The sequence below is a fragment of the Salmo salar genome, chromosome ssa12 (assembly GCF_905237065.1).
Source record: "Salmo salar chromosome ssa12, Ssal_v3.1, whole genome shotgun sequence".
Classification (NCBI taxonomy): domain Eukaryota; kingdom Metazoa; phylum Chordata; class Actinopteri; order Salmoniformes; family Salmonidae; genus Salmo; species Salmo salar.
In genome coordinates this window covers 53,423,863-53,538,826 of record NC_059453.1, presented here as the reverse complement: position 1 = coordinate 53,538,826, position 114,964 = coordinate 53,423,863, and the positions used below count along the sequence as shown (strand labels likewise).

Here is a 114,964-nt window from a genome sequence, read left to right as displayed (position 1 = left end):
GTCCAAGTTGGTGAAGTGAAAAAAAAAACTTGTTTAAAAAAATATATAAAAAATAAAAATGGAAAAGTGGTGCGTGCATATGTCTTCACCCCTTTTGCTATTAAGCCTCTAAATAAGATCTGGTGCAACCAATTACTTTCAGAAGTCACATAATTAGTTAAATAACGTCCACCTGTGTGCAATCTAAGTGTCACATGATCTGTCACATGCGCTCAGTATATATACATACACCTGTTCTGAAAGGCCCCAGAGTCTGCAACACCACTAAGCAAGGGGCACCACCAAGCAAGCAGCACTATGAAGACCAAGGAGCTCTCCAAACAGGTCAGGGACAAAGTTGTGGAGAAGTACAGATCAGGGTTGGGTTATAAAAAAATATCAGAAACTTTGAACATCCCACAGAGCACCATTAAATCCATTATTAAAAAATTGAAAGAATATGGCACCACAACAAACCTGCAAAGAGAGGGCCGCCCACCAAAACTCACAGACCAGGCAAGGAGGGCATTAATCATAGGCAACAAAGAGACCAAAGATAACCCTGAAAGAGCTGCAAAGCTCCACAGCAGATATTGGAGTATCTGTCCATAGGACCACTTTAAGCCATACACTCCACAGAGCTGGGCTTTATGGAAGAGTGGCCAGAAAAAAATAAGCAAACACGTTTGGTGTTCGCCAAAAGGCATGTGGGAGACTCCCCAAACATATGGAAGAAGGTACGCTGGTCAGATGAGACTAAAACTGAGCTTTATGGCCATCAAGGAAACGCTATGTCTGGTGCAAACTCAACACCTCTCATCACCCTGAGAACACCATCCCCACAGTGAAGCATGTTTTTCATCGGCAGGGACTGGGAAACTGGTCAGAATTTAAGGAATGATGGATGGCGTAAATACAGGGAAATTCTTGAGGGAACCTGTTTGTCTTCCAGAGATTTGAGACTGGGACGGAGGTTCACCTTCCAGCAGGACAATGGCCCTAATCATATTGCTAAAGCAACACTCAAGTGGTTTAAGGGGAAACATTTAATGGTCTTGGAATGACCTAGTCAAAGCCCAGACCTCAATCCAATTGAGAATCTGTGGTATGACTTAAAGACTGCTGTACACCAGCAGAACCCATCCAACTATAAGGTGAGACCCAGATGCAGACACAGGAGGCAGATGGTTAGAGTCCAAGCTGTTTATTAACAATCCAAAAGGGGTAGGCAAGAGAATTGTCGTGGATAGGCAAAAGGTCAAAACCAGTTCAGAGTTCCAGAATGGCAGGCAGGCTCGAGGTCAGAGCAGGCAGACTGGTCAGGCAGGCAGGAATAGAGTCCAGAAAAACAGGCAAAGGTCAAAACCGGGAGGACTAGTAAAAGAGATTTATCAAAGCAGGCACACGGGAAAACCACGCTGGTTGACTCGAACATATAAGACAAACTAGCACAGAGAGACAGGAAATACAGGGATAAATACACCAGGGAAAATAAGTGACACCTGGAGGGTGAAACAGATCAGGTTGTGACACCAAATTGAAGGAGCTGGAGCAGTTTTATCTTGAAGAATGGGAAAAAATCCCGGTGGCTAGATGTGCCAAGCTTATAGAGACATACCCCAAGAGACTTGCAGCTGTAATTGCTGCAAAAGGTGGCTCTACAAAGTATTGACTTTGGGGGGGTGTCTTATTTCTTGTTTGTTCACAATAAAACATATTTTAATCTTCAAAGTGGTAGGCATGTTATGTAAATCAAATGATACAAACCCCCCAAAAATCTATTTTAATTCCAGGTTGTAAGGCACCAAAATAGTAAAAATGCCAAGGGGTGTGAATACTTTCGCAAGCCATTGTACATGCACAATCCATGTCTCACTTGTCTCAAGGCTTAAAAATCCTTCTTTAACCTGTCTCCTCCCCTTCATCTAGACTGATTGAAATTGATTTAACAAGTGACATCAATAAGGGATCATAGCTTTCACCTGGTCAGTCTATGAAATGGAAAATGCATGAAATGTTCCTAATGTTTAGTACATTCAGTGTATATTACTTGACTTGACTTAAAAAACTTGATCTCAGCTTGATTTTATAGACACTGCAAATTGTTGGACAGGGATGTTGAAGGATGATATGTAAGATGAGGCTTACTCCATGACTAAGCCTTAAGGTCAAAAGTCAAACTGTGCACAAGAAGGCCCATTCTTGATCAAACAAGATTACGTTTGGTCAGATCACCAAGTCCATGTAATATGTGCTTTTTAGTCTGGGTTAGTGACCTGGATAATATTGAGCCTACAGTTTTACTGGTATGTTTGTCTTTACCATGCAATGTGTGAAAATAAAAATGCCTTGACTTATGTGTGTCTAAAGATTCAATGAGAGAAATGAAAAATAACTTGAACTAACTGAAGTATATATGTACAATTGTTGTATTAAGCCTTTTGAATTGCTATTCTAGATCTTTCTACTTTTTAACATTGTTACAGACCACATTGAAGGCACAGGTGAGTAGCCCAGCCTAATTTCTGATCATTCATTTCTTAAAAGCATTACGCTCCAATGTAATCAGTCAGATTCCCTTGATGCAATTTCAAGCAATCATCTCTATATTTAGGTACGGTGATTTTGATAATTGTTAAATAGTTAAGTCTATCTACAACAGTTATTTATTTGCAACCCTTTTTGATCATAGGCCTACTCAGACAGACGGGGGCACACATCGTCAGAATACTATCATACGACCATTGAAACGGCAACATGGAGAGGACACACAAGTGATCAATACGGTGAAAATGAAGGCAACATGACAATTATCGGAAGGGTGTCGTGTTGAGGAGAAAAGGATATTAATTCACCCTACTTGGTCTTCTCACTGCCTATCTAATCAATGACAATATCACTCTACATTTTGGGATAGAAATTTCTAGCACGAGATAATAAACAAATACTTAAGGGGATTGAGGGAGTCCAAAAAAAACAGGAAAAAGTCTCCCACAAACTGGATACTGCAGATCCCGGTATGGCTGGCATTTGACTCCAACCCTGTTGATTGGGTTTTGCAAGGTGAGTCGTTCAGCCTGGTCTCATAGAATAGACGTAACATAGTAAATGTCAATCCGTAACACTGAAATTAGTATGATATGTTACGTTTGGGATGGTTACATAAGACAGAAGGTTACTTTGAAGGCAAAATCAAAACAAGGGTGGTTGGTAGGGCTGACAAGCGAGCGCTTAGATATGGTCATTTTTCACGTTTTCATACGTTTTGGAATGTTTGGGAATTAAGTAGACTAAGGCATTTGTGAAAATTCTATATCAATATAGTGGGAAAGCGGCCATGCGTTTGGAAAATTAATAGACACTGCAGTAAATAAAACCTAATAAAAACATTTGTCTTGTCCAGGAACGGAGTCTACGCAGACCAGCCCACCATAGCCAATCAGAGCCACAGTAGGCCTTTATGCAACAAGTCATTTTCCATACAGGCCTGTAATCATTCACTTTGAACTGGACTGTGTGTTTATAGGAAGTTGCAACAGTGCAACTTTAGATCATTAGAACGCATTCGCCAAAAGCCACCTGAATGGATTTCTGCAAATATGTCAATACCACAGGAGTCCTCTTACATTTGGGAACTTTACAGTCCCATTGATCAAACAACCATGAAAAGATAGGCTCTCTCCCTCAGTTATGCACATCAATAACAACAACAAGATCAACAACTAATTCTAGCTAGAGCAAGATGAGCCAAAATCTGACGAATTAACATTCGAAAAACCCTCTCAAACTGTTTCAGCTAGTTGGCCATCAAAATTGCACTGATAAACAATGGGGAAACTACTCCTTCTGTAGCATCCAGCTACAGTAACTGGCTAAAGTTGGCTAGCTTACTTGCTAGCTACTTCCAGACACAAATGAGAGAACACCTCACTTTGACCATATTACTGGGGAAATCAGAGCTGGTTAGGTTGTATACATGTTATCTAGAGTGTTCGTGACTAACTATGACTTGTTTTGCATACTTTACTGACACCGGCCATATTCAGCTGGTGTTGCACGTTCGTAAGTTCATCCGTTATTCCGTCCTCTGGCACACTCAGATGAGAGTGCTCTGAAATCAGAGTAGATAGCCAGAGTGAATTTGCGAACAGAAGTTCTTGCTAGCTAACCAAATTACACCTGCATGTCTAGCTGTGTATAGCCACCGAAAAAATGATATGAGGTGAAAAAGTCAGCCAGTCACTCACCCACTCTCCAATGACATGACATGACATGACATACTCCTAGCAGCTAGCGTTAGGATCTGTGTTTTTAGCTTGCTACATAAATAGATACACTATCCTATTAGCCACGTTATGACTGACTTGTGATCATTGGCCTTGCTGGTTTGATTGTATTGACATTCCCAGCTTTAGTTACATTTGTCTGTTTTTGTACAAAATATTGAGTCATGGAAACTGAAACAATGGAGGCAGCAAACAATGTACCAGGACAGCTGTGATTCATATCCTGATGGCAATATTTTTTGGTCTATCAAGAAATGTATTGGTGAATTATATTAATAATGCATTGAACTGCATCCATCTATTCTGCCAACAAGGCTTTAGTGTACGTCATGGAATGTTGTTTTTAAAACCTCTTATAAAGTTTGTTTTGTAGCATAAATTGGGAATTTTATATTTTTGACTGAAGTTATGTCTGTTTGTTTCATATCTGCAAAGTAGTTCAAACGCTGTCAGTTCCACTTTAATCTAGTGTCAAAATTTACTACAAAGTGTAAATAGAATAATTTAGGTCATAAAGTCAGGGACCCTGTTTATTCTTCAAATATGTCAGGGAACTCCTGTCTTATACGGACACCATACAGGAAGGTATAATATTTGCACATTGTTATATAAGCAGAACATTGCTTCTACAGTATTAGGTGAAGGATGGTTTATTCTACATGGAACTTTTACACTTGAAAGTTATCAAAACACTTACTTTGGAATATCTACATAAGTTAAGTAATTGCACTCTCCTCATATTACTCTGTAGGCTACTGACCGTGGTATGAAAAAAGTGCCATCTCTCCTGCATCTCACATCTGTCTGTAGAACTCTGCCTGCTGGACTCATGAGAAGACAGAACCTCACCCAGAAAGCTGTGCATGTCAGTTTGTGGTAGACAGCCAAATAGACAAATAGAATGCCATTCTTTACTCTGAAATGCTTACTTATGAGCCCTTTCCCAACAATGCAAAGTTAAAAAGTAAGAACGTTTGCACAAAAAAAGTGGGTCAATGCAAATAGTCCGGGTAGCCATTTGATGAACTGTTCAGCAGTCTAAGGACTCTGGGATTAAACACCTCACTCTGCAACTGGATCCTGGATATCCTGTCGGGCCGCCCCAGGTGTTGAGGGAAGGCAACAACACATCTATTACGCTGACCCTCCACACGGGGGCCCTTCAGGGGTGCATGCTTAGTCCCCTCCTGTACTCCCTGTTCACCCACGATTGCATGGCCACACACGACTCCAACACCATTATTAAGTGTACCGACAACACGACGGTGGTAGGCCTGATTATCAACGACGATGAGACAGCCTATAGGGAGAAGGTCAGAGACCTGGCAGTGTGGTGTCAGGACAACAACCTCCCTCAACGTCAGTAAAACAAAGGAGCTGATCGTGGATTACAAGAAAAGGAGGACAGAGCACGCCCCCATTCACATTGACAGGGCTATCATGGTCCAAGAACCTATCACATTAGCGTTAGCCACCTAGCTAACGTTCGCCACAAAATATATTGCTTTTATTGCTTGATATCAAAGTCATTCAATTATGGTGGTGATGATACCATAATGGTGAGGAACTTTATTGATGATAGTGATGATGATGAAGAGGACAGTAACTTGTGTGCATGTGTGTTCCTCAGGTCTAGTTGCATAGTCACTTTAACCATATCTACATACTACCTCAATCAGTCTGACTAACCAGTGTCTGTATGTAGCCTCACTACTGTATATAGCCTGTCTTTTTACTGTTGTTTTTATTTCTTTACCTACCTATTGTTCACCTAATACCTTTTTTGCACTATTGGTTTGAGCCTGTAAGTAAGCAATTCACTGTAAGGTCTACACCTGTTGTATTCGGGACACGTGACAAATAAACTTTGATTCGATTTGTCAACTCAGGGATTTGATCCAGTTACCTTTCGGTTACTGGCCCAACGCTCTAACCACTAGGCTACCTGCCACCCCATTAAATGACCTCTTCATTTAGAGCAAGTATAGAAATAACCTTTTTTCATTAATTATATTATTGCTTTAGCGTTTATGTGTACATTATTGGTACACACAACTTCAACGTTACTTGAATCTCTCTCCTGTACCAGTGGTTCTGAATAGGATGGAGACAATAAAGAGAAGGAAAGGACAAGGTCTTCACTTGCAGCAGGCCGGTGGGGGGACATGGGTTGAGTGTTACGCTGCAGTTCTAGCTCCTGACTGGTCTGTTTGCCACCGGGTCTTCTCCCCAGTGGTCCTAAGTTCTCCCGTAGGGCTGTCACTGGATATTCCGGGGGGTCAGGGTCATGGGTTCTGGTGTCAACACACCTCTAGGGGGGTCCAGGGGCATTGCCTCCTGGGATATGCGTTCAAAAAAATAGCTGTGAAGTTGTTGTTTCTGGTGAATTTTTAAGGGAAAATGCATCCGAAAATGTACTAATCATTTGGTGAATATGAATCTGTGTAGGAGGGCGGGAGAGAATGGGTGTGCGGAGGCATAAGGTATATGTTGTGTGTGTGTGTGAATGGATAAGTAAGTAGATGTATAGAGGGGTGTAAATGTGTCTGAGAAGGCAGTGAGGGAGGTTGGCCTGGGTGGTTAAGAGAGGGCAGTGATGGGAGGTGGGGATAAGCTTGGCTTGGGTGGGGTAAAGGGGGGAGAACTTGGAGGGGGTGGTGGAGAGGGATGGATTTGGTTTGGGAGAAGAAGAAGTAAGCACTTAATTATACTACAATGTCATTTTTATTGGATTTTTTTGTGACTTGCAAACCCAGTGTAAAATGAATGGGTTCCTGGACAGATTAGGAAAGGATGTTGAATCATTATTATTCCTTGTTTATCATAACAACTAAGATTCAATGGTGGTTATTGGTAAGAAAGGAGAGGAGCTTTAGCCGGGGGATTGGGATGGGGTGACTGGGAGGGCATCAGACATGGGGCCCCCACTCATCCCATCTTGGTGGACTCTCCCCAAGTAGACCCCCACCAGCCACAATACTTGAATTAAATGTTTTAAGTAAAACAAACCGACCGCAGTTCTTAAGTGGCAGCCTTTCTTCAATATATGAATGATGAAATAATCCACTGTTTTTGTTTTGGTACATTAGGAGAGGAGTTCCTTTATGTTTTTTGGTGCTTTTTGTGTGGCTTTTTTGTTAAATGTCTGCTCGTTCCACATGCCCACACACTCTAAATATGCAATGTATACAATAACAAAAATATAAACGCAACATGCAACAATTTAAAAGATTTTACTGAGTTACAGTTCATATAAGGAAATCAGTCAATTGAATTGGATTTCACATGACTGGGAATACAGATATGCATCTGTTGACACATCTCCTTCGCATAGAGTTGATCAGGCTGTTGATTGTGACCTGTGGAATGTTGTCCCACTCCCCTTCAATGGCTGTGCGAAGTTGCTGGATATTGGTGGAAATTGGGACACGCTGTCGTACAGGCGTCCCAAACATGCTCAATGGGTGACATGTCTGCTGAGTATGCAGGCCACGGAAGAACTGGGACATTTTCGGCTTCCAGGAATTGTGTACAGATCCTTGCGACATGAGGCCGTGCATTCATCACCTCAAGTTTCAGCATGATAATGCACGGCCCCATGTCGCAAGGATCTGTACACAATTCCTGGAAGCCGAAAATGTCCCAGTTCTTCCGTGGCCTGCATACTCACCAAACATGAGGTGATGAATGCACATTATCTCTGTGCATTCAAATTGCCATTAATTAAACACAATTGTGTTCGTTGTCTGTAGCTTATGCCTGCCCATAACATAACCCCACCGCCACCATGGGGCACTGTTCACAACGTTAACATCAGAAAACCGATCGCCGTTCCTTTTTTTGGGGGGGGGGACAACTTGTTGGTATACTGTTTTACAGCGGAGAAATGGTGTCATTTTTCCACACTGAATTTTCATACATTGCCATCCAAAAGAGCAATTGTCCAAGAAATGTACTTCAATGAGGATTTCTTACATTGTGACAGTGATGCATCATGAGTAAGCCGCACATGTTCAGATAAGCACGAGATTCCCTTTCATCCTATTTATTGAATATTGGTGGAATTATCGTCCAATATATATATTTTTTTGGTTCCTAGTGTTATTTTAGTGTTGTGTTGGGTGTCCTTCATTCTTCCATTTATTCCTTAATCCATTCGTTACTGTATCCCTCTGTCTCCAGGATGTCCTCCCAGGCAGCACCCGGCTGATGCCGGTCCGGTGTTGGTTCTCCCTGGGCTGTGCTCTGAGCTGCAGTCTCCACTTTCTCCAAGAGGGGGCTCTACACTGCTGTCTCAGCTTCCTGGCATCCGTTGGCTGCTGACGGGTCACTGCCAACTTCTCTGGAGCCATGTCTCTAGGCTCTACACCCGTCACAGCTTTGAATGCTACTTTTCGTTCTGCATCACCCTCCTGACCTCTGGCCATTCTCCTTGCTGTGGAGAGCCGTGGTCCTGGCCTTCGGCCCCGTCTCGCCACAGTGCACCACCACGTCCAGTCAGAGGGGAGTCTCTGAAGTTCTGAACGCTGCTGAACATGTGCTACATCCTGTTGGTGGTCTATGTCCAAGGGGATGGGTCAATCAGAACTTGATTTCCATTCAATCTTAGCAGGCAAAGAATGAGTTGAATCAGTCAACTGAGAGCAGTAGCAGCACAAATAGAATCGCCTTTTAGAAACGTAAAGTTCAGGGTCCTGTTCAGTAGGGAGAAAACGTTTAAAAACTGAGTGAAATGACGGGAAGTATGACCTCAATTTGGCCAATAAGAACGCAGATTTTCATTTTCATTTTCAGTCAATGTTTTGCTCCAGTGTACACTACTGAACATGACACTAGTAGTGTCACATTTGTTAATTTAACTTCTCTATTGTCCTCCACAGAGGAGCAGCATTGCTGCCCAGGTAGTGAGGCCCTACTGCACACAGTGGCCCTGTGTATGGGGACCCTGCTGGTGTTCATGCTGACGGTAGGCCGCTAGACTGACATGCTCCTCATCCTTGTCACCTTCCTGGGGGGAGGCTGTCTGCCTGCTGCCCTCCCAGGTACTCCCCAAGTTCTGCCCCAGGTCAGTGTGGCCCCACAGTTTGAACACATCTCGCTCTCTCTGTTGCTCTGTTGGTTTTTCAGGTTTTCTTTCACCCTCTCTCTGCAGGGACGGTAAAACATTTCTTCATAGGGCTGTGTGAAAATGATAGTTTTAAGCTTAGATATTTTTATGCTTATAATTTCTGACATTGGGTCGGCTATTTGTTAGTCAACTTGTCTAATTATACTGAACAAAAATATAAACACAACATGCAACTATTTCATTGATTTTACTTAGCTACAGTTCATGAGGAAATCAGTTAATTGAAATAAATAAATTAGGCCCTAATCTATGGATTTCACATGACTGGGAATACAGATATGGATCTGTTGGTCACACATACCTTAGGATCTTGTCACAGTATTTTTGTGCATTCAAATTGCCATCGAAAAAATGCAATTGTGTTCGTTGTCCGTAGCTTATGCCTGCCAATACCATAACCCCACCGCCACCATGGAGCACGCTGTTCACAACATTGACATCAGCAAACCGCTCGCCCACACAACGCCATACACATGGTCTGCGATTGAGGCCGGTTGGACGTACTGCCAAATTCTCTAAAACAACTTATGGTAGAGAAATTAACATACATGTTTTGGCAACAGTTCTGGTGGACATTCCTGCAGTCAGCATGCCAATGTAACAGTGCAGGTTCCGTCCCTCTCTTCGCCCCAACCTGGGCTCAAACCAGGGACCCTTGCACACATCAACAACTGACACCCCACAAAGCATCGTTACCCATCGCGCCACAAAAGCCGCGGCCCTTGCAACGCAAGGGGAACAACTACTTAAGGTCGCAGAGCGAGTGACGTCACCGATTGAACCGCTATTAATCAAATTTATTTTTATATAGCCCTTCGTACATCAGCTGATATTCTCAAAGTGCTGTACAGAAACCCAGCCTAAAACCCCAAACAGCAAGCAAAGCATGTGAAAGAAGCACGGTGGCTAGGAAAAAGTCCCTAGGAAAAACTCCCTAGAAAGGCCAAAAACCTAGGAAGAAACCTAGAGAGGAACCAGGCTATGATGGGTGGCCAGTCCTCTTCTGGCTGTGCAGGGTGGATATTATAACAGAACATAGTCAAGATGTTAAAATGTTAAAATGTTCATAAATGACCAGCATGGTCAAATAATAATAATCATAGTAGTTGTCGAGGGTGCAACAAGCACGTCCGGTGAACAGGTCAGGGTTCCATAGCCGCAGGCAGAACAGTTGAAGCGCGCACCACCGCTAACTAACTAGCCATTTCACATCGGTTACGCCAACTGCACGCTCCCTCAACTTGAGACATCTGTGGCATTGTTGACAACATTTTTGAGTGGACTTTTATTGACCCCAGCACAAGGTGTACCTGTGTAAAGATCATGGTGTTTAATCAGCTTCTTGATATATCACACCTGTCAAGTGGATGGATTATCTTGGCAAAGGAGAAATGCTCACTAACAGGGATGCAAACAAATTTGTGCACAACATTTTTGAGAAATACGTTTTTTTGTGCATATGGAAAATGTCTGTGGTCGTTTATTTCAGAGCATGAAACATGGGACCAACACTTTACATGTTGCGTTTTATATTTTTGTTCAGTGTTTGTCTATACATGCAGCTTCTCGTCTCTCAACTTTGTCCCAGAAGACTAAATACAGCGGTGCTCACAAGAAACATGTCATAAATGAAAAGAATTAATGCATCAATAATCTAGTGTAGTTGGCATCAGTTAAGTTCTCTTTCATCTCTGCTTCTCTCACAGAGCGAGGATGTTTAGGGACTAAGGAGAAAATGCGATACTTCTAAAACAGGGAAAAGGTTCTTCCTGTACAACATCAAATGATGTCAGTTTAACATATTTTATGGCACTGACTGTTGTGATTGCACGATAATAGTGTTCACTTCCCTCATGACAGCTTCTATTGTTCTTTAGGAGGGAGCAGAAGACATTCACAAGCAGATCTGTCCGGCATTCCAGAAGCCTGTCATCAGACAGCGACACACAGAAAGACTATCAGGCTGCAGAAAACCACAACACAGACCAGTTACTGTTTCACTCTACCTCAGACAAAAAACTTTTACCTCAAATACAGCCGTCTACTGGCCTGTCTCACTCAGTGATACTGTTGAAATCCAATACTGTCCCCATTTACAGAGACATGTTAAGCTTTGATGTGGCGCAGCGGTCTAAGGCCCTGCATTGCAGTGCCAGATGTGTCACTACAGACCCTGGTTCGATTCCAGGCTGTATCACAACCGGCTGTGATTGGGAGTCCCTTAGGGCGGCGCACAATTGGCCCAGCGTGGTTTGGCTGGGGTAGGCCATCATTGTAAATAATAATTGTTTCTTAACTGACTTACCTAGTTAAAGGTTAAAAAATAAATGATGTTGTCATATACACACCGTTTCCATCATATCAATGTTTTATAACCTTGTTTGGACCTGTGAAGGGAGACTTAACCCTGCTTACACAAGGGGACTGATGTTTATTTACTCTTATCTTCTCTTGAATTATTAACCAGTCTATTACCATAGTGACAAGGGTGTGGTTGCTAGAGCCACACGTATACAGTTTGTTCCCTGGCTACGTGACTTATGTTATTATATAACTTTGCTGTACATTTGTGGCGTAGCTAGGTATTGTATGCTATTTAGCTTTACCAGATGTCCTGACCATTCAAAATATAACAGGTGTGTGTGTGTGTATTGTCTGTGTGCAGGCCCACCTATTGTGATCATTTCTATTATTTAGGAAGCATGGCAATACAGTGAGAGAAGGCGGGTGAATACAGAGTTAGCAGTTCAGTGGACGGTAAAATGGGGGGATGATTAAAAGGAGACGTAGAAGATAGAAGTTGAGAGTCGAAGAGCGGAGGGAGAGGCGTGTGTGTGTGGTAACTGTTGTCTGCGCTGGTTGTACCTTGTTCTTTTAAAAACCTGTCATCAACACGCCCAGTTGCACAACTCTAGGATATTTACATTTTAGTCATTTAGCAGATACTCTTGTCTAGGGCCACTTGCAGTCAAACAGGAAGTACAGACATGCTTCTTGCTTTATGGACTAACCCGAAAGAGAGAAATGAGACCGTGCTTGGTTTATGATGCCAGGGCTATGGCTAGGGTTTTAAATAGTTGCAGATGGAACCAGATTAGAGTTGAAACCGGGTTTTAGATATAGGCCACAGGAAGGGCCTGTTTATTCAGCAGAAGGGGTTCTACTGAATCAACTGAAAAGCCATTTATTTCATAGAGATGTAACAATTTGGGCTGTTTTCCTACAATGGCCATCTCCCCTTACCCAGTCATATGAGTTGCGTTGTCAGTTTCCCCCTTTTCTGCATCTGGGTTTCTGGGTTCTTGAAGAAGAAGGGGGGAGGGGGGGGGGGCTGTGGGGGAGGGGCCTAGATTTTAGAGGTTGATGTCATCACTGAGCATGCTCCCTCTTGCTGCTGTGACATCACCGCAGCGCAGCATTCCATTCTTCAGACACTGGAACAACACAGACCCCCTGACCCAGCTCCCCCTCTAGCAGCTCCCCTTCTCTCTCAAGCCACTTCTCTCCGTTGATCCTCTCTCACTCCGTTCTCTCATTTCTCTCTCACATCATCTCTTACACAGTTCTGCACTGGGCCTGTGCCTTTCTCCTTTTCACCCTTCCGTTATCAAGCTCCCTATCTTTTCTGAATCTTTCAACGTTCAGCCTCCTCCCCCCCTCCCCCCCTCTCTTGCACAAGCTTCTCTCAGGCTGGAATGAGGGTGCAGGCTCCACAAGGTTACGCTCCACTCAACGGCAAAACATTTGCTGATAGAGCTGATAAAGTCCGACTCAGGAGAGGAGAGCTAATACCAGAACAGAGCTGATTTCTAACTCTCAGACATCCTGCAATCTCTCTCTTTATCTCTGTCTATACCATTTCATTTCTGCTATGATTCGTTGCACTGTAATGTGTTTGTTCATTTACTGCTGCTATTAGTCCCGACACTGACTGAGAAGGGGGTTTGAATCTAACTTTAGTGAGAAGTAGACTTGCACTTTCTTTAGCCTTCAGCATTCAGTATTGGGGAAAAGGTATTATGTTCTTGTTGATTTACAGCACTGCATTAGAGACCAATAGTTAGCCAAGGCTAAATGAGAGAGCAGGAGTGAGTGATAGAACTGAGCGGGGGATGGGAAGAGAAAAATGAGGGGAAAGAAAAAAAAGAGAAGGCAGACTCAATGAGGGAGGTAGGGAAAATAAAACTGACAGAACAATGAGGGAGGTAGGGAAAATAAAACTGACAGAACAATGAGGGAGGTAGGGAAAATAAAACTGACAGAACAATGAGGGAGGTAGGGAAAATAAAACTGACAGAACAATGAGGGAGGTAGGGAAAATAAAACTGACAGAACAATGAGGGAGGTAGGGAAAATAAAACTGACAGAACAATGAGGGAGGTAGGGAAAATAAAACTGACAGAACAATGAGGGAGGTAGGGAAAATAAAACTGACAGAACAATGAGGGAGGTAGGGAAAATAAAACTGACAGAACAATGAGGGAGGTAGGGAAAATAAAACTGACAGAACAATGAGGGAGGTAGGGAAAGATAAAACTGACAGAACAATGAGGGAGGTAGGGAAAATAACTGACAGAACAAGAGGGAGGTAGGGAAAATAAAACTACAGAAAGAGAGAGGTGGGAAAATAATAGCTGACAGAACAATGAGGAGAGTAGGGGAAAGGATAAACTGACAGAACATGAGGGAGGTAGGGAAAATAAAACTACAGAAAGAGGGAGGTAGGGAAAATAAAAGCTACAGAACAATGAGGGAGGTAGGGGAAAATAAAGCTACAGAAAATGAGAGAGGTAGGGAAAGATAAAACTGACAGAACAATGAGAGAGGTAGGGAAAGTATAACTGACAGAAAATGAGGGAGGTAGGGAAAATAACTGACAGAACAATGAGGAGGTGGGAAAGGATAAACTGACAGAACAATGAGGGAGGTAGGGAAAATAAAACTGACAGAACAATGAGGGAAAGCGGAGAAAGAGAGAGTGGGGAGAGGATAGCTACAGAAAGAGAGAGTGGGGAGAGGATAGCTACAGAAAGAGAGAGTGGGGAGAGGATAGCTACAGAAAGAGAGAGTGGGGAGAGGATAGCTACAGAAAGAGAGAGTGGGGAGAGGATAGCTACAGAAAGAGAGAGTGAGGAGAGGATAGCTACAGAAAGAGAGAGTGGGGAGAGGATAGCTACAGAAAGAGAGAGTGGGGAGAGGATAGCTACAGAAAGAGAGAGTGGGGAGAGGATAGCTACAGAAAGAGAGAGTGGGGAGAGGATAGCTACAGAAAGAGAGAGTGGGGAGAGGATAGCTACAGAAAGAGAGAGTGGGGAGAGGATAGCTACAGAAAGAGAGAGTGGGGAGAGGATAGCTACAGAAAGAGAGAGTGGGGAGAGGATAGCTACAGAAAGAGAGAGTGGGGAGAGGATAGCTACAGAAAGAGAGAGTGGGGAGAGGATAGCTACAGAAAGAGAGAGTGGGGAGAGGATAGCTACAGAAAGAGAGAGTGGGGAGAGGATAGCTACAGAAAGAGAGAGTGGGGAGAGGATAGCTACAGAAAGAGAGAGTGGGGAGAGGATAGCTACAGAAAGAGGGCAGCTGGAAAAGGCAGGTACAGTCACATCCTGTTGGATTTCAAAAGATAAAGAGGGAGGAAAAAAGAGGGGGGAAAGCATTCACTCTGTGATACTGTACGTGCTGTGCGCATTACCAACGTGTGTGTGTGTGTGTGTGTGTGTGTGTGTGTGTGTGTGTGTGTGTGTGTGTGTGTGTGTGTGTGTGTGTGTGTGTGTGTGTGTGTGTGTGGTTGTGTGTGTGTGTGTGCGTGCGTGCGTGCGTGTGAGTATGCATGAGCGTTTGTGCAGGACTATGCGTAGCCTGTGCGCCAGACTGCTTGTCTGAATGTGTCATGCTTTTTACTGCACTTTGTTGGTGATTAACTGTTCACCTTTTACGGTTGGGAAAGTGTTGTTGTCATTCAGCGGGAAAGGAAGGAGGAGGGGGAGAGGGAGGGAGAGAGAGGGAGGGAGGTGCAGGAGGAAAAGGAGTGGCTTTCTGTAGATAGCTGTCCTTTCTGCCAGAGCTCGCCCTCTCAGTGGCGGCTTAGAAGTGACAATAGAGGAGCTGACCGGGAGTGCCGAGACAGAGAGGGAAAGACAGAATACAGAGCTGACGCCCACATTTTTCACTCAGGTACGTAACGGCACAGTAGAAGATCAGATTTGATACGGAGAGGAATGAGGTTGTAGTTTTTCACTGTTACACTTAGGCCATTGTTAGGAGTCTCATTTCAAAGTAGTTAGGCCGCAGAGAGGATGTGAGGCTTTGTGCTAGTGTGTGTGTGTGTGTGTGTAGTGTGTGTGTGTGTGTGTGTGTGTGTGTGTGTGTGTGTGTGTGTGTGTGTGTGTGTGTGTGTGTGTGTGTGTGTGTGTGTGTGTGTGTGTGTACTCATGTGAGTGTGTATTTTTGACTAGGTAGGTATGTTTTTCATGCATGGTATGTTTTTCATGCATGAGTTCAGCACAGTATGTATGAATATTTTAGAAATGTTTGTGTACATGTACTATACCGCATGAGGGAGTGGAGCAGGTATGTGGTGTTTAAATGTACAGGTTATGTCAGCTGGTGTAAAAAGTTATTTTGGCACAGTTGACAGAGCGTGTATACCACCACACCTTTATGAAACGGAAGTTCAAGAGGGGACAATGCCAAGCTATTTCGTTCTGGTGGGCTAAACATTCTGTGCCGTGACACAGATCAGGCATACGTACTGTATGTTCATGTATGAGTGTATGGGTGAGTGTTGAAACGGTAGGGATGACTAGGCATTCAAAAGACACCTCCCACAGGAATTTAGCACCATCGGGCCTCAGTGTGTTCAATAGTCTCGACTGTATGCCTAGCTTGTCCTTCACACGTGCTAGTTACAGCGGGACGTTATATCAGCTTATCTTGATATAGCAATCAAATAAGTCCTGTGTTGTTTAGTGTGTTTCATGTCGTACCTGACGGACTATTGTGCATTGCATTCTGTGTGTTCCAGCATCATGGCGTCAGCTGCTCCGCAGAAGAGGATGGTATCCTCCGTCTTCATCACGCTAACGTCCCCTTACAGAGCCACCGTCACTCAGCACCAACACGCGCGCACACACAGCGCCACCGCCAATGACATGCCACATGCAGCCACGCGGGTTAGCCCAGAGGACAGCAGCACCCGTAAGCCCAGTGTCGGTGACACACAGCATGGTTCCATACGTAGGCAAGAGAGGACTCCGTCTGAGTCCCAGGGCAGTGCGCAGAACGGGGACCAGAGCTCCACACCTTCCCTGGCCAGACCCTCAAAACCCAGACCTCCACCCAGCCCGGTGACCCCTAACCTCACCCTGGGTCCGGAAGACACGCAGCAGCAGACAGATACCGCAGCATACAAGGGTCCTGAGGGTAATGAGGAGCAGCCAATACATTCATTTCCAAAAGCTGTCATTTTGCCGTGAATAAATCTAAATATTACAATTTACATGTGACAGGATTGTTATGAACGATAACAAAGTACATGTTTAAATAACACGTTGACAGGCAGGGTTGTGATGTTGAATGCGGTGTCATTATTGCCACACTGGAACCTCTTTTCCTCACAGCGCTCCCTCCTCCACCTCCCCTTCCTCCTGTGTCTGTGGACGCTGAACTGACGGAGGATCTTGCACCTCTCCTGCCTCCTCCACCCGTACAGGAGACCCCAACTGCTCCCATCTTCCGACCTGTGCATACAGACAGACCAACAGTGTCTGAACAACCGGTAAGATTGGCCCTAGTATTCTACATCCCATGCCATGTTATTGCTAGCCCTGGCACGAGATGACCGTGAAGTTGGTAAGGCTGTGCCAACCGATGTGGGACCAGGCTATATTATTGCCGTTCAACGCCCTCCATGTTTCGATTTCTTCTGACAATACTATGGAACAGGTCCACATATATTTCTCATGAGACCTCATCTCTTGACCATTCTGTTGAAATGTTCAGTAATGACTTAGCGGGCCATGATACCGAGGGGTGCCATTCGCTGTGTGCAAGAGACTCTGTAGTGTGGATGAAATCCGTTGAGGAGACAACAAGGATACATCTGTACTACAGATTAGTGGGGGGGGGGGGGACACAGCTGTCTTTTGAATACAGTGGATGACACGGATCAAAAACCCATTAGCACCCGCTTCTAAAGCACTTCTACATTTTCTTTCACCCCCCAAAAAATGAAGAAACAGGACTGTTGATCACTCTCAGGGAAGCTTTACCCTCCCTGTCACCCCATTATTCTGTTCTCTGTTCTCCAACTCTCGGTTGAAACAATAACAGCACAAACCGATCAAGATGCCTGAATGGAGAGAGCAGGACTATTGGGTACATGGAGTGTTGTTCCCCTTTCTCTGGGGCACTGGGGAGTTGATGTTTTTTTGCTGAGAACACTCTGTGTGTGAGACCTTTCTCCGTTACCATGAACTGTAGCCCTCTCGATCCAGAAAGTGTGGACGAAAAAACAACAACAAAATGCTCAAATTTTGAGACAGAGAGAAAACAGAGAGAAAATAGTGTACTGACTTTACTTTAAAATGGCACTGTTGAGGAAGGCTGAAGAATAGCGTGTCTGTGTGCCAAACAAAATGATTAGTCACGCAAGTGAAGAATCTTTGACTTAATCCCCTTCTTTTTTTTTTACCCACAGAACTTTGCAGCGAATAGACAGCCAGAGCAAAGAACACCATCTAGTGGGGGGGAACAGAAGGAACCGTCCCAGTTGCAGCTAGAGATGGTGGAAAGCAAGGGTAAGGTGAAACTGTGTCTGTGACTTTATAGAAATGTCACCCGGGCATGTCACTTTTCACAATTCACAGTTAAGATATCAGGGCTCCAGTTACCCCCATAACAAATCAAGGACACCACATAACAATTGAAATATCAAATAATCCTCCCCCCCCCACACACACACACACACACACACACACACACACAATTGTCAGAGATTTCGGCATTAGGCACCCTCAAGACTCAATGTGTAATTTGATCCTGCTTGATATGTGAATGTGTGCTTTGTAGAGGTGTGTGGATTCTGTGGGTAGCCTGTGAAATTGTACATGCGTTTTTCGGGGCACTTTTCACATTTGACACTTGACTTAATATGTGTGCTTGCTTCGTAGAGGTGTGTGGCTTCTGTCGTAAGCCTGTGGCTCTGAGTGAAACTGCCATAGAGGCTCTGAACAGGACATACCACGCCAGTTGCTTCCAGTGCAGACAGTGCCATATCCCTCTGGCCGGTAAACTGTACTACAATAAGGCAGGAATACCGCTCTGTGAGGACTGTTACCAGGTATAAACAACCTCCCGGGGAGGAACAGTACATGTAGTTGAGATTGACTTAAGATGATGATGATGATAAACTACTACTCTTTCCTACAGGCCAGTTTGGAACTTTGCTGGGCATGTGGGGAAGTTATCAAAGACCATGTTATCCGTGCACTGGAAAGAGCTTACCACCCACCTTGCTTTATCTGTGCAACATGCAGCCAACCAATTGGAGAGCAGAGATTCGCCCAGGGAGAGGTTGGGGAAGTGTATTGCCTCCAGGATTACTACAGGTAAACAAACGCATTACTACACATATCTCCATCTTCTGTTCCCGACACACTCACGTATCATGGTTACCTGATGATGAGAGCTACTAAATGGGCTTGATGTTGTAATTGAAAATAATTCATCATGAATACATAATAATGAAATACTGTCCTGTGTCTGATTTGTTTGTTGAAGGAAATACGCTCCCCAGTGTAGTGCCTGCCAGCAGCTGATCATTCCAAGAGAGGATGGCACGGACAGCTACACAGTGGAATGCCTGGGACGCTCCTTCCACGAGGACTGCTATCGCTGTGAGGTACCGTACACCAACAAGAGAAAGGCTCTTTATATGTTAGTGTGATATTGGTTTGCTATATTTGCATGCCGATCTCAATCAGCTGAATAATTACTGGGGATTGGGTTCTTCACAATCAGTTCAAACAGCAAGAATAGAATAACGTTAGAATAGAATCACTTTATTTTTCCCAGAGGAAACTTGGCTGTGGCATCTGTGTGGCATCTGCATCTCACAACCTTTTCCCTTTGTGTTCAGGTCTGCAGTACCCAGCTCTCCCCAGAGCCAAACGACCATGGCTGCCATCCACTGGATGAGAGGGTGCTGTGTAAGTCTTGTCACCTGACCATGGTTCAGTCTGCCCAGCTCTAATACTGAACTCAGAACCAGGGCCCATATTCAGGGTTGGGGAGTAACTGATTACATGTAGTCAGATACATGTATCTGATTACAAAAAAAACGTAACCTTTAACCAGTTACGTTACCAGCAATGTAATCACATTACATGTAATGTAATCACATTACAGATACTTTTGAAAACGTACTTCTTGGATTACTTTTAAATTTAGGAAGAATGTTTGCGAAATGATGACACCTTTTTGTTTTCTCAATGACATTTAATTCAGCATTGGAAAAAGATGTACATTTAAGTGTGCTCCGCCTGAGCGAGTCTGAACACAAGTCAGAGACCACTATGATGACCCACCAAATGTTTGACGGATCCTTTTTGGCTTCTTTAATGCCTCGTAAGGGGAAAGTAATCCAAAAGTAATATGATTACATTACTGAGTTTGGGTAATCCAAAAGTGATGTTACTGATTGCAGTTTTGGACAGGTAACTAACTAGTAACTGTAACCAAACAAATTACATTTAGAAAGTACCAAGCCCTGCTCGTATTCATAAAGCGTCTCAGAAAAGCAGCGACGATCTAGGATCAGTTTTGCCTTTTAGATCGTAATGAATAAGATTGTATGGAAAGGGCAGACCTGATCCTAGATCAAAATTCCTACTCTGAGACCCCTTATGAATACGGGCCCAGGAACCAGGATGGGACGCTCCAACTGTGCAATGGAGCATATGGAGAGGCAGGCTGAAAGGCAACAGAGTAGGTCCTGATTGAGGAGAGGAGAAATACCGATGAAACTGGGAGAGAAGACGAGCCTTCCTAGTTCTGCATCATGGGAATAAGTCGTTGGACTTCGAATGTAACAAACTTTCTTCATCACACAGCATTTAGAAATGATTTGCAATTATTGTTTACGTAGCAAGACATGTTTATCAATTGCCTCCTATACTTCTTTCATAATTGATACTTTTGCACTCTTTTTTTAACCCACACTAGTAAATGCACCAAAGATATTTATTCAACATACATTTTCAAGTATTTTGTCGTATGCATTCTTTGAATATTATGTAGTGCTCAGTGCTGTATGTTCATTCTCAATATATCCTTTCATATGAGAAAATAAACTAATATATTATATAGTATTGTGCTTCGTTTTTTTGTGTTTTTTTTGCTTCCCTTGCCATCTCCACATTGTCAATCTTTTTTGAGGCAAGCATGTTCTATGTATGGCTTGCATGCATAATTTACTCAAGGAACACAGAGAACATTAACTAAGTAAAGAAACATATTAGTTATAGGATATATACAAGGAGAATTACCTATGCAAGAGGAATTAAACCAGAGGCTGTACAGTTCTAAGAAAATAAACCATGATGGGGGTGGACATGGTGTTATGCAATTTCAGAGCACAGTCGACGTGCCATTAAAACCTTCACAAATTAGTTTAGCCTACAAAGATGCTGTGGTCAATGACTTGCGTAATCAACACCCTTTAGAACGGAATATTCAACAAAGCCATGATACAAATAGGCTCTTTGATTTAGGAAGAATTACGTGTATCCTGTCAATGCACGTACATAATACATGCAGGCAAAGTGTGCCATGCCTTGTCAGCACAGGGTTGCCTTGGAATAAGCCATTTTGGGAGAATCACAGATCACCTCAGGCAGCATATTAACCGAATGGCTTCTCGATTCATTAAAACCTCAGAAGCTGCATAGATGTGTTTGATAATGTGAAGTGTATAAGAGGTCATACAATACGTTTTGTAGTGATTCCTACGTTGATTGTGTAAAGAATATTTGTTGGTCTGTGGTGTGTAACGAGGAACAACCGGACTGCAATTGACACATTTATGAAATTGTTTATTCCAGTTACTAATAAGCATGCACCCATTAAGAAAATAACTAAAAATGGTTAAATCACTGTGGATTGATGAGGAATTGAAAAATGTTATGGTTAAGAGAGATGAGGCAAAAGGAATGGCAAATAAGTCTGGCTGCACAACCAATTGGCAAACATACTGCAAATTGAGAAATCATGTGACTAAACTGAATAAAAAGATGAATAAATTATACTATGAAATAAAGAAAAATGATATAAAGAATGATAACAAGCTTTGGAGCTCTTTAAATAAAATTTTGGGCAAAAATGCAAACTCAGCTACATCATTCATTGAATCAGATGGCTCATTCATCACAAAACCCACTGATATTGCCAATTACTTTAATTATGTTTTCATTGGCTAGATTAACACATTTAGGCATGACATGCCAGCAATGAACTCTGACACCACACATCCAAATAAAATTGATAAAATTATAAAAGACAAGCGTTGTAATTTTGAATTCCGTAAAGTGAGTGTGGAAGAGGTGAAAAAATGATTGTTGTCTGTCAACAATAACAACCCACAGGGTCTGACAACTTGGATGGAAAATTACTGATAATAATAGCGAACAATATTGCCACTCCTACTTTCCATATATTCAATCTAAGCCTACTAGAAAGTGTATGCCCTCAGGCCTGGAGGAAAGCAAAAGTCATTCCGCTACCCAAGTATAGTAAAGCCCCCTTTACTGTCTCAAATAGCCGTCCAATTAGCCTGTTACCAACCCTTAATAAACTTTGGGAAAAAATTGTGTTCAACCAGATACAATGCTATTTTACTGTAAACAAATTGACAACAGACTTTCAGCACGCCTATAGGGAACGACATTCAACAAGCACGGCACTTACACAAATGACTGATGATTGGCTGAAAAAATATTCTGGGAGCTGTTTTGTTAGACTTCAGTGTGGCTTTTGACATTATCGGTCATAGTTTGCTGCGTGTGTTCCACTGGCTAAAGCCAGTGTGTCTATGAATGCGGATGACTCAACACTACACGTCAGCTATCACAGCGAGTGAAATCACCGAAACACTTAACAAAGAGCTGCAGTTAGTTTCAGAATGGGTGGCAAGGAATAAGTTAGTCCTAAATATTTCAGAAACTAAAAGCATTGTATTTGGGACAAATCATTCACTAAACCCTAAACCTCAACTAAACCTTGTAATTAATAATGTGGAAATTGAGCAAGATGATGCGACTAAACTGCACGGAGTAACCCTAGGTTGTAAAACCGTCATGGTCAAAACATATTGATTCAACAGTAGCTAAGTCTGTCTATAATAAAGCGCTGCTCTGCCTTCTTAACAACACTATCAACAAGGCAGGTCCTACAGGCCCTAGTTTTGTCGTACCTGGACTACTGTTCAGTCGTGTGGTCAGGTGCTTCCAGACAAACTAAACACCTTCTTTGCCTGCTTTGAGGATAATACAGTGCCACCGTCGCAGCCGGCTAACAAGGGCTGTGCAATTGGGTCCTGTACTTTCTGACGGGCCACCCCTGGTGGTGAAGGTAGGAAACAACATCTCCACTTCACTGACCCTCAACACTGGGGCCCCACAGAGTGCATGCTCAGCCCCCTCCTGTACTCCCTGTTCACCCATGACTGCGTGGCCATGCACGCCTCCAACTCAATCATCAAGTTTGCAGATGACACAACAGTAGTGGGCTTGATTACCAACAAAGACGAGACAACCTACAGGGAGGAGGTGAGGGCACTCGGAGTGTGGTGTCAGGAAAACAATCTCTCACTCAACATCAACAAAACCAAGGAGATGATCATGGATTTCAAGAAACAGCAGAGGGAGCACCCCCCTATTCACATCGAAGGGACAGTAGTGGAGAAGGTGGAAAGCTTTAAGTTCCTCGGCATACACATCACAGACAAACTGAAATGGTCCACCCACACAGACAGTGTGGTGAAGAAGGCGCCTCTTCAACCTCAGGAGGCTGAAGAAATTTGGCGTGTCACCTAAAACTCTGACAAACTTTAACAGATGCAAAATCGAGAGCATCCTGTTGGGCTGTATCACCGCCTGGTACGGCAACTGTACAGCTTTCAACCGCAAGGCTCTCCAGAGGGTGGTCCAGTCTGCACAACGCATCACTGGGGCAAACTACCTGCCCTCCAAGACACCTACAGCACCCGATGTCACAGGAAGGCCAAAAAGATCATGAAGGACAACAACCACCCGAGCCACTGCCTGTTCACCCCCGCTACCATCCAGAAGGCGAGGTCAGTACAGGTGCATCAAAGCTGGGACCGAGAGACTGAAAAACAGCTTCTATCTCAAGGCCATCAGACTGCTAAACAGCAATCACTAACTCAGAGAGGCTGCTGCCTACATAGAGACTCATATCACTGACCACTTTAATAAAGGGATCACTAGTCACTTTAAACAATGCCACTTTAATAATGTTAGCATATCTTACATTACTCATCTCATTACCATCTATTGCATCTTGCCTATGTCGCTCGGCCATCGCTCATCCATATATTTATATGTACATATTATTTTCCATCCCTTTAGATTTGTATGTATTAGGTCATTGTTGGGGAATTGTTAGATTACTTGTTAGATATTACTGCACTGTTGGAACTAGAAGCACAAGCATTTCGCTACATTCGTATTAACATCTGCTAACCATGTATATGTGGCCAATAAAATTTGCTTTGATTTGATTTGAGGGACCTTGGAAAATTACAATTGGCTCAGAACAGGGCAGCATGGCTGGCCCTGAACTGTACAAGGAGAGCTAACATTAATAATATGCATGTAAATCTCTCCTGGCTCAAAGTGGGGGAGAGACTGACTTCATCACTCCTTGTTTTTGTAAGAAGTGTTGACATGCTGTATGCACCGAGGTGTCTGTCTAAACTACTAGCACACAGCTCAGACACCCATGCATGCCCCACAAAACATGCCACCAGAGGTTTCTTCACAATCCCCAAGTCAAGAACAGAATCTGGGCGGTGCACAGTACTACATAGAACAGACACACCCTACATTGTAATATTGTTGTATGGTGGTTTTATACATTTTGTATTGTAGATATGTAGTGGTGTAGTAATGTTATATGAAGTACTGTTTTACAGTTTGTTTTATGCGTGATGTAAGTTCCTTAATGTGTTTGGACCCCAGGAAGAGTTGCTGCTGCCTTTTAAGTACCCCTAAAAAAATACAAAATACAAAGCCATAGGACTGCTACGACTTTTGACTAGACGGTATACAGTTTATGTCAAAATTGACCAGAATTTACTTTTCATGGGAGGTTAGGATAATTTACGCAGCAGATTATGAGAATAAAAGTACCAAGTTATGGTAATTAGGTTAAGGTTAGGAAACGGGTTAGGGTTATTTAAAATGCAACAAAAAAAACAATTTAAGAAATCAAGTTGACATAAACCGTATACCCTCTAGCCTTGAGTAGCTGTCGCATGATCTCGGGAGCGCGCAAGTCATGAGAAACGAAGCCGTCGTCACAGGGAAGCGCGCAGCTCGCACCCTATCTCTGGAGAATACACACACACATTCGGATGGATTGGGACGGAGCTAGGCCAAGATCATTTTTACACGGAATCTCTCGTCGTTCATTTTGTAAAGCGGATTTCCCGACCAGCGGGGATTAAAACGTGCTAGAGCATATGTATGAAGGGGGAAAGTAACGTACAGTATGGTTCGGGAAACCAGACACCTTTGGGTGGGAAATTTACCCGAACATGTTCGAGAGGAGAAAATTGTCGAACATTTTAAACGGTAAGTTAATGTTACGCAAGACGGTTATGGAGAGGTAGCGCGCGTTATGTCCAATAGCTAGCCAGCTGAGCTAGCTAACGTTAGCCACCATCTACATTCAACACCAAACGGCCTCTGTTGTTTGGAAAATGTTGCTTTGCCCTTGATATTTTTAACCAACACACAACAGCGTGGCGTTTGCATAAAAAAAGTCACAATTTGATGGATTCCAGCAAGCTGAAATGCTTAGCTACCATTTTGTCGTCGCTCACTTGATGGGTAACTACAGTCTACATCATGCCTGACTAGTTAAGCATGAAAGATAGCTAACATGTTAGCTGGGTATTTAGCTAACTAATGTTATTATTAAAATGTGTTAAGACACTTCGTCTACTAGTTATGCATTTACATCTTTAGTTGGATTACTTAATACTGAATAGGTCATCAAACCTTCGCGTGAAATGCATCGTTTCTCCACGTTCTTCTGAAGCTAGCTTCGTTTTAGATAGCTAGCATAATTCGCTAGCGAAATATGTGGTGTTTGATTGCCTGGCGGCGAGTTGATCAACTTGCCAGTAAGGTGAAATATGAAAGCCCTCGCTTAACATATGGGCTTCTTGTTTCTATTGCTCGTTTAATGCATAATTCAACACGTCTTCCCTGCAATGTTCCGCTGTTCATATCGTCCGAAAATTGGCTACCATCAATCACACTGGATCCCCCAATGTCCGAAAACTAAAAGTTGCAGGGAGATAAGTTATTGCGATTATGATAAAGGTAATTTGAAAATTATACATCGTGATCCGCGACTTTCAGCCCAGGTTCTTGGAACTAGCTTTCAGTCAGTGCTTGACTCGGGGGCTGTCTTTTTCCAAGTTGGTCCATTAGTCTTTTCAACGATATTCACAAATTACAATATGCTATAGAGTCTTCTGATTATTCAGTTAAGGGTTTATACACATTTCCCATGACATTTAACATGTTCATGACTGTTAGCCTACATGAAAAAGTACGCGTTATTGACACTGGAATGCTGCTATGTCTGAACCCATGTATGCCAACTATCTCCTGCCGTTGTGCCATTGATCAAGGCACTTAGCCCCTCCCCACACAGACAAAGTAGAACTGCACTGTTAGTCACATGCTATCAAAATGTGGTCAGCCCTCCATCTGGAGAACTCCTAGGTGTGCAGGCTTGGCTTTTGATCCAGCACAGAAACACCCAAGTCTCCTTAATCAAGGTCCTGTTGAGCAGCTGATGTTTAGGCTACACAATGTGGTTAGATCAGGGCATGAACAATAGCCTGGATACCTAGTTGCCACCCTTGATATAAAATAAAAAAAATTACAACCAAATACTTTTGTCTTTATAGAATGATTTGTGCATAGAATGATTCAGGGATCATTAAAAATAAATGTTTTTACCTTTATTTAACTAGGCAAGTCGGTTAACAAATTCTTATTTTCAATGACAGCCTAGGAACAGTGGGTAAACTGCCTTGTTCAGGGGCAGAACCACATTTTTACCATGTCAGCTCGGGGATTCGATTTGCAACCTTTCGGTTACTAGTCCAACTCTCTAACCACTAGGCTACTTGCCGCCCCAAATGGCCACTTCAAAGCAAGGTATCTAACTGGGCATGTTTATATAGAAGACTCAAATATTCCTGTTTCACGGGCGATCTATGCACAGCAAGTTTTGTATGTGGCTTTTGAATTTTTTTTTTATATAATATTTTTTACTTTGTCCAATTACATGGCTACTGTTTAATAGAGGGGGAATCCCAGCTTTCCAACAGTGCAGATGTATTTAGGCTATCTACAGTGCAGGTGGAAAGGCAACTAGGACAGTAATGCTTAGTTAGCTATAGTTAACTAGCCAGATAATTCAAAACATAATTTGTAACAGTTGACTATCCTGTTAGTCTGTTTATTTTATACCTGCTGCTGAAATGTTGCGCTCGCTCTCTCGGGCAACAGTCCACTCGCACTGGTACACACAGACACGCGCTGAAGGGTCATTAAGATAATGGCTGACATGCAGATTTTTTTTAAATTATTGATAATATTTAAGTATGCTTTCATTAATTACATTAACAAAAGTTATTAACAAATTTCGATGACCTTTCAAACCCTCATTTTTCAACTTGGAACAGCGCTTTCAGGCTGGTGTATTTTCAGTCTGCACAATTTCTAGCAGCCTACTGTCACACAGATTCACAGACTAGCGGCAAATAAACTTGATCAAAGCGGAATCAAGAAATGAATGCCCGCTCCATTGCTATTCAATGCGGATTCCGCTTTGATCAAGCATTTTTGTCTCTGTTAATCTGGGCCGGCGATAAGCTACTTTTTTTATAGAAGAGCCAGTACGCAATTCCCCAGAAATTTGAAGTGCCAGTATGTTGCTCTGGCCCAAGTCAAGCACTGCTTTCAGCTAAGCGCCAGATTCAGTGAACATGAGCACTGTGTGCACCTGCACAAGGATCTAGTGTTTCAGTGTACAACTACTGAAGAGCACCCTCTTTTAGACATGCTCACTAATGTGTTCATATTAAAGCAAGCCTGTAGTGTAGCTCTCAAACTCTTCTCCGTACCTAGGGTTTTCAAATGTTTAGCGTTTAGAAATGTTAATCATAGTTTTCGAAACATATGCTGATATGCCCCTTTCGCATTTCACATCAGCAAGGAAAAAATCTTTCAACAAAAAAGTTACACCTACTGTAGCAGTTTTGCAAAGATCCACAAGCTCTGTGTCTCAGTTGACGGACGACACTTCCTACCCTGCTACGGTATTCGGAGCACGCTAGATAATTAGCACAAGTGGCTGCCTATGTCTAAAGTCTGTCTTTTGTAAACTTAAGATATGACTGTGTGGGAACCCTTAACCCTATAAAGTAAAACAAACTATAAAAGTCTAAGCCGTGAGGGGGGAGGTGGCTTCTACTTCTAAGTTAACATATGGATTTGTTTTAATATGGTCATACCATGGATCATTTAGCTATTTGATTTTGAATTTTAGGACCCCTTTATTTATATATGAGAGAGAGAAATTATTTGATAAAATTTGGACTTTACTACTAAACTCAGCAAAAAAAACGTCCTCACTGTCAACTGTTTATTTTCAGCAAACTTATCATGTGTAAATATTTATATGAACATAAGATTCAACAACTGAGACATAAACGGAACAAGTTCCACAGACGTGACTAACAGAAATGGAATAATGAACAAAGGGGCTGCATTAAGTACTGCAGTGCATCTCCTCCTCATGGACTGCACAAGATTTGCCAGTTCTTGCTGTGAGATGTTACCCCACTCTTCCACCAAGGCACCTGCAAGTTCCCGGACATTTCTGGAGGGAATGCTCCTAGTCCTCACCCTCCGCTCCAACAGGTCCCAGGCGTGCTCAATGGGATTGAGATCTAGGGTTTTTCGCTGGCCATGGCAGAACACTGACATTCCTGTCTTGCAGGAAATCACGCACAGAACGAGCAGTATGGTTGGTGGCGTTATCATGCTGGAGGGTCATGTCAGGATGAGCCTGCAGGAAGGGTACCACATGAGGGAGGAGGATGTCTTCCCTGTAATGCACATCATTGAGATTGCCTGCAATGACCACAAGCTCAGTCCGATGATGCTGTGACACACCGCCCCAGACCATGACGGACCCTCCACCTCCAAATCGATCCCGCTCCAGAGTACAGGCCTCGGTGTAACGCTCATTCCTTCGACGATAAATGCAAATCCGACCATCACCCCTGGTGAGACAACCGCGACTCGTCAGTGAAGAGCACTTTTTGCCAGTCCTGTCTGGTCCAGCGACAGTGGGTTTGTACCCATAGGCGACATTGTTGCCAGTGATGTCTGGTGAGGACCTGCCTTACAACAGGCCTACAAGCCCTCAGTCCAGCCTCTTTCAGCCTATTGTGGACAGTCTGAGCACTGATGGAGGGATTGTGCGTTCCTGGTGTAACTCTGGCAGTTGTTGCCATCCTGTACCTGACCCGCAGGTGTGATGTTCGGATGTACCGATCCTGTGCAGGTGTTGCGCGTGGTCTGCCACTGCGAGGACAATCAGCTGTCCATCCTGTCTCCCTGTAGCGCTGTCTTAGGCATCTCACAGTACGGACATTGCAATTTATTGCCCTGGCCACATCTGCAGTCCTCATGTCTCCTTGCTGCATGCCTAAGGCACGTTCACACAGATGAACAGGGACCCTGGGCATGTTTCTATTGGTGTTTTTCAGAGTCAGTAGAAAGGCCTCTTTACTGTCTTAAGTTTTCACAACTGTGGCCTTAATTGCTCTTAGTGTCTTAACGACTGTTCCACAGGTGCGTGTTCATTAATTGTTTGTTTCATTGAACAAGCATGGGAAACAGTGTTTAAACCTTTTACGATGAAGATCTGTGAAGTTATTAGGATTTTTTTATGAATTATCTTTGAAAGACAGGGTCCTGAAAAAGGGACGTTTCTTTTTTTGCTGAGTTTATAACCCATAGAAACACATTGAATAACACATTCATAAATGGCAGACAGTCAAAAAAAATCATAGGGAATAAGGTTTTGAATTGTCTGTCCTATATCTAGGAAATATTAGAAAGCTCAGGATTGCTTTATATATATTTTTCGACACATTTAACCCCTTTTTGTTGGCAAAAGACTACCTCCATTCTTCCATTCATTTGTATGGGTTACCTTCAGACGAGTCCCGTGACACGTGGTGGCCGTAGAGTAAAACTGAGAACGCCATCGTGAGTCTTGCCGTTCCACAGTCGGATAATATTAGTTTGTAGTCCAAATGGTTTGGGCGCTACAGACATTAGTTGGCACATCTGCGTTACCGACTAGTGACAAGTCCCTTGGTGCTTGAGGGGGTCGTAGCGCAAAATGGAGAACACCGTCGTGTTTGTTGGTGAAACCGTTGGAATGCTAGCAGTTTTCGTGAGAAGACCAATTTTCGGCATGTCTTATGGTCTGACAAACACGTCTGTTGCTCGGCCACCTTCCACCGCAGATGCAGAAGGGTGACTTTATAGGCGGATGTGGTGGATTGAGACGCAGCCCATGCAAAACAGGTATCTCTAGCTTAAACTGACAGATTTTAATGGGGATCTTTGTATTATGTTACTTACTCTTAAGGATGAACCTTTTTTGTTTTTTGAGATTTGTTTCTCACTGATATGAACAGATACTATCTTTAAGTAGGCGCTAAAGCAGTTTGTCTATGAAGGGGGTAGAATGAGACCAACTGACAATATCTACAACTCCTGACCTGTAGAATAGCTTAGAAGGGCCACTGCCGCTGTTTTATAGCAATATAAAATTATATCTGGGTAACAATAAATAGATTTCTATTCAAATGGGCAAAAATTTCATTTTAGCAAACCTATTTCTCAAGCACGAATTTTGCATGGACAGCCAGAGTGGGGAGGGGAAAACTGAAAACTAGCTGTTTTTGGCAGAGAGGATCTGAACTCTCTTTTGTTATTAGTCTATTACATAATTTACCACCTGGTGATGTGACCATGGAAGGCCAAAACTCCATCCCACCAAAACAAGCTGAAATTTCAAGTGGTGTTTTCAGAATACTCTTTCACAGTATTATTCCAACCTCAGTGTGGAAAATGATATGTAAATTAAACAATAATCTAGTTTTTGACTTTACTGGGCCTTTAACCAATTGACCACATGTTGATGTCACCATGGAAAAGCTGAAACTCCCGCCCATGCAAACCTACTGATTTAAAGGTTTTGTGTAGATTGTATTTTTAACCAGCAACTTTCAGGAATAACACTGATCCAGCAATTTTCACACTGACGGTGTTAGTTTCTTCAGCTGTTGTACAATATGATACAAAACAGAGGAAAAACAGAATTGCCCTGTGGTGGGCCTTTAAGATGAGCAAAGACATTTCTTTATTTAGTTTTTTTACCACACCAAGGTCACAAAAGGCTTGGCCCTCCACTAATGTTAATTTGACTAATTGGCTGGCAAAAGCAGCCTCCTGTGTTTTCTTTGTTGTTTAATTATGTTTTTCCAACAGATTATTATGCTCATGAGTGAAGGGACGCGTACATAGTCCTCTCAATAAAGTGTGACGTCTCTTCCCTTTTTGTTCTTGCTCCTCAGCTATGGACGCGTCGAGAGCGTCAAGGTCCTGCGGAAGCGTGGTTCGGAGGGCGGCGTGGCAGCCTTTGTGGATTTTGTGGATATCAAAAGTGCACAGAAGGCTCACAATGCTGTCAACAAGATGGGGGACAGGGACCTGCGCACTGACTACAATGAACCTGGGTCTGTCCCTAGTGCTGTTCGGGGCCTTGATGACAACCCCCCCTCGAGCAGTCACGGGCGGGATGTTTCAGGATTCTCTAGGGGGGCAGTGGGTCCAGTGTTTGGCCCCCCAGTGTCCCTTCACACCAGAGAGGGGCGTTATGAACGGATAAGAGATGGGTAAGTGGACATGGTCACCTCTGAGGGATCAGGGTGTCAGTTAAAAAAAAGTATTCTCCCGCAATCACATGATTTCCTTGTTGGGTTATTAATAGAACAAGGAGAATATATTCTTTACAGTTTCATATAAAGGTAACCTAGGAAACGATCCCTTCTCCGTCTGCACAGACCTGTCCTTTCTCGCGGGATCTAAGTGAAATATTTATGCAAATCTATTGGTCATTTAAAGGTATGGATATGAGGTATTATCATTCAAAATTTTGGATTTATTGTGTGAGACGTATCCTGCTTTCAAGTTGGATATTACACCTGTGGGGAATATCCTGGTGAGTTTGGATATATGACATTTGTTGGAATTTATCCTGGTGAATTTTTTTGGGTAATTAGATTTTCCGAACCATGGATTCTAACCACGATTTACCTGGGATCGTCGTTGCTTGGAAGTAAATCGTTGCCTGTGATGGATTTAATACCCCTATATTTTCTTGAGAATTATTTTCGGACAGGTTAATTTACGTATGGACTATACATCAGAAAAGACAGGGAGTATTTTTTCCATTCACCACCTTTTTCCACTGCTGGACATAAACAATTTTTCTGGATGTCTCCAAACCAAGGATGTCTGCTACTTGTCTGGATTTAAATAACATCATGGACCAAAGGATGTAAGTTTCCATTGTAAGGACGTAAATTGGCTAGGCATCAGTCATCACAGTGCCCCATCAGTACATAATTCACCGCTAATTGATCATTTTCAGACAAGGAAACAATATTTTACAGGGTATAATTGTAATTTAGTAAGGTGCTTATATCAAAAGGAACTAAAGAGAAACTGAGGAGTAACAGAACACGCACCAAGAAATTCCATGGAATAATTTTTGGGGAGAGCGATGGCCACGAAGACAACTGAAGACATGCATTTTGGATGTACCTGCCTCATGGAAGAATGGATGTAACCCCCGTATTGGATGTAAGGATGTTGGGTATAGGATGTACACGTGTAACCGCATTTCCATTGCTGGATTATTCCGCTCCAGTGTGGATTTAGCTGTATATCCTCTCAGCATCAATATTTGGTTTGGGTTACGAACAAAGAATAGAAACATCTGCATTTTCAGCGAAAATCGAATGAAGCCTGAAGAGGATGTCATCTACACAAAGTGATGGGAGTAGACGGTCTATTTTGCCGTTGGGATATGTAATAGGCCTATTTTAAGGAATTAATTATGTTGCGGTGGACTAGGATTATTCCATGCATTTTGGTGAGAGAAGATACTGTTTTTTTACAGGAGTGTATGCAAACTGGCTTCCTAGTTTTGAAGAGGAATAATACCGGTCTCTATTTTGGACACTAGTATGCAGACAACTCATGCTTTTTTTGCTTCTTTATATTAGGTTACCATAAGCAAATTGGACATATATTTTCAGTCTGGCCCATCTCTAGTGTCACTTTTGGAATGCACTGCTATGTGTGACTCATCGTTTTTTTTCCAAATCATACCTTTACTACTGCATCAATATTTGTCATAAGAAATCCATTGCTTTGGTTATTTTGTTTTCTTCCTTTTTCCATCAAACAAAGAGATTAAGAAATTATGGATTATACCTCAGATACCTACCTGACCTGCTGTTCTTCTCGAACGTCGAAGACTATACGCACGATGACAAAATAAACATTTTTGCTCAATTTTCTTTTTTCTTTTTTTTTAAATCCTGCTCACACCATTCTGTCCTAGATTGTATTTGGGATTATAGATTCGGTTACCGCTTTTGGAAAAGGTTGGTATTGTCCTGCCCTCTGCATCTCTTTTCCTAACCCAGATTTGCACCCTTGTCTCTTTCCTCGTCTCCTGCACTAATTGTTAGAGCTTTTAGTGAAAAAGACACAGCTGCTTGGGCCAGGGGGCTTCTGCAGACACCATCTGTGCCAATGGCTTGTCTTCCTTCCTCTCTCGCTCTCTTATTTTTGTCCCTCCCTCTCTCCTGTCTTTCTCTCTCCCTTCTATGCTTTTGCTCCTCCTTGTTACTAGGTGGCTTAATATAGGCTAGTTAAGCTCCAGCAGGTCCGCCAGCATTTCTCTCACCTACGAGACCCCCCTGTTCTTACTTGATTCAGAAGTGGTATTTGATCTGAGGGAGTAGGATTTGCCAAATGTGACATGACACAGATTCCAGATGATTATAGTCAACGGTAGAGTTCAACAGCTTTCCAGCCCATCATTACGGTTGTGGTAGTGTTACGTTTAGCCAAAAGAAAATAAATTCTCACAATGTGTGTAGATGGATTCTTTAGTCTTAGCATGGCCCTTTATATTTGGTTTCATGTCCTTGGGTTACCTGACCTTGCTCTATGCCACTATCAAAATAGATCTGCCCCCATTTTATTAACGTATACAAGCTATTGTCTGTCAGCATAAATACTAGAGAAGGACCTAATAAAATGTACTACCTACCTACCGTCGTTTGAATTGACCAAATGCCCTAATGTATTCTATTGTTCCTAATGGAATCACAAACCACTGTCTTCTATAGAACCAGCGCTCCGCAGCATTCCGGTTTTGTTTGTGTTTTAAGTTGACGTTTTAACAGTGCACTTGCCTATTTGAAACGTCATTAGTTATCTGCAAGTTTTTCTATAAGTATTTTTGGAGTCACAATAACAGACTCTCTCCCCCTCTTTCTCTTTCTCTCTCTCCTCTCTTCCCTTTCTATCCATCCTTTGCATGTGTCTTCCAACAGCTCAGAGAGCCGGGAGCGTGCGTATGATCACAGCCCCTATGGACACCATGAGCGCGGTGGCACTTTTGATAGACAGCGTCACTACAACGCAGACTATTACCGCGATCGCACCATGTTTGCAGCTGGAGTTAGCCCTGGGCCTGGAAGTGCCAGCGCTATGGGTGGGAGCTTTGAAACCCCGGAGCCTCATTTTGAGTCCAGGATTCGAGGAGATCCCTTCACCTTGTCTAGTGCTGCGCGGCGCGACCCCTATCGAGATGACCGAGGGCGTCGTGTTGACAGAACTTATCATCGCCGCAGTCGGTCATCTCATTCTTCACAATCTCGACACCCCTCCCCGCAAAGGACCACGGGGCAAACGCCCAAAGCCCCCCATTCCCCCAAAAGAGCCCCCCTCTCCCCAGGTAGAGGTCCACGCTCTAGGTCCCGCAGTAGGTCCTCTAGCTCTGATTCTGTCAGCAGCACCAGCAGTACCGGCAGTGGCAGGTAGGATGTGCTTTTGTGATGGTGCGGATGTTTATTTGTTATGGATGGAGCACAATTCAGTCAATTAGTCTGTTCTAGACGTGTGCAAGAGATGGGAACATTCAATTTACCCAGTTGTAAAAGAGTTTAAAATACATTGTTTGACTGTAGGATTATGGAGAGAATTTCACTGACCTGAGATGCATACAGACGTAATGTTAGCTGAAGACCCTCTGAACATTTCCCTCTTATCTCACATTTGTCCGTTTGGCAGCAGCGATTCAAACAGCAGCTCAAGTGATGGGTCTCATGCACGCTCTGTTCAGTCCTCTGCTACACATGCACCCCCCTCTCAGCCGTGCTCTATGGTGATGGAAGGTGACGAACCACGCAGAAGCTTTGGCATCAGGGTGCAGAACCTACCAGTGCGCTCCACAGGTGAGTACCACTAGCTACCAGTATACACACAAACAGGCATTCTGGCTGCACTTTGCTGTGCACCATGACATTATGAAGGGGGTCACTAATAAATAGCGTACCTCCTCTGCTACGGTGAGCTGTAGAGCTAGCTTATCAAAGAAGTTCTCCCTCGGATTTTCAACCTTTACATAACATTTCATTTTGTCCTTAATGCGGCTGTGTGACCCGTCAATTAACTGTCCTTTTCCCTCTCCAGACACAAGTTTAAAAGATGGACTGTTCCATGAGTTCAAGAAACATGGGAAAGTGACATCCGTGCAGATCCACGGGGCCTTGGAGGACCGATATGGTCTGGTGTTCTTCAGACAGCAGGAAGACCAAGAGAAAGCCCTCAACGTCTCCAAAGGAAAGCTTTTCTTCGGCATGATGATCGAGGTTTCTGCCTGGAACGGCCCTGGTATGAAACGTTTTAGATTGTTGAAATGTAATACAATCATTATTTGAGCTTGGGCCTTAAATACTAATGATGTGTATTGTAATGAGGGCTCATTCACATACTGTTGAGTGTACTTGTCTTGTTTGGTGATTGTAATAGAAGTCTTTCCCTCAGAAACAGAGAGCGAGAATGAATTCAGGCCTTTGGATGGACGGATTGATGAATTTCACCCCAAGGCGACTAGGACCCTGTTTATCGGCAACTTGGAGAAGACCACCAGTTACCAACAACTCCTTGATATCTTTCAGCGCTTTGGAGAGATTGTGGTATGTGTGTTACTGGCCACTGAAAGGTTATGCAAGTGAAATGTCACCTCTAAAAATAAAAATAAATTACTAAATAATTATTTAAAAAATTTCATTTTGTCATCCCTCCCACAGGATATTGACATTAAAAAGGTTAATGGTGTTCCTCAATACGCATTTGTGCAGTATTCTGATATTGTCAGTGTCTGCAAAGCTATAAAGAAGATGGATGGAGAGTATTTGGGGAGCAACCGGCTCAAGGTATTATTCCTAAATATATATTGCCCTAACCTCTTATGTACAGTGCATTCGGAAAGTATTCAGACCCCTTCCCTTTTTCCAAATTTTGTTACATTACAGCATTATCCTAAAATGTATTAAATAGAAACAAAAATCCTCATCAATCTACATACACTACCTCAAAATGACAAATGCTCACCTATTAAAAAATAAACAGAAATACCTTATTTCCATAAGTACTCAAACCCTTTGCTATGAGACTTGAAAATTGAGCTCAGGTGCATCCGGTTTCCATTGATCATCCTTGATGTTTCTACAACTTGAGTGGAGTCCACCTGTGGTAAATTCAGTTGATTGGACATGATTTTGAAAGGCACACACCTGTATATAAAGTCCCACAGTTGACAGTGCATGTCAGATCAAAAACCAAGCCATGAGGTTGAAGGAATTGTCCGTAGAGCTCTGAGATAGGATTGTGTCGAGGCACAGATCTGGGGAAGGGTACCAAAACGTGTGCAGCATTGAAGGTCCCCAAGAACACAGTGGCCTCCATCATTCTTAAATGGAAGAAGTTTGGAACCACAAAGACTCTTCCTAGAGCTGGCCACCCAGCCAAACTGAGCAATCGGGGGAGAAGGGCCTTTGTCAGGGAGGTGACCAAGAACCCAATGGTTACTTTGACAGAGCTCCTGAGTTCCTCTGTGGAGATGGGAGAACCCTCAGAAGGACAACCATCTCTGCAGCACTCTACCAATCAGGCCTTTATGCTAGTGTGGCCAGATGGAAGCCACTCTTCAGTAAAAGGCACATGACAGCCTGCTTGGAGTTTGCCAAAGGGCACATAAAGGACATGAGAAACAAGATTCTCTGGTCTGATGAAACCAAGATTGAACTCTTTGGCCTGAATGCTAAGCATCACGTCTGGAGGAAACCTGGCACCATCCCTACGGTGAAGCATGGTGGTGGCAGCATCATGCTGTGGGGATGTTTTCAGAGCAGGGATTGGGAGACTAGTCATGATCGAGGGAAAGATGAACGGAGCAACGCACAGAGAGATCCTTGATGAAAACCTGCTCAGGAGCTCTGACTGGGGCAAAGGTTCACCTTCCAACAGGACAGCGACTCTCAGCACACAGCCAAGACAACGCAGGAGTGACTTCGGGACAAGTTTCTGAATGTCCTTGAGTGGCCCAGCCAGAGCCCGGATTTGAACCCGATCTAACATTTCTGAAGAGACTTGAAAATAGCTGTGCAGTGGTGCTCCCCATCCAACCTGACAGAGCTTGAGAGGATCTGGAAGACGAATGGGAGAAACTCCCCAAATACAGGTGTGCCAAGCTTGTAGCGTCATACCCAAGAAGACTCAAGGCTGTAATCGCTGCCAAAGGTGCTTCAACAAAGTACTGATTTAAAGGGTCTGAATACCTATTTAAATGTGATATTTCGGTTTTTAATTTTGAACACATTAGCAAACATTTCTAAAAACCTTTTTTGCTTTGTCATTGTGTGGGGTATTGTGTGTGTGTGTGTGTGTGTGTGTGTGTGTGTGTGTATATATTAATGAGGGGGGGACTATTTAATACGTTTTAGAATAAGGCTGTAACATAAAATGTGGAAAAAGTCAAGGGGACTGAGTACTTTCCAAATGCACTCTGTTAGTACAAAAGAAATTGCGTTCAGTGATAGTGAAGTAACTTTAGCAATATGTTTTCACCTGTTTCTACATCCTTGTCTGGTTCTGTCTCCTTTGCAGCTGGGTTTTGGGAAGAGTATGCCCACAACATGTGTTTGGCTGGACGGTTTGGCTTCCAACATCACAGAGCAATATCTCACACGTCACTTCTGCCGCTATGGACATGTAGTCAAGGTCCATACTCTTTTCTCCCCCTCCAATGTTTTTTGAGTCCCTGACATTCTATTAGACTATATTAGACATGTTATTCTAAACATGATTTTCCCTTTTCTTTCTATAGGTGGTGTTTGACAGGTTGAAGGGGATGGCTCTCATCTTGTATAACAACACAGATTTTTCACAGGCAGCTGTCAGGGAGACCAAAGGCTGGAAGATTGGCGGCAACAAAATAAAGGTATGACTAAACGAGTGTGACTTATTAGTGACTGACAGTTTCACAGTAAACCAGATGAAAGGAGACAAATTGTTGATTTGTTTTCTGTCTGCAGGTGGATTTTGCCAGCCAAGAGAGTCAGATGGCTTTTTATCGCTCTATGCAGGCCTCTGGGCAAGACATTAGAGACTTCTATGAAATTCCAACTGAAAGACGGTAAAGTTCTCATTTTGTTATGTGAGGTGAATGTATTTGAGGGATTACTTTGAATTATGTTTTCGGGTGTACTTTGATCTCACTTCAATGTACTTATTTTTTTCCTATTCCACAACCCCCTTCTTTACAGAGAGGAACGACCAAGACCTCCATACCATGAGTTCTCAGCAGAAAGAGCCTACTTTGAGAATGCACGCACCCCTGGCACCATTTACCCCGAAGATCCTCGCCGAGACTATCCTGCCCGCAGCCGTGAGCGGTATTCTGAATTGGAGCACTACCAGGGAGAACACTTTGACCCACGCTACCATGAAGACCCCCGGGAGTTCAGGGATTATCGAGATCCTTTTGAGCAGGACATTCGGAAGTACACATACATCCAGAGGGAGCGAGAAAGAGAGCGGGAGCGCTTTGAGGCAGACCATGGCATGTGGAGCCCCTCTCATCCACGGCGCCCGATCACCCCTTCTGCCTCCCCTTCACCATCTGAGCGTGCTCCCAGAGACCCAGAGCGACGGGTCTACAGTCAATCCTCTGAGCGAAGTGGTAGTTGCAGCTCACTCTCACCACCACGCTTTGACAAGACTGACAAGGCTCCTCCTTTGGAACATGGAGCCAGCTCTAAGAGTGAGAGGTTGGAAAAAGACATCCAACTGGTTGAACCTGAGCGTGTTGCTGGGACTGAGAAGAGCAAGCGGGGGAGACGAAAGGAGAAAGGTGACAAAGAAAAAGGGGAGAAGAGTAAGTCAAGGAAAGCGAAGGTGCAATCTCCCAGCATCCCACCATCTGAGACAGAGCTAGAACCCAGCCTGGATGGAGGCTCTGGAAGGGGAAAGGTGTCAGACCAGGACGTCCTTGACAGACAGAGGTATAAAGGTGACAACGACCCTCCTCCTTCAGATCCGACCACGTCAACCTCTCGCCATGAGCCTGTAAAAAGTGAGAGGCTTGAGTCGGGGAAAGGTGAGAACGCAGACAAGGATGGTAAAACACGATCCAAGAAACACCAAAAATATGACACTGGAAATGATGGGAAAGATCCATCAGTGGATTCTGATCGGTTGGCTGCGAGAAAGAGGCGCTTTGGAGATGCCAGTGGGAGAACCATTCGACAGAAGAGGAGAAGGCTGGAAGATGAGGATGGGAGTCAACCCCAAGACTTTGGAGCTAGCACTGCCTTTACAAAAGAGACTGATGGTGACAGTAAGGCTCAGCAAAAAGACTCACAGCGGAGGGATTCAAGATCCAAATCAGAGAGGCTGGTGTTTCTTGGCAGTCATAAAGAGGGTCAGGATCCTGCAATGAGAGGACAAGAAGAGCTGCCCGAGGGGAGCATGGACCCTATGGACTCAAAACGCCACCCTAGCCACAGTATGTCCAGAAGGTTCTCCCATGATGGGAACATGGACCAAGACAATGCAAGAGATCAAGATCCACAGAGCCCTTTCAAATATGGTGCACAAGACAATGACAAGGGTGTCAAGGAAGAGCCTCTTGATATTGATCTCTCCCAGAGTTACCGCAAACAGATGGAGCAAAGGAGGCTCCACCAACAGCTTCAGGAGCCAGACAAACAAGAAAAAGCTGGGAGTCCACAAGGCTTAGAAACGGAGGACCTAGAACACCGCAGTCTGGTACATGAAGTGGGCAAGCCACCTCAAGATGTCACAGATAATTTCCCATCTCATAAACTCAAGAAACTAGAGCAATTTGATGCAGATATCAGTGCCAAGAGGGGGGACCGTGTCTACAGGAGCTTCCGGCAAAAGAGTGAAGATCCTGAGTGGCACAACACTGCATCTCCAGGCTTGCAACACTTCTCTCATCATGCTGAGCAGGACTTTGCGGAATCTTCACATCTCAGGGAGGTTAAAACGGAGGATAAAAGCCACCCAGACCTGGAGCTGGCAGTCAAAAGGACACATACAACTCAAATGTCCAAGCCAAGCACTCCTTTACAACTTAGTGAAGAAGAGCGGGAAAAACGTTGGGAGAGCAGAGTCAAGCAAGATTTTTTACCCGACTTAAACTTCTCCAGAGGCATTGGAAAAAATACACACAATCGCAAGCGTTTGGAGTATGGAATTTTGCACGATTTGGAGCCTGGGGAAGTACGATCCGATTCTGAAGAGGATAGAGAACACAAACCACATTCTCCTATGCCCTCTACTTCTATGCCTTTCTCTGACAGGCAACGAGTGGACAGATTTTCAGACCCCAAGCTTGCCACTTTGGAGAGGATGAAGTTCTACTCCTTTGCACTTGACCAGACCATCACACCAGATACCAAGGCCCTGCTAGAGCGAGCAAAGTCTCTGTCCTCCTCTAGGGAGGACAACTGGTCTTTCTTGGATTATGATTCACACTTTGCTGGTTTGCACAGCAGGAAAGATACTGAAAAGGTTGAATCAGCACCACTTCCTACACCCTCTTGGTACATGAAGAAGAAGAAAATTCGCAGTGGTGGGTCTGAAGACAAACTAGATGACAGGAAGGAAGACCCCAAGCCCAAGCCAGAGGAACATGAACGCAGGGAACTGTTTGCCTCCCGTTTCCTACACAGCTCAATCTTTGAGCAGGACTCAAGACGTCTTCAGCACCTTGAGCGAAAGCATGAGGACCCTGAGCAAAGTCAGGCTCAACAAACTGGTCAGCAAGGCCTGGCAGATGGGCAGCCTGACACAGAACCAGTTGTCCTCTTCCATAGCCGCTTTTTGGAGTTCACGCGGCTGCAACAGCAGAAAGACCAACAGTTACATGAAGTAAAAAGAGCAGATTCCATTGATAGTAATAGGGTGGAGAAGTCACCGGAGGCAGAACAGCAACCTCTGCCGTTTCCTAAAACCTCAGAACCGGTCATGGATCCAGAGACTAAACCAACTAGCCCTGCTGAGAACCACATGATTTCCCAGCCCCCACTTATGCCCAAGGAGATGTCTCCACTTAAGCAAATGTCTCCACCCCTTCCACCCAAGGGAATGTCTCCACCCAAGCGGATGTCTCCACCCCTTCCACCCAAGGAAGTGTCTCCACCCCTTCCACCCAAGGAAGTGTCTCCACCCCTTCCACCCAAGGAAATGTCTCCACCCAAGGAAATGTCTCCACCCCTTCCACCCAAGGAAATGTCTCCACCCCTTCCACCCAAGGAAATGTCTCCACCCAAGCACATGTCTCCACCCCTTCCACCCAAGGAAATGTCTCCACCCAAGCACAAGTCTCCACCCCTTCCCCCCAAGGAAATGTCTCCACCCCTTCCCCCCAAGGAAATGTCTCCACCCCTTCCACCCAAGGAAATGTCTCCACCCAAGGAAATGTCTCCACCCCTTCCACCCAAGGAAATGTCTCCACCTCTTCCACCCAAAGAGATGTCTCCACCCAAAGAGATGTCTCCAACAGTGGAAATACATGACATGTTTACTCCAGAGCCAAAGGGTCCAGAGCCAGCTGCCCCAGAACCTTTGACAAAAGAAAACAGAGAAAATGAACAGCCCCTTCCCCTCCTACAAATATCTCCCTGTGAGATGTTGCCCCCTGCTTCTGTTAATTTAGTAGCCCCTGAGCACATCCGTTCTGTGAGAAAAGTTAAAAGATCCCCTAGTGAAGAGAAATCTGAAGATATAGCTCAGGATATTAAAATGTTGAACCCTGAGCGGTCTTCCAGCAGTGATTGCCTTCATGAAACATCAGTGAGTAGTTTTGTACCAGAGCCTGAGCTGGCACCTCCTGAATTACCACCTGCATTTTTAAGTTCCACCCCACCTAACCCTGTTGAGGAGATGGAGGTTTCAAAAGATGATACCAACACTGACAATACAGACACTCATACAGAGGTGGTAAAGAAACTTGAACTCAATCAGACCCAGGTGCTTGTTGATAATGAAACCAGTGATGAGTCAATTTCACCACCTCAGAAGTCCAAGAACAAAAAGAGTAAGTCTCCTCAAGTCCCACTAACTCCTTTGGTTTCAACAACTAGTTCAGAGAAACCACTTACCCGCAAGAGTGAACGCACAAAACGTGCATCATCCCCTAGAGCAGAGTCTTCAAAGGCAAGCTCAGATTCCAAATCCACAGGCAAGTCTCCCATACATGGAGCAGACCCTGAACATGGCACAGAGCAGAGTATATCTGTTGGAAGAGCAAGGCGTAGAAATGTGAAATCTGTGTATGCCACCCCAGTTGAGGAAGATGCCACTAAGGGGGCTGGAAAGGATGTAACTGAGTCACCTCGCACTGCACGGAAGCGAGGTGGAGACAAAGACAAGGAAGCAGCCCCTCAGCAACCGTTAGAGCAGGATTCCCTTGCACCTATTACTTCAAGGCGGGGACGTCCCCCTAAGAATCGGCGACAAGGAGAGGACATGTTAACAGCTAAAGGGGATAGATCAAAAATGGAGACCAAGGATACAGACTCCAATGAATCAGAGAGTAGTGAAAGAATTTCAAAAGTGTCAAAAGGCAGACATTCTCCTCATGGTCATAAAGCTTTGGCAAGTCAATTACCCATGCCCATAGCGACTGGATCAAGTAGGAAGGGGGACAAAACTGAGCCACCTGAAGATGTTTCTCAGCAGATGGATTTTACAGAAGACAGTTTGGCCATGCAGGATTCCACTGTCTCGTGTAAGGAAGACACTGTAGCACCAGCTGTGACAAAGAAAGAGGAGAATGTTAAGCAACAACTAGGAACAGAGAAACCACGAGATAAAGACAGGCAGAAAAAGGACCCTGTTGACGAGAAAGCCAGTGGAACTACATTTGGTGAGAAAGCGTCTGAACCACCAGTCGTGGAAGAACTGCCTCTATTGGAGAAAATGGAGAAGAGTGGGAGAGGAAAAGCTCCACGCTTGACACGGACTCCAAAATCGCCTGTCCTCAAGAACCTGAAGATCAGACTAAATGTCACTGAGGTGAAAGATTTGCTTCAAATGGGGGATGAGGAACCGGAAAATGGGGATGATTCTTCAAAAAAGTCCAAACCAGGCGAATCTACTAATGATCCATTATTAGAGTCTAGTCCAGGAAAAGATGTGAGTTCTAGCAACGAGGATAAAGATGAGAGCACACCAGAAACTAAGCCTCCAATAGATCCTAAAACTTTGCTACAACAGGAACAGGAGCTTGAGCAAGCTGTGGAGAACATTGCTAAACTGACAGACCCAACCCTCCCAGCAGAGTCACCAACTCCACTTGCCACACCATCTGCAGAATTAAAAATTGAGACTGAGGAAGAGAAATCTGCCAATCCTGCTAGTGAGTATGAACTTGCTGCTGCCATTGATTCGATTATGGGTGAGGATATACCCGTCCCTCTGCCTCAAGAGCCGGTAATTAGTGCTGTTGTGGATTCAGACCTAGAGATTCCAACCTTCGTCCAGCCGACCAAGGAAGCTGAACCTGCGAGTAACATATCCCCTATTCAGGTGGAGTCCTTTTTCCCAACTACACCCAAGAAGGGTGCTAAGGGCAGAGCTAAAACACCAAAACGGTCTAAGAGCCAAAAATCAAACAAAAAGGACCCTGTAAAAGAAATTTCATCAGAACCGGAGAGCACCACTGTTATCACATCAGACAGCATACCCTCCAATTCACAGCCTGTTCCAGAAACTATTCCCTCAACCTCAGCTGCAGGTGTCATTACAACCACCTCTTGGAAGCCTAAAACTGAGCATTTGGCTCCTAAGGCTACGGACATGCCTAAAGAATCGAAGTTACCTCCAGTCCTTGCAGAGCAACCTCCACCTCAACATCTGAAACCTGTCTGCCCCCCAACCAAAAGTCCCACTCTCCCCAAGCCTCAACAACAACCACCACCACCTGAGTGCATCTCACCTTCACTTTCTCCACCCCCAACCCGGCCAAACATCAGGCCCACACAGCCAAGCAGGATCGCAGTTTCCCCACCAGATTGGCTCAACCAGTCCAAGGACGCAGGTGTCCCTTCCTCTCCTAGAACATCAGCAGCTTCCTTTGAGAACCCAGCAATTCCCTCTGACACTGAGCCCATGGAGACTGAGCGTAACAACAGTGACTTGCGTAGGATTCTCATGAAGCACAAGAATGTTTCACTCCCAGTCCCATGCAGTAGTTCTGTTCCTAGCAATTTGGGCACCTTATCCCTTAGGGATCCTCCACACCTACCTGAAAGTAATACCCCAATGGTTGCTGTGACTAGTAAGACCTCTCTTAATGACAACAGGCTTCATCCAGCTCAGCCTGTAGTCCGGCCCCCAGCCTCACTACCATCCCCTGAGTCAAAGTCGGTTATTTCTGTTATCGCCTCCACTGCCACCTCTGTTATCAGTCGTGTTTGCAATCCACCTGACATGGAGAAGGTTAATATGTCAGTTGACAGAAATCCCGTAGTGGACATGCCACTTTCCAAGCAGACATACAGGCCGCCCAGCATGGAGGACAGGGACAGTGGTTCGTACCATGGACCATCAGTTGGCGAAGAGGGTGGAAGTGCTGGGAGGTACTTGGTTGAGAGCTCCGGTCTGGGTACAGGCTCCAGCCCAGGTCTAAGGGTGAATACCTCAGAGGGAGTGGTGGTGTTGAGTCACTCAGGACAGATCAAGGAGGGACCACAGAGGATAAGTGCCAAAATCAGCCAGATACCACCAGCTACTGTAGTTGACATGGAATCTCAGCAGCTAGTGTCCATGCCCCAGATAAAACCAGATATGTATACCCACTCCCAGTCAAACACTCCAAAGTGTCCTCCAATACAGACAGACCATGGGCACCTTAAGACGCAACAAACGGTTTCCTCCATTAAACAAGAAAACACTGGTATGGAAAAGTTAGAATCTCCCTACCCATCAGGGCCTCAAGGAGGAGTCGTGAAGAGGCTCCAGCAGACAGTTGGTAATCCACAAGTGATGGGTTACCATCATTCAGAGTTCACAATGTTATTGAAGCATCCAAAGAAAGTGGATGGGGCTGACGCTATGAACGCTGACGGGTGTAAACCATCTTGGACCTCTGCCATAAGTCCTGCAATGAGCCCCCACCTGCCCTCTCCGGCTGGCAACCACGTAGGCTTTGTTCCCGGTTCGGCCACTGACAGAACTCCCTCACATCTCAGTGGGGTCAAACAGGAGCCCCGTTCTCCTCGCAAGTCAGGCCATCCACATTCTCCGTTCACTAAAGTGTCCTCTCCCATCGGCTCCTCCTCTCCCAAAGGCCTCCCTGGGATGCTGCCCTCTGGCCTGCCCGCCATGCAGCAGTATGTCACCAGTGTCCACCACCCTGAGCAGTCTGTCATCATGCAACCTCACAGTGCTCACGGTGGCATTGGAAGGATGTCACCCCATCGTGCCTCCCAAGCAATCCCCATGGGGCACCTTGTCCAAGGAGAGGTCAGGGTGAACACGCCACCCCTATCTGTCATGAGTTTCGCGATGCATGGAGACCCTCTTGCCTCTCCCTGGTCTGGTCCTCTCCAGCAACGCCCCACCTCGCCCCAGGCCGTAGGCAGAGACATAGTCCTCAAGGTTAACCCTGGGAATGTGAGGGGCCATGAGGGAGAGCAAGACGATGCCAGGCGCTTCCATCAGGCCACAGGGAGACAATCTGCCGCACAGCTGAAAGCAGAGACTATGCAGCCGGATCCCCGTGGGGCTCTACTTAGCGGGCTGCAGCTGGACCCGTACATGTCGCCCAGGGACTTGCGTGTGCTCATGCACCACCCTCAGGGAGAGCGCTCGGCCCCAGAGCCACACCAGGGACACATCCAAGAGACTGTCCCACCCTCCTCAACATCTACCAACATCACCTCGTCGATGTCTCCCAGGGCACATCTGCTGACTAAAGGTGTGTCCGAGAAGGATGTCACAAAGCCACAAGAGGTCAAGAGGCCACACTCTCCTCTGAAGGATGGGATGATGGGGTTTCGGCCAAGTATGGCCGCCATGGCGTCCCCCCAAAGGGTGCAGCTGCTGCCATCAGGGACGGGAGCTTCTTTCTCGGAGTATCCAGGAATTTACACCAACACCCGGGCCATCCATTCACAGATCACTGAGACCTCCCCTTTTGGGATCAACCAGGTACCTCTCAACATAACTTCTGCCTTAGTGAGTTAAACCCTATTCAATGTAATTTTATATCTCCACAATTTAAAAATGATCATGTGGTAGTGTCTTAAATGATGTTTGAAAACCAACTTCTTTATACTAAAATCGCTTTGTTCTGGTCCTCAGGGTGCAGATCCCAGCCAGTCACAAGCTGATGTCAAGGTGAAACAAGTTGGACAGCAACCTGTCAACATGGTGCAGCTGCTCACGGTGAGTCACTTCGATATATGGAAATGGGGAGTAAAGGGTAAAACCGGATAGAGACAACTGAACAGGGCCAGAGAAGTAAGGCCAAGAGCTTTGGGCAAAGTGGACAGGATAAAGTGAAGTAAAGGAAAACTATTTGCAATTATATTCCGTTTTTATATCACTTAAAAAAAATATTTTCTCTGTTTGAGCAGAAGTACCCGATAGTGTGGCAAGGGCTGCTGGCACTGAAAAATGACCAGGCTGCTGTCCAGTTGCATTTTGTCTGTGGCAACAAAGGATTGGCTCTACGGTCACTGCCCCTACCAGAGGGAGGATCGCTGCTTCGGATCGTCCAGAGAATGAGACTCGAGGCGTCACAATTGGATGGTGTGGCTAGAAGAATGACAGTAAGTTTCTTGTCCCTGTTCATGAATTGTTTACGTTGGGATGAGAGTCCATTTTAAGGTTGGGCGATTTTGTTACGATTGCATCGTCTGTCGACGGTGTTTGACGGTCATCGTCGTCGGGGACGACATCGAGATGTCACAAACGATGGTTCAGCTTAAGTGGACTTGGCTGCCCTGCCGGAATCTGGCAGCACACAACAGCGCAGTGAGCACACAGCAGGGCGACGTGCCAAATGGCCTTTTCCCTAATTGCCATAGCCTAAGTAGTTGGACAATTAACATAATGCAAGAGAACAATGTAGATTGTGGAAAGAGCGTAGAGCACCAAAGCAGCACAAGATGTCAGATAGGGTCTGTTTTTTTCCCCCTCTCTTCTCCTATTTCAGATGATCATGGGCCTTTTGCAGAGGACACTCAGTTGTCTGGCTTATTGTTTTAAAATCTTAATTTCCCCTTTTTCTCCTTAATCCCCGTTCAATTTCAATGTGACTAGTTGGCCTAGGCATGGCCTACTGTTTCGCGATCAACCATCGAATGAATCTATAGGCCAGCTCAGAAAGTTGTTTACGAATAGCCTAAATAAGAACATAGGATAGTAAAAACGAGAGAGCGAACAAACTAGACTAATCGAATAGGAAGTTTAAACAAACCTGGTACGTTTCTGCTTTACTTAACGTGTAGGCTAAATAAATAGTGCTGTCGGAAAACCCCTCGCAAACCAAACAGCTAATAATATAGGCCTACATGTCGACTACTGTCAATAAAAGTTGCAGTAAATGTTACTTTGACAAATTCAACTTCTAAACTAATATTTATATTGTCAGTCTTTATTAATGTCCTTGAATTGTGCAACGGGCAATCTTAACCCTTTACACTCATGGGAATTGGCCTATATAGATGGGGCCAATTTGAAATGTTTATAGAAGAAATATGAAAAGCATATGCATAACCATGAAAGGAAAGTTTTTGGAGATTATGGGAAAATTATTCGACCAAAAGGTGAGGACACAACAGCTCACCTGACACGACTGAATCCAAACATTACACTGATTTTTATGTGTATTTTACATTTACTGTATTTTTTCCCCCCACATTTGTTGAAAAGAAATCTTCAAATACTCTGGATACATTCAGGAACATAATATTCCTGGAAATTGTGGGGTAGGTGCAACATAAGACAAAAAATGACAAGGGTTTAAGTGAGAGGACTAACAGGCGTCTCCAAAGTGGTCATACACTTCTCCAAAGTGGTCATACACTTCTCCAAAGTGGTCATACACTTCTCCAAAGTGGTCATACACTTCTCCAAAGTGTGCACAGCACCTATTTAAGGTGCTTGTTTGAGTTCTAGCTGTGCCGTTGAGAAACTAAAAAAAGCATACTTAGTTTTATTTGGAACACAACTCTGCATCCCCGCCCTCACACAACACCGGTCAAATATAAAGCGCAATATGGGTCAGGTGGTCGTCATTTGAAAGCCGGTTCTATTGCCAACATGACTAGCTAAGTTCTAAAATCCGATATTACAATGCAATTCAGTGAAACAGATCATCATTTTTGGTTTGCGTAGAAAGAAGTCATGAGTGCGTTCAGGTGTGTGTGCCGCGGCAAATTTTCTTGACAATAGACAAACAAGCTCATATTCTTCAGAACAACCAAGGATATGCCATGTCATCTTGCAACTACATCAAACCGGGTGATCATACATGATAACAAGTTTTGATGACAAGTTTTATGTGAAGTGCACATTTGGACTCACGAGGGTTTGGCTTGCTTTTATGACAGAGCAGTATTTATTATAATCCTCAACGTCTCATCTTTGAAGCTGCGTGGAGTCCTCTTAATTTACAGCAGTCAACCCACACAACCCGCATACGGGTACGAGTGTAAAGGGCTGTGGCCGTCACAAGATTTTGTCAGACGGTAATTGTCAAGCAAATAACTGTCGTTCTCACGGTAATTGACGTCTAATTAACAGATTTGGCATCTCCTGACTTCCACACACACAGCCTACACGCCACTGATGCAGATCTTTGGAACATCTACATTTAAAAAAAGTCTATATCCATTTAATACAGCCTGCACCTTATAGCCAAATCCATTATTTATTTTAGACGGGTCTACAGAAGCATGATATGAAGAAAAGGTAGTCTATTTTAGAAGAACAGAATAGCATACTGAGTTTTTCATCTGTTAGGTCCTGATCTGGCTATGCCAAATGGCTGTGTGCTACACCAGTTAATTTAGCAGACAAGATGTGCTTAGAATTCCGTGGCATTATTGTTTTTATTATTTTATAGAATGAAAAATACAATTGAACAAAGCTGAATAAAATAGAAAGCACCTGCGGCTTTTGTGTTGAGCGGTTAACAAAAAATAAATAAATAGGTACTCCTATATGCTTAATTTAGAGTTAGTAATGTAAGTTTAGTTCTACAAACGTTGGGCTATACTTTTTGATACATTGTAAGGCTGCGTGATGCAACTAATGATTTGAACAAAAGTAGCTTGAAAGGTGTGAGCTCTGCTTTGATATGTCAGCCAACAAGATGAGTAGGCATAACGAACAGCAAAAGCACTAGCCTGCGTCAATCTACTATCCACCATAGTACAAAGGTTGACCTGTTCTGTGCAAGAAATAAATATTCCAAACATAGTCTGGGACAATTGTGGGATGCCACATTGAAAGTCACTGAGCTCTTCAGCAAGGCCATTCTGCTGCCAATGTTTTCCTATGGATATTGCATGGCTGTGGGCTCGATTTTATACAACTGTCAGCAACGGTGTGGCTGAAATAGCCAAATCCACATACTTTTGTATATATAGTATGTGTGTAGATTGTCAAAGCGAAGAAAGGTTTTTAGATATTTTTGCAAATGTATATATAAAAAAAATCCCTTATTTACGTAAGTATTCAGACCTTTTTGCTATGAGACTCAAAATTGAGCTCAGGTGCATCCTGTTTCCACTGATCATCCTTGATGTTTCTGCAACTTGAGTGGAGTCCACCTGTGGTAAATTCAATATATTGGACATGATTTGGAAAGGCCCCACAGTTGACAGTGCAAAGACTCTCAGACCATGAGAAACAAGATTCTCTGGTCTGATGAAACCAAGATTGAACTCTTTGGCCTGAATTCCAAGCGTCACGTCTGGAGGAAACCTGGCACCATCCCTACGGTGAAGCGTGGTGGTGGCAGCATCATGCTGTGGGGAAGATTGCCAGCGGCGGAGACTAGTCAGGATTGAGGGTAGGATGAACGGAGTGAAGTACTGAGATCCTTAATGAAAACCTGCTCCAGAGTGCTCAGGACCTCAGACTGGGGCAAAGGTTCACCTTCCAACAGGACAACGACCCTAAGCACACAGCCAAGACAACGCAGGAGTGGCTTCGTGACAAGTCTCTGAATGTCCATGAGTGGTCCAGCCAGAGCCCAGACTTGAACCCGATCTAACATTTCTGGAGAGACCCAACAATAGCTGTGCAGCAACGCTCCCCATCCAACTGGACAGAACTTGAGGATCTGTAGCGAAGATTGGGAGAAACTCCCCAAATACAGGTGTGCCAAGCTTGTAGCATCATACCCAAGAAGACTCGAGGCTGTAATCGCTGCCAAAGGTGCTTCAACAAAATACTGATTGAAGGGTCTGAATACTTATGTAAATGTGATATTTACATTACATTTTTTATAAATTAGCAAAAAAATCAAAACGTTATGGGATATTGTGTGTAGATTGTAAGAATTTTTAAATCAATTTGAGAATAAAGCTGTAGCGTAACGAAATGTGGAAAAATTCAAGGGGTCTGAATACTTTCTATAGGCGCACTGTGTGTGTGTGTGTGTGTGTGTGTGTGTGTGTATAAAATATACACATGGTATGCCTATTAAGATATAGATTTTATTTGTCATGTCAGAAAACACTGTATTCTAAGTGCCCACTATTACATTCTACCTATAGAATTAGAACTGGTCGATCTTCAAGGCATTCCTAGTTGATCACCAAACAGGTTTGTAGAAAAGCCAACGATAAAGCCTTTTGCTCATATAAAAAAGATTTCTCATGCGCTGTTGGCGGTAGGTGCACTTGATTCAGAAGCAATGTGCGCCGTAGGCAAATTGTTCCCGTTTTTAACCATTTATTTTGTCTGAACGGACAAACTCCAGCTACCCGGCAGACCAGGAGAGCTGTGGCTAAATTGCGCTGGCCAATCTGATTAGCTCAAATTACCATGCCTACAGCTTCCACGACTCTACAGCAAAGTTTACTAGCCTACGTGAGATTTCATAACTTTTAAAACCATGACCAGAGTGTGGCTGTCAAAGAATAAAGCAAAGAGCTGCTGTTTTTGAGTGAGTTCATGTTAAAAATGTGATTCAAACACTTTTACAAAACATAAAACTCACTTCTCCCTACTTCCACTCACGCTGCAGCTGCAATGAATGAGTTGCCAAGTGTATTGGTAGCCCTGCGTTTTTATTATTAGCAGCTCGTGGTGTCTTAATATTGAGGAATATTTCACTTTCTCTGGTCATAGGAGCAACGAATTTGTGCATGAGGCACAAATAATGTAGTGCGTCTCGAGTTTCGCCATCGTGTGGACGACTGTGTCCCCTCGGGTCAGTCTAACCCAGGAAGGGAGAGAACAGGGACTGTGAGGCGGACCCTCTTCTGCTCTCTCCCTCCGCTGAGACTGACCATCAGATGCAGGTACCATCAGTCCAGTAAAATAAAAAAGCAAATGATTTCAATTGATGCTCAGCTTTGCCTTGCAAGTGATCAATTTTGTTATCAAAGCTCGAATTTTGAAATATAATATGGTCTGAGAAGAACAATATTGACAGGCCAAGCATAGCCAATATGCTGGGATAATGTGTTAGTGCAGTAGGCCTAACCTCATTCCTACAGAACAGTTTTTATTACATTAATGTTGTATAGGCCTACATTTTTGAAGTTGAAACATATCTGAGCGGTAGATCTCAGCTTGCTTTTTGACTGCGAAAGTGAGACCGCTCAATTGAATAATCAGTCTATTTCCATAATGCCAACATTTCACCCAAGTGTTTTGATCTCAAGTCAAATCGCAATTGTAATATTTGGATAAAACTAAGGCCAAGATTTGATGCCCATATTGTGCAGCCCTACGTAACAGTATAAAACAATCAGAATGGAAAAATCTTTGTGCTGCTACCCTAGGGTTATGCACAACTCATTAAGCAAATTTTGGACTTTTTTATTATTCATAAACGTAAAATGCCATACCGTTTAACAATGTGAAAAATATTGTGATATGATTTTTTGGCCATATGTTGTCACAATCTTATCTGATTATAATAGACCAATAACTGTTCATCTGAGTAAGGGGGGTGGGATCTAGACCATCCTATCAGTCAATCAGGGCTGTGTATTTAAATGTCTTCAAATTAGTTTCCTAACACCCACACAATTACTGAGCATTTCAATGGTCAAAAGAACCTCAGGGAAATGAATGATAAATATATTCTGGAGTTATTTTCATTAAATAAACGGTGATTCAAAAATTATAATAATTTAAAAGACTGCATGGGGACTTTTTGGCCCAGATCAAGTGGAGGCAAACAGCAAGTGAGTGGATCCTACATGAGGAAAATGTTTAACTTAGTCTCTCAGCAACTAAAGTAATGGTCAAGAATTTCTAGCATTCATCTACATCACATGTCCTTGGTCTAATTTGATTTATGTTCTGTCTACTGCAGGGGGAGAGTGAGTTCTGTCTCCTGCTAGCTCTGCCATGTGGACGGGACCAGGAGGATGTCCTGAACCAGACCCAGGCCCTAAGAACCGCTTTCATCAACTACCTACAGGCCAAGCTGGCTGCAGGCATCATCAATGTCCCCAACCCAGGCTCCAATCAGGTGGGTCTCAGTCTGCCTATTTAGGTGTTTGCTACAGTCGATGTCTGTTTTTGCAAACCATCAGCCACTCCTTGTTTTTGATCAAATGTAATTTGTTAGTAAATGTGAAGTTATACACTCCCCTATGTATTTATTTGGACAGTGAAGCTAAAACTGTTCATTTGGCTCTGTACTCCAGCATTTTGGATTTGAAATCAAATGTTTTGTGAGGTGACAGTACCGAATGGCACAATCTTTATTTTAGGGTATGTCAGTTGTACAGTTTAGAAATGAATGCACTTTATGTATCCCCCATTTTGAAGGTGTCATAAGTATTTGGACAAATTCACTTATAGTGCAGTCAAACTATATTTTCCTGTGTGTTATATTTATTTCCACACTGAGGTTGGAAGAATACTGTGAAAATGATAATGCCATTTTAGTGTAAGAGCTGTTATAAAAGACAGTCTGAAATTACAGCATGTTTTGGTGGGATGGAGTTTTGGCCTGCCTGGTGGCATCACCAGGCGGTAAATTAGTTAATAGACCAATAAGAAAGAGTTCCAAAACCCTCTGCCAAACAGCTAGTTTTCAGTTTTCCCCTCCCCACTCAGACCACTCCCAGACAGTCCTAGCTAAATTCTTGCTTGAGAAATTGCTCTTTGCTAAGAAGCTATTTTTGTTTCTTTTTGACAATTTTAATTGAAAACAATCACAGTAAGGAAGTTAATTGTTATCCCGAAATGAGTTGATATTGAGATTTTAAAGGCAGCATTGCAGTCAAGTTAAATATTTGGTCCCATATTCCTAGCATGCAATGACTACATCAAGCTTGTGACTCTACAAACTTGTTGGATGCATTTTAAGTTCGTTTTGGATGTTTCAGATTATGTTGTGCCTAATAGAAATGAATGGTAAATAATATTGTCATTTTGGCGTCACTATTGTAAATAAGAATGTTTCTTAACACTTCATCAATGTGGCTGCTACCATGATTATGGATAATCATGAATGAATGAGGAGTGAGAAAGTTAAATGGACAAGGCCCCCAAAACATTACCTATAATGGGAGGTATGATATTTATAGCTCTAACTTTCTTTCACGATTCATTCATGATTATCCATAATCATGGTAGCATCCACATTAATGTAGAAGTGTTCAGAAATGTATTCTATTGTTATTTACAAAAAGTGACTCCAATGACACAATACATTATTTACCATTCATTTCTATTGAGCACAACATAATCCGAAAAACAACCAAAACAAACTGCAAATGCATCCAGCAAGTTTGTAGTAGTCATTGTGCTTGGAATATGGGATCAAATACTAAACTTTAGACATTTTATACACTAAGTGAATTTGCCCAAATTACTTATGACGCCTTCAAACTGGTGGATAACATAAGGCTCTTTCATTTCTGAATGCTAAAACGGATATGTATGAAATTACCCTAAAATAAAAGGTGACATGCTGTCCTGTTGCTTAATATACATTTATTATTATTGTTTTTCATTTTAACCCCCAATTTCATTATTACGATTTTGTCTCATCGGGCTCAGGAGAGGCGAAGGTCGAGTCATGCGTCCTCCGAAGCATGACCCGCCAAACTGCGCTTCTTAACACCTGCTCACTTAACCCAGAAACCAGCCGCACCAATGTGTCGGAGGAAACACCATTCAACTGATGACCGTAGTCAGCCTGTAGGTACCCGGCCTGCCACAATGAGTCGCTAGAGCACGATGAGCTTAGTAAAGCCCCCCCCCCTGGCCAAACCTACCCTGACGACGCTCGGCCAATTGTGCGCTGACCTATGGGACTCCCGGGATCGAACCCCAGGCTGTAGTGATGCCGCAACACTGCGATGCAAGGCCAATATAAAACATTTGATCTCAAATCCAAAATATAGAGACAAATTAAGTTTACTTGTATGTGTGAGTTGTTTTACATTTTATAAGTGTCTTTAGATTGATCCATTTCTATCTCTCTTCTCTAGCCTGCCTACGTGTTGCAGATATTCCCACCATGTGAGTTTTCAGAGAGCCACTTATCCCGGCTAGCCCCTGATCTCCTCAACCGGATCTCCAATATCTCCCCTCACCTCATGATCGTCATCACCTCCGTTTAACAACCCCTCCCCCAGCGGGAAAAGGGAACCACCTCTTCTCTTCAGTGGACGTACTTAACGTTGAGCCTCAGGAACCAAGAGGAATGGCAGGATCGTTGCTCCTGGAGACACTGGGAACATGTAGGAATAACGTCCTATTGGAACTTTTACCTTTTCCATATCAATTTCTTTTTTCCTTTTTTTTTGTCAATCCTGGTATTTTTGTCCTTCTCAAAAGAGCGAGCTCAGGGATGGACCAGACCAGAGCCCTATATGTGTCCATTCTTATTGGACAATTTTTTTTTTTTTTCCTGCTGTATTTGTATTTATTGGGGGAGTTTTATTTTTACGTAGGGAGATACTTTGAAGAAAAATCTGGATGTTTGATGAAAAGAATGAGTGACTAACTGTGTGGCCTTTTTCTTCATCTTTTTAATGATTATGGTTCATTTTTCATAAAGGATCATAGGTCATTGTACAACAATGGCAAAAACAGACATTTCAATGTCATTTTTCAGCCTATCCCATAGAGGAGAAAGAATTAACTTCAAAATACTATTAGGGCATGTCTCAAATGGCTCCCTACTCCTCATATAGTGCACTTCTTAGGGCCCTGGTCAAAAGTAGTACACGAAGGAAATAGGGTGCCATTTGGGACTCCTAGATCTTGTAGAGAGGACAGTGTCAGCCTAACAAACCCCTTTGATTCCACCAGCTCTGCTGTTCCATTTTCTCTCTACTCAAACCAGACAAGGCTCTTCCCTTCCACCTGTTTCCGCATTATACGAGCAACAGTGGGATTAAAGAGTTTTTGGAATACTGGACTCTGTAAATATTTTAAATATTTAAAACGGACAAAATGGAACTTGAGACGACTTGACACCAAGAGACTTCCAACCAACCGTGGAAATACAAGATGGTAAGGTGGGATTGTTGGGGTTGTAAGGAAGGACGCAGATGAAACCCCTTGATTTTGTGGAGTAAATGCTTCTAATACAGCAGGTTGGCAAACTCTCGTGTGGAGTTTGCTGAGGGCACATCACATTTTGTTACTCCAATAAAAAAACAATCCAGAAAACTTGAACATTAAATGAGCTCTTTTATTTCATCTGGATGTTTGTCATTGTTGTTTCTCTTTGAGATGATGTCTGTTTGAAATAAATGTTTGAACATTGTGTAAATATAATCTGTATTCTGTTACGGTTCAGTAAAGGCCTACTTCATTCCTAAGGGTTATGTAACATATTGATTGATACAGGATGTGGTGTTGGGTTAGGGGACTTCCCTTCACATTGTCAAGTATTTAGAACGTTCCATTAATAATGGAATTCATTTCCATAGTTCAATAGCATTTAATCACTGATACTGTCTATCAGAGGGGTTAATGTGCATTGGAATTGTTGCATAAGTGACACAGGCCAAGTCCTTACACACACCCAGCCACCCTTGGCTTTCACACCACTTAAAGTCCAATGAACTACAGTGTGCCACAGCACATTTCAAACTTTGTTTTAATGAAAAATGTCATTGCAAAAAAAAACAAATTGCAAATTAGCAGCTTCCATTCATGCGATGACAACATATTGACCCCTTGGGTTTTCAACAGGGATTACATTTATGAAGTCCCACTATCTGCAGGTGAAACAAGTCTTGACATAAAAAAGCAAAGTACATGTTAATATTTGATTGATTGGTCATGGACCTTTAGTCAAAGTCAGTTTAAAACGGCATTTGAGGAAGCTTTATTGGGCTAGAATTATACATTAACAATTTACCAACATGGTGAAGAATACGGAAACTATCACAATGATTTAAAAAAATAAAGAAAATACTAGTAGCTAAATGTAAATAAAATGGTCAGTCATTTCACGCCATTCACGTAGTAACATGGATGTCAATTGTAGATTCTACAATTAAATGTCAAGCAGTATGTTTTGGTGTAAGTATGCACACTGTGTATAATTTAGTACTACTAAAGACAGTCTGTGTATCCACCTGTTTGTGTTCAGGAAGTACTCTTGTGTGTGACATTTCTTACAAAGACAATTATACATTAATGTTTCAAATCTACACTAGAACCAAACAGAGCTACCAGCTGGTTCTCATATTGGGAAATGTTCCTCTTCATAATCTCCTTACAGGAACCCAGCAAACGCTCAAATGCCTGAATGTCTATTACTGCAAGAGAGATGAGAAAGAGGGGGGTGTCAAGTAAAATTCTTTAAAAGGCTATTGATCTACATCCATACTGATCTACTGGGCCTGTGTTTATAAAGTGTCCTTGTGTCAGAGTGCTGATCTGGTCCCCCTTTTATTCATCATTTAAAAGACTAAACTGACCCTAGATCAGCACTCCTGAGACTAATCGGGCGCTATCGGCCCGATTCAGACTTAAGAAATGTATTCCTTTCCTATGCACGTCTCAGTAGTTGGTATTCAGATGCATAGCTGCCTAATGCTTTGCAGGCATGGTTCCCTTCACGTGCGCTGAATACATTTAATTAAACTGCTGAAAACCCTCCCACTTGCTGGGTTTTCAGTACGTTTAATTCAGATTTTCTCAACAGACTCATTAGAATATAATGGCGAGAACGGTTCAGAATGTAAATACATGCATATGTCTACTTTTCAGCACCAATTGATACATTTAAAAATACTCTGATCTTGTATATTATTTAAGGTTAGGAAAGTATTTATGAATTATAAAAAAATATTTTAGAGAACATTTTCACAAAATATATTGGTTTATCAAAAATACAGTGGTTTGATTGAACCTGGAAGTTGCCATATTCAAATTGTTCAATCCATGAAACATCGGAAGGTAAGAAAAATGTACAATAGGGGTTGACCTGAACTTGTCCAGTTGCCCTATAAATCTACCCTAATAATCCTCACTAATTATGGAACTGTGATGACAACGGTCCAGTGGTTGTGAACTGTGCGCCGTCCGCCAAGGCTCCAGGTTCAAACTGCTAACTATGGTCTGCATTCCATAATGATTCAAATAGGTTACATGTTCCAAATTAATGCAAAGCTTGTAATACGTTAGCCTAATATGATCCACTACTGGTAGCAATCCTCAGGAACAACCACACAAATGTGACAGAGGAAAGAAAGGTAAACTAATGATGTAATGGAATGATGCAAAATGTAAACGAATACACCAATGGTAACATGATATTCTCCGCCTTGTAACCAACATCAGAGAAGGCATGTTTGCGGAGGGGCGGGCATGGTTTATATAGCGAGATAGCTACTCTACTGTGGCCAAAATTTTACTGTGGGTATCAGCAAATATAATTACAAGTTTTCACAATTCATCTATGGCAAAGAAACACTATACAGTTGAAGTCCTACGTTTACATACACCTTAGCCAAATACATTTAAACTCAGATTTTCACAAATCCTGACATTTAATCCTAGTAAAAATTCAGTTTTAGGTCAGTTAGGATTAGTATTAGTACTCAATTAGTATTTGGTAGGATTGCCTTTAAATTGTTTAACTTGGGTCAAACGTTTCGGTAGCCTTCCACAAGCTTCCCACAATAAATTGGGTGTATTTTGGCCCATTCCTCCTGACAGAGCTGGTGTAACTGAGTCAGGTTTGTAGGCCTCCTTGCTCACACGTATTTCAGTTCTGCCCACAAATTTTCTATAGGTGTGAGGTCAGGGCTTTGTGATGGCCACCCCAATACCTTGACTTTGTTGTCCTTAAGCCATTTTGCCACAACTTTGGAAGTATGCTTGGGGTCATTGTCCATTTGGAAGACCCATTTGCGACCAAGCTTAACTTCCTGACTGATGTCTTGAGATGTTGCTTCAATATATCCACATAAGTTTCCATCCTCATGAAGCCATCTATTTTGTGAAGTGCACCAGTCCCTCCTGCAGCAAAGCACCACCACAAGATGATGCTGCCACCCCCGTGCTTCACGGTTGGGATGGTGTTCTTCGGCTTGCAAGCCTCCCCTTTTTCCTCCAAACATAACGATGGTCATTATGGCCAAATTATGGCCTATTTTTGTTTCATCAGACCAGAGGACATTTCTCCAAAACGTACGATCTTTGTCCCCATGTGCAGTAACAAACCGTAGTCTGGCTTTTTTATAGCGGTTTTGGAGCAGTGGCTTCTTCCTTGCTGAGCGGCCTTTCAGGTTATGTCGATATAGGACTCGTTTTACTGTGGATATAGATACTTTTGTACCCGTTTCCTCAAGCATCTTCACAAGGTACTTTGCTGTTGTTCTGGGATTGATTTGCACTTTTTGCACCAAAAGTACATTCATCTCTAGGAGACAGAACGCGTCTCCTTCCTGAGCGGTATGACGGCTGCGTAGTTCCATGGTGTTTATACTTGCGTACTATTGTTTGTACAGATGAACGTGGTACCTTCAGGCGTTTGGAAATTGCTCCCAAGGATGAACCAGACTTGTGGAGGTCTACAATTTTTTTTCTGAGGTCTTGGCTGATTTCTTTTGATTTTCCCATGATGTCAAGCAAAGAGGCACTGAGTTTGAAGGTAGGCCTTGAAATACATCCACAGGTACACATCCAAATGATGTCAATTAGCCTATCAGAAGCTTCTAAAGCCATGACAACGTTTTCTGGAATTTTCCAAGCTGTTTAAAAGGCACAGCCAATTTAGTGTATGTAAACTTCTGACCCACTGGAATTGTGATACAGTGAATTATAAGTGAAATAATCTGTCTGTAAACAATTGTTGGAAAAATTACTTGTGTCATGCACAAAGTAGAAGTCCTAACTGACTTGCCAAAACTATAGTTGTTAACCAGAAATTTGTCTAGTGGTTGAAAAATGAGTTTAAATGACTCCAACCTAAGTGTATGTAAACTTCGGACTTCAACTGTATATACAACATTTTGTGGACACCTTTTTTAAATGAGTGGATTAGTCAATTTCAGCCACACCTGTTGCTGATAGGTGTATAAAATCGAGCCCACATCCATGCACTCTCCATAGACAAACATTGGCTGTAGAATGGCCTTACTGAAGAGCTCAGTGACTTTCAACATGGAGCCGTCCTAGGGTACCACCTTTCCAACAAGTCAGTTCGTCAAATTTCTGCCCTACCAGAGCTGACCCGGTCAACTGTAAGTGCTATTATTGTGAAGTGGAAACGTCTAGGAGCAACAACGGTTCAGCCGCGAAGTGGTAGGCAACACAAGCTCACAGAACGGGACCAACGAGTGCTGAAGCGCGTAAAAATCGTCTGTCCTCGGTTGCAACACTCACTCCTGAGTTCCAAACTGCCTCTGGAAGCAACGTCAGCACAAGAACTGTTAGTCGGGAGCTTCATGAAATGGGTTTCCATGGCTGAGCAGCCGCACACAAGCCTAAGATCACCATGCGCAATGCCAAGCGTCGGCTGGAGTGGTATAAAGCTTGCCGCCATTGGACTCCACAGTGGAAACGCGTTCTCTGGAGTGACGAATCACGCTTCACCATCTGGCAATGCGACGGACGAATATGGGTTTTGTGGATACCAGGAGAACGCTACTTGCCCAAATGCATAGTGCTAACTGTAGTGTTTGGTGGAGCAGTAATAATGGTCTGGGGCTGTTTTTCTTGATTCGGCCTAGGCCCTTTAGTTCCAGTGAAGGGAAATCTTAACGTTACAGCATACAATGACATTCTAGACGATTCTGTGCTTTCAACTTCGTCACAACAGTTTGGGGAAGGCCCTGTCCTGTTTCAGCATGACAATGCCCCCTGTGCACAAAGTGAGGTCCATACAGGAATGGTTTGTCGAGATTGGTGTGGAAAAACTTGACTGGCCTGACCTCAACCCCATCGAACACCTTTGGGATGAATTGGAATGCCGACTGTGAGCCAGGCCTAATCGCCCAACATCAGTGCCTGACCTCACTAATGCTCTTGTGGCTGAATGGAAGCAAGTTCTGCAGCAATGTTCCAACATCTAGTGGAAAGTCTTCCCAGAAGAGTGGAGGCTGTTATAGCAACAAAGGGAGGGACCAACTCCATATTAATGCCCGTGATTTTGGAATGAGATGTTCGAGGAGCAGGTGTCCACATATTTGTCTCCCCTTTAACTTGTGTCTGGTGTTAGCTAGTTACTGGCTAGCTAGGTCTTCAGAATATTCTAAAATCCGCATAAAAACAAAGGCGCATTTTCCCACCAGAGATGTTTCCATAAAATGGACTTGTTGCAGATTAAAGGCTGTGCGAGCGCGATGATGTAGAGCAGATAAAAATAAATGTTTCGGTTAAATTCCCATGTATGGAATAAAAAATACAAGTTAAATAGGTTTCCGTCACAAGTTATATAGTGAATGTGCCCACTCTTATATTGGCAAGTGCGCTATCTGGGCGCTGTTGGCTAGAGCGCACCTGTAGTTCACATGATGAGATTATATTGACAAAAGCAAGATTATTTTTACATGTCAAACTGCAGCCAAGCATCGATTATAATGTCACCAGAATAAGACCCTGGATATTTACTGGAAAGGAGCCTCAAGCTCATCACCTTGCACTTTCAGCACCCTGTGAAGTTCTTTATAATGTATTTCTTCTGTAGCCTAATAAACTGCACGCTTTCCAGAGTCGTAGTGCGAGGACCACACAACATGTCATCGCGTGACTTCAAGTTTACTTCGATTTGATGGTTATTATATTGTTGACATTTAGAACGTTTACCAAATATATAGATTTTCTCCATCAGGCAGGTAATGACATTTTTTTTATCCGTTATTTACTTTACTCACATGAAAAGGTTGGATGGAAACCAGGTTATTGATGCAATTTCAATGTTGTTTGAGTTGCTTTGTGTATCACCAAATTAGCTTGAGATGATTTTACTGCAACACCGCACACTGTATCCAAGTTTCTTGACATAGGCGTTTCAAACAGCTGTCAGTCAATGCGAGCTCATGACAATAAACTCCCTGCCCACTCAGCCTGTCTTTTCAAACTTCCTGGTAGTTTCCCCATTTCTATTACCCCAAAATATTATGGATGCTATTTTAGTCACTCAAAATGCTATTTTACATGGGAATGACTTTTCGTGATCTTTAACACGATATAAATCGTAAAAATACAGTTAAAATTGAAATACAATCATAAATCAACTCGGTAGGTTTGGCGCTATACTATAATTTGCATATGGCTACAGAAGCCTATAGCTTGGGTCTCCACATTTCATATCTGCAAGTTATAAGGCCAACATTGCATAAACTCCACTGTGGAAAAGGTGATATGTTGATATGCTTCAGTTTGCTGTCGAAACGTTGGAAATAACATTGTTGCATCTGAGCTCCTAGAGTGTGCGGCTCTCCCTTATTTTCAAACGCTTCAGTTTGCTGTCATGTGACTGGTTTCGCATTTGTCTCCAGCGATCATAAGGTGACATAGATTTTTTAAAAAACATTTGTCATTTATATTTACAATCCCCTTATCCAAACGGCTTACTAATTTACCTAGTTATTATCAATAGCTCTTATCAATTCGTAAATTAGAGTGCATGGAGAATGGCAGCGGTTGAAAAAGTACTCAATTGTCATACTTGTGTAAAAGTCAAGATAACTTAATAGAAAATGACTCAATTAAAAGTCACCCAGTAAAATACTACTTGAGTAAACGTCTAAAAGTAGTTGGTTTTAAATATACTTAAGTATCAAAAGTAAATGGAATTGCTCAAAAGTAATTAAGTATCAAAAATAGAAGTGAAAGTTTAAACCATTTCCGATTGCTTATATTATAAAACACTTAAAGACACACCCTATCCCCTCAGCCCTCAAATTAAGTGAACACTTCTGATGACGTTTCATGACGTTTGACCGAGTATACACTTGCAGGGCAAGGGAGGCAGGAATTATTTTTAATGGACCATCCTTATTGTCTTTTCAGCCACCGGTAACTTGTGGGTGCTTTATATGCGCTACAGTCAATTATGATTGCATGTCTACTTATATTAAATATATAATTATTAATATACGCCTACTGTATGATAGCTAGCAAATGAATTAGCTAACTAACGTTAGCCTGCCTAGCTGGAATTTATGAAGAAGGATTTTTTTTTTCTACAATTTCCAAAAGATACCCAAACAAAAATATATTTACTTTTTACGAGACCTGTTTGTGCTGTCATTTGCATTAGTAGCACTATTTCTAACTTATTTGCATTCGTTTTTACTTACACTTGTATGTTGACTTCTCCATTGATGTTGTTTTGAAGTTTTCGTTGACTTTTCTTAGCGGATGTACAATCGTCACGAATTGAATTATGGGGAGTTATACAGTCGCAAAGCCGACTTAAAACGACGGCTGAGGGCCTTACATTGCAAACTTCCCTTGCTTGGCTAATCATTTGCGCCAAGATGGCGACGGGGATTCCCCCAAGGGCATAAAATAAGTAGATTGCTCAACCTTATTCATCGTTTCATTGCACATAAAGGTGGTGGAATTATGAGGGAATTAAGTCAAGGTCAGAATACTGTAGACACACCTCCGTCACACCTTCATTTCTTAGATCTCCACCCAAAACGGAATAGCGGGTGAGTAGCATGCTATTCTCATGCTTAAATTCTAGGTCCGAATACGCGTAGTGAGAAAGGTGCATGGAACGGGAATTCCGTTTCATTTACGCATGAATACAGTCCATGATCTATTCATTTTTGACTGCTTTAGACAGACAGAGAGAATGACCATGAATATCAATTTTCACGACTGAAGAGTAATGGTTTGTATGTGTGTACATACAACGTACCCAAGCACTTGGTAACTCCCACGGCGTAGACGGATGCTGCACGTGGTTTGTTGGTGACCAGAGCCAGCTCTCCAAAGTATTGGCCCCTAGAACAGCGTGCAATCTCCACCTCTGCATTACCCTGCTGTCCTGCCTTTGTCTAGGTAGGGAGATGTAGACATGATGATGATACTGCTGTAACCGATTCCATATCTAACAATTACAGTTATCCTTTCCTTATCTACCACCCAAACTGATACATTCATTTTACTAGCTGCGAAAGCAGGAAAGCCAGTCATACCACATTCCAAAGAAGCTACACATACAATACATACAGTGCCTTGCAGCAGGTACCCACAGCAAACTCGTTATTTATACAGTAGATCTAACACACCACCTAGGGAAGGGAAAAAACATGTACACCTACTTTGCTTATTATCATGATCTTCACCTCCCCAGACTCCACAATGTAGAAGCAATCTGCCTTATCCCCCTAAGAGTGCAGAAATGCAGTGGAATCGGCAGTGATACAGTACGAAGTAAAGAAGAATTGTAATCAAATATAAATAATGTACAGTAAAAGTCGACAATACCTGTGTTAAGATGCACTCCCCATCTCTGAACACTCTCATTCCCACGACATCAACAATCTTCATCCTCTCAGAGAGCTGAGGAAGAGCAAGATGACAGACGACGGTGTGATAAAAGTATACATTGATCTTTACATGCATTCTGAGAGGAAAGATTGTTTACAATGGATTCTGTGTGTGCAATGTGATTCATTCTCTTATGGTGTCCTTTGAAACAAACTGCACAGTACACTTTTATTGTGAAGCACTTTAAGATGCTGTGGTCAAATGAAACAGACCTCGAGAGACTTTAGAAGGGGTACACACTCAATGAAGGCTTCGTACATCTTCCTCTTCTTGGCATTGTTTTTCACTATGAGTCTATGAAATGTGGCCCGATCCTAAAACGTACACATACCAGTTACTCATCTCTCACTGAAAAAAACCCCACACGTATAAAGTAGGATTGTTCGGTCTCCTACTGTGACTCACCAGTCCCCACAGTGCCCCCTCCTGGTTGGCCATGATGGTGGCAGCACGTGGGGTGTTGTACATGAGCGCCAGCTCCCCAAAACTGCCCTTGTTGTCATACTTCCCCACACATTTCCCAACTCCGTCAATCAGCACAATAATATCATACACGCCCCTACAACACACAGAGGTACACAAGACATCAGAGCAATCATAGGACATCACATTCACATTAGTGGTGGTCAGTGCTGTTTAAGATGAGGGAGGACGTATTTATTTTATAAGCATGGCCTTATTTCTATTACAGCATATTGGATGACTGTCATTCATATTCCATTCACACAGCTCAATGTAAAATCGATGGGTTTCGGCTACTACGCGATACTCGCATTTGTCATATACTCATCACGAGGTTGCTAAAACCTAGCCTGCAAATTAAAGTTTATAATATAGTTGTACAGGTCAAGAGACAAATTGTAGTAATCAAGGTGACAGACAGTGACACATTCAATACCGCCTTGCATACTCTTGCCTGTATTTAGCTGATCTGGGGTGTAAGCATTAGTCCAAAATGAGAGTTTCTATTGTACAAATTCAGGTAGGTCCCTCCCCGCTTCTTTCTCTTTGCTTCTGTTTAAGAAACATTTTGCAACAAAATCGGCACAATAAATACACCCCTGATCAGCCGCACACTCAGTTAACTTTCATAGCAGCCACATACAAACAGCATGATCTCTTTGCTCGTTATTCCTTCTTGCATCTATGGGCTCTCCTATCACCTTTTCCCTATGCTTTTGGATTTCAGTGCACAACACAACAGCTGTCTATAACCAGCCGCAAAAACCTCTCGAAGCCAAACTTTCATACCATAACCACTAACCGCTACACAGCCTGCATTGTTGTCACCATATTAATGTTATAGTCAACAAACTAGAGCTACTGCGTTTGTAAACCCACAAGCCAATTAATGCATACAATCACGCAGTACAGTGTACAGCAAGCAGTTTAGCAGTTACACAGGCAGTGGCAATACATTTCTAAAACCGAAAGTTTATCTTGTCTTGAAAGAGTTGCAATGTTGGATAGCCTTAGTCAGCTAGCTAACATAAATAGCGTTCATCTCTGTTTGAGTCAGGTTGTGAGTAGGCTAAATTAGCTGCATTAGCTAAGTAAGTAAAAGGTAAACTAAGAAGAAAAACATTACAACGAAATATAGCTAGCTCTCTCTCTCTCTGCTGCTTCTTCTTCTTCTTAATTGTTGAAGAAATTAATTTGTCAAAACTGTTCAACTATTGTTTTTCTCTCTCTTTGAGTCAACTACTCACCACACTTCATGCACTGCAGTGCCAGCTAGCTGGAGCTTATGCTTTCAGTACTAGATTCATTCTCTGATCCTCGTGATTGGATGGAGTCAATGTACCCAGAGGAGGACAGAAAATAGCTTACCTCCGGCTACACCATGGAGGGTGCTTTTGAGGCTACTGTAGACCTTCATTGCCAAACAGTGTTTTAATCAGTTATTTGGTGACGTGAATAAAAAAAGATAGCTTTTTTTTTCACAATTTTTTTCTTTCTGAAATTCACTGAGGATGGTCCTCCCCTTCCTCCTCTGAGGAGCCTCCACTGATTCAAATAATTAGGCCTAATGCCTCTCACAGAAAAAAGATAGATTCAATACACACACACACACACACACCTCTCTATGACATAGAAGTTGTCTCCGTCGTCCCCCTGGTCTATGATGTGCTCCTGTGGTTTGACCAATACCTCAAACATGCCATCCAGCACCTCTGAGAACTGCTCCTGAAAGAGAGAAACAACACTCATACATTATGTTTGTGTGTGTGTGAGCATTCTAAACTGGGACACCCAGCAACAAGCTTCACACAAATATACTGACCAAAAACAATTTATACGATTCTACTGAGTTACAGTTCATATAAGGAAATCAGTTGATTGAGATGAATTCATTAGACCTTAATCTATTGATTTCACATGATTGGGCAGGAGCGCAGCCATGAGTGTGCCTGGGAGGGCATAGGCCCACCCACTTGGGAGCCAGGTCCACCCACTGGGGAGCAAGGCCCAACAAATCAGAATGAGTTTTTCCCCACAAAAAGGCTTTATTACAGACAAAAATACTCCTCAGTTTCATCAGCTGTCTTGGTGGCTGGTCTCAGACGATCCCGCAGGTGATGAAGCCAGATGTGGAGGTCCTGGGCTGGTTAAATGTGGTCAGCGGTTGTGAGGCCTGTTGGACGTACTGCCAAATTCTCTAAAACGACGACGGAGGTGGCTTATGGTAGAGAAATGGTGATTGCCTACGGAGCTGTGAAGGGAACGGCACCTCCATACCTTCAGGCTCTGATCAGGCCCTACACCCAAACAAGGGCACTGCGTTCATCCACCACTGGCCTGCTGGCCCCCCTACCTCTGAGGAAGCACAGTTCCCGCTCAGCCCAGTCAAAACTGTTCGCTGCTCTGGCACCCCAATGGTGGAACAAGCTCCCTCACGACGCCAGGACAGCGGAGTCAATCACCACCTTCCGGAGACACCTGAAACCCCACCTCTTTAAGGAATACCTAGGATAGGATAAAGTAATCCTTCTAACCCCCCCCTTAAAATATTTAGATGCACTATTGTAAAGTGGTTGTTCCACTGGATATCATAAGGTGAATGCACCATTTTGTAAGTCGCTCTGGATAAGAGCGTCTGCTAAATGACTTAAATGTAAATGTAATGTAAATGTAAATGAACATTAAATTCTCTGGCAACATCTCTGGTGGACATTCCTGCTGTCAGCATGCCAATTGCATGCTCCCTCAAATCTTGAGACATCTGTGGAATTGTGTTGTGTGACAGAACTGCACATTTTAGAGTGGCTTTTTATTGTCCCCAGCACCCGGAGCACCAAGTCTAGGTCGAAGAGGCTTCTAAACTGCTTCTACCCCCAAGCCATAAGACTCCTGAACATCTAATCAAATGGCTACCCAGACTATTTTCATTGCCTCCCGCCCCCTCTTCTACGCTGCTGCTACTCTCTGTTATTATCTATGCATAGTCGTTTTAATAACTCGACCTACATGTACATATTACCTCAATTACCTCGACACCGGTGCCCCTGCACATTGACTCTGTACTGATACCCCCTGTATATAACCCCGCTATTGTTATTTACTGCTGCTGTTCTTATCTCTTATAACTGCATTGTTTGTTATGGGCTTGTAAGTAAGCATTTCACTGTAAGGTCTACACCTGTTGTATTCGGCGCATGTGACAAATACAATTTGATTTGAAGGTGCACCTGTGTAATGATCATGCTGTTTAATCAGTTTCTTGATATGCCACACCTGTCAGGTGGATGGATTATCTTGACAAAGGAGAATTGCTCACTAACAGGGATGTAAACAAATATGTGCATAGAATTTGAGAGAAATAAGCTTTTTTGTGCGTATGGAAAATGTTTGGGATCTTTTATTTCAGCTCATGAAACATGGGACCAACACTTTACATGTTGCGTTTATATCTTAGTTCAGTATAAATCAATACAAACTCCAATGTGTTAGGATGACTATTGAGAGGGTGTTTGTTTCGTTCATAACCGAACATAAGATAAAATAACTCTAACAGGAAGACTAACTGTATTTCCTCTTAACTTAGAAGTAATTCTCAATACCTGAAGACAGAGGCTTGAATACAATACTTTACCTGGTCGAGGGTTTTAAACAGTAATATATCTCGACAGGCGTCCTGGAGTCTGCGACGCTGCTCATCTGATTTGGGGTGTACCACCCTTGGCTCAAAGTCATCATCCTCATCATCGTCTGGGTTGTAGGCCTCCGCACACACTGGGGGGGGGGGAGAAAACACTGTGACACACACTGAGGACAAACAAATACTCCCAAAGGGAATGTTGTGACTGTAACACACAAGTGAGAGACAGAAATAAGATTCTTCATACACTGCATATAATGGATGCAAAACCCAATGATGAGGCTCACCAGATACTCTGCGACTGTATTTATTTGGGGTGGGAGGTGGCACTAGAGAAAGAGAGAGATGTTTCAGTGCTGGAAATGAAGTTGGTTTCACTGAACATCAATATTAGTTGTTCTTATGAATCATTTGACACACTTTAGCTTACACCCAATTATTTTTGACCCCTTTTTCATGATATCCAAATTGGTAGTTACAGTCTTGTCCCATTGCTGCAACTATCTTACGGACTCGGTAGAGGCGAAGGTCAAGAGCCATCCGTTCTCCGAAACACGACCCTGCCAAGCCGCACTGCTTCTTAACACACTGCTCGCTTAACCCGGAAGCCAGCCACACCAATGTGTCGGAGGAAACACCATCCAGCTGGCGACCGAAGTCAGCTTGCAGGCGCCCAGCCCGCCACAAGGAGTCACTAGAGCGCGATGAGACAAGGAAATGCCGGCCAAACCCTCCCCTAACCCGGACGACACAGCCAATTGTGCGGCGCCTCTTAGGTCTCCCAGTCGGCTGCGACACAGCTTGGGATCAAACCCAGGTCTGTAGTGATGCCTCAAGCACTGCGATGCAGTGCCTTAGACAGCTGCGCCACTCGGGAGGCTGAGCTTACACCCAATTCTGTCTAAATATAGTTACATAGATACATCCAACAGTAAATGAGTAGGGGATGGTACTACTACCATGCCAGATACATTCTCTTATTTTCTCCCTTAACCATTTTTGTCAGAGTACAGCAGCTGATTTATCAAAAGTGGTTGAGACACCCTCAAACAAACGTTCATTATCTCATGTTGCTTTAAATAGGCTACTGAATAATGAAATAAATCAGGACAAATAGCTATTCAGTAGGCTAAAACCCCAGTAGCATCCTATCATCTGATAACCTCTGGAAATGGAAGAGAAAATCACATGACTACAGGGGCCCTCACGTTACAATGAGAACTCATTCAACTGGCATGCAGATGACTTAAAAAGGACTTCATAGTATTATCGAATAGAGACTAATATCATAATGATTCATTATGCATTCTGTGCGCTTATTTATGTAGCCTATTATGTGTGCAAGTGGGAGCGAGTAAAAAGTTATAATAATTAAGTAAAAAGGTTATAACAGAAATAAAGAACATGGGAAATGATTAAAATATATTTAATAATCAAATCATGAAGATTATTGTAAAATAGAGATGCCAAATGTCACTCACTATAGTCATCAGAGTCCTCATCTTCATCGGATTCAAACGAATTACCATCAAAAGCCACCTCCTTTCGGGCAGAATTGACAGGGCTGTCTTTAGCATGTTTGTCGTGTTTTCGGCTCTCTTGAAGACGCGTGAAATATTGGATTGCGAATTCAACCAAATCTGTCGGTCTGCGCCGTAGTACCTCCACAGTGTATCCTTGCAGCATGTCCTTCAAACCAACAGGTATCTCGATGCTCATCATAGAACTATGGTAGCCTATAATGATCTTGGACAAGTTAAAAATACAAATTTGAGTAAAACAATCTGCCTAATCCATAACAATAGGCCTAAAAAATATCACATAACTATAATAATCAAGAATTTCCAAGACCAGGGATTTGTCAAACTTAGCCCAGGCCAAGTCATAAAGTATGCTAAATAGCATAAGTAGTACAAATACAATAGCATTTGAATATAACCTTCAGTGTCTGTCCAATATAAAATGCATTCCCTGATATCCAGTGTTGCCAAGGCTATGTGAGAATAAAGAGCCAGATCAATGATCAGCGGCCATGGCAAATATCGAAGTATAGGCAAACATAAATACATTTACTAAAAACTACCATTGACAGCTATCAAACAAATTGTAACCAATTTACCGACCTCCTTGCAATGTAGCCTTTCGAATATTAGTTATGGTCTGATATTATGCATACTTTGCTAAATGCTCACAGCGCGGTTCTGCCCCCCCCCCATTTTAATCCACTCCCAGTCCGCGTCTACTGGTTGATTGACGGGTCTACGGGTTTCCGCATTTAGACTAGAAGCAGCGTATCGGAAAGTATTGACCGGGCGTAACTAGGCTGTCACAACTTTTCAGATCAAATGTAATTCATGCCTGTCTAGGCCTATTGTGTATCAGACCTTGACGGCGAGGTGCTCAGTAAATATATAGTTATACACGTGTAATAAGATGCTCTAATTGGAAATTAGAAATAGATCATGATTTCATTGTATTTATTTACATACATAATGACACATACAAACATGAGACAATGGCCCAATGAGGGTTCTCCATGTTGTGGCATAAGTTACATCTGCAACAACCTTGGAGAAAAGTATTATTCATTCATTCATTAATAAATCAACTATCAATTTCCAATGCAATGATTTGGTTTTATTGGATCACAGTTTGGAATGAGACTATTCAGGGATGTTTTAATGTACTGGTATGTTTTAAAAGCCATATGTTTTGTGTTTAAACACACACGCAGAGACACACACAGAGAGAGATACACGCACACACAGGGCATACCAACACACATTATACGCAACCTGTGAAAATGTACCAATTCCCTGATATGCAGACTCACTCTGAGTGAGTAAAGGCACATGTTCAATTCACAAATGTTCTAATTAAAAACACAAAAAAAACCTAAACAAATGCAAGTAAAACACCAGGGAGTGAGAACAATGTGTGTGTCCCCCCTCTGCCCACCTCTACAATGTGTGCGTCTTTCTCAGTCTGTATGCCAGTCAGACGTTCAATGTGTACCTCTGCGTAAGTGTATGTATGTGAGTACTGTCGGCCTCCACTGTGTTAGTGAGTTCTGTCTCTGACGTCTAAGCCTGGGCCGTGGACAGGCATCACAGACCGGGTGCTGCCCAGTTCAGGAACTTCATGGCCATTTCAAACCCAAGGAAACAAGCCTAAGGGGAGAAAAGATCAATGTGGTCACCATTAACTGACTTCATGAAAAGTGTAACATTTCTACAGGCAAGGGGTATTATGACTGTAGAATGCAGGTGATTTAAAAAGGTTTGTGCACTAAACCATACTGTTTATTCTGCGTATGATATGCTGTAATTGAGTGGTAATAGGAGATCAGTGAGTATGGTGGACGTAGCATGTGTGAGTACCATCTCTGACTGACCAGTGAGTGTGATGAGAGTTAAACAGACCGTATGTGCTGTATGTGAGTAGAGCGTGTGTACTCACTGCATTGGCGGGGAAAGCTCGGAGCATGACAGCGGTGAAACCTTTGTACAGAGAGGCCACGCCCTCCTCCCTTAGCAGCTCTCGTAGAACGTCCCGGAAACCATTAGGGTACTTCCCTTCAGGGGCTGGGAGGAGAGAGAGAGGGCTCCAGTCATACTACTGTTTTACACAGTACACTTAAGGCATGCTTCCCAACCGAAACAGTTCTGAAGAGTTTATGACGACATTTTGTGACGTTTTTGTTCATTTTGGACTTCGGCTAGGTTTTTTTTAGGGCTGTCCGGGCACACAATTTTTTTTCTGGAGGCAAGCTGAAGTTCGGAGCCCACACCAGATTTGTTGACTTACCTTAGATTCATTCTGACTATTTTGAGGAAGTGTATACTGTCTACGGCGTTTCAAAATGGACAAATAGTACTATTGCCGCTTTCTTCCCTCGTTTTTCAAGCAAAGGTCTTTTAAGGGAGTATGCGAGCACACTCGTTCGGTCAGGCTAGCTGAGTTTGGGCTAGGCGCCAGCCGAACTGAAAAACGCTAACGCCTTTAGTCACTCTACTACTCTAAACCAAACAGACAGTACGGTTGGTAAGCGATATACTGTATACTACAGTTAGAATTTAAATTCAGGAAGTAAACTGAATTTCTAATTCTACTTCCATTTTTCCACAATGATTTCTATGAGGAAAATGTAAAAATGGAATTGTAATTTCAGTTTACTTCCGGAATTGACTGAATTGCCCCAACCTGGTAAGAAATACATATTACACAGTATTTACACCAAGAATGGGGCTTAGTCAGAAATGCCAAAGACACACCTGTCTGGAAGCGAGACTTGAGTACGTCGGGGGGAATGGCCACGGCCCAGTTAAAGATTCCTGCCATCCCTCCAGCAAATAGAACACTAGGAACACTCAGCTCATTGGGGCTGTGGAACAACCAATCACCAATTCATTACAAACAACACATATGCCATGACATAAAGAAATTACACGGCACACAAACAATAACACAGATAAACAGCTAATCATACATAGATTCACAAAACAGCTGTAAAATATATTTTGTGGGGACAAAGACACATGTGCTTAGGGTTTCATTTGCATACACACACAGTAAACACACATTCACCTCTTGCCCTCTGGTGTGAGGAGGCGCTTCAACCATTCATAGGTCATGAAATACATCCCACTGGCTGGCACGTCTGAGAAACAAGGTAAGAAACTGTCAGAATTACTGGCAAAGACTCAGTGGGGTCTTAATTACACAATCACTACTGAACACAAGTATCTAGATAAAGAGTTAGATATCAGAGACACGGGTATAAGACTTACACTGAGTGTACAAAACATTAGGAACATGACAGACTGACCAGGTGAATCCAGGTGAAAGCTTACTGATGTCACTTGTTAAATCCACTACAATCAGTGTAGATGAAGGGGAGGAGACAGCTTAAAGAAGGATTTTTAAGCCTTGAGTTCAATTGAGATATGGATTGTGTATGTGTGCCATTCAGAGGGTTAACGGGCAAGACAAAATATTTAAGTGCCTTTGAACGGGGTATGGTAGTAGGTGCCAGGAGCACTGGTTTGAGTGTGTCAAGAACTGCAACGTTGCTGGGTTCACGCTCAACAGTTTCCCGTGTGTGTCAAGAATGGTCCACCACCCAAAGAACATCAAGCAAACTTGACACATCTGTGGGAAGCATTGGAGTCCACATGGGCCAGCATCCCTGTGGAACGCTTTCGGCATCTTGTCGAGTCCATGCCCCAACTAATTGAGGCTGTTCTGAGGGCAAAAAGGGGGGTGCAACTCAATATTAGGAAAGTGTTCCTCATGTTTGTACACTCAGTGAATATTCAGTCAGGAAGTACCTCTCATGAGGGTGAGAGCAGTGCCTCTGTAGATTCCCCTGATCCCACTCTCTTTGTACAGCTGCTTCACACAGTCCATGGGCCCAGCATACTTCACCTCCCCTTTGGCCGCCTGGATCTGTACACACATCCACACATAACATGTAATGTAACCAACTAGGTTGGAACCCTTGGCCTTCTTCATGCCACGAGACTGTGTTAGCCCAGGGAACGTAAGTCTTCCGGTCTATGGCAAGGCTCCTTATCACGTGAGTGCGGTTCACTGAAACGCATCTCCTTTGACCTCAGCCTGTTATCCAAAACCCAGTTAACCTAATCCTTGTTAACCTACGTTCAGTTCTGTAAGTGCGTTCCTCACCTGTAGGAGACACTTGATACGTTCTCCAGGGGCCATGATGGCTGTGGTGAACACGCCTGACAGCATGCCGGCAGCAAACAGCTGTGGATACCTGAGAGGGACAGCAGATGGTAATGCACAACACACACACACACACAAGCATACATCCGCCCGCACACAATTTCACCATATAAAAAAAATGGGGAAGACACTCTACTATGGAACAATCACCTACGTAAGGACATCGTCAGGGGTTTTCTGTTGTAGTTTCTTGCCCAGGCCAAAGCCGAAGAAGCAGACAGCGAACATGGGCGTGACTCCAATGATAGGGGCTGCCATGCCTTTGTACAGGCCTTTGAACCCCTGTTGTAGAGAACATGAGAGAGAGAAGGAATGAATAAGAGAGAGCAAAGAGTGGTGAACAAACAAATACATTGAATGGAAAACCAAAAAGCCATACACCTACTATTACCCACCTCTTTGGCAAGGGTCTGTTTGAAACAATCAAAGGTGCCTCTATACAGGGGGCTCTCGCCAGGGCCGGGCACAGGCATGGTCTGAATGCGCACCTAAGAGAGAGGAGGATATGAACAGACTCACCCTAAAGGCCTACACACATGACATTACTTATGTATAGATTAAGAGATATATAAGTACCAGTCAAAAGTTTGGACACCCCTACTCATTCAAGGGTTTTTCTTTATTTTTACTATTTTCTACATTGTAGAATAATAGTGAAGACATCAAAACGATGATATGACACAAATAATCATATAGTAACCACAAACGTGTTAAACAAATCAAAATATATTTTAAATTCTTCAAAGTAGCCACCCATTGCACACTCTTGGCATTCTCTCAACCAGCTTCATGAGTGATGCTTTTCCAACAGTCTTCAAGGAGTTCCCACATATGCTGAGCACGTGTTGGCTGCTTTTCCTTCACTCTGCGGTCCAACTCATCCCAAACCCTCTCAATTTGGTTGAAGTCGGGTGATTGTGGAGACCAGGTCATCTGATGCAGCACTCCATCACTCTCCTTCTTGGTCAAAAAGCCCTTACAAAGCCTGGAAGTGTGTTGGGTCATTGTCCTGTTGAAAAACAAATGATAGTCCCAATAAGCCCAAACTCGATGGGATGGCGTATTGCTGCAGAATGCTGTGGTAGCCATGCTGGTTAAGTGTGCCTTGAATTCTAAATAAATCACAGACAGTGTCACCAGCAAAGCACCCCCACACCATCACACCCCCTCTTCCATGCTTCACGGTGGGAACCACACATGCGGACATCATCCGTTCACCTACTCTGCATCTCACAAAGACACGGTGGTTGGAACCAAAAATCTTAAATTTGGACTCATCAGACCAAAGGACAGATTTCCACAGGTATAATGTTCATTGCTCGTGTTTCTTGGCCCAAGCAAGTCTCTTTTTCTTTTTGGTGTCCTTTAGTAGTGGTTTCTTTGCAGCAATTCGACCATGAAGGCCTGATTCATGTAGTCTCCTCTGAACAGTTGATGTTGAGATGCGTCTGTTAATTGAACTCTGTGAAGCATTTATTGTGTTGCTACAATCTGAGGTGCATTTAACTCTAATGAACGTATCCTCTGCAGCAGAGGTAACTCTGAGTCTTCCTTTCGTGTGGCGGTCCTCATGAGAGCCAGTTTTATCATAGCGCTTGAAATGTTCCGGATTGACTGACCTTCATGTCTTAAAGTAATGATGGAATGTTGTTTCTCTTTGATTATTTGAGCTGTTCGTGCCATAATATGGACTTGATCTTCTACCTCTATATACCACCTCCATCTTGTCACAACACAACTGATTGGCTCAAATGCATTATGTAAAGAAATTCCACAAATGTACTTTTAACAAGGCACACCTGTTAATTGAAATGCATTCCAGGTGACTACCTCATGAAGCTGGTTGAAAGAATGCCAAGTGTGTGCAAAGCTGTCATCTGTGATCTTCGCATGTGTGGTTCCCACCGTGAAGCACGGAGGAGGTGGTGTGATGGTGCTTTGCTGGTGACACTGTCTGTGATTTATTTAGAATTCAAGGCACAATTAACCAGCATGGCTACCAAAGCATTCTGCAGTGATACGCCATCCCATCTGGTTTGCGCTTAGTGGGACAATCATTTGTTTTTCAACAGGACAATGACCCAAAACACACCTCCAGGCTGTGTAAGGGCTATTTGACCAAGGAAAGTGATGGAGTGCTGCATCAGATCACCCGACCTCAACCCTCATGAAGCTGGTTGAGAAAATGCCAAGAGTGTGCAAAGCTGTCATCAAGGCAAAGGGTGGCTACTTTGAAGAATCTAAAATATATTTTAAATTTGTTTAGCACTTTTTTGATTACTACACGATTCCATGTGTGTTATTTCATAGTTTTGATGCCTTCACTATAATTCTAAAATGTAGAAAATAGTAAAAATAAAACCCCTGGAATGTTTTGTTTAATTAACCTTTTGAAATTGTACAAACATATATAGGAGTTGGTTTATACATTTAAAATGCATATTAAGCACATGCCAAGCACACAGGATAAAAATAATTACCGAAAATAAGTAAACCTTTTACAGTGTGTATTTCTTACTTCCTATAAGTGGCTCATGTGATAATTCACCTGTAATGACAGGCCAGTCACTGTCATAGGGTTAATGTTGTGCAATATGACAGAAATTGACATAGGTCAAAGGTCTAATGTTACACTCGACCTCGCTCATTGGGTTAACTGACAGTCCCTTGAAAATGTCAGGAGCTCTATCAAATGTAAACAGCCACGACACTCACACCCAGTAACCAATTATACATCTGAATTCTGCGTGCAGCAAATAACAATTCAAGTTAGGCTCGTGAGGCAAGATATTATTAACAGCTAGCTAGATGAGGAATGAGTTACTTTGAGAAATAAATAATTACTTTTATGGTATCAAGTGGATGTCCTGCGAAGACCAAGCAGACACCCCCAAAACCCCCAGCAAAGAAGTTCTTCCCTGGACTTATCGCCTGCTGTTTAGACATGGTTTCTGTTCAAGAAAAGACAGCTAACGAGAAAAGAAAAACACAAAATGTTGCGTCGTTACGATCCGTAACTAGTTGGGAAAATAACTATCTAGCTAACAGGTTAACCCTGTGTAACCACTGTCGGTTCAAATGAAAGGTATATTTCTTGACAGCTACAGTAGTGTCATCCAATGTGGACCTTTCACCCAGATAAATGCCCGGACCGAATTGTCTGTTACACAAATGCTTTGGTTCTTCTTCATTTAGCGTCCGACCTTCTACTTTGATGAGGTTTAACGGCAGTTGGCATCCAATAAATGTTGCATTACCGCCACCTACTAGACTGGGGTATAACTCCCTTATACTTTGCTTGAAATAAATAAATAAAACAAATACCTTACCATCTAACACTAAACTCACCAAAAATAAATAAATACCATACTCCACTATTTAAATCTATTTAGTCCTACTTCAGACCAACAGCCTGAATGGATGGGACACCACCACTTAACAAACCCTGTAACTCTTCTGACGTCAAATGTTGCACACCCAAATACCTCTCTGCAGCTGCCACCAAAACTTCTATTTTCCACGACTTATGTTCCATCCCTGCAGTACAGTTGATAACCATTGCTATAAATGCCAAAAATCCAATCTTACTGAAACATATATAACTTGTTGGCCTATCCCTCTGTACTGTTACAGATCTACTACTCACACCACTCCTCTCAGGTCCCTCCCCCTTGACCCACCATCCTCTACTTTCTTCACTGCCTCAGCGTATGACAAGTTCTGCACTACTCTAACCCTGGAAACCTCAACCTGCCTCTCTCACACGGGACATTACTGATCCCCAGCCCCATGGGCACCACTACAATTAACCCATACCACTACTTTCCCCAATGTTACACATTCCTTTGTCTCATGCCCTTGCACACTTCTCACACCTAGGTATTTGGTATTTTATTAGGATCCCCATTAGCTGTTGCAAAAGCAGCCGCTACTTTTCCTGGGGTCCACACAAAACACGAAACATAATACAGAACGACGTAATACAGATCAATAGAGAAGAACAGCTCAAGGACAGAACTACATACATTTTTTTAAAAGGCACACGTAGCCTACATATCAATACATACACAAACTATCTAGGTCAAATAGGCGAGAGGCGTTGTGCCGTGAAGTGTTGCTTTATCTGTTTTTTGAAACCAGGTTTGCTGTTTATTTGAGCGATATGAGACGAAAGTGAGTTCCATGCAATTAGGGCTCTATAGAATACTGTACGCTTTCTTGAATTTGTTCTGGATTTGGGGACTGTGAAAATACCCCTGGTGGCATGTCTGGTGGGATAATTGTGTGTGTCAGAGCTGTGTGTAAGTTGACTATGCAAACAATTTGGGATTTCCAACACATTGTTTCTTATAAAAAGTGATGCTGTCAGTCTCTCCTCAAATCTTAGCCAAGAGAGATTGGCATGCATAGTATTTATATCAGCCCTCTGATTACAATTAAGAACAAAATGTGCTGCTCTGTTCTGGGCCAGCTGCAGCTTAACTAGGTCTTTCCTTGCAGCACTGTATCACACGACTTGACAATAATCAAGATTAGACAAAACTAGAGACTGCAGAACTTGCTTTTTGGAGTGTGGTGTCAAAAAAGCAGAGCATCTCTTTATTACTGCCAGACCTCTCCAGTGTGTAGGAGGATCCTCCCTCCTACACACTGCTGCCACATGCCCATAAGCTTGACACCTTTAACAAGGAAATGTATTCGGCACAAAAGCTCGTACAGGATAATATCCTACCATCACTTTGTCGGCCAAAGACTCAACATCAAAACAGCAGACAACGACTCTTCTGTTTCACCACTCACGCCACCCTGTCTGCGTCGCACCAAATGGTGAGCGTCACAAATACTGGGAATCTTCCCCTTCAGTTGGTCAACTTTCACATTTACCGTGACCCCAGTAATCACTCCACTCAATGGCGCCCTTTTCTTGAGAGCAAAACAATTCACATCTCTTGCCCTCATTTGTTTAAAGTGGAGAGCCTGCTCTCTCTGACCAGCAGAGAACTTCACCACACCTGTCACCTCCGATACTTCACCCTCATTCACTTCCATTTCCCCTCCTGTCTTCAACTCACTCTGCTTACACTTTCTACCATCCTTCTTTAACAAACCATCTCCCTTTTTCCCACCATTTTCAACCGACTCAAGCTCACCCTCTTCCTCCCATTCTCTCTCTTAGACCTCCTCTGCCTCTCTTTTTCCCTCCATTCCTCCTCCGTATTCCAAGTATAGCGCTCCTTATGATAATACTGCAGTTCTGACGTACATGTTGTTCTTGCCTTGTCAAGGGACGCCTTTTAACCAGCTGCCACAATCTCCGTACAATCAGCACGAACCCCTCGCGATGTAGCGTTCAACAGTGCATCCCACTTATAAAGCCTTAGTGTCCCACCATAAACGCTTCATATTTTTATAGGCCTAGACTACAGTAAGAATTAAGCATTTCCTCTCACAAAATGTTCGACCCTACTTTTTCAAAATACTATTTCAAATAAATGGCAAACATTTGGTATTGCTAAATATGCGTAAAAACCCTCTTGTTTTATTAAAATGTTGATATTTACCCCAAATTTGTACAGTACACTCAAAAAAAAACAAAAAAATGGAACACTCACTGTTCATTGAGATGTTTATTAGTTGATGGTAAACATTAAGAAAATACACTTTGTTGCGTCACCCCTCTCTGAACAACCATTTCAGATATATTTAATTGGGAAAATATAGTTCAGTTGGTTTTATTACTATTACACAGTCGTACCTTAAGGGACAATGGAGGCTCAAACCTACAGGGACAATGATAAAACCATACATAGTTACGAAAATAAACACAAACCGTACATAGACACACACATGCATAGCTTTATGCATGAACACTGGATAATAAAAACACATACGTCAGAGAAAATACACTCTGGTATATATGTTTATGTGTGTAAACACTTCCTTTTAAGTGTGTGTTAAAAGGTATACGTGCATCAGGATGGCCACGACTATTTTGCCACAAACACTTCCCCTATTAGCTGTAACAGAGCCAAGTAAAAATAAACTATGACACAAAGAGAGAAAGAGCTCTGACGGAGAGGGAGACAGAGACTCAGAGAAGTCAGTAAAGAGTGAGATTTGCAAAATAAAAATTGTGTGTCGAGCAAAACTGGTGGAAACTAAGAAGATATGCTTTGTGTCTTGTAGACTGATTCTCAGGGGTACTATAGTAAAGGGTTAAATTACAGTAGGGGGCATAGTAGAGTGCCATCCTAAGGATGGGAGACACCATACTGTGGTAACTGATAGATTTCAGACCAAAATGATCAGGGAAAAGCAATCAATCAATCTAGGTGACAAGTGCCTTAGTTAACCCCAGACTACATTTAAAAAATAAAAAATACTGACCAATCGAATCTTATCAATCCCTTATTATTTCCTATGAATAAATATCTATATTCCCTTTCAGAGAGCTATAGCTATATAGGAAGTTAGTCAAGGCTTAGTATGTAGAAGCAGCGTGTTACAGCTTGTTATTACAGTACCGTTACGTTCCATCTACAGCACAAGCAGCAGAGCAGAGTAGGAGTGGTCTGGTTGAGAAGAATTTAGAGCATGTCATAGTTTAGCCATGCCTAGAGTGGAGGTTACTGTAGATAAAGTGTAGGGAAGAAAGCAAGGTAACAAGAAATGGCAAAAGCATGGTAACAGGTAATGGCGAAAGCAAGGTAACAAGTAATGGCGAAAGCATGGTAACAGGTAATGGCGAAAGCAAGGTAACAGGTAATGGCGAAAGCAAGGTAACAGGTAATGGCGAAAGCATGGTAACAAGTTGTGCTCAGTCAGAGAATCACAGCCATAGATATTAAGGTAAATGAGGCTCATGTAGCAGCATTGCCATTGCAATAAATAGTGAGTATTAAACTAACCTCAATGCCTAGAATGTATTATTGTCAGAGGTCTGGTTTCCAGGACACAGATTAAGCCTGGTTAATGTAGATTCTCCATTGAGCACGCTTTTCAGTCCAGAACTTGGCTTCATCTGTGTCTAGGAAACTGGACCAGAATGTTTTGTTTAATCAGTATAAATCACCTAGTTTGTCTTTTCTTTGAACTGTCTTAGTAACATACTGTCAGGCCATGCCAGGTGGTGAGGAATAAGAGTGATCAAGACACATGAATAGACTGAAAGTAAGAAGACAGTATACAGCACACCAGTCCCAGGGTTTACAAGGCCCTCCGTTCACACCGCAGTTTGGTCCCTCAGTACAAGGGAGTACATTTAAAGCACAATGCAGTATGCTGTTGGGTAACACTTCACTTGAATCCTCCGTCATAAGAGCTACATAGCATTATCATAACACAATGGATGCAATAAACTGCCGTGACAGCTGGTGCTCACGCCATCTCTTATGTCATAACTGTAAAAAGTGTGAAGGAGGGTTGTAACACTCAGAAACTAATGTGGCTGACTACAGTCCTTTGTCAACCCTAGGAAGCGCCACAGTACCATCCCTCGGTATAAAGGAGACAGACTACCGACTCATGAGTGCACACCACCCCTGTCGTATTCAGTCGTCCTAGGTGTCTCTGATCTGAGGGAATTCCTTGTAGATCTCCTGCACTATTAGCTTATCCATCTGTTTGGCCGTGGCCCCGCCCTCGTCCGCTCCCGAGTCGTCCTCTCTTAGAATCCTTTGCAGCGCGCCCTGCAGGTCGGAGAGGCGGTGCCGGTGCTCCAGGTAGTCTGTGGAGCGCATGACGGAGTGCATGAGCGCGAGGTACTCCATTCTCAACTGGGAGGAGGAGGAAAAAAATAAAAAGATGGGAAGGTGAGAGAGAGAGAGAGAGAGAGAGAGAGAGAGAGAGAGAGAGAGAGAGAGAGAGAGAGAGAGAGGCCATTAACACAGTCATTATACAGAGGACATTCGCTTTCCTGTTTCGGGATGATGTCATGGCGAGGGTGCCTGCTGGCTGGTCAATGGAAAGAGGCGTGGTGTGCGTATCAGTCTCACCTTTTCCCCAGGTGAGAGGTCAGAGATGCATCGAACAGCAATATCTATCATCACCATCATGTCCGTGCGGTAGAAGATGTTAGCAGAGTCTTGGCTGGCGAAGACATCCTGCAGGAACTTAAGAACTGAGTGTGGGGCAGGGGGAGCATGTTTAAAGACACACACAGGGTCATCTGGAGAGGAGAGAAAGACCAAGTAAGAGAGAGATAAAAAGGAAGCATAGAATGTAAAAACAGTAAACAAATGGCAAAGGAATGAGAGTGGGTTGGGGGGGAAAAAAATGAATGAATTGAAATGTATTGAATTGAAATGTATTGAATTGAAATATATTGAATAAAATCCATGTTAACAAGTGTGTGCCTCACCTCCTCGGTTTAGTAGCAGCACTATTTTCTCAGAAAAGAGCTTCACGTTTTTCTTGATCAAAGTCTGCATTATCACGTTGCTGCTGGGCACTGAGAGAGAGACAGAACAGACAGTGCACACCTTCAAATAACACACTTTACATTACCACAAATACCACACTTCCAAGGTCAAACACACACAGTTAAAGTAACTCAAAATCTTTCAAAAAGAGGACTCGGGTCTCCATTATCCCAAAACCTAAAGCAGTCGATAGGGAACATTCCCGATTCACTATTCTGATAGCACATTAAAGGGGCCCTTCACCATTTCTTCACCTCACATAGATTAAATACATTATTAAATTGGTATGGTGCTGCAGATCACGATGAATATGAGGTTGAAAAGTGGCAATCCGCAGTTGAAACACTAACAAAGCGTTTACCAGCCAATGTTTCGGGAACAAAGCTGAGGGATGGGGCTGGAGAATTGTAGCCACTCTCACATTTATAGACAGATCTATGAATGCAAGGAATGACCATCCATGATATAACGATTATAGTTTTAACCTTATTTTGAGACTACACAGTGTATGTTTACTACTACTTTTGTTTACAAACATTGGAGTAAAACAAGCTTATATTCTGGGTTCTGACGGGGTACGATAGTTGAACTAAGCTCGTCATGAGGCGTTTATAAGTTATGTTCGTCAGGAATCAATGGGTACATATTAATCATTTAGAAGTGAAGTCCAAAATGGATGCAGCAACTGCAGATGGCTAAAAACAAAAAGGTGCTTGCTCTGTCTAAAGCCTCTGTCGACTCACCTGTGAGATGCAGGTTGAAGGCCAGGATGAGGTTGACGCAAAGGTCAGGGAGTTGTTCCGTGGGGTCAGAGGGAAGACCCTCCTCTACCACATCTAGCAGGAACTGAACAAAGCTAGCGTTTAAGTGCTCTGCGCAGGGAGGGATGGAGAGAGACAGAGAGAGAGGAGAAAATGTCAATTCTATCAATCAATCAATATATACATTTTGGACTTTTGTTTCTATAGCTGATACATTTGGCTTTTAAAGCAATATTGTGGTGATATTTAAGGGGGTTAGGGGATATTGCACGTACCATAGTGGTGATATGGCACCTGCTCCCCCATAGAGAAGATCATAGTCAGGACCAAGGCTGTGTAGCACATCTTCTGATGCTCTAATGAAGGAGATACAGGCGCACACACATTAATGAAGGAGATACAGGCACACACACATTAATGAAGGAGATACAGGCACACACACATTAATGAAGGAGATACAGGCACACACACATTAATGAAGGAGATACAGGCACACACACATTAATGAAGGAGATACAGGCACACACACATTAATGAAGGAGATACAGGCACACACACATTAATGAAGGAGATACAGGCACACACACATTAATGAAGGAGATACAGGCACACACACATTAATGAAGGAGATACAGGCACACACATTAATGAAGGAGATACAGGCACACACACATTAATGAAGGAGATACAGGCACACACACATTAATGAAGGAGATACAGGCACACACACATTAATGAAGGAGATACAGGCACACACACATTAATGAAGGAGATACAGGCACACACACATTAATGAAGGAGATACAGGCACACACACATTAATGAAGGAGATACAGGCATACACACATTAATGAAGGAGATACAGGCACACACACATTAATGAAGGAGATACAGGCACACACACATTAATGAAGGAGATACAGGCACACACACATTAATGAAGGAGATACAGGCACACACACATTAATGAAGGAGATACAGGCACACACACATTAATGAAGGAGATACAGGCACACACACACATTAATGAAGGAGATACAGGCACACACACATTAATGAAAGAGATACAGGCACACACACATTAATGAAAGAGATATAGAGGGGCACAGATATGCTGAATAATAGAGGCTGAATCAGAATGACATAAGGAAGGACACAGAGGTCCCAAAGAGAGAGAGAGAGAGAGAGAGAGAAAGAGAGAGAAAGAGAGAGAAAGAAAGAAAGAAAGAAAGAAAGAAAGAAAGAAAGAAAGAAAGAAAGAAAGAAAGAGAGAAAGGAGGGGAGGCCTCCTCACCCTGTGTGTCAGTCTGCAGGTCTCTGGCCAGCTCCATGGGCAGGATGGAGTTGAGGAGGGTGGAGATGAGGGCAGAGTCCAGGCTACACATCGCCCCAAACACCTTGAGCAACAGCAGGCGTAGAGACACTCGGTGCTCCTGCACAGTGGCACAGGAAGTAACACACAGTTACACATCGCTTACAACGTGCCAGTGAGACGTCACTCAATCTATGATAATGAAGTACATTCCTAGCACCAACAACACATTTAACAATAGTGCGGTACTCTTGGGTGGGCAACAGGAGAACAGTAGCGGCGGTGTGGGAGTAGAATCTCTTACCATCTGATAGTAGGACACGAGTGACAGCACTGGCTCAGAGTGGTTGACCCTGCACATCCTCTTACACACCACTGGATCTGCATCCGTCTGGACGGACACACACACAGACACACACACACTTCCTTAGATTCAACAATTACCAAAGGTCTCAGTGGTCCTCTCACATCAAATCCCAACAGGTAATCAAGGAAAGTGTTTGGCTCCGTCCCAAGCAGAACCCTATTCTCCATATAGTGCGCTAAACAGGAAATAGGGTGCCATTTTGGACACATCCGTTATCCAGGTACCAGCCCTGAGTCAACTGTCCCCGAGTTCATGTGCCTCACCAGTATCTTCAGCAGCTCCTCAAGGTAACATGCGATGAGGGAGTGGTCTTCGTAAAGGGCCCAGCTGCGCTGCTGAGAGTCGTCGACGTGACGGGCGAGGTCGCCTAATATGACCTCCAGGCGCTGTTCATCGTGACACACTTGTCCCTGTGGCAACGCAGATCTCTGATCCTACGGGGAGAGGTATGTTACGTGCACGTGGAATCTGTTTGACCTGCCAAAGAGCCACTTCGGATGGAAACATTGTCACAATTATAGTCAGTATAAAGAGCATTGTAGTTTGCAGGCTTTCCGGGTTTCTTTGTGTACAGTTTCTCATCAGGCGCGGATGTATAACGTGCGCATTTGACCACGTCACTTCTTAGAGCAGGGGTCGTCAACTAGATTTCAGCCGCGGGCCGATGCTTTCTTGAGTGGATGGTCAGGGGGCCGGTATATAATTTACAATTCATTTGTTGACCGCAAATTGACGGCAAGAAGCCCAAACATAAATAATATTTGACCAAAATGTAATAATTTGATACAACAGTAGCTAAGATGGGGAGAAGTCTGTCCACAATAAAGCGCTACTCTGCCTTCTTAACAACACTATCAACAAGGCAGGTCCTACAGGCCCTAGTTTTGTCACACTGGGACTACTGTTCAGTAGTATGGTCAGCTGCCACAAAGAGGGACCTCTGAAAATTACAATTGGCTCAGAACAGGGCAGCATGGCTGGCCCTGAAATGTACAAGGAGAGCTAACATTAATAATATGCATGTAAATCTCTCCTGGCTCAAAGTGGGGGAGAGACTGACTTCATCACTCCTTGTTTTTGTAAGAAGTGTTGACATGCTGTATGCACCGAGGTGTCTGTCTAAACTACTAGCACACAGCTCAGACACCCATGCATGCCCCACAAAACATGCCACCAGAGGTTTCTTCACAATCCCCAAGTCAAGAACAGAATCTGGGGGGCGCACCGTACTACATAGAGCAGTTGAATCAGATTTCAAAAACAGATAAAAATACACCTTATAGAACAGCGAGGACTGTGAAGAGACACACATACACATGATACGACACACGCTCTACAGTACACACACGTACACATGGATTTTGTAATGTAGAGACGTGATAGTAGAGTAGTGGCCTGAGGGAACACACTTAATGTGTTGTGAAAAGTGTTATGAAATGTAATGTCATGTAATATATTTTTTTCTTGTATATAACTGCTTTAATGTTGCTGGACCACAGGAAGAGGGAGCCTTAAATGGGGAGCCTTAATACAAATACACATTTCAAATCTTGATTACATTTGTATAGGATCACATATAATCTCTATAATGTGGGAATACTTTGGAACAGATTTCCAAAATTATAATTACTTTGAGCTGATTTGCTGGTGTTTTTACAGTCATTTATGTCCAACAATAAAAATGAAAAAAAAAACAAGCTCTGAAAACTTAAAATCACTGCAGCCCAAATTCGGTCAGCGGGCTGCCAGTTGGAGAACCCTGTTCTGGAAGGTGTGGTTAAAACACAGTCCTAACATGAAATTCCATATATTGGAGCAAGTTAGTTGACATCCTACAACTACACGGTTACGTGACTGACCTTGCTCTCTACCAATGAGAGGAGGACCTTCTCTAAGGCAGAGGAGGCTTGAGGAAGGGTGGTCTGCAGGTGACCCACGACCACCCCCACCGCCACCCGAGACAGCTCGTAACTCAGGCCTGTGTTGCTCCGAACCAGCTCGATAAGCTCCGCCCCTGTTGTCCCGGGGACAGGCTCTGAGTGAGAGGGGCTGCCGGGGGTGCTTTCAGCGACAGAGGGCGGAGCAAGAGGCCAGTCGGTTTCTGTTTGGTCCTCGGTGCTGGGCTGTGGTGGTGGAGTGGGCTGTGGTGGTGGAGGTTGGGGGGCATGGCCCTTCTTTGAGGGAACTGGCTGGGGAGAGGGGGTAGAGGGTGGCACGTCGTCTGGAGGATGGGGTGGGGGCTTCACACGGCTTGGCACTGGGGGCGGGGTGCTGGCAACGCTTGTCAGGCTGACATCAGAGGACACCACCGAGTGGGAGGAGACAGAGTCCAGGGAGGCGGAGCTGACCGAGGGGGACAGGCCAGTCCCGGCAGGAGGGGCTGGGCCAGGAGGAGGAGGAATGGAAAACTCTGCTGAGAAAGAGAGAACAAGGAAAACTAAGGAAGTGCGGGAGAGGATAGAGTCAGTGTAGAAGTAATGTTGCAGTAGATTGCATGAGTAGTGTGTATGTGTGTGCGCTTGTGTGTGTCCGGATAGAAGATGAGTAGCTCTGCGTCTCCATGGTGATGGTGAGACAGTCACCTGGGCGTCGGCTGGCTCTTTGTTTCTCAGGAGGGGGAGGGGTTATGGGTGCTGCACGGCGGGGCTGAGGTGGCACCTGCAAGAGAGAAGAGTAAATCAGAGTAAATATCAGGATATTTATGTGCATGCACTTGTCTCAGGTTCCGCAAAATATGGACTATGAAGGATTCTTGCTCAGGTGTGTACGAATACTAGTCTGCAATACCTGGTAAAGCCCTTGAACATTGTCGGTACTCTCTGACAGGGTGCGGCTGACCCCATTGGGTGGTTGAGGGGTGTGGCTGAGGGACAGTTCACTGGTAGATGAGGGCAGGCCCTGCTTGTGACTGGATGGAGTTGGACTTCGCCTTGACAGGGTCTCCTTCCTGTGATGGATCAACTTCCTGTTCCAGACAGACACACACAGAGAGAGATCGAGAGAGAGCGAGAGACAGTGGCTATGTCTGAAACGGCATTTAATACTACTAAAATAGTGGACCAGGCTATATAATGAATAGGGGGCTATTTCAGATGCAGCTTATGAAGATAACTGATCACAATGCAGAAGATGCACCAATCAGGAACCTGCAGCGTGACGGTTCTACATAGCGACCATTCAATACCAGACAACATGAGACTAGTTTGCATGCGTGGTTGTGTATGGTATAACAATAGGAGCAGGGCCGTGCACAGACCTTTCAGGGGACAGGTGCTCTAAATGCCTCAGTAGCCAAAACATTATTTATTTTTACATAGGCCAATTTATTTCTGCAACATACTCACTCATCATCACAAATTGTATTCAAACTGCCTACCAATGTGAGAGACGCAGACTCAGTCTCAACCTTTAAGTCTTTACTGAAGACTTATCTCTTCAGTAGGTCCTATGATTAAGTATAGTCTGGCCTAGGAGTGTGAAGGTGAACGGAAAGGCTGGAGCAACGAACCGCCCTTGCTGTCTCTGCCTTGCCGGTTCCCCTCTTTCCACTGGGATTCTCTGCCTCTAACCCTTTTACAGGGGCTGAGTCACTGGCTTACTGGTGTTCTTCCATGCCGTCCGTGGGAGGGGTGCGTCACTTGAGTGGGTTGAGTCACTGACGTGGTCTTCCTGTCTGGGTTGGCGCTCCCCCTTGGGTTGTGCCATGGCGGAGATCGTTGTGGGCTATACTCGGCCTTGTCTTAGGACGGTAAGTTGGTGGTTGGAGACATCCCTCTAGTGGTGTAGGGGCTGTGCTTTGGCAAAGTGGGTGGGGTTATATCCTGCCTGTTTGGCCCTGTCCGGGGTATCATCGGATGGGGCCACAGTGTCTTCTGATCCCTCCTGTCTCAGCCTCCAGTATTTATGCTGCAGTAGTTTATGTGTCGGGGGCTAGGGTCAGTCTGTTACATCTGGAGTATTTCTCTTGTCTTATCCGGTGTCCTGTGTGAATTTAAATATGCTCTCTCTAATTCTCTCTTTCTGTCTTTCTCTCGGAGGACCTGAGCCCTAGGACCATGCCTCAGGACTACCTGGTATGATGACTCCTTGCTGTCCCCAGTCCACCTGGCCGTGCTGCTGCTCCAGTTTCAACTGTTCTGCCTGCGGCTATGGAACCCTGACCTGTTCACCGGACGTGCTTGTTGCACCCTCGACAACTACTATGATTATTATTATTTGACCATGCTGGTCATTTATGAACATTTTAACATCTTGACCATGCTCTGTTATAATATCCACCCTGCACAGCCAGAAGAGGACTGGCCAGCCCTCATGGCCTGGTTCCTCTCTAGGTTTCTTCCTAGGTTTTTGGCCTTTCTAGGGAGTTTTTCCTAGGGAGTTTTTCCTAGCCACCGTGCTTCTTTCACATGCATTGCTTGCTGTTTGGGGTTTTAGGCTGGGTTTCTGTACAGCACTTTGAGATATCAGCTGATGTACGAAGGGCTATATAAATACATTTGATTTGATTTGATTTATTCAAGCTAGTTTACAGCTTTATTGACATTGTGAAAAAAAGGGTGGGCTCACTTACGGAAAAAACACCTGTATTTGACGTGTACACATGTTTTCATGTGATCTTGTGTGAAGTTAATGTGATAACATGTCAAGCAACGTGATAACATGAAACTACATGTGAAAGCGGGCCTGATTTCATGTGATTTTCCACACGTAAAATCATGTGGTTTTTCTGTAAAGTCCATCAGCTGATCATGACGTTGATGACTGATGTAAATCTGCTAGTTAGCTAGCTTGATTTCTTTTACTGATTGCGATTTACCTCTGCGTTATTCCACTTCAAAAAGCACAAGAAATAGGATTTCGACTCCCACCATCTCAGATTTATCTGTTTCTAACTACCGAAATTATTTCAGAACAGACTAGAATTCCTTCAACATTATTATCTCTGAGAAATTAAGCTAAATGATTTCACACAAATTGGCCCTTTTCATTTATAGAATTGATATAATATTTAATAAATATAGTAACTAACATCCGATTTGGACAAAAATTCTTCCTAACAATGAGTGAGACATGAGTGAGACCAAAAGAAATGGCAAAAGCCACCCACGGACCCACCACACCAAGCCCACCCCAACAGCAAGTATACAATATAAGTTCTCTATGTTTGACAAGTAGAGTCGTGGCCAAATGTTTTCAGAATGACACAAATATTAATTTTCACAAAGTCTGCTGCCTCAGTTTGTATGATGGCAATTTGCATATACTCCATCCAGAATGTTATGAAGAGCAATTAGATGAATTGCAATTAATTGCAAAGTCCCTCTTTGCCCTGCAAATGAACTGAATCCACCAAAAACATTTGCACTGCATTTCAGCCCTGCCACAAAAGGACCAGCTGACATCATGTCAGTGATTCTCTCGTTAACACAGGTGTGAGTGTTGACGAGGACAAGGCTGGAGATCACAATGTCATGCTGATTGAGTTCGAATAACAGACTGGAAGCTTCAAAAGGAGGGTGGTGCTTGGAATCATTGTTCTTCCTCTGTCGCCCATGGTTACCTGCAAGGAAACACGTGCCATCATCATTGCTTTGAACAAAAAGGGCTTCACAGGCAAGGATATTGCTGCCAGTAAGATTGCACCTAAATCAACCATTTATCGGATCATCAAGAACTTCAAGGAGAGCGGTTCAATTGTTGTGAAGAAGGCTTCAGGGCACCGAAGAAAGTCCAGCAAGCACCAGGACCATCTCCTAAAGTTGATTCAGCTGCGAGATCGGGGCACCACCAGTGTAGAGCTTGCTCAGGAATGGCAGCAGGCAGGTGTGAGTGCATCTGCACGCACAGTGAGGTGAAGACTTTTGGAGGATGGCCTGGTGTCAAAAAGGGCAGCAAGGAAGCCGCTTCTCTCCAGGAAAAACATCAGGGACAGACTGATATTCTGCAAAAGGTACAGGGATTGGACTGCTGAGGACTGGGGTAAAGTCATTTTCTCTGATAAATCCCCTTTCCTATTGGTTGGGGCATCCGGAAAAAAGCTTGTACGGAGAAGACAAGGTGAGCGCTACCATCAGTCCTGTGTCATGCCAACAGTAAAGGCATCCTGAGACCATTCATGTGTGGCGGTTGCTTCTCAGCCAAGGGAGTGGGCTCACTCACAATTTTGCCTAAGAACACAGCCATGAATAAAGAATGGTACCAACACATCCTCTGAGAGCAACTTCTCCCAACCATCCAGGAACAGTTTGGTGACGAACAATGCCTTTTCCAGCATGATGGAGCACCTTGCCATGAGGCAAAAGTGATAACTAAGTGGCTCGGGGAACAAAACATCGATATTTTGGGTCCATGGCCAGGAAACTCCCCAGACCTTAATCCCATTGAGAACTTGTGGTCAATCCTCAAGAGGCGGGTGGACAAACAAAAACCCACAAATTCTGACAACTCCAAGCATTGATTATGCAAGAATGGGCTGCCATCAGTCAGGATGTGGCCCAGAAGTTAATTGACAGCATGCCAGGGTGGATTGCAGAGGTCTTGAAAAAGGAGGGTCAACATTGCAAATATTGACTCTTGCATCAACTTCATGTAATTGTCAATAAAAGCCTTTGACACTTATGAAATGCATGTAATTATACTTCAGTATTCCATAGTAACATCTGACAAAAATATCTAAAGACACTGAATCAGCAAACTTTGTGGAAATTAATATTTGTGTTATTCTCAAAACTTTTGGCCACAACTCTAGTATAAAGCTGTGGCTTGGTGTATTGTTTATTGATACTACACTGAACAAAAATATCAATTAAACATGTAAAGTGTTGGTCCCATCTTTCATGAGCTGAAATAAAATATCCCAGAAATGTTCCATACGCACAAAAAAGTGTATTTTTCTCACATTTTACATCTCTGTTAGTGAGCATTTCTTCTTTGCCAAAATAATCAATCAACCAGACAGGTGTGGCATATCAAGAAGCTGATTAAACAGCATGATCATTACACAAGTGCACATTGTGCTGGGAACAATAAAATGCCTCTCTAAAATGTGCAGTTTTGTCACACAACGCCGAAGATGTCTCAAGTTTTGAGGGAGCGTGAAATTGGCATGCTGACTGCAGGAATGTCCACCAGAGCTGTGCTAGAGAATTTAATGTTCATTTCTCTACCATTTGCCGTCTAACACGTTGTTTTACAGAATTTGGCATTACATCCAACCGGCCGTCGTGTGGGCGAGCGGTTTGGACAAAGCATTCATGGAGGACTGGCTTGACTTGCGAGGATGACCACACAATTTATTTTCTACATGATCAAAAGCTATTGGTTTTCTACCCAATGTTGCAACAAAAAAAATAGTGATCCACTTAATAAATACAAGAGACCAGTAAAATTGATAAAAAGGTGTGGCAGTAGCAGGAACAGCAGCATCTAGTGGGCAAAACGGTGTACCTTCACTAATTTATGAGGGGAAATGCAAGCGACTTCAATGGCTAATTTCTCTGAACGGGGGAACATCCTTAAATTCACTGAGATTACATAGTATGAATAAACAAAACTCCAAGCAATACACTACTTGTCAAACATAGAGAACTGATACTGTATACTGGCCGTTGGGGTCCGTGGATGACTTCATTGTTATGAAGAGGTTTGTTCCAAATCGGATGTTGGGTACTATATTTCTTGAATATTATATGAATCCTATCAATTGAAATGTCCAATTTGGGTTCAATCAATTAGCTTATTTCAAATTGTCTTTCAACAAATTTAGCAGGAATGCGTATCTTATCTGTTTCTAACTACAGAAACCATTTCAGAACAATCTGAAATGGTGTCATGACTTGCTGAAATGACATGAAACGACTTGACGATGTCTTGCGGGCAGTGGGTTTTTTTTTTTTAAATAAAACTTTTGGGGGGGAATTTTACTACCACTGAAAAGGGCACTTTGGAGACTGTAAGGGCAAAGGGGCATGTGTTCTGCACAAGTAGAGCCCTATCTGTGCACGTGCCTGAATGTGAAAATGTGTGTGCGTGAGTGTGTGTGTGTGCATCTGTGTGTGTTTGTGTGCATGCTAATGTTGCACTCACTGTAGCACGTCTCGCTGCTCCAGGTTGTATTTGCCCCCGTTCTTCATGGCCACGTTATGGATCCCTTCGATGGCCCTGTCGATAGACTGTAACACTTCATCCTGCTCCGGAGCCTGAAGAACAGAGGAAAGGAGGGCAGAGAGAGAGAGAGAGAAAAAGAGAGTGAAATATTCATCATCAGCATTCATGATTATGAAACTGGAAACAAAAACAAACAAAACATTTGGCCGAAAGGCAAAATGGGACTCCGGGCGGAAAATCTAGTTATCTAACCAAAATCAAACCCTCTTGAACTGGAACATACCTACTACACGACCCAGACAGGGACAGACACAGCAAATCCTGCTGCACAGTCAGAGAATCCACACGGAATATCGATCTGTTTCAGCATGGTTTCATTTGACTGATTCGTCAGATGAAATTTCAGCAACACACACTCAGAAACAAGCAGTTCACACTGACTCAATAAAAGTGCATGGAAGCATCCGTCTGTGTGCCTATGACATCATATGGGATGCTAGCCCTTGATCGTGACTCTCAGTTCCATTACATTACACATAAGAGTCATAGGAGGAAGGTGTCTTCTGTATTTATTGTATTTTTTTAAGAGCCCTGGCGCTAGGTTTGAACATTAACATACGTCGCTTGCTGTACGCTTTTGGAAGCATAAGGACCTTCTCTTTCATATCGGCGAGAAATAACTTTCAAAAAACAAAAGGTTACATTGATACACACCTTTATAGAGTTACGGTTAGTGTTCCCACATGGCCATATATCCATGTTACGGCGCGTGTTTGCGGAAGACAGACGGGAGACAGAGGGACCACCTGTGCTAATTAGCTATCTAGCATGCTCCCAACACCTGTGTGTAACGGAAGAAGGCCAACAGAAATGTGTTGTCACTGAAAAATACGTTTGGCTACAACTGTGTTCAATCCGGTTAAAACAGTGTACAGTAAGTGTATATTTAGCATTTGTGAAATTATTTTGATGAGATATGAAAGTAAAGGGCTTTATGTTTCTAGAATCGTATCGCAATAGAGAATTCATTCACGTTTAGATGGAGGATATGGCTAAGGAACAAAAAAATACCCATCAAAATCCGTGAGTTTAAGCTAGAGATATATGCGTCTCAATCTACTGCATCTGCCAATGTCGGCCTTCCGCATCTGCGGTCGAAGTTCGCCGAGCTACAGCGGTGTTTGCCAGACCATGAAACCAGTGGCGATTTTAGCATGTAAATCTTGGTGGGGCAAACAAACAAAAACATTTTGGCGATGCGTGCCAGCAAAGCCACTACACTACACAACACTAAACAATAGATGAATTGCACTATAACAGTGACAAACGGTGCCCACAAACTGTTAGGATCTACATAAAGCTGTCCCAACACCTTACCACTGCTACACCTGGCTATCAGCGGAGCCTTGTCTGGCAGCGAAACAGTTCATTCAGACTAATTTACTTTAAAAAAAAAAACAGCTGATATGGCTGACTTGCTTAAACAAATGTGGTTTCTACTGACAAATGAGATGTACAAACTATGGCATAAGGGAACGATGAGCGCATAAGAGGCAACACGTAACTTTGATTAAGACATTAATTATCAAGCTAGGAGGAACGTAGTCAATATAACTATTTGTTCAGCACTTTTGAAATGTACAGCAACAAAATTCAGAACATTGGGCGTTCTTACAGTGTTCTCCCTGTACACCAAGTTCCCGATTTACAATTCTGAGATGGATGACCATTCAAAACGGACTTTCCCAGTTGGAGCTAGTTTTTTCCCCGAGTTCCCAGTTGTCTTGAACTCACTGAAGTCAGATTTCTCAGTTCAGAGTCAACAGTTGTTTTGAGCGTGGCTGAAATCATGCTGGATTGACAGCATGGCCAATGTTGAATGTTTAGAATTTTAAACTTGGAAAAGAGAATTGGGACCACACATCTACTCCACCGAATAGCAGGCTAGTGATTGCTTTGCAATGCTTGCAATTAGCCTCTGATTCCTTACAAACCACTCATTGTTGAATTTGCGATTTTCACCTTATTGTGTAATGTTTATGTCCAATGGACGATGAGCACTGATGCATTTTATCTATAATTGTTCTTCATATGACAAGGATTAAAAAGAATTTGTCAATAGATTGTTGACTTGACTCATAATGATGACTGCTAGCTAAGATTTTGAAAGTATGATGTTAACATCAGTCCAATCAAAGCTACAGTAGATATAACATGATTTTACATTTTATCTGTGGCCAATGACCTTGAGCCTTCTTGGATGGTCACTTCTAATGTAACTCTATGGCAGCACCCAAGGGGCTTGAATTTTCGAGGTCAACCCTTAGATTTGGCAGTGAGGTAGTGTCCCCATGAGTGACAGAACACTGAGCCAGTCACGGTGCATCTAGAGAACATTACCAACCCCTACGCTCTGTATTTTCCCCTGGCTGCTCCACAACCATAGAAAGCACTGAGCTAGGCTGAAACACCTACCTTACTCAAGAAAGCAAAAAAGAGACCATGTTTGTATGGAGGGTTTATAAACTCAATGATTCAAAAAAATTGTTACGAATTCAACTTAAATTATTTGACTCTTTACATGGGATGATTTCACTGAACAACGAAAGAAAGGGAATATTGAATGATCCCAATGATCCATCGCATCTCCCAAAAACAATTTCAACATAGATCTGTAAAATGATAGTCTAGAAACTAAAGTTTTGGTTGTCTTCCTCTCAGGCTTCCATGTATTCTCCCTGGACCTCCTCAATGTCCACCTCTTGAACATCAGACTCTGAGGCCTCATCTTCACTGTCACTTTCCAACCTTGTTGAGGATGGCTCGTTGTCAGGCTCAAAAAGCCTAAAATTGCCCGGATGCCCACCAATTTGCGTGCTTTGGTGTGTGTGTTCCCAAACAATGACCAGTTGCGCTCTGAGGAGGCTGATGTTGGTGGGATTTAGAGGATGATGGAGGCAACAGGGGAAAGATCCACAAAGTCCCTTCCACCAGGTGGCTGATGAGATATGTCGGCATGACTGCCATATTGCATCTCCATCCCAAAGCCCTTGCTTGGAAGTGAACTTCACCCTTATCCAGACCAAGGAGGCAAGACACGGTAGTGATGACACCATAGGCCTTGTTGATCTCTGCACCAGACAGGATGCTCTTGCCAGCATACTTGGTGTCCAACATGTACGCTGCGGCGTGTATGGGCTTCAGGCAGAAGTCTTCATGCTTTTTGGAGTATTTCAGAACTGCAGTTTCCTCTGCTTGGAGCAACAGTGAAGTGGGCAGGGCAGTACAGATTTCTTCTCTTACATCTGCAAGCAGAGTCTAAACATCAGACAGGATGGCATTGTCTCCCTCAATCCATGCAATGGCTACTGCTATAGGTTTCAGGAGTTTCAGGTTGCTTCCCACTCTCTCCCAAAATACATCATCCAGAAGGATCCTCTTGATGGGACTGTCTATATCGGCAGACTGTGATATGGCCATTTCTTGGAGAGACTCCTTCCCTCCAGGAGACTGTTAAACATGATAACACCACCCCACCGGGTGTTGCTGGGCAGCTTCAATGTGGTGCTCTTATTCTTCTCACTTTGCTTGGTGAGGTAGATTGCTGCTATAACGTGATGACCCTTCACATACCTAACAATTTCCTTGGCTCTCTTGTAGAGTGTATCCATTGTTTTCAGTGCCATGATGTCCTTGAGGAGCAGATTCAATGCATGAGCAGCACAGCCAATGGCTGTGATGTGATGGTAGGACTCCTCAACTTTAGACCAAGCAGCCTTCATGTTGGCAGCATTGTCTATCACCAGTACAAATACCTTCTGTGGTCCAAGGTAATTGATAACTGCCTTCAGCTCATCTGCAATGTAGAGACCAGTGTGTCTGTTGTCCCTTGTGTCTGTTGTCCCTTGTGTCTGTGCTCTTGTAGAATACTGGTTGAGGGGTGGAGATGATGTAGTTAATTATTCCTTGCTCACGAACATTTGAACACCCATCAGAGATGATTGCAATACAGTCTGCTTTCTCTATGATTTGCTTGACCTTCACTTGAACTCTGTTTAGCTCTGCATCCAGCAAATAAGTAGATAAAGCATGTATGGTTGGAGGGGTGTATGCTGGGCAAAGAACATTCAGAAATCTCTTCCAATACACATTGCCTGTGAACATCAGAGGTGAACCAATTGCATCCACAGCTTGAGCAAGACATTCATCAGCATTTCACTGACTACGTTCCTCCATTGAGTCAAAAAAACTTTTGATTCCAGGAGGACCATGAACTGTTGCTATCGATAAGGTGTCTGATTCATCATTTTCACCTCGAATAGAAGTAGAGGGACTTTTGTCTGAGGTTACTTGTTGTGAGCGCTGATGGAACTTTATGCACTTGGCCAGATGTGTTGCATTCTTCGCATATGATTTGGCGCAGTATTTGCAAATGTACACAGCTTTTCCTTCTACATTAGCTGCAGTGAAATGTCTCCACACATCAGATAGTGCCCGTGGCATTTTCCTGTAAAGATTAGGAAAACATTTGTAAAACAATAAATAAAAGCAAATACAATTCCATGTACAGATAAATAGTTAGCAGTTAGATTAAACAACTCCTTTGTAAGATAAATGTTTTAAAATGAAACATGTATGGAAACAGGTGAATTAACACTCCTCAGTTAGCAGACTCAAGCAAGCTAAAACCCACATGGTAGCAAAAACCAACTAGCAGAAATTGTTAACAAGCTAGAAATTATTTAAACACACTTTGCTGTAGGCTACTATTTACTAGTTAACAAAAAATGATGTATGTCATAAATATATTTACCCCACCCAGTCTTGTAATCAAAACTTACCAGAAAGCATGTAGTCCTTGGCTCAGACAGTGTAGTAGTGTGGGCTCAATAGCATCTCTTTAGTGTGCAAGATCTTGAGAATCAGCTGTACATGTGATGGAAGAATGCACTGCGCATGCAGAGGGTTGCAATTCCATTGAATTGGAGATAGTTTAACCAAAATATGCCCCAAGACCTAGAATTGCCTTATGTGTATCCCACAAAAAAAGGTTCACTAGTATAAGCTAACTTTTTTTGAATGAATTTAAGCAAAATTCCTGGGCTTAATTTTCCGGAAATTTACCGGATCGTTTCCAGCCCTTTGCAACCCTAAATATGACTCCACTGTGGAAAGGGGACAGTCTCACGAACAGGATGGTGTTCTCCGTTTTCAGTGTCACAAGATTTGTCTGAAGGTAACCCATACAAATGAATGGAAGTATGGAGATAGGTTTGTGTCCACAAAAATAAGAGGTTAAATATGTATCCGAAAAAAACGTAAATATTTCCTGAGCCATTTATGAATGTGTTATTCAATGCGTTTCTACTGGCTATAGTAGTTGTTTTTTTATACCTAAGGGGTCCTAGAATTCTGTTTTTTTAAGGAGCAATGGTAGGCTCCTTAAGAGTACATCTCGGGGCTAATGGATGCATGCATGAAACTGTGAGAGTAGCTGTATTCTGTCACAATCTAAGCATAGCTCTAACTCAGGGGTTCGCAAACTTTTTCACTAGGGACCCCCCTTCCAGCATTGGGGAACATCTCACGCCCCACCTGCCACGTCTATTTTTATGGGCACAAGCACTGTTCATGCCACAAACTGTTCACACCTCTCTTGTTAGTGGAGAACATTTAGCAGGTTTAAAGCTTATTTGCTGCAATTCTACCCATTTTGTCATGGGGTACATAGAAAATGTTTCAGTTTCAAAGCTACATTTCTTGCAATTCTAAGTATTTTGCCATGTCTCATGTGATATGAGTGACCAAAAAATTACAACAATATCTATGGGCAAAAAAACTAAATAAAAAACAGCTGACATGGGCTTGTTGATCTGCACATTTCTGACAAGTTATAAACAGCTCTCTAAGGAATGCAACTAATAACATGAGAAGAGGAACTGATGATGCAAAACCCAAATTCGAAATTGCGGCTTGTGCATTCTTCTATTACAACTTTCTAACTGACCTAGATTTGGCACAGTTAATTCCCTTACAGTTGTATTTGTGTTATGTGATTAAAAGCAATTTATCATATGTACTGTACTTGCTCTAATCTCATATCAGTCACGAGAGCTGAGATGCGCGTGACACACACAAATGGCAGATGCTGCGCCACATTTTCATGCATTTTTGGCTTATATCGCAACGACCCCTGCGGTGCACACCCAGATGGCATTGCGAACTTGCCAAGCCTCTCTCATTAACCCATTTGAAACATTTTTATTTATTCTAAACATATTTTTGTTAACATGTAAACGTTAGCATAGCGTATTGAATGTGGAAAATACTGTATAATAATGAAGCAAAACATTCTAGTATGATAATGTTTACATTCTGCTTTACTCATTTCATATGTATGTTCTGTATTCTATTGTACTGTATTTTAGTCAATGCCACTCTGGCATTACTCGTCTTAATATTTATATATTTCTTAATTCCATTATTTTACTTTTAGATTTGTGTGTATTTTATGAGTTGTTATATATTACTGCACTGTTGGAGGTAGGAACACAAGCACTTCGCTACACCCGCAATACAATCTGCTAAATATGTGTATGTGACCAATACATCTGCTTTGATTCATGAGAAACAACTGAGGCACAGGCAATGCAGTAGAGCAAAATGCTCTGTCTCACGTCTCCCATTCAGGGAGAACCGTCACATGAAAGTCACAAAAGTAACTGAAGTGAGGTCTATTGGAATGCACGTACCAATTGGACCTCGCCTCCTCGTTCAAATTCTCTGTGGTCCACTCTTTTATCATGCTAACAAGCTAGCATGGAGGACCTGCTTGTCAAAATCCACGTCCCACTTTCACTAATCGAGAAAGTGATAATCCGTTAAACATACCTGAATCCTTTCGATGTAAGAAGTGGGAACGTAGCCGGTTTCGCCCGAACTGCAGCGCGAGCCGAGCCACCAGTGTTTGTTGCTGCGTTCCAGGATCAGAAAGCCCTCCCCGGCCCCGAAGTGGAGCGAGTTGGGCTCCGCGGATCGGAAAGAATACAGAGACCGATACATATTTATTCTGTTTTAAATCCCTTGTAATTCCTAAAAACACCGATATGACTGTTTCAGCAAATGCACAATTAGCTAGTTCAGTAAATAACTGATGTACCCAGTCTAAGGTAATTTTAAATAGATATTTACGACTTCGGGATTGATTCTCCTGCTTTCTATTTACATTGTAAAATCCAATTTGCGACTTGACCGTTTCAAGCTTGTCCCGTAAACACAGTAAGGGGCGCGCACGCACCCACGCAGAATAACACACAAGCGGGCACGCCTCTTTGGTATTCAGGCGAATTCATCAATGGCAGAGCTGTCGGAGGAGGCTTCTCGTCCTATCGCTCTTTGTTGTTGTTGTTGTTGTTGTTTTGCAATATAATTCCAACGTATGCAAGCTTGCTTCACATGTGTATCAGATATAGGGCCATAATTATGACTGTCCATCCTATCATGTTCCATTGGAGGACATTATTGGAAACTATTTCCAGATTAGAAATATATACTTTTTTATGTGCTTTATAATGTTTTGTTTTTTTCACCACATGCAAGTAATCTTCCTCCTCTGCCATTGATACAATGAATCACTGATTTCTAGAATGCATCTACACAAGACCCGTTACGTTATAAAATAACCGGATGTACCCAAACGGAAGTACCAAACGTTGTGCTACACATAATTAGTTCCCACCCTGGTTTTAATGTCTGGTTCCAACGGGCATTAGGTACTTAATTGTAAACAACATGGCTGTCACTATGTGTGCACGACTGTTTCTCCACAGATGTGCACAGGGTCTTCGGCTCAGCCCTCTGACACCACCCGCGTTCACAAGGTACAGTACTGCTGAGAAACGAGACATCTAGAGAATAGAAACGACAATGTTTTAGTGCTAACTGCTACTAGCTACACAATTTGACATATCTACCCCCTGACTGGCTACTTAGCTTTTGGTAGATGCTGATGTCAAGGCTTGCTACTTGAAATACATCCCAGGCAGAATAAACCTATTCTATGGTTATTACATCTTGCTAGGTACAGAGAGCCCCATTTAATATAATCTGATAAAAAATGGCTATGGCATCCCAATACATTTGCTAGGTAAAGTCCCCCCTTATCTCCGCTCACTGGTCACCATAGCAGCACCCACCTGTAGCACGCGCTCCAGCAGGTATATCTCCTTTGGTCGTCTCTCCTTCCAGTTCTCTGCTGCCAATGACTGGAACGAACTACAAAAATCTCTGAAACTGGAAACACTTATCTCCCTCACTAGCTTTAAGCACCAGCTGTCAGAGCAGCTCACAGATCACTGCACCTGTACATAGCCCATCTATAATTTAGCCCAAACTACTACCTCTTCCCCTACTGTATTGATTTATTTGATTTATTTTGCTCCTTTGCACCATATTATTTATATTTTATCTTTGAACTTTCTTCAAACTACAAATCTACCATTCCAGTGTTTTTCTTGCTATACTTTATTTACTTTGCCACCATGGCATTTTTTTGCCTTTACCTCCCTTATCTCACATCATTTGCTCACATTGTATATAGTCTTATTTTTTTTTCTTCTACTGCATCATTGATTGTATGTTGTTTTACTCCATGTGTAACTCTGTTTTTGTATGTTGTCGAACTGCTTTGCTTTATCTTGGCCAGGTCGCAATTGTAAATGAGAACTTGTTCTCAACTTGCCTACCTGGTTAAAAAAAGGTGAAATAAATAAATAAATAAAAAACATGTTTGAAGGGAAAGTCAACCCCAATATCAAAGTTTGTCAAACGTTTTTAGACATCAACGAGGTCTGATGTCCCTATCTCACGTCATCCAGTTGTAGCCACTAGCCAGGTAATGGTACAGTATGTGATGGAAAGGCAACTTAATGTCTCTCCTTCTCCTCCAGCCCCTTTCTATCTCGCTCCCACAGGCTTGGTCCCAGTGATGATGAGATGTACCAGCGTACCACAGTGTCTGTCATGCAAAAAGAACCAGGAGCTGGAGCACTGATCCACAGCTACAGCCCCAGAGGGTTCAACATCGATGGGAACCGTGTTTTCGGGCCATGTGCCCTGCTACCTCCAGCAATCCTCCAATGGAATGTAGGAAAACATTTTTTTTTAATCTTTCCTCTAATCCCTACCAGAAGTCAACCTTTTATGATGGTTTTATTTTTTTCATCTCTCTTCAGTTTACCTGCTCCCTGTAATACTGTTGAGAGTGAGATATTTAACTGGCTAAATGAGGAGTGATGATGAGTAGAATATGAGATGTAACAGTGTAATATGTCGATTGTCCTTTTGGCTGCTCATCTGTCGCCCCCTGCAGGTAGGCAGCTATAAAGACATCACTGTAGAGAGCATGGCCCTTTTCCACATGCTGGAACCTCGAATTGGTGAGATAATTAAATTATACTTTAGTCACACCGATACGAATTATGAGGATAGACAGAAAGTCACATACTCTAATTTATGAATGTACAAACTCATGCAAGATGCTGTTAGGTTCTGGTACAAATCCGGTTGGACACCAGCGGAAGCTCAGACTAGATTTATTCCACCCAAACTGGAGGCTACAGCTGCATAGCGCCCATGCAATTCATGCAAGCATATATTTATATCTTCCGATTTGGCGGAGTCACCTCCTTGTATTTCTATCAGTCTCTGTTGGAGGGCAACAACTGAGTGATCCCCTATTGGTTGTATCATGGCCCAGCCTGAGTCCAGAACCTTCGTGGGCAGGGGTGTGTGTGTGAGAGAGAGATAAGACTACAGTTGGAGTGTTGTTGGGATGGGCCCCCTCTTAAATAGTTGCCAGTTCATGTTTGATCGTCAGAGCTTGACTATGATGATAATTGTACGGTGTAATCACCTGAACAACTTAATGATTGTGTATGACCATGATGTGTCTCATGAATGCTTTGTATCCACAGAGGTTCTGGTCCTGGGCACAGGGGGTCGGTCAGAGCGGATTGACCCCAAAGTCCTGGCCCTCCTCAAGAGCAAAGGCATCGCTGTGGAGGTGCAGGACACGGTAGGGACACCTGACCTCACATGGCATCTGTCTACAGTAGAAGGATTGGGCTTGTGCAATAGATTTCAGTGCGTGAGCATTCATAGGCCGGTTTGCCCAAGACTGGTTCAGAATGTCCTCTTGAGATTTCTCTCACATCAAGTTACTGTGTGCCACCACCTGGAAAGTAGCTATCCATCCATACACAGACATGGGCAGCCCCTGCCTATAGAATAAGGCAAAGGGCAGTTATAATTTAGCATTTTTCATCTCTCTCTCTCTCTCTTCTCTCTCCTCTCTCCTCTCTCTGACACTCATCCCTTTACCTTCCTCAGCCAAACGCTTGTGCAACCTTTAACTTCCTGAGCAGTGAACGGCGAGTGGTGGCGGCAGGTCTGATTCCTCCTCCAATCAGCACGGACCTGGAGTAGCAACAACAAAAATGACAGGAGGAGGTCTCGATGGAAAAGAGGAACTACTTTCACCACTGGGATGGATGATCTGGATAAATCTGTCCTCATTCAAGTGCTGAATTATGTTTTTTAGCCTTTGCAAACTTTGTGTACTTGTGTGATCTTTCCCCACAGAGGGGTAGGTTGGTTATGAAATGTGTAAATGAGAAAGGGAACAGGATTTCTGACGAGTATTGGAGGATATGATTTGGTGGGAGGGTTATTTAGTGTTTCATATATCTGTATCATGGTAAATACATAAGGCCAGCTACCAATGACGCAATAAACTAATACACAATGTTTTGTATTTATTTAATTGTCAGTGAAAGCATATGAGAGTATGTGCATTGTGTATGTAATCTACCCAAGGTGACTTTCCTTCACTGGGATTAGTAAACCTCTCTAATCTCATTGTCTGTCTATCCGTTTGGCTTCCACCCCCATCTCTCTGAACCACCTCTTTATCTGTCTCAGAATAGAACATAACGCAACTCCAGCGGCTTTGTCCTTGGAGTTAATCTGTAGGGTAAGGGTATCCCTAATTACTCTGCTCTGATGCATTTAGCATCATCCATCCAGTTCTACTTCACACAAACACATGGCTATGCATTCAATCATTCACTCGAACACACACTAAACACAATCTCAGGCCACATTTTACATTTACCACAGTCAGATAAAGTGTGGTGTTTATTAGACAGGGTATTAAATCAACTGAGTTATTTAGCTTTGCCACTCTCCAGTCTCAATGCCATCAGAGTACGAGAGCATCTACCACATAAAGCACATGATAAATAGGACTGATAGATTAGCTGTGAAGCTGGGCATTCTGGGAGATACAAGAGGTGAATCGAAAGGTTGCTTAAAAAAACAGTAAAAACAAGGACATTTTAGACAGCCACAATATAGTTGTAATGTCATATTTGCTGACATTTTTATACGTGTGCATACATTTTTGTATGGGTGGCCCGCCCTAGAGGGAATTGAACCCAGGATCCTGGTGTTGCAAGGACTATGCTCTGTCAACTGAGCCACTCAAGACAAAAATGGTAGCAACTCTACTTTGTGTCGCTTAGTCCTCATCATCATCATCGCCACCACAGTCTCTGCGTAAGTCACCAAAGATGAATTCTGATCCTGTGATGCGGCGATACATATCCTTGATGTCCTCACACTCCGTCTCAAAGTGTGTCGTGGCATCATAGGAGCGAGACACAAAGATCTGAAAAAGGGAGACAGGATCACAATGAACAAAACCCGGAGATTCCACAATTAATAAAACTGGTACAAACCAATGGCCAAGAAATATGAACACATGTTTGTATATTACAGTGCATTCAGTCAGTAGCCTCAACTGGGACTCGAACCCAGATCCAGCAACTGTAATCCCAACAACTCAGCCATTACACCAAGTGAACTGAACTGAATCTCAGTGAGGACGTTAGTTGTGGGGTTGACGGTGCTACAATATATTGAAGGTATTGACCCTTACTTGACTGTTCCTTCCATCGTCAATGGGGACCATCATGTTGCTGATAGAAACAAATCTGTAGACCAATCACATTGTCTTTAGTGAACTGTTTTTGTATTATGAAATTAGCCTTGCATCATTACTATAGACAAATGGCTCTGGATGTAAAAGTCTGCAGTAGGTTGTGTGGAACTTACTTCTGCTGAATGGGCTCAAGCAGTTCTAACCCAGGCTGCACTTCCTTCTCTGGGTTACTGGTCTCTACGGTGGTGCTCACCATAGCGATATACATCCCCTCTGATGCCACATTGTGAGCGTAGGACACCATACATACATAGATATCTGAAAAACAAAGAGGGTCCATTTTTGATTCATACCAAGGCTAAAATACTGCAATCATATTTTCCCTGTTTGGTATATGGGGTCCTAGGCCTTTGTCTAACTTCTTGTGTATATCTGGTCTATCTGTGATGTCATACCTGATTTCCTGTGGACTTGTGTTTGAGGGATAATGATTTGACAGGAGTTGGCATCATGGGTGTTTTTGATTGGATGATTCAGTAAACAGATGACCCGAATGACCCGGCCCACCTTCTTCACCCGGTTGGGCACGTAGCTGGGGTCACAGATCAGCTGTTTACAGTGGAACAGCTTCACAAAGAGGAAGTGAAAGAAGATAGAAAGATTAGGTCCAACTACTAATTTACTACACTGATATGCAGCCCATGTTCCGGTTCATGCTCTACCATTTCTCATTCATTCATTCCCTCTTCAACTCTCTCGCTCTCTCTTATCCACTCTCTACTTCACCAGCCACTCACCGCTCCCTCAGATTTCACTGCTACCACTTTGCCCTTGTCCATCACAATCTCCTCCACTCCTCTGTTTAACATGTAGGACCCTCCATGCAGTGCACTTAACCTGAGACACACAGGAATAGTAAGGGTTTACATTGCGGTCATATTCAATACCATAAAAAAACTTGAAGTTAATGTATTTATGCATTCTTGAGTACCTTTACGAGTGTGTTTATGTTACCTGGCAAAGCCCTGGGGTAATTCCCCTAGCCCATACAGTGGATAGAGGTACGGACTGAAGTTATACCGAGCCATAGACTCAGAATACAGCTTGATCCGTCTGATGGTCTGGATGCACGGCTGGTCCAAGTAACTGTGGAGACAGGGACACAACCATTGAGATAGGTGTGTGTGTGTCCGTCTTTCTGACTGTCTGTGTAGTATTTGCACTGACTCGTCACTGCGGTACAGGGCCATGGCGTGACCAGTGAACTCCATGATGTCTGGTCCCAGGTCGAAGTGGCGGAACAGCTCCCTCATGCTGGTCCTGTTGGGGTCCATGTCCTGGTAGGTCCGCGGGTCTCTCTCCTCAAAGTTCAGAATGAACAGAAGAAGCTTCCTGAACCTGCGCTTGTCAAACATCCCCATCAGATCTGAAACACAACACCATGTTACAACCACTGTTTGAGACCTTGAATGATTGTATGTATTTGAAATCAAGTTAATCAATTTGTCATGTCCATGAATTTCAGTTGGCTTTGACTGTTATGTGGCAATCCTTTGTTTAGAATCAACGATTCGGAAACACAGGATTTGTAAGTTACAAATATTGTTTATTTTGATCTGTATGCTTTACCTGAAGCTAGGGCTTCTGCCTCAGTTGAAGGGACCTTGTGGACTTTACCAGCCCTGTACACATAGCTGCCCTCCACCACCTTAAAGTCCAGATACCGAGTTACCTTGGTGTACACCAGCATTTTAACCAGCTGACCTGAACAAACACACAAACACAGGTTAAAACAATATGAATGAACTCTGACCTTGACACACAGTTAAACATGTTCACATTCATATTAGACGTATGATGACAAGACAGATGAACATAATATGAATCATAGTCCTCACCACTGGCAAGTAGAAATTTGGGAATAAGGTCCACATTCCAGTCCCTCCCACGTCCCATTGGCTTAGCTGGACATGGAACCTGAAACCTCCTATATAGCTACAAAATACAGTCACTCTCATTAACACTATACAATAACCCTTCAGTGCTTTGTATGTTTGTGTGTTTGTGCATGCGTTCATACAAACCTCTTCTAGGGAGGAGATAGAGGAACTCTCTCCACCATAGTAAGGGTTGCGGTCAATGTGAAGGACCTTCTTCCCACCCACTGACATCAAGCCAGAGAGAATACATTCCTAAGGGAGATAGAGTCAGAGCTATTCATAACCAGAGCAATTAGGGTTAAGTGCCTTGCTCGAGGGCACATCAACTGATTTTTCACCTTGTTGGCTCTGGGATTCAAACCAGTAACTTTCTGGTTACTGGCCCATTGCTCTTAACCGCTAGGTTACCTGCGCTCCAGTAGACAGGTAAATGATAATGCTAATTCCTTAGACAGCCTGCAAGGCTTTGAACGTTCCTCGAGAGCCCAGGGATCACCTGTGTGTGTGTGTGTGTGTGTGTGTGTGTGTGTGTGTGTGTGTGTGTGTGTGTGTGTGTGTGTGTGTGTGTGTGCGTGTGTGTGTGTGTGTGTGTGTGTGTGTGTGTGTGTGTGTGTGTGTTTGCGCACGTGCGTGTCTGTATGTGTGTGTAGGTTAATTCATTCATTAATACACATTTATGACACTTGATATTATAGAAAATACACATGAAACACATAGCATTGAACTGAAGTAAAATATAATATTTTAAAGAAATGTGATCACTAGTGGTAGGTATTATATTGAATCATTATTACTTTGTCCATGGTACCATAAATATACAATATTTTGTGAAAGTCTACACACACCCCTTCCACATTTTGAATAAGATTCTACCAACTTTACACAACTCTTAGGGCAACTGGTATATATTGTTTTCGTCAAAATTGCTTAAACTCTGTAAATTTGGTTGGGAATGTGGAGTGAATTCAGTGTTGTTGATCCATTTGTATTTTCAAGTATTGTGGTGGCAGCATCATGTTAAGGGTATGCTTGTCACCGGCAGGGACTGGGGAGTTTGTTAGGATCAAAATAAATATGAAAAGAGCAAAGCCCAGGTAATAGAGTTGCATTTTTCCGCGGGAGAATTATACAAATTCAAATGCCAAAGACACACCAGAATGGCTTTCCAAGAGGTGTTCCAAGAGTGTTTCTGACTGGTCCAGTCTCAGTCCCGATTTAAATCTGCTTGAAGAATCAGAGACAAGGTTTGAATATTGCTGTCCGTAAAAGATTCCCAACCAAATTTACTTAGCTTGAGCAATTTTGACAAAAACAATAGATGGTATGTCCACGAGCCATTTGTTCAAAGCAAGTGCTACTTTCAACATCTATTCATTGTGTCATCAGCACTCACACTCCAGAAACATCCACATGTGTTTTTAGTACAGGGACAGATAGGTGTTGGGCCACCACAAGCATATACTCTACTGTCTATTGGACTATTGAAGGGATGCGATACCATTTTTCCACTAGAAATTCCACAATTTGGTGTTATGTTGATGGTGGTGGAAACGCTGTCTCAGGCGCCGCTCCAGAATCTCCAATAAGTGTTCAATTGGGTTGAGATTTAGTGGTGCACATGCCAGCCTGGTCTCAGGCTAGACGTAACGTAGTAAATGTAAATCCTAATCTGGGACACTCAAATTAGTATGATATGTTATGTTTGGTATGGTTACATAAGACAAAAGGTTACTTAAGGCAATCATTAAAGTAGGGTAGTTGGTCGGGGTGGATGGATAGGCGTATAATGTGAACATCTAGCAACCCAAAGGTTGCATGTTCAAATATCAGCATGGGCTACTTTAGCAACTTTGCAGCTACTTGCTACTTTTCAGCTACTTTGCAACTACTTAGTATGTTAGCTAACCCTTCCCCTAACCCTAACCTTAACCCTTTAACCTAACATTAACCCCTAACCCTTAGCCTAGCTAATGTTAGCCACAATAAATTGGAATTTGTAACATACGTTTTGCTGATTTTTAACATTTTGTACGAATTGCAATTCGTAACATATTGTATGAAATGGACGATGGACATCCACAAATTAATACATACCATACGAAACATACCATACTAATTGGAGTGTAAAGGATTCACATTTACTATGTTATGTCTACTCCTGAGTTCAGGTTGCCTTTGAGACCCCTCTTTCAAAGTTACTGAGATCTCTTATTCTAGCCATGGTAGCCAAAATGGGCCACTGGGCATTTTTAGACATTACCCTAAGCATGATGGGATGTTAATTGCTCATCGAAATCAGAAAACCACACATATGTGGAAGCACCTGCTTTCAATGTACTTTGTATACCCAATATACATGTGTTTCATTTATTTTGGGAGTTACCTGTATGTTGCCCAAGGAGTTCTGCAAGGTTGGTAGAATCTTTGTTTCACTTTGAAAATGTGAAGTCAGTTGTGTAGATTGTAGGATTAAAAAAATGTAATCCTTTTTAGATTTAATTTGAAGGCAACAAATGTGAAGACTGTGCAAGGGGTGTGTAGACTTTCACTAGTGACTGTATATAATAATACTGTTCTATCACAGGAGGTTGGTGGCATCTTAATTGGGGAGGACAGGCTGGTGGTAATGCCTGGAGCAGAATAAGTGGAATGGTATCAAATACATCAAACACGTGGTTTGATGCCATTCCATTCACGCTGTTCCAGCCATTATTATGAGCTGTCCTCCCCTCAACAGCCTCCACTGTGTTCTATGTACCTCATCTCTAAATTCTCTGACTTACGTTTCTTTATTCTTTCATGCTGATAGAATTCACTGTTTCTTCTATAGTCAAATTCTGACAAAAATCTGGCAAGTACAGTCCATGATCAATGATCAATCAATGATACACATTAACACCATGAAAAACATTAATCTTTTTTTTATTTTTTTTATTTCCCTACATATGAATAAACTGCCACGCATACTTTATAAGTGTTTTTATAGTATTAAGTCTTTATGGTATCTTTATTGGGTAGTTCAGAAAGCAGAACTAAATATGTGTGAGGGAATGTGAGTTTCTCTTACCTTCAGTCCTGTACCCAACACTATGATATCAAACTCCTGCATGGTGACTGATCAGTGCCCAGGGCCAAGTCCCTCTGCTACTACTGAGCACCAGTATGGTTAAGTATGGCTGTGTGTGTGATTCACTCTCTCCATCTACACCTCATTATCATGTCTTCCCCGTCATGATAATCCTCTCAAGCGTCACAGACACGACAAGTAATTAGACGGGCACTGAACTTTATCTCTGTGTGTCTCAATAACAAATCACCAAAATCAATGGAATCATGTTGAAATTTAAATCCTATTCCATGACTTATGCCCAAACCTGTTATTTAATATAATTTCTTGCCACAAACTGTAAGGGTTGCGGAACTGGTGGCAGTGAAGTCAGACGGCAGGACAGCAGAAATAGGTAATAGCTGGAGCAGTTTAATTACAAAACCCACTGCAATACAAAAAGAACCTACATGGGTACAAAACCCGACACGCACCAGTAACATAGAGTACAAGCGCTTATAAACAAACAATTCCACACAAGGACATGGGGGGAACAGAGGGTTAAATACACAACAATAAATGAGGGAAATGGAAACCAGGTGTGTAAGAAAACAAGATAAAACAAATGGAAAATGAAAAATGGATCGACGATGGCTAGAAGACCGGTGACGCCAACCGCCGAACACCGCCTGAACAAGGACAGGAAATGACTTCGGTGGAAGTCGTGACAGTACTCCCCCTTGACGCGCGGCTCCAGCAGCGCACCGACACCGGCCTCGAGGACGACCCGGAGGGCAAGGTGCAGGGCGATCAGGACGGAGACGGTGGAACTCCCGCAGCATTGAAGGGTCCAACACGTCCTCCCCCGGAACCCAGCATCTCTTCTCTGGACCGTACCCCTCCCAGTCCACGAGGTACTGATGGCCCCTCACTCGATGTCTCGAATCCAGTATGGATCGAACGGAGTACGCCGGGGCCTCCTCGATGTCCAGAGGGGGTGGAGGAACCTCCCGCACCTCAGACTCCTGGAGCGGGCCAGCCACCACCGGCATGAGGAGAGACACATGGAACGAGGGGTAAATACGGTAATCTGGGGGAAGTTGTAACCTGTAACTCACCTCGTTCAGTCTCCTCAGGACTTTAAATGGCCCCACAAACCGCGGACCCAGCTTCCGGCAGCGCAGGCGGAGGGGCAGGTTTCGGGTCGAACACCGGGGCCTCACTGCGGTGACGATCTGCGGCAGCTTTCTGGAACAGCACGGCGCGCTGAAGGTGAACATGGGCGGCGTCCCATGTTTCCTCCGCGTACCGGAACCAGTCGTCCACCGCAGGAGCCTCGGTCTGACTCTGATGCCAAGGAGCCAGAACTGGCTGATACCCCAGTACGCACTGGAAGGGGGAGAGGTTAGTGGAGGAGTGACAGAGCGAGTTCTGGGCCATCTCTGCCCAGGGCACGAACGCTGCCCACTCCCCTGGCCGGTCCTGGCAATAAGACTTCAGAAACCTACCAACATCCTGGTTTACTCTCTCCACCTGCCCATTACTCTCGGGGTGAAAACCCGAGGTAAGGCTGATCGAGACCCCCAGATGTTCCATGAACGCCCTCCAGACCCTCGAAGTGAACTGGGGACCCCGATCAGACACTATGTCCTCAGGCACCCCGTAGTGCCGGAAGACGTGTGTAAACAAGGCCTCCGCAGTCTGTAGGGCCGTAGGGAGACCAGGCAGCGGGAGGAGATGGCAGGACTCCCAGGATCGTGGTGTTTCCCTGTGATGGGGGAAGATCGGTCAGGAAATCGATCGACAGGTGTGACCATGGCCGCTGTGGAACAGGTAAGGGGTGTAGCTTACCTCTGGGCAGGTACCTAGGAGCCTTACACTGGGCACACACCGAGCAGGAGGAAACATACACCCTCACGTCCTTAGCCAAAGTGGGCCACCAGTACTTCCCACTTAGACAGCGCACCGTCCGACCGATGCCTGGATGACCAGAGGAGGCTGACGTGTGGGCCCAATAGATCAGCCGGTCACGGACAGCAGACGGAACGTACAGACGCCCAGCGGGGCACTGGAGGGGAGCGGGCTCTGCATGCAACGCCTGCTCAATGTCCGCGTCCAGCTTCCACACTGCCGGTGCCACCAGGCAGGAGGCCGGGAGTATGGGGGTGGGATCCATGGGCCGCTCCTCTGTGTTATACAGCCGGGACAGTGCATCTGCCTTACAGTTCTGGGAACCTGGTCTGTAAGAAAGGGTGAAAACAAAACGGGTGAAAAACATGGCCCACCTTGCCTGGCGAGGGTTTAGTCTCCTCGCCGCCCGGATGTACTCCAGATTGCGGTGGTCAGTCCAGATGAGAAAAGGGTGTTTAGCCCCCTCAAGCAAATGTCTCCACGCCTTCAAAGCCTTGACGACAGCCAACAGCTCCCGGTCCCCCACGTCATAGTTTCACTCCTTCGGTGGCGTACCCGAGCGCTGAGAGAGCACGGCTTCTATCCCAGCCTCGGACGCATCCACCTCCACTATGAATGCCAAAGAGGGATCCGGATGGGCCAGCACGGGAGCCGAGGTAAACAGAGCCCTCAGATGACCAAAGGCCCTGTCCGCCTCAGCCGACCACTGCAAACGTACTGGTCCCCCCCTTCAGCAGTGAGGTAATGGAGCCGCTACCTGACAAAACCCCGGATAAACCTCCAGTAGTAATTGGCAAACCCTAGAAACCGCTGCACCTCCTTTACCGTGGTGGGAGTCGGCCAATTACGCACGTCTGAGATGCGGTCACTCTCCATCTCCACCCCTGAGGTGGAAATGCGGTATCCTAGGAAGGAGACGGACTGTTGGAAGAACAGACATTTCTCAGCCTTGGCGTACAGGTCATGCTCCAACAGGCGACCAAGCACCTTGCTTACCAGGGACACATGCTCGGCGCGTGTAGCGGAGTATATCAGAATGTCATCAATATACACCCCTATAATATACACCACTACACCCTGCCCGTCTACAAAGGATTGGAAGACTGATGGAGCATTCATCAACCCGTACGGCATGACGAGGTACTCATAATGCCCTGAGGTCGTACTGAATGCCGTCTTCCACTCGTCTCCCTCCTGGATACGCACCAGGTTGTAAGCACTCCTGAGATCAAGTTTGGTGAAGAAGCGCGCCCCGTGCATTGACTCCATCGCCGTAGCGATAAGTCGTAGCGGGCAACTGTACCTCACAGTTATCTGATTAAGACCTCGATAGTCAATACACGGGCACAGACCTCCCTCCTTCTTCTTTACAAAAAAGAAACCCGAGGAGGCGGGGGAAGTGGAGGACCAAATGTACTCCTGACGCAGGGATTCGGAGACATATGTTTCCATAGCCACCGTCTCCGCCTGTGACAGAGGATACACGTGACTCCTGGGAAGTGCAGCGTCTACCAGGAGATTTATCGCACAATCCCCCCGTCGATGGGGTGATAATTGAGTCGCCTTCATTTTGGAGAAGGCAAGAACCAAATCGGCATATTCGGGGGGAATGCGTACGGTGGAGACCTGGTCTGGACTTTCTACCGTAGTAGTACCTACGGAAACCCCTAAACACCTCCCCGAGCACTCTCGCGACCACCCCGTGAGAGCCCTCCGTAGCCATGAAACAGTGGGGTCATGACAAGCTAACCAGGGTAGGCCTAACAGGAGAGTCAATGAGAAAGAGACTGATTCTCTCCGTGTGACCCCCCTGCGTCACCATGCCCAGAGGAGCGGTGGCCTCCCTAATCAACCCTGACCCTAATGGTCAACTATCTAAGGCGTGAACTGGGAAGGGCGTAGCCACAGGAACGATGGGGATCCCTAAACTATGGGCAAATGATCTGTCAATAAAATTCCCAGCTGCGCCTGAATCGATGAGTGCCTTATGCTGGGAATGCGGAGAAAACTCAAGGAAAGTGACGAACAAAAACATGTGTGCAACAGAGGGCTCTGGGTGAGAATGGTGTTTTCTCACCTGGGGTGATGCCAGAGTGCCCTGCCTGCTGCCTCGACCCCCAGAGGAACCAACCCGTCACTGACCGGCAGTGTGACCTCTGCGGCCACAGATGGTGCACGAGACGAAACCTCCTCCGGTCTCCTTGAGTGCAGCCCCTCCCAACTCCATGGGCATCGGAGCGGTGGTGCTGAGGGATGGAACCAACAGACCCCGATCTGGACGTCCGCAGGTAGCCAGCAGGTTATCCAGCCAAATGGACAGGTCCGCCAGCTGGTCGAAGGTAAGGGTGGTGTCCCTGCAGGCCAACTCTCGACGGACATCCTCGCGCAAACTGTAGTGATAGTGGTCGATCAGGGCCCTGTCGTTCCATCCTGCTCGGGAGGCCAGGGTCCGAAAGTCCAAAGCGAACTCCTGTGCACTTCTCGTCCCCTGCCATAGGTGGAAAAGACATTCACGATCTGCTCAAACCACAGATCGACTGGACCACCGGAAAGGTAACCACTTGGAGTTAATTTTGTCACTTAAATTGTCTTTGTTCTGCCCTTGCCCCTGCCTTGTCTGTGCCCCAGTCTATTCCT

General features: G+C 43.6%; 7 protein-coding genes across 17 annotated transcripts; 3 read left to right on the top strand and 4 right to left on the bottom strand.

Annotated features, from left to right (window-relative positions):
- Positions 1 to 15,476: 15,476 nt before the first annotated feature.
- fblim1 (filamin binding LIM protein 1) lies at positions 15,477 to 20,759 on the top strand. The gene is made up of 8 exons (NM_001139916.1): positions 15,477 to 15,567; positions 16,418 to 16,815; positions 17,013 to 17,170; positions 18,092 to 18,191; positions 18,564 to 18,733; positions 18,823 to 19,001; positions 19,174 to 19,294; positions 19,532 to 20,759. The coding sequence occupies exons 2-8, from the start codon at positions 16,422 to 16,424 to the stop codon at positions 19,643 to 19,645; spliced, it is 1,236 nt and encodes a 411-aa protein (NP_001133388.1). The 5' UTR covers positions 15,477 to 15,567; positions 16,418 to 16,421; the 3' UTR covers positions 19,646 to 20,759.
- A 4,208-nt stretch (positions 20,760 to 24,967) lies between these two features.
- Positions 24,968 to 56,412, top strand: LOC106565133 (msx2-interacting protein). Of its 7 annotated transcripts, XM_014131911.2 has the most exons (16): positions 24,968 to 25,265; positions 31,379 to 31,699; positions 34,439 to 34,924; positions 35,178 to 35,341; positions 35,580 to 35,780; positions 35,934 to 36,085; positions 36,200 to 36,325; positions 38,058 to 38,171; positions 38,278 to 38,391; positions 38,486 to 38,586; positions 38,717 to 41,753; positions 41,799 to 46,661; positions 46,788 to 46,871; positions 47,063 to 47,257; positions 52,990 to 53,151; positions 55,127 to 56,412. In XM_014131911.2, exons 1-16 carry the CDS (start codon positions 25,183 to 25,185, stop codon positions 55,256 to 55,258), a joined length of 10,335 nt encoding a protein of 3,444 aa, XP_013987386.1. In that variant the 5' UTR covers positions 24,968 to 25,182; the 3' UTR covers positions 55,259 to 56,412. The 7 variants fall into 7 exon arrangements, with proteins under 7 accessions (XP_013987386.1, XP_013987382.1, XP_013987384.1 ...); XM_014131907.2 differs by having other exon boundaries at positions 35,181 to 35,341; positions 38,717 to 46,661; XM_014131909.2 differs by having other exon boundaries at positions 35,940 to 36,085; positions 38,717 to 46,661.
- Positions 56,413 to 56,955: 543 nt separating this feature from the next.
- Positions 56,956 to 70,924, bottom strand: LOC106565134 (cAMP-dependent protein kinase type II-alpha regulatory subunit-like). 2 transcript variants are annotated; one of them, XM_014131913.2, is made up of 11 exons: positions 70,839 to 70,924; positions 70,197 to 70,461; positions 69,003 to 69,044; positions 68,710 to 68,849; positions 66,697 to 66,803; positions 65,022 to 65,175; positions 64,829 to 64,930; positions 64,554 to 64,628; positions 64,388 to 64,453; positions 63,982 to 64,120; positions 56,956 to 57,415 (listed from the first exon to the last, which is right to left on the bottom strand). In XM_014131913.2, exons 2-11 carry the CDS (start codon positions 70,435 to 70,437, stop codon positions 57,291 to 57,293), a joined length of 1,191 nt encoding a protein of 396 aa, XP_013987388.1. In that variant the 5' UTR covers positions 70,438 to 70,461; positions 70,839 to 70,924; the 3' UTR covers positions 56,956 to 57,290. The 2 variants fall into 2 exon arrangements, with proteins under 2 accessions (XP_013987388.1, XP_013987389.1); XM_014131914.2 differs by having other exon boundaries at positions 70,197 to 70,872.
- A 251-nt stretch (positions 70,925 to 71,175) lies between these two features.
- On the bottom strand, positions 71,176 to 77,642 carry slc25a20 (solute carrier family 25 member 20). Its single transcript, XM_014131916.1, has 9 exons — positions 77,308 to 77,642; positions 74,859 to 74,951; positions 74,618 to 74,745; positions 74,404 to 74,494; positions 74,046 to 74,163; positions 73,303 to 73,375; positions 72,990 to 73,099; positions 72,175 to 72,299; positions 71,176 to 71,885 (listed from the first exon to the last, which is right to left on the bottom strand). The coding sequence occupies exons 1-9, from the start codon at positions 77,407 to 77,409 to the stop codon at positions 71,823 to 71,825; spliced, it is 903 nt and encodes a 300-aa protein (XP_013987391.1). The 5' UTR covers positions 77,410 to 77,642; the 3' UTR covers positions 71,176 to 71,822.
- A 2,433-nt stretch (positions 77,643 to 80,075) lies between these two features.
- On the bottom strand, positions 80,076 to 101,069 carry LOC106565136 (NCK-interacting protein with SH3 domain). Of its 4 annotated transcripts, none has more exons than XM_014131919.2 (13): positions 100,321 to 101,069; positions 93,409 to 93,521; positions 88,111 to 88,288; positions 87,906 to 87,981; positions 87,183 to 87,733; positions 85,587 to 85,757; positions 85,261 to 85,347; positions 84,939 to 85,077; positions 83,920 to 84,000; positions 83,627 to 83,755; positions 82,823 to 82,912; positions 82,458 to 82,630; positions 80,076 to 82,238 (listed from the first exon to the last, which is right to left on the bottom strand). In XM_014131919.2, the coding sequence occupies exons 1-13, from the start codon at positions 100,489 to 100,491 to the stop codon at positions 82,023 to 82,025; spliced, it is 2,175 nt and encodes a 724-aa protein (XP_013987394.1). In that variant the 5' UTR covers positions 100,492 to 101,069; the 3' UTR covers positions 80,076 to 82,022. The 4 variants fall into 4 exon arrangements, with proteins under 4 accessions (XP_013987394.1, XP_013987393.1, XP_013987395.1 ...); XM_014131918.2 differs by having other exon boundaries at positions 87,183 to 87,736; positions 100,321 to 101,064; XM_014131920.2 differs by lacking the exon at positions 100,321 to 101,069 and adding an exon at positions 94,144 to 94,211 and having other exon boundaries at positions 87,183 to 87,736.
- An 89-nt stretch (positions 101,070 to 101,158) lies between these two features.
- ndufaf3 (NADH:ubiquinone oxidoreductase complex assembly factor) lies at positions 101,159 to 104,231 on the top strand. Its single transcript, NM_001140686.2, has 5 exons — positions 101,159 to 101,309; positions 102,378 to 102,573; positions 102,800 to 102,866; positions 103,404 to 103,504; positions 103,819 to 104,231. Exons 1-5 carry the CDS (start codon positions 101,221 to 101,223, stop codon positions 103,912 to 103,914), a joined length of 549 nt encoding a protein of 182 aa, NP_001134158.1. The 5' UTR covers positions 101,159 to 101,220; the 3' UTR covers positions 103,915 to 104,231.
- A 363-nt stretch (positions 104,232 to 104,594) lies between these two features.
- zgc:112334 (rab GDP dissociation inhibitor beta) lies at positions 104,595 to 110,557 on the bottom strand. Its single transcript, XM_014131922.2, has 11 exons — positions 110,438 to 110,557; positions 107,515 to 107,622; positions 107,329 to 107,425; positions 107,060 to 107,194; positions 106,658 to 106,856; positions 106,445 to 106,576; positions 106,228 to 106,327; positions 105,886 to 106,057; positions 105,604 to 105,748; positions 105,428 to 105,482; positions 104,595 to 105,157 (listed from the first exon to the last, which is right to left on the bottom strand). Exons 1-11 carry the CDS (start codon positions 110,477 to 110,479, stop codon positions 105,008 to 105,010), a joined length of 1,335 nt encoding a protein of 444 aa, XP_013987397.2. The 5' UTR covers positions 110,480 to 110,557; the 3' UTR covers positions 104,595 to 105,007.
- Between the last annotated feature and the right edge of the window lie 4,407 nt (positions 110,558 to 114,964).

Coding starts and splice junctions, on each gene's coding strand:
- fblim1 (NM_001139916.1), top strand. CDS start 16,422: ATGGCGTCAGCTGCTCCGCAGAAGAGGATGGTATCCTCCGTCTTCATC. Junction 16,816..17,012: donor AGCATACAAGGGTCCTGAGG/GTAATGAGGAGC, acceptor TTTTCCTCACAG/CGCTCCCTCCTCCACCTCCC. Junction 19,295..19,531: donor AGGACTGCTATCGCTGTGAG/GTACCGTACACC, acceptor CTTTGTGTTCAG/GTCTGCAGTACCCAGCTCTC.
- LOC106565133 (XM_014131905.2), top strand. CDS start 25,183: ATGGTTCGGGAAACCAGACACCTTTGGGTGGGAAATTTACCCGAACAT. Junction 36,086..36,199: donor AGCGCTTTGGAGAGATTGTG/GTATGTGTGTTA, acceptor TCCCTCCCACAG/GATATTGACATTAAAAAGGT. Junction 38,587..38,716: donor GAAATTCCAACTGAAAGACG/GTAAAGTTCTCA, acceptor CCTTCTTTACAG/AGAGGAACGACCAAGACCTC.
- LOC106565134 (XM_014131913.2), bottom strand. CDS start 70,437: ATGATGAGCATCGAGATACCTGTTGGTTTGAAGGACATGCTGCAAGGA. Junction 69,045..70,196: donor TGAGGACTCTGATGACTATA/GTGAGTGACATT, acceptor CTCTTTCTCTAG/TGCCACCTCCCACCCCAAAT. Junction 64,629..64,828: donor CCCTTCTAAAGTCTCTCGAG/GTCTGTTTCATT, acceptor GCTCTTCCTCAG/CTCTCTGAGAGGATGAAGAT.
- slc25a20 (XM_014131916.1), bottom strand. CDS start 77,409: ATGTCTAAACAGCAGGCGATAAGTCCAGGGAAGAACTTCTTTGCTGGG. Junction 74,746..74,858: donor AACAGACCCTTGCCAAAGAG/GTGGGTAATAGT, acceptor TCTCTACAACAG/GGGTTCAAAGGCCTGTACAA. Junction 74,495..74,617: donor ACCCCTGACGATGTCCTTAC/GTAGGTGATTGT, acceptor TGTCCCTCTCAG/GTATCCACAGCTGTTTGCTG.
- LOC106565136 (XM_014131918.2), bottom strand. CDS start 100,491: ATGTATCGGTCTCTGTATTCTTTCCGATCCGCGGAGCCCAACTCGCTC. Junction 82,631..82,822: donor GCTGCTACTAAACCGAGGAG/GTGAGGCACACA, acceptor TCTCCTCTCCAG/ATGACCCTGTGTGTGTCTTT. Junction 82,239..82,457: donor ACCTCTCACCTGGGGAAAAG/GTGAGACTGATA, acceptor TCCTCCTCCCAG/TTGAGAATGGAGTACCTCGC.
- ndufaf3 (NM_001140686.2), top strand. CDS start 101,221: ATGGCTGTCACTATGTGTGCACGACTGTTTCTCCACAGATGTGCACAG. Junction 101,310..102,377: donor ACACCACCCGCGTTCACAAG/GTACAGTACTGC, acceptor CTTCTCCTCCAG/CCCCTTTCTATCTCGCTCCC. Junction 102,867..103,403: donor CATGCTGGAACCTCGAATTG/GTGAGATAATTA, acceptor TTGTATCCACAG/AGGTTCTGGTCCTGGGCACA.
- zgc:112334 (XM_014131922.2), bottom strand. CDS start 110,479: ATGCAGGAGTTTGATATCATAGTGTTGGGTACAGGACTGAAG. Junction 107,195..107,328: donor CAAATTTCTACTTGCCAGTG/GTGAGGACTATG, acceptor GTGTTTGTTCAG/GTCAGCTGGTTAAAATGCTG. Junction 106,857..107,059: donor GGCAGAAGCCCTAGCTTCAG/GTAAAGCATACA, acceptor GTTGTGTTTCAG/ATCTGATGGGGATGTTTGAC.